Source organism: Erpetoichthys calabaricus, chromosome 1 (assembly GCF_900747795.2).
Source record: "Erpetoichthys calabaricus chromosome 1, fErpCal1.3, whole genome shotgun sequence".
NCBI classification, from domain to species: Eukaryota; Metazoa; Chordata; class Cladistia; order Polypteriformes; family Polypteridae; genus Erpetoichthys; species Erpetoichthys calabaricus.
In genome coordinates, this window is record NC_041394.2 from 157,265,807 (window position 1) to 157,368,400 (window position 102,594).

The 102,594-nt window shown below is 38.3% G+C and overlaps 2 protein-coding genes across 3 annotated transcripts in view; one reads left to right on the plus strand and one right to left on the minus strand.

The window, feature by feature from the left end:
• The window catches only part of tmem121b (transmembrane protein 121B), a 3,052-nt gene extending 1,584 nt beyond the window's left edge, over positions 1 to 1,468 (minus strand). Inside the window, exon 1 of the mRNA XM_028807937.2 lies at positions 1 to 1,468. This exon is cut by the window's left edge and continues 1,584 nt beyond it. Coding sequence (XP_028663770.1) covers positions 132 to 1,313 — 1,182 coding nt within the window. The 5' untranslated portion in view covers positions 1,314 to 1,468 and the 3' untranslated portion in view covers positions 1 to 131.
• Positions 1,469 to 30,922: 29,454 nt separating this feature from the next.
• On the plus strand, positions 30,923 to 79,875 carry c1h6orf136 (chromosome 1 C6orf136 homolog). Of its 2 annotated transcripts, XM_028807949.2 has the most exons (7): positions 30,923 to 31,132; positions 34,808 to 35,117; positions 45,944 to 46,627; positions 63,263 to 63,351; positions 71,236 to 71,436; positions 73,997 to 74,066; positions 79,160 to 79,875. In XM_028807949.2, exons 2-7 carry the CDS (start codon positions 34,971 to 34,973, stop codon positions 79,259 to 79,261), a joined length of 1,293 nt encoding a protein of 430 aa, XP_028663782.1. In that variant the 5' UTR covers positions 30,923 to 31,132; positions 34,808 to 34,970; the 3' UTR covers positions 79,262 to 79,875. The 2 variants fall into 2 exon arrangements, with proteins under 2 accessions (XP_028663782.1, XP_051776476.1); XM_051920516.1 differs by lacking the exon at positions 71,236 to 71,436.
• Positions 79,876 to 102,594: the final 22,719 nt, after the last annotated feature.

The window sequence follows — 102,594 nt, forward strand, 5'->3', positions numbered from 1 at the left end:
ATTGAAGATTGGGTGATATTGGAAAATAGCACCTGTAGAATGATTGAACTGTAGAAAAACTGTTCCGTAACTGCAGGAGGCCATGAGATGGATCCAAGCAAGCACTGCCACCCAAACACCATTCCTTCAACCTAATTCTGAGTGGTCACTGCCAGCGTATTCACATACCCATGAGGACACATATCATTTTCGGAGATGCAATGCGTGAAAGGCACCGGGGTGCTAGAATACCTCCTGGCCCCTTTCAGGGTGAGGCACTGCTCCATCAGCTCCAGGCATTTGCAACCTAAGAAGAACATGTTTTTGAACATAAAGACCGATGCCGGAAGCTGATACACATAAACCAGGAAGCACCTGACAACCAACAGGGGAACGTTAACTAAGACGCCCGAAAGAAACCTTGCCCAGATCCACCTGCACCCCATTTGCGAGGAGTTCAGTTCATACAGCCAAAGAACTGGGAGACTTAGAACCCAGAAATAGACGGCAATGACCGTGTACTTGAGGTAGAGTGTTGGGATCTCACTCATGAGCAGCATCTCGATCAGAGTGAAGCTGTCCAGAAGGTCTAGGCAAGTGCCGATATAATAATATTGTGACTGGAAACGCGTCACCCCAGTCTGATCCTCGGTTATCGAATTAATCAGGCAGTAGAGCAGCGGCACAGAGAGCATCATTATAATCCTGAAGCCAGTGATGCCCAGGGGCACCTTGAGTTCAATGAGATCCAGGATGGACGTTTCTAAAATGAGCACCACCTTGGGAGTACAAGCAATCACATAGATGAGCCAGGCCAGGTATGCAAAGGTGAAGTCGCCGTGATGAAGCGCGCTCTTTGGGGGCTGTAGGTTGCAAGCTCGCTCTCGCTTGCTCCTCGCGTTTTTCAAGAAAAAGATCCCCCAGCCCGTCATGACCACCAGGTCAGTGGCTATCCAGGAGCACCAATACAGATCAGTGAAGACGATCAGGTAAAAATCCAGGACGCCTCCTTGGAAGACGAGAATTGCAAAGCACAGCACCTTGTAGAACAAGTTCCTTTTGGAGCTGCGTAGGTACAGCGGTGAACCTTGCAGGAACTCGCCCGATGTCATGATGTAGGCAGCTGCGGCACAAGCGCCGGGGACTAGAGGTCTGGTGATGCTCTCCTCCGGGTTACCAGTACCACTGGAACTCTGCGACTTTCGTCTGAACGAGGTGTTCCGAATAAAGAGGGGTTCGTTTTCCGGAGGCGAGACGGGTGCCTCAGGACTGATCACCGTTTTCAGCGAGGAGAAGCACGTCTCGGGATTTTCATTTCCGAATGCTGCGATCATGATCCAAATGCTTTCTCCCTGTTACCATCCAGTTCTGCACAGAAGATGCGGTTGTTCAAGGGGGAGGAACATCGGAACTAAACACTGGAGTGGACTTCAACGGGAGCGGACTGCCTGCGTTGTTTTCAGAACAACGATTCTGGGGTGCATTTTACACACTGAACACACAGTATACAGTGGTGTGAAAAACTATTTGCCCCCTTCCTGATTTCTTATTCTTTTGCATGTTTGTCACACAAAATGTTTCTGATCATCAAACACATTTAACCATTAGTCAAATATAACACAAGTAAACACAAAATGCAGTTTGTAAATGGTGGTTTTTATTATTTAGGGAGAAAAAAAAATCCAAACCTACATGGCCCTGTGTGAAAAAGTAATTGCCCCCTGAACCTAATAACTGGTTGGGCCACCCTTAGCAGCAATAACTGCAATCAAGCGTTTGCGATAACTTGCAATGAGTCTTTTACAGCGCTCTGGAGGAATTTTGGCCCACTCATCTTTGCAAAATTGTTGTAATTCAGCTTTATTTGAGGGTTTTCTAGCATGAACCGCCTTTTTAAGGTCATGCCATAGCATCTCAATTGGATTCAGGTCAGGACTTTGACTAGGCCACTCCAAAGTCTTCATTTTGTTTTTCTTCAGCCATTCAGAGGTGGATTTGCTGGTGTGTTTTGGGTCATTGTCCTGTTGCAGCACCCAAGATCGCTTCAGCTTGAGTTGACGAACAGATGGCCGGACATTCTCCTTCAGAATTTTTTGGTAGACAGTAGAATTCATGGTTCCATCTATCACAGCAAGCCTTCCAGGTCCTGAAGCAGCAAAACAACCCCAGACCATCACACTACCACCACCATATTTTACTGTTGGTATGATGTTCTTTTTCTGAAATGCTGTGTTCCTTTTACGCCAGATGTAACGGGACATTTGCCTTCCAAAAAGTTCAACTTTTGTCTCATCAGTCCACAAGGTATTTTCCCAAAAGTCTTGGCAATCATTGATATGTTTCTTAGCAAAATTGAGACGAGCCCTAATGTTCTTTTTGCTTAACAGTGGTTTGCGTCTTGGACATCTGCCATGCAGGCCGTTTTTGCCCAGTCTCTTTCTTATGGTGGAGTCGTGAACACTGACCTTAATTGAGGCAAGTGAGGCCTGCAGTTCTTTAGACGTTGTCCTGGGGTCTTTTGTGACCTCTCGGATGAGTCGTCTCTGCGCTCTTGGGGTAATTTTGGTCGGCCGGCCACTCCTGGGAAGGTTCACCACTGTTCCATGTTTTTGCCATTTGTGGATAATGGCTCTCACTGTGGTTCGCTGGAGTCCCAAAGCTTTAGAAATGGCTTTATAACCTTTACCAGACTGATAGATCTCAATTACTTCTGTTCTCATTTTTTCCTGAATTTCTTTGGATCTTGGCATGATGTCTAGCTTTTGAGGTGCTTTTGGTCTACTTCTCTGTGTCAGGCAGCTCCTATTTAAGTGATTTCTTGATTGAAACAGGTGTGGCAGTAATCAGGCCTGGGGGTGGCTACGGAAATTGAACTCAGGTGTGATACACCACAGTTAGGTTATTTTTTAACAAGGGGGCAATTACTTTTTCACACAGGGCCATGTAGGTTTGGATTTTTTTTCTCCCTAAATAATAAAAACCATCATTTAAAAACTGCATTTTGTGTTTACTTGTGTTATATTTGACTAATGGTTAAATGTGTTTGATGATCAGAAACATTTTGTGTGACAAACATGCAAAAGAATAAGAAATCAGGAAGGGGGCAAATAGTTTTTCACACCACTGTACATACAGACATTAGAACCCTGACAGTTAAAACGAGAAAATACCATTTAACTTAACACAGTTTGTCAATTCATGTTCACTGTACGTATCTAAAATAATATCATAAGTCCATTTACCAAATACTATAGTGCTCAGCATCACGTACATCAATTAAGAATACACGTTGTTAAAGTTATTTGGACATTACGACAAAGATCAATAAAAGATCAAAGTAACAAAAACAACACACGGCTAAGAATGTTTGCATTTGGCGATGTATTTGCATTCGCTTGACATTAAGATGCTTGTCAGATCGTAATTGTTATCTGCTAATAAAACGGCAGCTAATCAAACCATGCGTCGTATTGCAGCCCTTTGAAGTTCACTGCACCACATAACAATCATCAAGGTGCCTCTGTAGCGCTAAAATAAAGCACAGGGTATGCAAAATAAGATAAATTGATTTTCTGTACTTCTGTAAATAACCAACCGTTATTTTAACGTGTTAAGACAACAGTATACATGTCCTTGCGACTGGTCTAAAGCAGGGCTATTCAATTGCAATTTCAGTTGGGCCAGAATTTCAAACCATGAAATTAGCTGGGCAAGACATTTTCAGCAGCAGGTAATGTCAAATTATAAATCAACACGAATGTATTTAAAAACAAGTAATGTTTATCAATTGCGACACATGCACATCAAAATGTATAAAAACAAAAAGTTATAACCGAAACGAGTTGTAGCAATACTTTTTTCCACTTTTGAAATAAAAAATAAATATTTTGATCACATCTGACCCAGGCACATCTCAAAGTGCATACAATCAAAAAAGGGCAAAGTATCAGCAATAACATTTGTTTCCATTTTGAAACATGAGATCCTCCCCCGATTTACAGTGATGGTCATGACAGGTAAGGGATATTTTTCATAGAACTTCAACTATTTCACTCACACGGTTTTAATCACACATTAACAGAGGTTAAACTTGACTTCCACAACAAAGTTTTTCCTGTTGAAATTATTTCCCTGACCCCCAGAAAAAAACTACATGAGTAAATGTATAAGATCAAGGCACCACGTATGGCGTGAAAGTGGATTGGTACATTTATTGTAATGATTTGTCTTTAAAATCCCTTTGTACATAATTCTTGGGTGTCAAGTAATGAATTACTAATTATAATTATCACTATTATTATTTTTCTAAATCTTTTTTCCATGTTTTTTTTGTTGATGATCTCCCGTTGAAGAATTTATTGGAAGCAGAACATATAGTGTTCACAACAAAACGACTTAAGTAACAACTAAGAAAGTGGCATTTTTTATACCATTTTAACAAAGTTTACTGTCTGCTACCAATCACAGAGCAGTCCGTCGAAATGACCGTAATACACCTTACATCTTAAAAAGCAGACTTCATCACATCGTTATGCGTAACGAAAGAGAGGGCAGGCGACTGCTCTTACATGTTTAATGTCGGATAGACCGGTATTTTGCATGGGTTATGCGTTAAATAAAAAGAGAAACGGCATGCAAAGATGCGGGAAAACAATGAGATTGGTGCCAATCACACCTTAGTGTGCCGTGCCAAATCAGAAGGGACAACTGAATTCCACAGGGCACAGATATATTCATAACAGATGACCTATATGATGGGAAGATCAATTTCAAATGTCTTGATGACTGGTTGAGTCATATTCAGCCCTTTGTTCATTATTCCGGCACAAGCGTAACCAGCCTCACGCTGAAATTCACGGCTGTCCCCTCAGCAGCGCCGTGTACTTAAAAATATTTTCCCGCGTACGTCTCCAAGTCTGACGTCATTTTTGCCGTGACTCCCTCGCACCGAGCGCGGGATATAAACAATCCTTTATACGTTTCAGGGTTATGCAAGGGGGAACCCGTACCGAGGCATGTTAACGACACATCCATTTAACAGTAAAAAATGTAATTTTGCACCTGTTACAATACAATTAGTTTAAAGTTTCATTGATTTCATTCGCAACTGGCGAACTAAGTAGAAATGATAATCGCCAAAGCCTATTTTTGGTTGCATTTGAGACCATTTTAGTTGCAGTCTGAAGACCTGGCAGGACCACAGGCTGGGCCACTCGGAGGTTGGTTCTGGGCCTGGTCCAAAGTGTTTTGAGTTGATGCAGTGAGGAAGGTAAATACATTTCTACAGTCTTCCCGAGCCAAGTCGTTATCTTTTAATAAAGGGAATATACAGTTGTTGACGCATTGACTAAATGTCCGTGTAATGGCAAATAAACTATTAACAGTGTACGCTTGGGTAATATACTGACGGAGGAAAAACAACAACACTGAAACTTCTCTACTAAGAAAACCTCCGGTCTTGCAGTCTAGTCTCCTTTCAATAGATTTTTCTTCACATGCACATGTGCACCACCGTGCACCAAAATCACGCGAGCACTTAACAAGGGAACACATCTTGCCATTGAGAGCATTTTACATTTATATGTTAACAACAGTACATACAATATGTGAACGTTGCTTTATCAGTCATAACTTGGCTAAGAGATGAATACTCTGCAGTAAAAACAGCAGTACAGAATGAGACTTGCATGTTTTAATTGGTGACTTTAAATTCTTATTTGGAAGAGTGAGGGTGTCTGCTGTACTGAGGTCCTAGAATGGATGAGTGCTCCATCGAAGAATGGTTCCTGCCTGTGCTCGATACCATTTGCAGTTTTGTGTTGTACAAACTGGAAAAAAGAAAATGGACTGGTAGATAGCTGAATATCTAATTGCCGAAAATACAATAATACATAAATTCATAAATTAATGAGAACAGTGTTTCTTCAAATGCAGGACCCTCTTACCTGTTCTCTAAATATTAGATTGAATAATTACTGTAATATTTTTTTTGAGCTGTGAAAAGGCTTCTTTCTGCCCGTATACAGGAGATTTATGAGAAAATTATAAAACATGACAGTTATTTAATTCGATACAAAAAAGGAAATGAATAGAGTGGTAGTTGGGCCATACTAGCAAAGGAAACACATATGTATATATGTTGTTTGAAAAAGAAAGTTCTAAAAATAGTCGAGTTAATGCATGAATGAAATAGAAAACTGGGAGCTAAAGGTTCATTATAACATTTATTTATGTAGCACAATACAGAGTATAATTCAATGTGCTTTACAAATGATGTAAATGAAATATTACATTTTTATTTTGTGCTCTTAAGAGTTAAATCTGGCATTTTCCTTTAGAGTATGATTACTGTAATTTTAAAACCAATTTGCAATTTTTAAAAATAATTATTGTTATAATACTACTTGTGTATTATTGAAATCACAAGTATGAATGGTCTGTTAAGCCAAACACAAATATATCAGATTTGAAATAGGTTTGAAAAAATCTGACAAATAATGTGCTCTAATTTTTTTCACAATTAATGGCATCTTGTAGCAACCCTGGAGTGTGATTAGGGCCACAGTAAAGAAATACTGTACATCTGATTTCACATATGTACGCTGCTCATACTTCATTCAAGTTGGTCTTGACATCAAGTTGTATCCCTACATATCATCAGATTTTATATTGACATGCTCAATGTTTTAAAAATGAACAGTCACAAAATCTCTAAAGTGAAGGATAATGACATTATAAACCATATAGATATTTAAGAGAACTTATGTCTGTTCATTATCCACTTAACAAGAATCTAAAATTAAGTTATTAAATGTTTAGCTGCTAGAATAATGTTGGTGTCCCTGTGTTACAAAAAGTTATTACAATGACTGCCCTGTATCCTTAAGATTTTCTGATTATTTCTTAAGCACATCACTTTAGTAAAGGGAAGGTCCACATTTGACTAGAAATGCTTGCTGTTCAATTCATTAGCCGAGTGTGGAGGAGTGGTGCAAGATAGCCAGACATTTGAGCAAGAATGTCTCTGTGCTGTACATGCGGTTGTAACTTTGTTCATTCCTGTTGTATTACTTGTTGTATATAGTCCCCTAACGTATGGCCTGATTAAGAGTTTATTGGCTGGGATGCTATACTTTGTATACAGTTCCTTCCATAATGTTTGGGACAAAAACACATTTTTTCATTATTTACCTCTCTGCCAGCGATTAAAGTGCAAATTGCAGACTTTAATGTTAGAGTATTTGCATACTTTTTGGTCACACCATGTAGAAATAACACTTTTTATTTTATGGCACCATAATGTTTGGACAATTGGCATCACAGGTGTTTGTGATTACTCAAGTGTGTTTCATTGCTTCATTAATGCAGGTATAGAACACCTAGGATTGCTTCTAACTACAAACTACGTTAGGTGTCTTTACTTGCAATTGTTCAACATGAGGACAAGAGCAGTGCCAATGGAAGTCAACAAAGCCATTATGATGCTTAAAAATATGAATAAAACCATTACAGAATCCAAAAACCTTAGGATTACCTAAAATCAACTGCATGGAATATCATTAAGAAGAAAAAGCACACTGGTATGCTCAATACTGTAACTGCAAAGGAAGACAGGGTAAAGAAGGCCTCTACTGCTGATATCAGAAGAATCCTCACTATGGTAAAGAAGAAGCCCCAAAAGCCTGTCCCACAGATGTGAAACAGTCTTCAGGAGCCAGATGTATATGTATCAGAGACTGCTATCCACAGACGACTTCATGAACAGAAATGCAAAGACCACTCTGCAAGATTTAAACCACTAGTTAGCCACACAAATAGGGTGGCCAGATTACAGTTTATGAAAAAATACTTAAAAGAGCCTGCAGAGTTCTGGAAAAAGGTCTAGTGGACAAAGATGAACCTATATCATAGTGATAGTAAGAGCAAACAGTGAAGACAAAAACGAACTGCCCAAGATCCAAAGCTTACCACCTTACCACCTCATCTGTTAAACATGGTGGTTTGGGAGAGTTATGGCTTCATCATGTATGGATGCCTCAATTACTGGCACACTTGTCTTCATTGATGATGTAACTATTGACGACAGTTGCACAATAAATTCTTAGGTGTATAGAAATATCTGCTCAAATTCCAGTAAATGCTTCCAAACAGACTGGATGGGATTTCATACTAAAATAAGAATATATACTGCTAAGACAACACAGGAGTTTTTCCAAGGCTAAAAAATGTAAAATTCTTGAATGGCCAAGCCAGTCACCTGATTTAAATCCAATTGAGCATGTCAACATGTTGAAGGGAAACCTTTAGGGGGGAAGCCCCCAAAACAAACAGGAGATGAAGTTGGCTACATTAGAGACTTGGCAGAGCATCACCAATGAAGATACTCATGACATGGGGCCTCATGTATAAACGGTGTGTATGCACAAAAATGATGCGTAAGCCCATTTCCACGTTCACATTGTGATGTGTAAAACCTAAACTTGGCGTAAAGCCATGCACATTTTCTCACAAGCTAAATGCTTGGCGTACTCAAGTTCTCCACTTGGTTTTGCAAACTGGCGGCACCCAACATCAAAGCAGTGCTTTTGTTCCAGTGTGGTTTCCCTTTCTTTTTTAGATCCACATCCCTGACGCAGCTTTATCAAATGCACTGAAATTAACCGCATATTGTTTATTATTTTAAGGTATCGGATTGTAATTAACCTGTAACAATATAATGGTCCACGGAATGACCAAACTATTCCACATACTATAGCTGCTTTAGCGTTGTTACTCTAAAGTATTTATCCCACTGTATCTGAGTGTGGAATCACAGCTCTACAGCAGCTGGTCGGAAAGAGAATTATCGGTATACAGCATCAAGCACATGCTGCCTCAGCCATGCGCACATTCTATTGAACTGCTCTCATACGACAAACGCTTCCGAGCCTTTCCTGTATGGACCTCGCGGTTCAGAAACAGTTTCATCCCAAGAACTATAAACACACTCAATCAGTCCATCAAGTGCTCCTTGTAGAACTGTTTGTACTTATAAGTTCAATTACCTCACTGTAAACTTGTGATATAGTTATAATATTGCACAACCTGAGCCACTTTATAAAGCGCGTATTTACATATGATGATGATATCATTTTTAAGATGAAATGCAGCAAAATACGTTTATTACATTTTACAGATAAAATGTTAACATTTAAATAATCTATACTGTTAATAATTAAATATGTGAGGACACAGTGTCGCAGCGCTAGCTAGTTCAGGGATTGTTCCTGCCTTGCGCTGTATTCTTGCTGGGGATGGCGTGACACTGGAAGGATAGATGGATAGTATAATTAAACATATACTACGAAGATGTTTCAATGTTCCTTAAAAGTTCTGAAGAATTGGTGTTCTCAGCTTACAGATGGCTTTACATCTATTATAGAGCTGACTGTGTGGCGATTTGGTATTTGGAAAAAGAAAAGTAAGGCCAGGAATTGGGGGTTAGTACGTTTGAAAGAGACAGTACTGCTGCAATAAGTTGTTTCATTGAAGTCTTTGCACGGCACAGCATGCATCTTGCGTGAGGCTTGAACAATCTCTGGACGAGGCGCAAGCTCGTCACTATCACTGCGCCACCATGTTCCCATGTTTAATACATGCTTTAATTCCTATCATCATGAAAATGATATCAAGTATACATCTCAGTATTTACATTTTTCAAAGAGCTGTAATATCATGAATGTAATGGATTCTGTGTCCTGTCGGAGGAAGAGAAAGCCCATTTAAGAAGCAAGTAGTGATTCACACACATAGAGCACATAGAAGAACACATACAAAACAAAGCATTTAATGTGCTACTTTAGTTATGATGGGATTTGAGAAACTAGTAAATGAAACAATTTTAAGATGAAGTTTATGATGTTCTACTTAAATGACAAAATAAACTACGTGATTAAAGTGGAAATTTCGAGATTAATGTTGACATTTCAAGCATTTTTCCCACTGTGTCCCTATTTTTTTTCTTTTCTCTGTACCCTAATAAGCTTTCATATGACACAAGCGTTGGGCTACGACTCGCCTTTTCATGGCGACTTTGATATCTGACAACTTCTTTTTTATTTCGGGCACTGTGCGACTTTGTGAACTTGAGCTTTCGAGTTTCTCTGACACTCTATGTCACTTGATCAACTTTTGTTGTTTATACCAACAAATAGTCTGCTTTTCCTTGCCTCCACTTGGTATTCGCTGAAATTCTTCTGTTTCCCCCTGTGCTTTTACCATTGCCTTTTCACAGAACGCTGAGCTTAAGGGCTATTTATATTGATTTGCATATTCAAAGAGGCAAAATTCTGAGAGGAGTTTGGGGAGTGGCAGCAGGCGCATGCACGTGTGTTACTTTTCACGCTGACTGGGATTTATGGAGCGGAAGAACGTGGAAGTTGGCGAATGTACAGATTTATGCATCTGGATTTTTTTGTGAGTACGAACATTTCCCCTTTTGTCCGTACGCCATGTTTTAGTGTGAATTCTATGCACAGCGTTATGCATGAGGCCCTAGTGATGTCCATGAATTACAGACTTCAAGCAGTCATTGGATGCAAGAGATATGCAACAAAGTATTAACTATGACTGCTTTAATATACCTACCATTGCTATGTCCCAAACATTATGGTGCCCTGAAATGGGGGAACCATGTGTAAAAAGTGTTGTAATTTCTACATGGTGTGACCAAAATGCATAGATACCCTTAAATTAAAGTCTGCAATGTGCACATCTGAATTGCCTGATTTGTAGTTTTAAACTGTGGAGCAGAGGGGTAAATCAAGGAAAAATGTGTCTTGTCCCAACCATTATGGAGGGCACTGTACTGTATATAGGCTTATAGAGTCATTGCTGTCACACATATAGAGAACAGTGAAGTTCAACATGCAACACATGATTACTAAGTATAACTATGTTACCTTGAAACTTCTGTCCTCCTTACTTGAAAAAGTCCACATATGTTCAAAAGTCATATCAAATAGATTTTGTTACTTTGACTACACATTAAAAATAACTAGCAACCAACAGGTGTGAGTTTGTCTGGAAAAATATTGCAGAAAATTTGCACTGTATATTTAAATGCTACAGTACACTTCATCTTGACTTGAATAGTATTTTCCACACTATTTATTGCAAGATGTGTCTTCAATAATATGGTTATATTTAGTCCGATTTAATATCACACAGGAGGCTTCTACCTGTCTAAACCCATTACTTATTGCTGTCATGATGAAGATTATGTTTTTAATTCTTTGCCAACTGTAACCTGACATTTAGAAATTATTTAAGTATAACTCCTGGGATTTTGTGTTGTTTTTGGCTTCTTTATTTTTTTTTCAGCTTTCTGCAGTCCTTTCATACACATGCTACTGGGGTTTTTACTTCAAAAATGTAAATGTACTATTAATAACATTTTTTGAATTATTGTTTGAAAGTTTTATATTTTTTCACATTATTATTATCCAGTTTTGCTTTGGTATGATCATCACTTTGTGGTGGAATTTGTGTTCCTGTTACTATGATGCTGCTCCCAGCATCCACTGTGAGTTCATCACTGCTGCCGTCATCAGCATGACAGTATTTAGGTTATAACACGAGATACCTCCTTATCCAAAACCTGTGATTATTTTTGTTTAAAGACTTCCTGGTTACTGAATGAATCCTTGTTTTATACATACTTCATATTTTCTGGTTAGCTATTAGGATTGGTGAAAGATTGGTTAGACCAGTCATTGCCAACACGGGCCATATGAGGTTCTGGCGGGTCAAATATTTCTGGGCACTAGTAAGTGCTCAAAATTAAATTTTGAAACACACACTTACTCGAACACTCATTTGGTGGTGAAAGCCAGTGAGCATCGATCTGGAACCGATATGGACCCCAGCGATGTCATCTTCTTCCATCCCTTCTCTCCTTCAGTTCTTTGTCAGTCAGTTATCTTTTTCCAGTCTCCTTTCAAATGGTTGGTGATTGTAGTGATCAAGAATCAAGAGTCTTTATCAAGAAATTTTGCTGCCTTTGAACTGTAAGCTCTGTCTTTTGATACTTTTGCATTATCTTTACACTGCTGACAACCAAGAAGATGTTGGAAGTCTGCTTATTCTCTTATTTTGCTGAAATTAGTTGCATCATGAGTGTTGTACAAGTATAGTTGAATGTTTTGAGAGGTGTTTGTCTATAACAGAAGTGAGTATATTCTTTATGTGACTTATTTGAAACTCTGTGATGTTGTATTCATAAATCTGTGATGTTGTATTCATGAATTCAGAGTCCCGTCCATTTTAGTTTTTATTTGAATGGTCAACCAATTTAAAAACTGCTCACATATACCTCAGAAAAACCCTGTGATGGGGAAGCATTCTACATGAATTGAGATAAACGTTTGAGTACATTGTGACTTTTTTTTAACGCTTTTTACTCTTGCTTTTACTGCTGCATCGGATTTATTCATTTGTATGAATGAATTTGAATGAGTTCGTATGAATATGAAGTTGTAAGAATTTTAGTATAAGATACAAAGACTGAACAGGACTATGCTGGGAAAGAGTAGTGTACAAATAACTAAAAAGAACAGTCTTTTATGTCTAAAATTTGTTAAAGTTAAGCCACTGGTATTTATTTTTACTAATATTTCAGAGTACCCATGGCTACAGTAAAGAAAAAGTGCCGCAAATACTCCCATGATTATCTATCCTTCTGTTTTATTGAGGCTCCATATTACAAAAAACTGCCAATGTGCTTAATTTGTGAAAAAATTCTTTCCAATGACAGCATGAAGCCAATAAAGCTCAAAAATCACTTTGAAATAAGGCATAAAGATTTCAAGGACAAGCCTTTGGAATATTTTAAAAAACTTCACAAAAAATGTATTAGCAGATCTATTACAAGTGTATTTAACAACATAGCCTCTAAAATAAATAAGTAACTGTATGTGTCTTATGAAATTTCCAGATTAATAGCTAAAAGTGGCAAACCTCACAATAATATTGCATTCTATCTCAGTCGTGTTGTCAACGTTAACAAATTTGAATGCACATGAAATAACAAGAAGCATTCCTTTAAGTGACTCATCAGTTTCCCAAAAGATAGACAAGATGGTGAGCAGTGTCGAGGAGCAATTGGTGGGAAAACTGAAATCAAAGCAGTTCTCCTTGCAGTTAGAAAAGTCGACACTCCCAAATAATGAATCTCTGCTCATGGCCTACGTCAGATTTCCCGATTCAGACCAATTAAAGGAAAAAATGCTATTTGCCTGCCTGCTTAAAACAGACACCAAGGGAAAGTCAATTATTAAGGTGCTTGAAGGGTATCAAAAGCAGAAACATAATCAAATTCTGAATATTATTGTATGCACAACAGACGGTGCTGCTCCAGTGGTCAGAAAATATAATGGGTTTTGTCATACATCAGCAGCACTTAGTAGCCAAGAACCATCTTCATGAGTTCCTATCAGCTGTCATTAAGGCAGTTACCGTCAACAAATCCAATGTATTTCAAGACCGTCTCTTCCAACAGCTGTGTGAAGAAATTGAGGAAAAATTTCAAAGCCTTCTATTCCACACCGAAGTTCACTGGCTGTCAAAAGGGAATTGTCTCTGCAGACTTGTCTCTCTTTGGACAAGTATAGAGTCATTTTTTTTAAGGAAAAATCCTGGGAGAATTAATTACGTCTGCTAAATCAGAAATACATTACTTGTCGGATATTTTTGAAAAACTGAATGTTTTAAACAAGCAACTCCAAAGGAAAAACTTAAATTTAATAAACTGCAAGGATGTTATAAAAGCTTTTATTGGGAATCTTAATATTTTCTGGAAGAATATTGGACATTGGGAGTTTGGTCAGTTCCCTTCACTATCCACGACTGACAGTGATTTATTAAAAGATGAAGATCTTGATAAATACATTAATTACATTAAAAATGTGCATAATGAAATGGAGTAGCATTTCGGTGACTTGTTGACCATGAATGTTAGAGAGTGGATTTTGGATCCTTTTGGCTTCCATGCCCACAATGTAGAAGTTGAGGTGCATGAACAATTAGTAGATCTTCAGAGCAGATCGACAGCCCAAGCAGTATTCAAAAATGATCTGCACAACTTTTGGATACCGGATAAAACAGAGCGTAACTACCCTTTGCTTTGGGAGAAAGCCAAAATTTTTGTTATTGGCTTTCCAACACCATACCTAGTTAAGTGTGGTTTTAGTAGAGTTGTGCAGCATTTGAAAAGAAGAAACAGATTTGATGTGGTGCCGAGGGGAGATCTTCACCTGTCCCTTAACAAATTTTAATCCCTATATTAAAAAAATAATTTCTAATCATCTAGCACACGGCTTACATTAAAAATCTGGTTCAAGTGCCAACCAAAAGTAATATTTAGGTCTGAGATTTATCTAAGACATTGTATGTTGTTCGGGCTTATGATAAGTAAGTCTCTTGGAGTACTATGGAAAGCGGACTGTGTGTGTGTTATTCTTTTCTTTGCCATATATTATACTTTGTATGTGTGTGTGTGTTATTAATCTTAAGGTGCAACAGTAGACCAACCCAGTAACGAACCTGATGAGTACACTTATCCCTGAAGAAAACAGGTAAAGGGTAAGTAGACGGAAATATCACGATAATACGCTATGTACAGTAGTGTGCAAAAGTTTTAGGCAGGTGTGAAAAAATGCAGTAAACAAAGAATGCTTTCAAAAATGAAAGTGTTAATCATTTATTTTCATCAATCAACAAAATGCAGTGAATGAACAAAAGAGAAATCTAAATCAAATCAATATTTTGTGTGACCACCCTTTGCCTTCAAAACAGCATCAGTTCTTCTAGGTACAACTTGCACACAGTTTTTGAAGGAACTCGGCTGGTAGGTTGTTCCAAACATCTTGGAGAACTAACCACAGATCTTAATCCCAGACACACTCAATGATGTTGAGATCAGGGCTCTGTGGGGGCCATACCATCACTTCCAGGACTTCTTGTTCTTTACGCTGAAGATAGTTCTTAATGAATTTGGCTGTATGTTTGGGGTCGTTGTCCTGCTGCAGAATAAATTTGGGGCCAATCATACACCTCCCTGATGGTATTGCATGATGGAGAAGTATCTGCCTGTATTTCTCAGCATTGAGAACACCATTAATCCTGACCAAATCTCCAACTCCATTTGCATAAATGCAGCCCCAAACGGTCATGGAACCTCCACCATGCTTCACTGTTGCCTGCAGACACTCATTATTGTACCGCTCTCCAGCCCTTCGACAAACAAACTTCCTTCTGCTACAGCCAAATATTTCAAATTTTGGCTCATCAGTCCAGAGCACCTGCTGACATTTTTCTGCACCCCAGTTCCTATGTTTTCGTGCATATTTGAGTCGCTTGGCCTTGTTTCCACGTCGGAGGTATGGCTTTTTGGCTGCAACTCTTCCATGAAGACCACTTCTGGCCAGACTTCTCTGGACAGTAGATGGGTGTACCTGGGTCCCACTGGTTTCTGCCAGTTCTGAGCTGATGGCACTGTTGGACATCTTCCGATTTCGAAGGGTAATAAGCTTGATGTGTCTTTCATCTGCTGCACTAAGTTTGCTTGGCCGACCACTGCGTCTACGATCCTCAACATTGCCCGTTTCTTTGTGCTTCTTCAAAAGAGCTTGAACAGCACATCTTGAAACCCCAGTCCGCTTTGAAATCTTTGTCTAGGAGAGACCTTACTGATGCAGTATAACTACCTTGTGTCTTGTTGCTGTGCTCAATCTTGTCATGACATGCAACTGTCTTCCACAACCTCACCTTGGTAGCAGAGTTTGGCTGTTCCTCACCCAGTTGTAAGCCTCCTACACAGCTATTTCTGTTTCAGTTAATGACTGTGTTTCAACCTACGTGTGACATTGATGATCATTAGCACCTGTTTGGTATATTGGTTGATCATACACCTGATTATAATCCTACAAAATCCCTGACTTTGTGCAAGTGTACCTATAAGAATTGATGCTGGTTTGAAGGCAAAAGGTAGTAACACCAAATATTGATTTGATTTAGATTTTTCTTTTGTTCGCTCACTTTGCATTTTGTAAATTGATAACAATAAACAATCATTATTTATACTTCTGAAAGCATTCTTTGTTTACAGCATTTTTTCAAACCTGCCTAAAACTTTTGCACAGTACTGTATATTTCAACTCCCATTAAAAGTGCAACTGAGGATTTTGCCAATTGATGATAGCCTGATTGGAAATGAATTAGTCAGCAATGTTAATTCTCCAATCACAAGGTACAAACTGAGGCTTTGCATGAGGAAATAATTTTATTAACATTTTGTTGCCTTCACACATTTCTTAGTTGTTAGACCATTGGCTTCAAAGTCATAAACCCGCCATTAACGGGACAAAAATTATTCTTGGGAGTCTGCACTCCAAACTTGCACAAAACCCACTCTCACCTCGGAGTACTGCACCCTCCACCCATCCTTCTGTTGATACCAGCATAGGACAGAGTTTCCCCCCACCCACAATTACAGCAGCCCAGGAAAGCAGAGAGATGAGGAGACTTTGGGCCAGCAAAGCAGTTGGTCCAGATGGAGTATCGCCATGACTGCTGAAGGCCTGTGCACTGGAGCTGGGGAGACCTCTACAGCGCATCTTCAACCTGAGCCTGGAACAGGGGAGAGTCCTGAGGCTTTGTAAAACATCTTGCATCACCCTAGTCCCAAAGGTATCACGTCCTAGTGAGATGAACGACTTCTGGCCTGTCGCTCTGACGTCACATGTGATAAAGACCATGGAGCGGCTGCTGCTTCACCACCTGAGGCCACAGGTCTGCCACGCCCTCGACCCTCTGCAGTTCGCATACCAGGAGAAGGTGGGAGCGGAGGATGCCATCATCCTCACAGGTGGCGCAGTGGTAGTGCTGCTGCTTTGCAGTAAGGAGACTGTGGAAGATTGTGGGTTCGCTTCCCGGTTATTCCCTGTGTGGGTAGCGCTTTGAGTACTGAGAAAAGCGCTATATAAATGTAATGAATTATTATTATTATCTATATGTTACACCGATCCCTCTCCCAATTGGACATAGGCAGGGGTGCTGTAAGAATTATGTTTCTGGACTTCTCTAGCGCCTTCAGCACCATCCAACCTCTGCTCCTTAGGTACAAGCTGACAGAGATGGGACCTGGTGGCATGGATCGTGGACTATCTTACAGACAGACCTCAGTATGTGCGTTTTGGGAACTGCAGATCTGACATTGTGGTCAGCAACACAGGAGCGCCGCAGGGGACTGTACTTTCTCCGGTCCTGTTCAGCTTATATACATAGGACTTCCAATACAACTCAGAGTCCTGCCACATGCAAAAGTTCGCTAATGACACTGTTATCATGGGCTGCATCAGGAGTGGGCAGGAGGAGGAGTATAGGAACCTAATCAAGGACTTTGTTAAATGGTGCGACTCAAACCACCTACACCTGAACACCAGCAAAACCAAGGAGCTGGTGGTGGATTTTAGGAGGCCCAGGCCCCTCATGGACCCTGTGATCATCAGAAGTGACCGTGTGCAGAGGGTGCAGACCTATAAATACCTGGGAGTGCAGCTGGATGATAAATTGGACTGGACTGCCAATACTGATGCTCTGTGCAAGAGAGAACAGAGCCAACTATACTTCCTTAGAAGGCTGGCGTCCTTCAACATCTGCAATAAGATGCTGCAGATGTTCTATCAGACGGTTGTGGTGAGTGCCCTCTTCTACGCAGTGGTGTGCTGGAGAGGCAGCATAAAGAAGAAGGCTGCCTCACGCCTGGACAAACTGGTGAGGAAGGCAGGCTCTATTGTAGGAATGGAGCTGGACAGTTTGACATCTGTGGCAGAGCGACGGGCGCTCAGCAGGCTTCTGTCAATCATGGAGAATCCACTGCATCCATTGAACAGTATCATCTCCAGGCAGAGGAGCAGCTTCAGCGACAGACTGCTGTCACTGTCCTGCTGCACTGAGAGACTGAGGAGATCGTTCCTCCCTCACACCATCTATCTATCTATCTATCTATCTATCTATCTATCTATCTATCTATCTATCTATCTATCTATCTATCTATCACAAATAATTCCTACAGTCCTACATCATAATGTAATACTGTTAATACCTCGCCTCTTGAGTACCTACAGCAATGTTTCTTAAACTATGGGATTGTGGACAAGATTGTGATGGGTTGCCACATCATTATGTAGAGAAATTAGTCAACTTCATCCAATAGCAAATTATATGGTGAGTGACATACTGACCTCTGTTTAGTGGAATGTTTATTCCAGTAGTATGAGATCTGAGATGTAGCCTACATGTAAACAATGTCTTAGACTCATTACAGAGCTTTCATTTTTGTGGTATTAAAATATAATTGAAAATTCTCCATGACATCAATCCATGGAACAGTTAAAATGAGATGGCTGAAAAGGAAACGCTTATAAGAATGGGGGAAAAGGGAATGGAATGACACCCACAAACTTGTCAATAGGTTGCAGTGCTATGTCAAAACAAAAAGAACGTGTGAGGCACAAGAATGTGACTATTTTTGGGGTGTAGTGGGATGTGACACAGTATTGTGGGGTATATTTAATACTATGGAAGTGTTTTATGTTAAATGCAGTTTCAATGATCACATATGGGTCAGTACCTCATCGTACCTCACCACCATTACAACATGCATTGAATCTAAATATGTAACAGATATAAAAAGAAAATTTTGTATTAATTTTAATGTTCTTTAGTGAGGACAAATTCCTTCTCTTCATACTATTTTAATGTGGTTTAACCTTCCTCTTGTGTTAGCTTTCTGTTATCATCTCTTATGTTAACGGGTCGGTTTTGACCCATGTATTAAATCAGCTATAAAATACACTAAAAACAATAAGCTATCATCCAATTTGTTTCTCATCTCTTGGTTACCTTGTTAGGCTTCCTTATCCATGAAAATGTTGGTTTTAATACTTTTGGTGTGGGCCTCTGGGCCTTTTTTTGTCAGTATACCCCTTGATTTCAATTTTAAAAAATGGTAAAATGAACCTCAAGAGAATCATATTAATAAATAAAAGGTTCTTGTGTTACCTAATACTGAGGGGTATAGAACACATCTCTTAAATAAATTTGTTTTATTTATTTTTTCATTTTAATATTAATAACTAAAGTGACATCTATGGTGTTATGGGTCAATTTCGACCCATAGATATTTACATCAAGAAAAGGCAAAAAAATATTTTTTTCAGCAATAGAACTTTAATATAAACTGAAAAAAATGAAAAGCAGAACAGGTCATGACACAAAATATATATTTGCATGGTCAAATAAACAAAAACCAATCAAGAAAATCAAACAAATAGAAATCAATTACAAGTTCCAAAACTAATACAAAGCTAAATCAGAGTAAAAACCTCTGTGTGCAAGAACATGCTTGTGTATGTGTGTGTTTAGAGGCATATGTGGCAAAAAGTGACACTTTTTGAGTGTTCTTTGCAGAGATATTTCTTGCAGTTGAAACACAATACATTTGTCTTTCTGTCCTTACTGCTTGGGCAGACCTGACACCTCTTTCTTTTCGAATCAGGCGGCCTGACTGGGGTTGGGGCTGTTTTGGTTGGTGTTGAGGCAGGGCTGGCTGAGAAGGATGCTGATGCAGATTCTCTCTGTGTTGCTGATGGTGAGGATGGAGTGCTGGGTGAGCTCTGCAGCTGTCTGACAAAGGCTGCAGCGTCTGGGTCTCGGGGCACCCGTTCCCTTCGCCTAATGTGTGGCTTGACAAGGGAATTTCCCAACTCCTCAAGAAACAGTCTCCGCTTGTTTTTTTTGGTTGAGTTCCACCCTTGGTGGATGTGGCTCCACAACACAAATGCATTATATGCAGACACATCAAGGATGTTGTAAAACAAGCTGTCAGCTTGTCCAGGTTGTCCACTCCTCCTTTGTTTTTGTTATAGTCGTGGATAATTGTCAGCTTTTTGTCACTTCCTGATGATACAGCTGCGTCTTTGTGAAGAGTAGACATGAGTATCACATTCCGGTTTCTTTTTGGACAATATGAGACAACAGTGGTGGTGTCTGTAAAAGCAAACTTTGAGCAAAGTGGAGCCCTGCCCTTCACCTGCAAGATTTCAGCAGGCAACTCAGGTTTATTTTTCTTCACTGTTCCCACCATGGTAAGTTTCCTCTTGAGAAGTTATTGTCCGAGGTCATAGCTGGTAAAAAAATTGTCACAAGTGATATTGTGACTCTGCAGTCCAGTGGTCATATCGAGGACCACATGTTTTCCTTGGTTTTTCTCAGGGATGCTACTCGCAGCTTTGCCTGTGTAAATCTGTAGATTCCAGGCATAGCTGGTTCTTGCGTCACAGGCTGCCCGGATTTTTATGCCGTATTTCCCTGGTTTACTGGGTATGTATTGCCGGAAGGGGCATTTTCCTTGAAAAGGGACAAGACGTTCATCCACTGTCACCTTTGGCCCTGGGTTGAACATCAGCGGAAGGAGCTGCACCCATCTCTCCCAGACATCCCTGATGGGACCAAGCTTGTCAGATCTCACTCTGGTCTCTCTGTTGTCAAATCTGAGGACTCTTGATATCATTTGAAATGTCTGAAGTGACATTGTTGCCCGGAAAATATTTCTGCCTGTTGATGCGTCCCATAGACTATCAGTGGCCTCATTGCAGGATCTGTACACTCCAGCAAGAAGAAGAACACCAATGAAAGCATCCAGGTATTCCTCATCAATGTCTTTCCACATGTCGCCATGGACTTTTTTTCCTTCAAGGTTCGTCATAGTAATGATGATTCTTTTTAGTGACAATGGCATAAATAGCTCAAAACATGTTTTGATGTCACTGACTCTGGTCAGAGCAAACCTTGTGATTCCAGGGGTCATTTTGATGACATTTGCAGCAGCTGCCCTGCCATGTACATCATGAGGTACTGAGCTCCAAAAGATCTTACCATTTTTGGACTTGAATCTTTCAGCAGGAGCAGCTTCAGCACCAGTGACCTCCTCATCCGACTCATCAGATGTGTCTGTGTTTTCTGGATGATACTCCACATTGTCTTCCTCCTCAGAAACCTGCTCATCTGAATCGCTATGCTGCTCTGTGTCCTCTCCTTCATTTTCACCAAAAATATGATCCAGAACTTGGCTCACTGTAAATCTTCTTCTCATTTTTGCATGCTGCAAATTGTAAATGTGCACTCTGCAAGTCAAATGGCCACTCAAATGAGTGAATTCACTTCACATGTCTGGACATGCCCGTCTTTGTTTGTTTTGTTTTTGTGCAGGTATACTGGAAAGCCACGCAAAATGAGAAAGCTCACATGATTAGAAGAGGAGCTGGTTGTCAGTGTGTCAGCTGACAGTGCACTTAGGATTTCAGTTTTGGCTCTAATTATTGCTTTATCATCGTATTATCATAACTGGGTCGAAACCGACCCTAACAACACAAAGGTCATTATTTCAACCAGAGCATTTTATAATTTAGTAAAAAAAATTTTTTTTGCTTTATTTTGTTGAAATAGAGGTTCCTGACAAAGTCAAAAAGCCTTGATGCAATAAACAAATTTATGTGATTCTTGTATGCATTTAAAATTTAAAACGGGTCGGTGCAGACCCTAACACAAGAGGAAGTTATTAAAGTTCAATTTGCTAATAGTGTGAACAACAAGTTTGTTGGACCATTCAGAACTGTAAGAATAACAGAAAATATCAAATGGGTGAAACAGGCTGTAGAGCGGACTTCAGCACTGAGCATGATGTCAGTCGACAGCATTGACCATTTCAGACTTGACTATTTGCTAAATTCTTCATCAAGATATAAAATGTAAATACTGTGTCATTTTTAGGAATAAATTAGCTACACAACTCAACCTTTTGTTTATTGAATTGTTACATAAAAATAGAATATGCTGAACGATTTACAAAATCATTTAAAATAAAACAATGTTATTTATGACAAGATAAATAAACCAGTATTTCTTAACTACTTTATTCCTTATCCAGCCCAACAAGTCAAGTGACTAAGTTAAGTGACCATTCATACTGTGCTTTCAAAAACCATCTAATTGCTGTGCAGCACCTGAAACATTTATTTCTCTAGACTTTACTACACCTTACACTAAGCAGTTGCACCAGCAGTGATATACTGTGCCTCAGATATCTATTCCATTTTGAATGCTAATTATTGTTTTATAAACAATATATGTTGCTTCCTCTCTACTTTAGAAATATTAAGGTGAGAAATGTACTTGATTGGAAACAAAAACTGTTTTTGCTCTGCGCCCTCCCAAATAACATATTGTTTATGGGGGGTGCAAAAGCTTTAGATTCATCTAAAGTTTTGATCTCTGGATTTCAAAGGATCTCAACGTTTCTGGGTCCACCTGTTGCCGAAAACATAAATATCTTGATGATGGGTGTGTGTGTGTCTGGCTATGTGTCACAGTTTCTTGAGGACAGTCTAGAGCTAAAACCTTTCAGTTTTTGAACCAAATCATGCATGATTAAGGGGCACTCTAGAGAAACCCTCAAATACTGTAATTCAGTAATTAATTATTAATTCTTCTCATCAACTGCTATCATAATGGCCTATTTTATGATCACAAAGATCAGCATCAGAATGGTAAATAATTACTGAAAGGTTATAGAATAGTTTGGGTAACTTCTTTTATTATATGCACATTGTTATATAACTATTTATGGCTCTGCTGTTATTACACCATTAATTTTCTTCCTGGATCCCAGTAAGGTGTCAATTTTCTTATTTGGGTACTGAGATTGAAAAGTTGAAGAACCCCTGACCTACGGTATCAGGACATACAGTGCCCTCCACTATTACTGGCACTCCTTTTAAAAATTAGTAAGAAGGGTTAGAAAAAAGTAACTGTTAGCTGAGGAACCGTCATCGTGCACTGAAAAAATTAGAAACATTTGACTTTTAATTGAAACAAGTTAATTCAAAGAAAAACAAAGCCTTTATCAGGAAATAAATATTTTTAACAAAAACACATGTGCCACAAGCGTTGGCACCCTTGGAAATTAATGTGAAACAATGTAGCTGAAGCATGTTTCCCATTTAAATTGGACAATGTTAAGTTGATTGTAGTGTATAGGAACTTTTCAGCTGAAATCAATGACTTCTTGATTAATTCCTGATTAATGTGAGGAGACACAGAACCAAATTTCCTTAGCCAACCATCATAATGGCAAAGAAAAGAGAACACTCAATCCAAATGAGGCAGAGGTCTGTTGCCCTTCATTACTCAGGGAATGGATATAAAAAATAGTTACTTGCCTGAAAATGCCCATTTCTACAGTTAGGGTAATAATAAAAAAGTGGTCATCAACTGGAACTGTGACAAACTTGCCCGGAAGACGACCCAAGTTTATTTTAATCCCATGTACAGTGAGAAGGATGGTAAGAGAGGCAATAATATCTCCAAGGATCACTGTTGGGGAGTTGCAAGAAAAAGTAAAATCCTGGGGTTATCAAGTCTCCAGAACCACCATCCATGCCAACAGATTATTTGGAAGGTGCACCAGAAAGAAGCCTTTTCTGTCAGTTATCCACAAACAATAGCGCCAGGAGTTTCTAAAACATTACTACAATTTTGACTGGAACCGTGTTCTATGGTCTGATGAAACAAAAATGTAACTTTTTGTCAATAAGCAAAGTGGGTTTGGTGTAAAAAGAAGGACGGCTATAATGAAAAGAACCTTGTCCCAACTGTGTCCCAGTGTTCTTGTTATCTGTTGTGGCGGACGGCCAGGGTCCATGCCCAGCCTGGACACCCCTTCGTTATATGTGCAGTTTTGGGTGCAGCCCTGTTGGGTCCCGCAGGCGTCACTAGGGGGTGCTGCAGCTGGGACTCCTGAGCCAGTATGGGCAGTATATTTGCCACACCTAGAAGTGCAGCTGGAACTCGGCAGTCAACCACCTGGAGCACTTAGAAGGTGGAGTATAAAATGGGCCAGCAGCCACCACTCAATGGCCAGAGTCGGGAGGAGGAGGACGAAGCTTGGAGGAGGAGTGGTGGTGCCGAAGAAGAGTGTTTGTGTGTTTACTTGTGGGACTGTGTTGTGCCAGTGGGGATCACGGGGAAGACATGCCCCACAGGTGAAGAAAATAAAAAGTACTTTGCTTTTACAAGTGCATCCGGTGTGAGTCTGTGTTGGGTTAGCCGCCTATATAGCGCCCTTTTACACTGTACTCAAACTAGCGCTGGCGAGGCAGAGTAGTAAGAAGTAGTAGCCGATGGTGGCATCTCTGTAAGTAAATAACCAGCATTTTACCAATGAATAGTTACAGTATAAGTAACAGAAACAGCGATTCCTTAGTGGGGAAAAAAGGCAGAGACTGTAAAGAGGAAAGCAGTACAGTAATCCCTCCTCCATCGCGGGGGTTGCGTTCCAGAGCCACCCGCGAAATAAGAAAATCCGCGAAGTAGAAACCATATGTTTATATGGTTATTTTTATATTGTCATGCTTGGGTCACAGATTTGCGCAGAAACACAGGAGGTTGTAGAGAGACAGGAACGTTATTCAAACACTGCAAACAAACATTTGTCTCTTTTTCAAAAGTTTAAACTGTGCTCCATGACAAGACAGAGATGACAGTTCTGTCTCACAATTAAAAGAATGCAAACATATCTTCCTCTTCAAAGGAGTGCGCGTCAGGAGCAGAGCATGTCAGAAACAGAGAGGAAAGCAAACAAATCAATAGGGCTGTTTGGCTTTTAAGTATGCGAAGCACCGCCGGTACAAAGCTGTTGAAGGCGGCAGCTCACACCCCCTCCATCAGGAGCAGGGAGAGAGAGAGAGAGAGAGAGAGACAGAGAAAAACAAAGTCAAAAATCAATACGTGCCCTTTGAGCTTTTCAGTATGCGAAGCACAGTGCAGCATGTTGCTTCACGAAGCAGCTGCACACAGAAGGTAGCAACGTGAAGATAATCTTTCAGCATTTTTAGACAAGCGTCCGTATCGTCTAGGTGTGCGAACAGCCCCCCTGCTCACACCCCCTACGTCAGGATCACAGATAGTCAGCGCAAGAGAGAGAAAGAAAAGTAAGTTGGGTAGCTTCTCAGCCATCTGGCAATAGCGTCCCTTGTATGAAATCAACTGGGCAAACCAACTGAGGAAGCATGTACCAGAAATTAAAAGACCCATTGTCCTCAGAAATCCGCGAACCAGAAAAAAATCCGCGATATATATTTAAATATGATTAAATATAAAATCCGCGATAGAGTGAAGCCGCGAAAGGCGAAGCGCGATATAGCGAGGGATCACTGTAAAGAGAAAGGCTCCACTGCATGTAGGCAGGAGGCCAGCGTTAAGATCCCGATCAGGAATAAACGGCTGTAGCAGCAGACAAGACAGTTGAAAATTAACTAGCAGGTGATATTCAGTAAGCAAGTTTTTCTAGATTGAACTGTTCTTAGCAGTCAGGAAAGTACAACATTTAAGAAGATGATAGTGAAAGGTTTCATTATTATGAAGGAACACAAATGGTGCATGTGGAGAGCTTTTAAGTAAAGAATAAGAGGAGCAGAGTTAGGAGAGCAGATAGAGAAAAGTAAAATTAACCTAATAGAAGAATAAACTGGGTGTCATCAGTATAATACTGGAAGCTAATGTTATATTTACGGAAGATTTTACCAAGGGGAAAAGAGGTAAATAATGAAAAGGAGGGGCCCCAGGACAGAGCCCTGGGGCTCACCTGAAGTAACAGAGGTGGATTGGGATATGAAAGTTTTAAGCTGAACAAACTGAGTGTAGCCTGAGAGGTAGGATCTGAACCAATCTAGTGCAGTGTGGGTAATGCCAATCGAAGATAATCTATTGAGAAGAGTAGTGTGACAAACAGTGCCAAAGGCTGCACTCAGATCAAGGTGGATCAGAATAGTAATTAAACCAGAATCAGATGCCATAAGGAGGTCATTAGTAATTTTTATAAGTGCCGTTTCTGTACCGTGGAGGGGACGAAAACCAGACTGGAACTGTTCATACAGATTATTTTGAGATAAATGAGAATGAAGTTGAATAGCCACTATTTTTTTAAGAATTTTGGAAATGAAGGGTAGATTAGAAATAGGACAAACATTACTGAAATTAGTCGGATCGGCACCAGGTTTTTTTCAGTATTGGGGTTATTGCAGCAGTTTTAAAAGATGAAGGAACAGTATCAGTAGTGAGATAAGAGTGGATTATAGCAGAAATAAGAGGGACCAAAGAGGGGAGGCAGGCTTTGACCAGAGGAGGGGGTCCAGTTAACAGGTGGATGGCTTAGACTTACAGACAAGATCTGAGATTTCTGAGAAAGCAGGAAGCTGAAAAGAGGAAAATGACTGAGTTGGTGGGTGAAATTCAAATGAAGTACTGGAGGAAATCCCTACCGAGAGACTGATGAATCTTCTGGATTTTTTCATTAAAAAAAGGACATAAGGGAATTGCAAAAATCAGTTGAGTAAAGGTGAGAAGTAAAGAATCTGGGGGTTGTGTGATATTATTAAGCAGTGAAAACAATGACTTGGTGTTGCCTTCATTGAAAGAAATAATTTGAGTATAACAGATTTAGTTTGGGTAATACAGTCATTGTAATAAAGTATATGGTTTTTGTACATCTCTTTGTGAACAAAGAGTCCAGTTTTTCTATACAAACGTTCAAGTTGCCGGCCTTTGGCTTTCAAAAGCCGAAGTTCAGGCGTGAACCAGGGAGCAGAAAAGGAGAAAGAAACAGATCTAATTTTTAATGGAGCGACAGAGTTAAGAATACCATTAAGTCTAGTGTTACAGTATGAGACCAGTTCTTCAGGAGTGTATAAGTTATGAATGTCCATAAGGGAATCAATACTAGAGGAAAGAGAGTCTAAGTTAATATTCTTAATAGTACGGAAAGACATTAGACAGGAAAGCTTAGTATTGGAAAGTGCAAGTTTAACATTGAATGAAATAAGAAAATGATCAGTTATGGGGAGTTCATCTGCAGTACAATCAAGCGGGGTAACTCCAGAACAGCAAATCAAGTCCAAGATATGTCCTTAGGAATGAGTGGGAACATCAGCATGCTGCTGGAATCCAAAACTGTCAAGGCAGGATGTAAAGTCTCTAGTAATAGGGACATTGATATTATCCATATGTATACTGAAATCCCCCAGAAGTATTATGTTTGATGAAACAGTAGATAGGTGTGTAAGAAAAACAGCAAAGTCGTTCAGAAAAGTCATTATTTGATTTAAGAGGCCGGTAAACAGTTGCAATAATAGTAGGAATAGGTCCAGTTAATTGACACACAAGAGATTCAAAAGAACTGAAGGCAGGAACAGACAATGGCAGGACTTTCCACTTCTCTCGATATTTTAACACCAGACCTCCTCCCTGGCCAGAGCCACGGGGTTGAGAGATGTAAACAAACCCCGGGGGAGTGGATTCATTAAGTTGGGAAAAGTCATGAGGTTGTTACCATGTCTCGGTTAGACAGAAAAAGTCAAACTTACGATCAGTGAAGAGATCGTGGATGAGAGGCCCCTTGCTCGTAAGTAAGCGGATGTTCAGAAGACCGAAGTTGACAACGGCGTTCTCGCATTTAGCCACGGTGTTAGCCGACCGGGCTAGGCTGGCTAACACACTGTGGTCAGCAACTCTGCCTAAATTACATGGAGGACGTCGAGAACTGGACCAGATGGAGTTTATTATTTTCTAACTGTCAGCTTGGATATTCCGGCTGGACCTGCAGTGGATGAATCTCTGATGGGGGAGGAATACGATGTTTAACTTTGGTAGGGCAAATTTTGAGCAAATGCAGCAAAATCTAAGGAGGATAGACAGGTATATGCTTTTAAGTATGGAGACAGTCGAGGAGCAGTGGAACAGGTTTAAAAAACATTTTACATGTAATGCAGGACAGGCACACACCTAAACTTGGAATTAGTAGGAAATTAAAAAAAAGTCACAATGGGTTAGTAACAAGTTAAAAAAGAAGCTGCAATGGAAAAAACAGCTGCATAAGGCATATAAGACTAATAACTGTGAATCATAGGGCATATGAGAACATGAGGGTAACCACTAAGAAAGTTATTAGGGAGACTAAAAGACAGTTACAGAGGAATATACCTTAGCAGATAAGGAAAAAGATGACCCAAAGAGATTCTTTCAGAATTTTAGTAGTAAAAGAACAGTCAAGAAGGAGGTGAAGTGTGTCAGGAATAGTAAAAGGGAATTAAAAAATACATACCATGAAATAGCGAATGCTCTAAACTTGTATTTTTCTGAGGTCTTTACATGTGAAGTAGTAGATAACCTCACGTTGTCATTATGGGGTGTTGTGTGTAGAATTCTGAGGAAAAAAATTAATTTAATCCATTTTGGAATAAGACTAACATAACAAATTGTGGAAAAAGTGATGCGCTGTGAATACTTTCCGGATGCACTGTATATATACATATATATATGTGCAACGGGCGCTCAGCAGGCTCCTATCAATTATGGAAAATCCACTGCATCCACTAAACAGTGTCATCTCTAGAAAGAAGAGCAGCTTCAGCGACAGACTGCTGTCACTGTCCTGCTCCACTGACAGACTGAGAAGATCATTCCTCCCCCAAACTATGCGACTCTTCAATTCCACCCGGGGGGGTAAACGTTAACATTATATAAAGTTATTGTCTGTTTTTACCTGCATTATTATCAATCTTTAATTTAATATCGTTTTTTGTATCAGTAAGGTGCTGCTGGAGTATGTGAATTTCCCCTTGCGATTAAAAAAGTATCTATCTATCTATCTATCTATCTATCTATATATATATATGAGAGAGAGAGAGAGGGAGGGAGAGTATACAGTCCCCTCCACAATTATTGGCAACCCTGGTAAAAATGACTAAAATGGGTTATTAGAAAATTACATTGTGATGAATTGCCTTATTATCACAGTGAAAAAAATGAGAGATTCCAATCTTTAACTGAAGTAAATTTATTCTGAGAAAAAAAACATCCTATCATTATATAATTATTTTCAACATCTCAATATGTGCCACGATTATTGCACACCTGTATTTAATACTTTGTACAACGTCCCTTTGCCAATAAAACAGAAGTGAGTCTTCTCCTATAATATCTAAGGTTGGAGAATATAGAGCAGGGAATCTGTAACCATTCCTCTTTACAAAATTTCTCCAGATCACCCACAGTAGTAGGTCCTCTCTTGTGCACTCATAGGTGTGGAAATTTGGTGATCCCAAGACGCTAACTTTGTCTTTGAATGTTGATCTTTGGGGATTTACCTTTTTACCTCTCTTATCATCCTGCTCACTGTGTATGAAGGAGAAATAAGCAAGTCCTCTTCCAGGCAAGCGGGTAACGGTTTCAGTTAATTTGAACTTTTCATTTATTTCCCTAACTGTATACATATGAAAAAGTTTGGGAACCCCTCTCAGCCTGCATAATTTACTCTACTTTCAACAAAAAAGATAACAGTGGTATGTCTTTCATATCCTAGGAACATCTGAGTACTGGGGTGTTTCCCGAACAAAGATTTTTAGTAAAGCAGTATTTAGTTGTATGAAATTAAATCAAATGTGAAAAACTGGCTGTGCAAAAATTTGGGTACCCTTGTAATTTTGCTGATTTGAATGAATGTAACTGATCAATACTGATAACTGGCAACACCAAATTGGTTGGATTAGCTCGTTTTGCCTTCATAGACAGGTGTGTCCAGTCATGAGAAAAGGCATTTAAGGTGGGCAGTTGCAAGTTGTGCTTCCCTTTGACTCTCCTCTGAAGAGTGACAGCATGGGATCCTCAAAGCAACTCTCAAAAGATCTGAAAACAAAGATTGTTCAGTATCATTGTTTAGGGGAAGGCTACAAAAAGCTATCTCAGAGGTTCAAACTGTCAGTTTCAACTGTAAGGAATGTAATCAGGCAATGGAAGGCCACAGGCACAGTTGTTGTTAAACCCAGGTTTGGCAGGACAAGAAAAATACAGGAGCGGCATATGTGCAGGATTGTGAGAATGGTTACAGACAACCCACAGATCACCTCCAAAGACCTGCAAGAACATCTTGCTGCAGATGGTGTATCTGTATATGGTTCTACAATTCAGCTCAATTTGCATAAAGAACATCTGTATGGCAGGGTGATGAGAAAGAAGCCCTTTCTGCACTCACGCCACAAACAGAGTCTCTTGTTGTATGAAAATGCTAATTTAGACAAGCCAGATTCATTTTGGAACAAAGTGCTTTGGACTGATGAGACAAAAATTGAGTTATTTGGTCAGAACAAAAAGTGCTTTGCACGGTGGAAGAAGTACACCACATTCCATGAAAAACACCTGCTACCTATTGTCAAATTTGGTGGAGGTTCCATCATGCTGTGGGGCTGTGTGGCTAGTTCAGGGACTGGGGCCCTTGTTAAAGTCGAGGGTCAGATGAATTCAACCCAATATCAAAAAAATTCTTCAGGATAATGTTCAAGCATCAGTCACAAAGTTGAAATTTTGAGGAGAGGTTGAATCAAAATTCAGATGAATTTTAACAAATTTTAACCCGCATTTCATGCAAGTGATAAATTATCACAAAGTGAAACGTAAAAAACTTCATTCTACATTTAAATGCTTTTCTAATTTTTGCTTAAAACATAAGGAAAACGCAAAAACGTAATTCTACATTTAAATGCTTTTCTAATTTTTTGCTTAAAACATAAGGAAAACGCCTACCGTCTCAACTTTTTCTGTATCTTTCACTCAACTCTCATTTATTTAACTTCCGTGAACGTCAACGATGCGTGTCGCGTGATACAGACAGGACCTGTCAGGGCCTTTTCCTGTGGGCACGTATACAGACATAAAGTTCAACCAATGGGGACCTCATCTTGTTATATTTAGGGCGGGATTTCAGAGCTGTATCTAAGCGCGTGCGTAGTATGAAAGCGCGACAAGGGCAAAGGGATAGCAGCAAGTGAAATACCGGTTTTCAAGGCATCAGTGTCAGAAGCACGTAAAACTAGCGTTTAACTCACATTTTAATAAAAAACTAGCCTTTTCATTATTTTGCCGTAACCTTCTTCGCACTTCATACAGTTTATGATTCAGAAGAAAACTGAATTAGGTTCCACTGAAGAAACTTTCTTCACATCAGGTAAATGATCGATTCGTGTCATGTAGAGTTTCATTTCATTTATATTCCTCTTGTTGGTCGGATATAGTTAATAGTAATACATTTGTCTATATATATGGCATTTTATAGCCATATTGCCTTTAGACATTTGAATCCAAATTCCTGAACTTATCGAAACAGAATAGTAATCGTCAAGTCTTTTCTACAGTAGGTTTGTGTTCGGCTATATTGCATGGGTTTTAATAGGTTTGACTGATTAGCAACCAACTAGTTGCAATGAAACATTTCCGAGTGGCTTTGGAAAGGTATTGGTGTTGATTAGGTAGTATGTCCTAGGAAAGGATCCTTACTTTTTTTACTGTCCAGATAAGACGTCACAAATATGAATGGCACAGGATGAAGAAGATATTACACACTCAAACCATTTGTGTAATAGAGTTACTTATAACAAGTTTTTAATTTTAAATACGCCACAGAAAAACTAAGAGGTTTATTCAAAATAAAGTTTAATGTTTAGTCCAATGTGACACCGGAGTAATCTCATTACTGGTCCTGTATTTTTATGGAAAACGTCTTTATTGAGATATTTTAAAATGTTGCATTTTTATACTTAACAGTAGTTATTAATATATAATATGTATATAAAAAATTAATCTGAGGTTTACATTAAGAGTGCTTAATATGTACGGATATTCAATCAAATGCAAAACAGTAAAAAATATGAAAACGCTGAGACCCATCCTCCGAAACGTAAGCATTATGCGTTTAATATTTAGGATTATATTTGACAGGTGAATATCTAGCTACCATGCAGTTGCAATGCTGTTGGTTTATTAATAGATACAGCCGTGCAAATGTCACAGTAACCGGCGTGGAGAAGATTCTGTTTTAAAGGCTCTGATAACATTCACTAAATTCTGAGAAGAAAACTGTTAAAGATATAGTCTAACAAATGAGTTTATCTTTAAGATGCAATTTGTAATGGTAGTGTTTAATTCATTTTCCACACACTTTTTGAACAGACAAAGTACTCACTGAAGGTGGAACAATTTTTTTTTTTTTTGTAAATTTTCTTATAGAAAGCCGGTGATAAAATTAGCATTGATGTCTGGTTAATGTCTCAACTGTACTTGATTATTTATTTTAATACAATTTCACGTTGTTTTGCTCAACAAAATTATGGAATACTCAAACAAAGGAGCCATGAATACACAATGATACACTCAGTAAGTAAAATAAATTAAATAAAAAACACCTATGAGCCTCACTGGGCCAACCAAAATACACAGTGAATATACCCTATGTAATAGTAGTGGTGGTTTTCCAGTTTTGTCTACACTAATGCTCCCTCCATCTAACCTTTTTGTTTGATACCTTTCTACTCTCAAGTAAATGTGTGCTTTTGCCTCAAAGATCAAAATGCTTTGGTGTGGAGTGGAATTTTAAACTCCTGATGTACGGAAAGTCACTTTAAAAGACCTAAGGTAACCTAATCAAAATAATATCGCAATACTAAATAGATGTCAGTCTCTATCCTTTTCTGCTTCCACTGCACTGAGTTGGGGGCATTGTCTGGCTTTCTTTGACATGCTAATTGCCTTACCAGCTGCACCATTCATCCTAGCATAAGAAATCCGTGGCATTGATTGCTTTTTTCAGGATGCTTTTTACTGTATTGGTCAAATATGGTCCTGTTATTTCCTTCATGTCTATTTTGCTACTCTGGTGGTCCCTTCACTCCCACAATCTTTAGCTAATCTTGTAACCCTTGTTAAAGTTTTATACTTGCAATGATAAATTTTATTCAGGTGTTTCCACAATATGAAAACTTTTTACCCCTTTTTTGGCCTTTGTTGTGTTGGTGATTCTGTCAGTTGTGTGACAATGCTATTAAAAAGTTTATTTCAATTTATTGGCAGTGTGATGTACTTTGTATAAAACCGTGTAGTTCAATAGCTACTAAGAGTTTTTGTAATATGCATCTATTTTGTCATTAGAAGTTGGTTAAATAAAGGTATTGTCATTTAAAATAACCTTTCTATAATTAGATCAGTAGTGGTGTGTTAGTTCAAATGCAGGAATTCAGAAATCATTAAAATATGCAGGTACTAATGCTGCTGGAAAATTACTCCACCTATAATTATTCATTTCTTTATCACATATCTTTCTGTTCTTTATAGGCAAACTGCAATGTTGTTTCTTCTCCTAGTGACATACTTTAGTTTCAAAAACTAACAACCACTGATAAACAGGCCATACCATAAGTTAGAGATATCAGTCATAGTTTTTTCCATTCAATCTACATTTTCTTTTTTTGCCAGCATATTTATGTGTTTAGGATGTTGATAGTTCTTAGACTGTTCTCTCCATTAAAATTTGTGAAATTGCTGATAATGTTACCAATGAATCCAAAATGTATACTCACTTTTTTGTCAGTCAAATGTACAGATTAGTACAGCGAAAACTTGGAAATGTGCTTTCAGTCATTTATGTCTTCTAAATTAGAACTAAATCTCAAATGATATTCAGGTAACAATCTCTAACACATAATATGATCATGGAGTTGACATAAACTACTGCTTGCTATTTGTTGATTTACTTGGAAATGGGCAATAGTGCTTAAAATGGTACATAAGTAGGCTTGACTTGAGCATAGTGGTTTTCCTGCATATTAAGTCTTAAAAATATTAAGCTATCTTTAATTTTTGATATAGGCAAATCTATCTTTATTTTTATTTATATTAGTGAACAAGACATTCCTCAATTCAAAGTATAAATAACACTTTATATTATTTTAAAACACAATATTTAGTACAGTTTTATAGAGTAATACACAAACTAGAGCAAGGTTTTAATTTCCTTGTAGAAAAACAAAAATGGATGTCTAATAGACTACATGCAGTATATTATTTAAGAGTTTTGAACCCTTACAAGTAAATACTGCAATACAAAAGTTGTTTCTTTTATCTAAATGGCTTGCTGGGGATAGGCCCCAGCTTCCCAGTGACTCTGCTCAGAATAAGCAAGATTTGAAAATGGTTGGAATGGATCATTAAAAACTATCAGGATGTTTCTGGGAAATCCTAGACATGACATATTTAGAAATAAATAATAATTTAGGGTAAATGGTGTTTAAAAAAAATCTGGGACACATTGTGTCAACAGACTAAGCACCAGAAAGTAGTCTGCACTTTTTTTTTTTGTTTTGTTTTTTTTCTTTATTTCACCTTAAACAATTTCTTGTGTTAGGATTTTGTTAATTTTCGCATACCCCTTGGGGTCAGAGCGCAGGGTCAGCCATTGTACAGCGCCCCTGGAGCAATTACAGGTTAAGGGTCTTGCTCAAGGGCCCAGCAGAGTAGGATCTCTTTTGGCAGTGACGGGGATTCGAACCGGCAACCTTCTGGGTACCAGCACAGATCCTTAGCCTCTTTTTGTACAATCAGTTACAGCAACAATACATTCTAAATCTGTTTAAAAGCCTTTCATTTTTAGATTTTTATTACAATAGGTAATTTTTATTTTTAGAAACTGTACACACATGTTGCAGACCTAACAGTGATAGCAGATGTTTTCTACTCTTTATTATAGAGGCTTTTTTTAAAATTTTGAATAAACATTTAGATTATCTTAATAGAAAAATGTAAATAATTGAAACAATTCTAACTAAGTCCTGTTTTATTTTCTTTCTTTTAGGTTTTATTTACCCACAAAAGAACCATTTGTTCTTCACTGGCATTTGAGCTGTGTTAACTCTATACCAGCCCACTGTGCCGGGAAATGACTGAGAAAACATCAGATTTTCTACCTAAGGTTTTATTGTGAATCTGTGTGCCAACGCTGACGGGTTTTCCAGTGAATGGCGCTGCAGGTTGTGACCCTCCGAGGCTGGACAGGAAAGCTTGGTGGTAAAGGGGATACGTTTAACAGAGGTTTTAGTAGGCAACTTCTAAACTACAACAAACGGAAAAGGGGACATTTTAACTATAGTTGGAGACAGAAAAAGGTAGGTATTTAAGAATCCTCTTCACAAAACTTAATCTGTTTTCATACTGTTGCAAAATAGAGATTGGTAATGAAAGTTCTGTTCCTTTTTACTTACTAATGACTGATATGACATGAATACTGGTAATATTAAAGGTCAAGTTTATTATAACGTATCCAGATTACATTGAAATTCTTACTTGCATATCTGACCAAAATGCCACATATCTCTACTTTCTGGTATCATAGTCAGTAAATACAACTAGTCAAACATGAACCTTCCTGTGAAACCTCTGGATTCTTAACTTTTCAAAAGTGATTTTTTTCAGCAATGTTGTTAAGTGTTAAAGATGCTTTAAACTGTCCAATTGCATGTTACATGCTATTAAAAATATCAGTACACAGATATATCCTTCAGGTGTTTCATGTCCAGGGACTTTTTTAAAATTAGGCCTGAACCTGTTCCATTGGCTGTTCACGGCATGATGAATTTTTACATCCCTTATGAATCATTGTGCAAGCTAAATTTCCAGGTCTCCACTTTAAAGAAATAAACAACAGAAACACGTTAACACTTGGTCTTGCAAATACTGAGCTACCTATTTCAAATATTTGAAAAAAACACTAATAGTAACCAGCAGTGAACATCTCTGAACCCAAGTTAGTTGTAGTCCAGCAATTTTAAGGTGAACACCTTACTGTTTAATGTTTTCACAATACATAATTAAAACTTGTTTAGTGATTTAGAATTTCTGGCTTCTACAAACCTCAATTCCAAAAAAGTTGGGACACGGTGTAAAATGTAAATAAAAACGTAGTGCAATGATTTGCAAATCTCATAAGCCAATGTTTTATTCACAATAGAACACAGAAAACATATAAAATGTTTAGACTGAGAAATTGTACCATTTTAAGAAAAGAATAAGGTCATTTTTAATTTGATGGCAGCAACACGAAATGTTGTCCCATTCTTGACTGATATAGGATTCTAGCTGCTCAACAGTCCTGGGTGTTCTTTTGTTGTATTGTTTGGTTCATGTTTTCAATTGGTGGAAGGTCTGGACTGCAGCAAGGCCAGCTTCAGCACCTGGATTCTTGTACTATGAAGCCTTTCTGTTGTAATAGATGCAGTATGCAGATTAGCATTTTCTTGCTGAAATATTCAAGGCCTTCCCTGAAAAATATGATTTGTCTGACCACAGAACATTTTTCCAGTTTGCCTCACTCCATTTTAAATGAGCTTTGGCCCAGAGAAGATGGTGGCATTTCTGGATCATGTTTACATATGACTTGTGTGATAGAGCTTTCACCTGCATTTATGAATGGGATGGCAAATTGTGCTCACAGACAGTGATTTCTGGAAGTGGTCCTAAGCCCATACAGTGATCTCCATGACAGAACCATGCCTGTTTTTAATGTAGTGCAGCCTGAGGGCCTGAAGATCATGGGCATCCAATATTGATGTTTGGTCTTGTTCTGTGTGCACAGAGATTTCTCCAGATTCTTGAATCTTTTGATGATGTTACATACTGTAGATGATGAGATATTCAAAGTCTTTGCAATTTTACATTGAGGAACATTATTCTGAAATTGTTCCACAATTTGTAGATGCAGTTTTTTGCAGATTGGTGAACAGCTTCCTATCTTTACTTCTGAAAGACTCTGCCTCTTTAAGGCACTCTTCTTCTACCCAGTCATGTTACCAATTAACCTAATTAGTTGCAAAATATTCCTCCAGCTGTTTCTTTTTAGTATCACTTACTTTTATAGCCTTCTGTTGCCCCCATCCCAACTTTTTTGAGATGTGTTGCTGCCATTAAATTCAAAATGAAGCAATCTCTCTATTTAAAAAAAAAAATCTTAGAAAGAGAAGAGATGTGATTGTCTCAGAGACACTTTCACGTCCCACAAGATAACAAGAGCTTATGCAAAGAGATTTGGAAAAGTCCTGCGTGGTTATGTCAGGCACATTTCTTGTAGAGAGAAAGAAACGATATTCACTCACGGGCAGTTATACGTTGCATTGTCACAATGTAATTCCAAACACGGAATCAAAATTCAATGTGATAATGATGAAAAGGTAAAAGCAAAAAGAGATCAAATATATAGACATAGGTGATATGACAGAAGTGTGCTGTGCGGAATACAGATCACGTGACACGGCAGCAGCAGCAAACCAGTAGCCCCCTAGTATTTTTTATGAAATAGTAAAATGTCTCACTTTCAACGTGTCATGTATTTTCTATGTTCTGTTGTGAATAAAATCTGAGTTTATGAGATTTGCAAATCATTGCATTCTGTTTTTATTTACATTTTACACAGCCTCCTAACATTTTTTGAATTGGGGTGGTACTTCCTACTGCCTAGAAGTTAACTGACATGTGGAGTGTACTGTTTTCTTATAAACTCATCATAGGCCTGTGGCAATTATTACACAATTACCTGGGGCCTCATGTATAAACTGTGCGTACACACAAAAAAATTGCATAAGAACGTTTCCATGTTCAAATCGTGATGTATAAAACCTATATTTGGCATAAAGCCACACACATTTCCACGGTAGCTCATACCCTGTCGTACGTAAGTTCTGCGCTTGGTTTTGCAGACTGGCAGCACCCAGCGTCAAAGCAGTGCTACTGTTCCTGTGTGGTTACCCTTTCTTTTTTTGATCCACATCCCTGACACGGCTTTATAAATACACTGAAATTAACCGCATATTGTTTATAAGTTTAATGCATCTGATTGTAATTAATCTGTAACAATATAATGGTCCACAGAATGGTCAAACTATTCCAAATACCATAACTGCTTTAGCGTTGTTACTCCTACTGCACCTTCTTCTTTCAGCTGCTCCCGTTAGGTGTTGCCACATCGGATCATCTTTTTCCATATTACTCTCACTGCACCACTCGGAGTATTTATATCACTATATCTGAGTGTGAATCACAGCTGTACAGCAGCTGATTGGAAAGAGAATTATCAGTATACAGCATCAAGCACACGCTGCCTCAGCCGTGCTGTCTATTGAACTGTTCTCATATGACAAACGCTTCAGAGCTTTTCCTGTACTGACCTCGCAGTTCAGAAACAGTTTCATCCCAAGAACTCTAAATGTCTATTGAACTGTTCTCATATAACAAACGCTTCAGAGCTTTTCCTGTACTGACCTCGCAGTTCAGAAACAGTTTCATCCCAAGAACTCTAAATGTCTATTGAACTGTTCTCATATAACAAACGCTTCAGAGCTTTTCCTGTACTGACCTCGCAGTTCAGAAACAGTTTCATCCCAAGAACTCTAAACGCACTCAATCAGTCCATCAAGTGCTCCTTGTAGAACTGTTTGTACTTATAAGTACAATTACCTCACTGTAAACTTGCGATACAATTATAATATTGCACAACCTGAGCCACTTTATAAAGTGTGTATTTACATATGATGATGATATCATTTTTAAGATTAAATGCAGCAAAATATGTTATACAGATAAAACTTTAACTTCATTTAAATAATCTATATTGTTAATAATTAAACATATGATGACACGGTGCCGCTGAGCTAGCAAGCCGCTGGCGCTCCATTCACGGATTGTTCCTGCCTCGCACTGTATTCTTGCTGGTGCTGAATCGACACTGGAAGGATAGATGGATAGAATAATTAAACACGTACTACGAAGATATTTCAATGTTCCTTAAAAATTTTGAAGAATCTGCGTTCTAAGCTTACAGATGGCTTAACGTCTATTACAGAGCTGATTGTGTGGCGATTGGGTATTTGGAGAGAGAAAAGTAAGGACAGGAATTGGAGGTTAGTACGTTAGTACTTTAGTTACGATGGGATTGAGAAACTAGTAAATTAAACGATTTTAAGATGTTCTACTTTAATGACAAAATAAACTACGTGATTAAAGTGGAAATTTAGAAATTAAAGTTGACATTTCGTGCTTTTTTTCCCCACTGTGTGCCTTTTTTTCTCTGTACCCTAATAAGCATTCTTATGACACTCAGACGGTGGACTACGACTCACCTTTTCACAGCGACTTTGATATGTGACAACTTCTTTTTTATTTCGGGCACTGTGCGACTTTGTGAACTTGAGCTTTCGAGTTTCTCCGACATGCTATGTCACTCAATCAACTTCTTTTTGTTGTTTATACCTTCACTTGGTATTCGCTGAAATTCTTCTATTTTCCTCTCTTGCTTTTGCCATTGTCTTTTCACAGAAGGCTGAGCTTAAGGGCTATTTATATTGATTTGCATATTCAAAGAGGCATAATTCTGAGAGGAGTTGGGGTGGGAAAGCAGGCTTGTGCACATGAGTTACTTTTCACGCTGACCAGGATTTATGGAGCAGAAGAACGTGGAAGTTGGCGTTCGCACAGATTTATGCATTTGGATTTTTTTGTGCGTAAGCACATTTCCGCTTTTGCGCTTACGTCATGTTATAGTGCGAATTCTACACACGGCGTTATGCATGAGGCCCCTGATTGTGATTATTTGATCTGACCACTGTTTTTACAATTTTGCATTATCCTTCTTAGCTACAACACTTTTACATGTTTTTTTTGAGAAAAAATTTATTTTTTGGCTTCCAAAATGAAATTTTTATTAAATATTTCTTCTGTAAAATGTGCAAAACACAAAGTACAAAGTCAGAAGTGTAAAAAAAATATAATCTTTCCATTACATAAAAAACTCTTGGGATGAAACTTTTTCCTGCGACAAGATGGGATCTTTAGAAGAGAAACAGATAGACACTTTGGAAGAGAGACACTTTCACATCCCGTGAGACAGGCACGTCACGTCATACTTACAACCTTTGTAAGCAAGTCCCGCGATACACATGCAGAGCAGGTAAGAGATAATGGAATAAGGAAAATTCGAAAGGCTCAAAAAAATGAGTGAAAAGACCACATTAGCACAAACAAAAGGAAAATAATACTCAGAGATAAAACAGAAAAGCGAAACGAGGACAAAAGGACAGGTGCTGTAACGGCTTTTAAACGGTCAAAGCGCAGCCAGAAATGCCGATCACGCAGAACACAAGCAGCAGCAAGCCAGTAACTGATCGAGCAAAGAGGAGGTAAAAAAAAAACAACTGTTATTTGTTTCTCAATGTATCACCGTTTAAGAGGGGTTTCAGAGGAGCAACCTGTCACCTAGATGTGCATTTAGCCACACTCTTCACAACTGCGCCCATGGGGGGTTAGGGAATTGGTATGTGAGTGAAGTGCAGATCACGTGGCAAAACTGCAGCAGCAAGCCAAAAGCTGATCGAGCAAAGGGAAGTTAAAATAATTATTTGTATCCCATTGTATCACCGTTTAAGCGTGGTTTTGGAGGAGCAGACGCGTCTCCTTGGGGGTGCGTCCAGCCCCCCTCTTCACAACGGTTTGAAGCACAGGCAGGAGTTGAAAGGGGTTGGCGAACGAAGCCCCCTAGTGATACAAATAATAATAATGACGAATAATAATTATGATGCTAATAGTATATATAATGTCAAAATACATCTTTTGTGTGGTATATCTGCTTTGCTGTATGGTCATTTACCAGACACTGTTCAGAATAACGGTTCATCTCAACAGCGATTCTTGAGTGAGAGGCTCCTCAACATCACTGCTTCTATCACTGTCAAGAGTGTGCAGCACTTCGGCTCCTGAAAAACGTATCTTATGAGACAACATTATGAGGCTAGGAGAAGATATGTATATACCCAGGTAACGTTCGGACCTGACACTTAAGTAAGACACACCTATACAGTTGCCCACGTAACATTCAGGACTTAACACTGTTGGCACGGCCTGAATGAGGCTTGGGTCTAACACTAAGGAGGTTAAAATGTCACAAGCTGCTTTACATCTCCTCTTTTGCATATGTGGTGATGCTTACTGCTCCTTCCAGTGCCACGACAGAATGTGTGCACACATCCAGTAAAAAAAGGAAGAGAAAGGTGTCCTGCAAATAGGAGAATGCATGCTACACATTTGAAACCACACTCCCAAAAGTTTAATCCTGTATTCAAGCTATGCACCACCCTAGTACCAATGAGCCAAAAAGCTGCTCACCCTACCAGCTATAACGGATGTGGGAAATTTCAGCATGTTGAATTAGTGGCTTGTCCATATTAAACAAATCTTTGACCATGACTAATCCTTCCAATATATTCTGACAAAGTGTTTGTGAATTTTTCAGCACAGTTTGTAGTACGTAATGTTGGTCATTTTCACTAGCCACTTGATGCCTGACTCACAATGACCTGCCACACAGGTGCATGGAGCAGTGCATAATACAAAAGTCTTGGAAAGGCTGCCACATTCTACAAGAACAGGAGGATTCAGGAATTAAGAAGAAAGAATGCACTGGTGATCTCAGTAATTACAAAGGTACTGGTAGGCCAAGGAACACCTCCACTGCTGATGACGGAAGAATCCTCACTATGGTAAAGAAACAGCCCTAAATGCCTGTCCAACAGATCAGAAGCAGTCTTCAGGAGACAGATGTGTATATGTCAGAGACTACAATCAGCAGAAGAATGTAAACAGAAGTAAGAGAGGCTGCACTGCAACATACAAACCACTAGTTAGCCACAAAAACAGGATGGCCAGATTACAGTTTGTAAAATAGTACTTAATAGAGCCTTCAGAATTGTGGAAAAAGGTCTTGTGGACACATGAGGCAAAGATTAACCTTTCTCAGAGTGATTGCAAGAGCAAAGAGTGGCAATGAAAAGAAACTGCCCAAGATCCAAAGCATTCCACCTCCTCTCTTACATATGGTGTTTTGGGGGTGTTATGACTTGGGCATGTATGGCTGTCACAGGTACTGGCACACTTATTTTCATTGATGATGCAACTAGTTGCACAATTGAATTCCTAGGTGTACAGAAACATCTGCTCAAGTTCCAGTAAATGCCTCCCAAATAATTGAACGGCGCTTCATACTACAACGAGATAAGGATCCCAAACGTACAGCTAAGGCAACACAAGGGTTTTTCAAAGGTAAAAATGGAAAATTCTTGATGGTTAAGCCAGTCACCCAATTTCAGTCCAGTTGAGCATGCCTTCAATATCCTCAAGACAAAACTTAAGAGGAGAAGCTCCCAAAACAATCGGGAGTTGAAGATGGCTGCATTAGAGGCTTGGCAGAGAATCACCTGTGAACATAACCAGCACCGGGTGATGTCTGTGAATCACAGACTTCAGTTAGTCAATGCATGCTAGAAATACGCAACAAAATACTTAATATTACTGCTTTAATATACCCACATTTGCTATGTCCTAAACATTGTGGTGCCCTGAAATGTGTGTAGAAAAAGTGGTCATTTTGTTACCAAAATGTATGCAGATATCCTTTAACTACACTCTGCAGTGTGCTATTTAATCATGTCTGAATTGTTTGATTTGTGATTTTAAACTATGGGGCATAAGGGTAAATCAATGAAAAATGTGTCTTTGTCCCAAACATTATGGAGGGCACCGTATATTAAACAAAGAAGATGCAGTATATGCTTGGTATATCATAGTACATATGCTGGAAAATTTCACTGCAATAATAACTAAAATATACTTTAAAAATTGAGGGGTATTTTCAACTGAAGTTTGTTTTTCACAAAGAATGGCACACAGTCATATTCCTTTACAATATAATGTATTTACTTTGTTATAAACAAATTGTTGTTTATAGGCAACATGACATGGCAACAAATATTTACAAACAAAAAAATATCTGCTAAATAAAGGTTCAAAATATATAGTGCATAGGTAATTAATTATACAGGTGTTTAGCTAGAACCACAACTCTATCAATAGCTTACAGATGACAATATATCGGAACTTGCACAAAATACTCTGTCTGTGGAGGAACTGGTTGTGGGTACACATCAGGGGCCTCATGTATAAATGTTGCGTATGCACAAAAATGTTGAGCTCTGCCATTTCCATTCTTACTTCGATATTTATAAAACTAAACTTTGCATAAAGCCATGCACATTTTCACGGCAGCCTCATAGCATGCATACACATGTTTCTGCTCCGTTTTGCAAACAGGCGGTATCCAGTGTCAAAGCAGTGCTACTGTTTCTGTATTGTTTCCCTTTCTTTTTTAGATTCATATCCGTGATTTGGGCTTTATCAAATACACCAAAAATAATTGCATATTGTTTACAAATTTAAGAATAGCCAAACTATTCAAAATACCATAGCTACTTTAGCATTGTTACTCTCAGTCCACCAGATGTACATCTTGCCTGAAGAAGGGGCCTGGGTTGCCTCGAAAGCCTGCATATTGTAATCTTTTTAGTTAGCCAATAAAAGACATCATTTTGCTTGACTTCTTATTACATCCATAATGGCTAATACGGTACAACACCCTAGTACTACAGACAAAAAGTATGTATAATGGTTATTATATTGTTACAAGGACTGTTTAGTATTGTGAGTTTTGAACACTGAAATATATATATATATATATATATTAGTCATTTGAAAAAGTTTGGGAAACCCTCTCAGTCTGCATAATAATTTACTCTACTTTCAACAAAAAAGATAACAGTGGTATGTCTTTCATTTCCTAGGAACATCTGGGTACTGGGGTGTTTTCCGAACAAAGATTTTTAGTGAAGCAGTATTTAGATGTATGAAATTAAATCAAATGTGAAAATCTGGCTGTGCAAAAATTTGGGTACCCTTGTAATTTTGCTGATTTGAATGTATGTAACTGCTCAATACTGATTACTTGCAACACCAAATTGGACAGGTGTGTCCAATCATGAGAAAAGGTATTTAAGGTGGTCAAGTGCAAGTTGTGCTTCCTTTTCACTCTCCTCTGAAGAGTGACAGCATGGGATTCTCAAAGCAACTCTCAAAAGGTCTGAAAACAAAGATTGTTCAGTATCATGGTTTAGGGGAAGGCTACAAAAAGCTATTTCAGAAGTTTAAACTGTCAGTTTCAACTGTAAGGAATGTAATCAGGAAATGGAAGGCCACAGGCACAGTTGCTGTTGAATCCAGGTCTGGCAGGCCAAGAAAAATACAGGAGCGGCATATGCGCAGGATTGTGAGAATGGTTACAGACAACCCACAGATCGCCTCCAAAGACCTGCAAGAGCATCTTGCTGCAGATGGTGTATCTGTACAGTAATCCCTCCTCCATCGCGGGGGTTGCGTTCCAGAGCCACCCGCGAAATAAGAAAATCCGCGAAGTAGAAACCATATGTTTATATGGTTATTTTTATATTGTCATGCTTGGGTCACAGATTTGCGCAGAAACACAGGAGGTTGTAGAGAGACAGGAACGTTATTCAAACACTGCAAACAAACATTTGTCTCTTTTTCAAAAGTTTAAACTGTGCTCCATGACAAGACAGAGATGACAGTTCTGTCTCACAATTAAAAGAATGCAAACATATCTTCCTCTTCAACGGAGTGCGCGTCAGAGAGAGAAAAGCAAACAAATCAATAGGGCTATTTTAAGTATGCGAAGCACCGTCGGTACAAAGCTGTTGAAGGCAGCAGCTCACACCCCCTCCGTCAGGAGCAGGGAGAGAGAGAGAGACAGAGAAAAACAAAGTCAAAAATCAATACGTGCCCTTTGAGCTTTTAAGTATGCGAAGCACAGTGCAGCATGTCGCTTCAGGAAGCAGCTGCACACAGAAGGTAGCAACGTGAAGATAATCTTTAAGCATTTTTAGACGAGCGTCCCTATCATCTAGGTGTGCGAACAGCCCCCCTGCTCACACCCCCCTACGTCAGCGCAAGAGAGAGAGAGAGAGAAAGTAAGTTGGGTAGCTTCTCAGCCATCTGCCAATAGCGTCCCTTGTATGAAATCAACTGGGCAAACCAACTGAGGAAGCATGTACCAGAAATTAAAAGACCCATTGTCCTCAGAAATCCGCGAACCAGCAAAAAATCCGCGATATATATTTAAATATGCTTACATATAAAATCCGCGATAGAGTGAAGCCGCGAAAGGCGAAGCGCGATATAGCGAGGGATCACTGTACATCGTTCTACAATTCAGTGCAATTTGCAGAAAGAACATCTGTATGGTAGGATGATGAGAAAGAAGCCCTTACTGCACTCACGCCACAAACAGAGTCGCTTGTTGTATGCATATGCTCATTTAGACAAGCCAGATTCATTTTGGAACAAAGTGCTTTGGACTGATGAGACAAGAATTGAGTTATTTGGTCAGAACAAAAAGCGCTTTGCATGGCGGAAGAAGAACACCACATTCCAAGAAAAACACCTACTATCCATCCATCCATTTTCCAACCCGCTGAATCCGAACACAGGGTCACGGGGGTCTGCTGGAGCCAATCCCAGCCAACACAGGGCACAAGGCAGGAAACAATCCTGGGCAGGGTGCCAACCCACCGCAGGACACACACAAACACACCAAGCACACACTAGGGCCAATTTAGAATCGCCAATCCACCTAACCTGCATGTCTTTGGAATGTGGGAGGAAACCGGAGCGCCCGGAGGAAACCCACGCAGACACAGGGAGAACATGCAAACTCCACGCAGGGAGGACCCGGGAATCGAACCCAGGTCCCCAGATCTCCCAACTGCGAGGCAGCAGCGCTACCCACTGCGCCACCGCGCCGCCCAAAACACCTACTACCTACTGTCAAATTTGGTGGAGGTTCCATCATGCTTTGTGGCTAGTTCAGAGACTGGGGTCCTAGTTAAAGTCGAGGGTCGGATGAATTCAACCCAGTATCAACAAATTCTTCAGGATAATGTTCAAGCATCAGTCACAAAGTTGAAGTTATGCAGGGGTTGGAAATTCCAAGTATTTTACAATTTTATTAAAAATAATGACACTGATTTTTTAATTTTTTTTATTTTAGGTTTTGGATGACTGCTGTGGATGTATTCCTTTCATTCAAAACTTGAATTGGTTTCTGACTTCTTCAGTTTGCTTGCGATATCAAACCACCAGCCAACTTGGGCGCCAGAACATTTATCAGAAATATAATAATGAAACATTGCAGACATGGATGAATTTGCCACAGGTTCAATATTGTCATCAGAGATTATTAAAGAAGGAAGAATGTATCCATTCTTTGAGTTGCATTCCAGATAAAGCCAAAGGTCGCTTTCATAAAACATTGATGGAAATGCAGTACCCAAGACTTGCCCACAATAGCGAACTTCTGCCCTTGCAGGCTAAGAATAATATAGTGGGAAAGTCCAAGCAGAATGAGTGTTTGATTTCTAAAAATTTGAATTTTACCACAATTGCCATTGACTACAAAATGGATGGTATTAGGATGGATGTAAGACTGTTTAAGAAGATGCCTTCCAAGGACACAAATAAACATTATTTGGACACTTGTACTTTATTTAACAATGAATATTTCTGTGGTCTGTGCCATCCTGGATTTCTATATTCTCACTTACAAGCACATCCCCACTGGGAATCGCTAATATTTGAGAGTACCCAACCCTTAAATTGTGTTGATTCTACTAGCAAAAATGAGAAAAACATGGATGAACAACTAGCTGTCATGTTTGATAAGCTGAGGATAGAGGTAAGAAAAGTAAAAGTCATATTTTTCATATGTAAGTGCTCAATAAAGTAATTCTTTCTATAACATAGTGACATCACCAAACCATTTTTGTCTGCCTAGTTTTGAGAATTTTATTATCAAATAGACATACAGTGGTGTGAAAAACTATTTGCCCCCTTCCTGATTTCTTATTCTTTTGCATGTTTGTCACACAAAATGTTTCTGATCATCAAACACATTTAACCATTAGTCAAATATAACACAAGTAAACACAAAATGCAGTTTGTAAATGGTGGTTTTTATTATTTAGGGAGAAAAAAAAATCCAAACCTACATGGCCCTGTGTGAAAAAGTAATTGCCCCCTGAACCTAATAACTGGTTGGGCCACCCTTAGCAGCAATAACTGCAATCAAGCGTTTGCGATAACTTGCAATGAGTCTTTTACAGCGCTCTGGAGGAATTTTGGCCCACTCATCTTTGCAAAATTGTTGTAATTCAGCTTTATTTGAGGGTTTTCTAGCATGAACCGCCTTTTTAAGGTCATGCCATAGCATCTCAATTGGATTCAGGTCAGGACTTTGACTAGGCCACTCCAAAGTCTTCATTTTGTTTTTCTTCAGCCATTCAGAGGTGGATTTGCTGGTGTGTTTTGGGTCATTGTCCTGTTGCAGCACCCAAGATCGCTTCAGCTTGAGTTGACGAACAGATGGCCGGACATTCTCCTTCAGGATTTTTTGGTAGACAGTAGAATTCATGGTTCCATCTATCACAGCAAGCCTTCCAGGTCCTGAAGCAGCAAAACAACCCCAGACCATCACACTACCACCACCATATTTTACTGTTGGTATGATGTTCTTTTTCTGAAATGCTGTGTTCCTTTTATGCCAGATGTAACGGGACATTGCCTTCCAAAAAGTTCAACTTTTGTCTCATCAGTCCACAAGGTATTTTCCCAAAAGTCTTGGCAATCATTGAGATGTTTCTTAGCAAAATTGAGACGAGCCCTAATGTTCTTTTTGCTTAACAGTGGTTTGCGTCTTGGAAATCTGCCATGCAGGCCGTTTTTGCCCAGTCTCTTTCTTATGGTGGAGTCGTGAACACTGACCTTAATTGAGGCAAGTGAGGCCTGCAGTTCTTTAGACGTTGTCCTGGGGTCTTTTGTGACCTCTCGGATGAGTCGTCTCTGCACTCTTGGGGTAATTTTGGTCGGCCGGCCACTCCTGGGAAGGTTCACCACTGTTCCATGTTTTTGCCATTTGTGGATAATGGCTCTCACTGTGGTTCGCTGGAGTCCCAAAGCTTTAGAAATGGCTTTATAACCTTTACCAGACTGATAGATCTCAATTACTTTTGTTCTCATTTGTTCCTGAATTTCTTTGGATCTTGGCATGATGTCTAGCTTTTAAGGTGCTTTTGGTCTACTTCTCTGTGTCAGGCAGCTCCTATTTAAGTGATTTCTTGATTGAAACAGGTGTGGCAGTAATCAGTCCTGGGGGTGGCTACGGAAATTGAACTCAGGTGTGATACACCACAGTTAGGTTATTTTTTAACAAGGGGGCAATTACTTTTTCACACAGGGCCATGTAGGTTTGGATTTTTTTTCTCCCTAAATAATAAAAACCATCATTTAAAAACTGCATTTTGTGTTTACTTCTGTTATATTTGACTAATGGTTAAATGTGTTTGATGATCAGAAACATTTTGTGTGACAAACATGCAAAAGAATAAGAAATCAGGAAGGGGGCAAATAGTTTTTCACACCACTGTATACGTTTACAGTAGCTGCTTTATATTTAGAATAGTGGGTTACTTACCTGTGCTCACTTACAATATTATCTCTGTCCTTTTACGTGGACAATGTAAAGAAGATTTTACAAGTTATACTGTATGCTCTGTCTTAAGTTTTTTATACTTCCAAAGTGCCAGTGTTAAAGATTGGAAAGGGATTTTGCAAAGACTCCAGAGAAAATGTCATGTAAGTGTTCTTTAAAGTACTGTTTGTATTTAGTCTAAATTTTGCAAGGACTGACAAATTGTTATTTGATTGTTATGATAAATGTAACAGTGTTGTTAGGGCTCTACAATTATTCATATACTTGATACATTATTTTTTTTCCTTAAAAAGGGGCAATTAAAGATTCAAATTATTTCAGTCCCACATTTTATTCCTCAATCACTCATTCCTTCCTTCTGAACTAACATTACGTCCAGTGCTGCAGAGAATTATGTTGGGTTCCACATGAATGCAGGCTTGTACTTCAGTCTATGTGTGTACAGTCAAAACTACCTTACAGAATTTCCAGTCATTTCACACTATGCAAACCTTAGCAAAACCAATTCACAGCCAGACAGGTGAAGATCTAAGATATCGTACATACAGTGCATAGTTTGTTAGTTAACTGGCTAGCAACAGAGCACAAGTGAAGTGAATTTGTTCTTAAAGGATAAGTTTGGTATACAGTGCATCCAGATCACAGCGCATCACTTTTTCCACATTTTGTTATGTTACAGCCTTATTCCAAAATGGATTAAATTCATTTTTTTCCTCAGAATTCTACACACAACACCCCATAATGACAACGTGAAAAAAGTTTACTTGAGGTTTTTGCAAATTTATTAAAAATAAAAAAATTGAGAATGCACATGTACATAAGTATTCACAGCCTTTGCCATGAAGCTCAAAATTGAGCTCAGGTGCATCCTGTTTCCCCTGATCATCCTTGAGATGTTTTTGCAGCTTAATTGGAGTCCACCTGTGGTAAATTCAGTTGATTGGACATGATTTGAAAAGGCACACACCTGTCTATATAAGGTCCCACAGTTGACAGTTTATGTCAGAGCACAAACCAAGCATGAAGTCAAAGGAATTGTCTGTAGACCTCTGAGACAGGATTGTCTCGAGGCACAAATCTGGGGAAGGTTACAGAAAAATTTCTGCTACTTTGAAGATCCCAATGAGCACAGTGGCCTCCATCATCCGTAAGCGGAAGAAGTTCGAAACCACCAGGACTCTTCCTAGAGCTGGCCGGCCATCTAAACTGAGCAGGGGGAGAAGGGCCTTAGTTGGGGAGGTGAGCAAGAACCCAATGGTCACTCTGTCAGAGCTCCAGAGGTCCTCTGTGGAGAGAGGAGAACCTTCCAGAAGGACAACCATCTCTGCAGCAATCCACCAATCAGGCCTGTGTGGTAGAGTGGCCAGATGGAAGCCACTCCTTAGTAAAAGGCACATGGCAGCCCACCTGGAGTTTGCCAAAAGGCACCTGAAGGACTCTCAGACCATGAGAAAGAAAATTCTCTGGTCTGATGAGACAAAGATTGAACTCTTTGGTTTGAATGCCAGGCATCATGTTTGGAGGAAACCAGGCACCGCTCATCACCAGGCCAATACCATCCCTACAGTGAAGCATGGTGGTGGCAGCATCATTCTGTGGGGATGTTTTTCAGCGGCAGGAACTGGGAGACTAGTCAGGATAAAGGGAAAGATGACTGCAGCAATGTACAGAGACATCCTGGATGAAAACCTGCTCCAGAGCGCTCTTGACCTCAGACTGGGGCGACGGTTCATCTTTCAGCAGGACAACGACCCTAAGCACACAGCCAAAATATCAAAGGAGTGGCTTCAAGACAACTCTGTGAATGTCCTTGAGTGGCCCAGCCAGAGCCCAGACTTGAATATGATTGAACATCTCTGGAGAGATCTTAAAATAGCTGTGCACCGAAGCTTCCCATCCAACCTGATGGAGCTTGAGAGGTGCTGCAAAGAGGAATGGGCGAAACTGGCCAAGGATAGGTGTGCCAAGCTTGTGGCATCATATTCAAAAAGACTTGAGGCTGTAATTGCTGCCAAAGGTGCATCAACAAAGTATTGAGCAAAGGCTGTGAATACTTATGTACATGTGATTTCTCAGTTTTTTTATTTTTAATAAATTTGCAAAAACCTCAAGTAAACTTTTTTCACGTTGTCATTATGGGGTGTTGTGTGTAGAATTCTGAGGAAAAAAATGAATTTAATCCATTTTGGAATAAGGCTGTAACATAAAATGTGGAAAAAGTGATGCGCTGGGAATACTTTACAGATGCACTGTACAGTAATCCCTCGCTACTTCGCGGTTCACTTTTCGCGGATTCACGACTTCGCGGGTTTTTAAATACGTGATTGCCCGCCTATCACGGAAGTTATGTTCCAGACCCATCAGCAACAGGAGAAAATCCGTGATATAGAAATATCATATAAATAAACATTTTTATAGTTTAAGCCTTAAAATACCCATCCCACATGCTTTAAACACATGTAAACTTATAAAACACACTTTGTTAACACATATGATATGTGGATGTCGGGCTAAGGATATGAGTAACATCTCACTATTATAAAACATTTTAACTTCACGCAAGACAAGACAGTGAGACAGGAAAATAGGTGCTGTACAGTCTTTTAAATTATTGACACGCAGAGCGACAAGCAGCACAAAGCCAGCACAAAGTCCACTTCTCCTTAGCGTTCATTCAGCTCCCCACCCCCTTGACAATGCGAAGTGGCAGGAGCGTACCGCGCCTCCGGGGAGGGGGGTTTGAGTGAACGTGCGTTCAGCCCTCACACACCCCCACTCCTCCTCCTCCTTCCGAACGCGCAGAGCGACAAGCAGGCATTTTGGCAGAAGCAGCACAAAGTCCATTTCTGCTCAGCGTGAGTTCAGCTGCCCCCCTTCACAAAGCGAGTGCAGACACATCGACGTCTGATAGCTGTGTGCAGTGTGCAGTGTTGGTCTGCGGTGTTTAAGAATGTAGAAAGTGTTTAAGAGCATAGGAAGTGTTTATAAGAGTGTGGGAAAGGTTAACAAGAGAGTGAGAAAGGTTTATAAGAGTGTGGGAAGGGTTTATGAAGCCTTAAAATATGTATAAATAATAAAATAAATATAGGTCGCTACTTCGCGGATTTTCACCTATCGCGGGGGGGCTCTGGAACGTAACCCCCACGATAGGTGAGGGATGACTGCATTTCAAGTCAAAGAGATTTCTTCAGATATATTTGGTACTGTTTTTCTCATGGTAAGGATATTTTTTTATTATTTTACAAATTTTTACTTAAATACAGAAGGAAATCAAAACAAAACCAAACATATGGCACGAATGTTAGGAGAAAACTAAACCGGGGGAGATGAAAGATTTTTGTGGAAGACTGCAAGTTTAGAGCTGTTACACACAGCTGGTCTTCTTTTAAAATGGCTGAATCTCATAATATTGGTGTTTGTTCAAAAATGACATGTATAAACTATTTTACAATGTGTGTATGATATCAACCCATGGATCAATATTTGACAAATGTCTTGGCTTGAAAAATTGACGTTTTTCATAAGCTTTTCCTCTGTGCTCCATAGACCACAATGTAAAGTGCCAGTGCAAGCAAGATATTTTTTAAAATTTCTAGAAAGCGATTATCTTTGGAACACAATTTCACATGGCAAACGCATGTCTGTAACGAAATAAGTTCAACTTGAAAAACACCATACTTATCCTTTAAGTTCAGTCGTTGGGCCCAAGTTCAGTCGTTGGGCCCCCTCTTATTGTTCCAGCCATTTTCCTAATCTATGAGTCATTTTTATCTTTAGTTGATCTCATTGTTTAAATAGCTGTTCTTTTTATTTCTTCTCACATTTTTCAATCAGAAAAGTGCACACATTTACTGTACATTTATAAGGAATTAAGAAATATTTTAATTGTTTTCCCCATAGCTTTAGACGTTTTACTCAGTTGTTGATGAGCATAGCATACACTAGGGCAAGTGGCGATGACTGGGTAAAGGGCAACACATTTAGTATTCCTTACTTTTGCACTTATTAGTAAATAATATTGCATAAACACCCAGAAACCTAAAGAGAGCAAAATACATAAAAAACAAAAAAGAATTGTTACTTCTAAATTCCCGCTTCATGCACTAAAGGTTTAGCCTAACCAGTTTGTAAAGTCTGGATTGATGCAAAAACATCCAAACTGGGAAGCAACATCTCGCTTAATTAACATGGGAATCCACTTAAAAGACGAAATTGGTTAGGATTGAAACCTGGCAGCCAGAGGGGTCCTCCAGGATTGTACTTGAAAGCCACTGCCATAATGTACTAAGGATTTAGCAGACAGGCTTACTCACATTCTGGCACAATGATTAATTTGAAAAATGGGTGCAACCAGATGCAGAAATTACTATATACATTATATATACAGTGGATTCAGAAAGCCTTTCCTATTCTGCACACTATACTGTCTAGATTTAATTTTAAATGGATAAATTTGTCCATCAATCCAAACTCAATAACCTATAATGAAAAAGTGAAAACATGTTTTTAGAAATCAAAAAAAATCTCTCATTCATGTAAATATTAAGAACCTTAATTCAGTACAGAATCCCTTTTGGCAGCAATTACAGCTTGTAGTCTTCTTGGGTATGTCACCACAATTTTTCCACTCCTTTATTTGGAGATTTATCCCATACTTCCTGGCAGACCCTCTCAAACTCTGTTAGATTGGATAGGAAGCATTTGTACACTGTTATGTGCAGGTGTCTCCACCTATGTTCTATGTTTTTTTTTATATATTGATTTTAATTAGAAACAGATAACATTCCATACAGTCAAGACAAATCAAAGCAAAATTTGGCCCCCACCCAAGAGAAAGAGAGAGGAGCCAGCAACCAAAGCTACTCTATAAAAGGAGAAAGATAAGAAAGGTATCCTTTTCCCCGAAATGGAAGCTTATTCTAAAATGTTATTGATTAGATCCTGCCATATTTTTAAAAGGTTTTGAACAGGTCCTCTAAATGAGAATTTGATTTTTTTCCAATTTCAAGTAGTATAAAACATTGGTTACCGATTGACTTAAGAGTGATGGGGTGGGATTCTTCCAGTTGTGCAAGATAAGTCTACGTGGTAGTAGTGTAGTAAAGGAAATTACAGTTTGTTTGTCCTTCTCCACTTTAAGGCCATCTGGGAGTCCACCAAACACAGCTGTTAATGGGTTAGGAGTGATTGTGACGCCAAGGCTGTATGATAGGCATTCAAAGATTTTTGTCCAGAACGATGTTTATTTGGTTCACACCTAGAACATGTGGCCCAGTGAGACTGGAGCTATATTTCAATGTTCACAGGTTGAATCTTGCCCTGGAAAACATTTAGACAATTTTAAATTAGATAAATGTGCATGATGAAAGATTTTAGGTTGAATGATTGAATATTTTGCACATATAGAGCTTGAGTGTATTCTGTGCATGGCTGCCTTCCACACCTTTTCTGAAATATTGAGTGATAGATCCTTTCCCCAGTGCACTTTGGAGTCTTTGAAAGGAAGAGACTTTAAAATATTTTTATACATTGTAGAGATGCTATGTGAGTCTTCAAGACTGATCAGCGATTCTTCTGGAATAGAACAAGGTGGAATGTGAGGAAAATTGGGCAGGTTCTATTTAGCAAAGTTACTAGCTTGTAAGTAGTGAAGGAATTGTGTTGATGAGAAGTTACATTTGAAGTGTAATTTTTCGTAGGATGCAAAGACATTTTCTATGTACAAGTCTCTTTGAGTGTTTTAATCCTGGACATTTTCCAGACATTGAATAGTGTATATGTTTGACAGGGTGGAAAAAGGTGGTTGTTATGTAGAGTTGCAATAGTCAAAAGCTTTTCTGTCCTAAAGTGCTTCTTATGTTGGTTCCATATTCTGAGAGAATGAAGGGTAATTGGATTTTCAGTGTAGTAATGGTAGTTTGTCACTCCTTCTCACTCCTTCCTTATTCAGGAAAAGATCCCAGTTGTCCCACAGGATAAAGACTTTCCGAGACTAAGGACAAAGGCAGAACCATAACAACAGTTGCGTAAAGTGCGACGGGAGCTTCCACCTGCAGCTAAAGTCATTTGCATACTGAAGTATCATTGCACATGTACTTTGTCAGCATGCCTGTGTCGATCAAACATAGGAAGCACTGTAGTCTACTTGTGACTTTATGCTGTAGGAAGATAAGTAAATAAATTAAGGTAAATAAGTAAATAACATTTGATGTGGCTTTTATATAAGTAACATATAAGTGTTTTTTTTATATAAAGACCTTCACAAAACATAATCACAAACAGAACGGTATTCCCTGCTGTTTTGTTGAAGGACATGGTGTGACAAATACATTGGCAGGATGACGCCCAACCTCTTGCTGCATCCAAACAGTGCCATCTTTCGCCTTTGCGTCTGGTGCAGCTGCGTTGTTCTTATATGTGACTGGACGTTTCTTGTGGGGAGGGCTTCTGTTCTCTTTCTCTGATTTAGAACTCTCATCCTCATCTGAGTGTAGAACTCTCATCCTCATCTGAGTTCACCTCTGTTATAGCACATCTTTATTTGAAAACTAGCAGTGTCAGATCCAGGGGAGCGTGAACGTGACTGAGAGAATAATATTGAATAATAATAAAAAAAAGTACCATAAATTTACACCGGCTATTACAGACTCAAATAAATCAAATGTATGTTTTTATTCTATAATAGTAACAATAAGAGCAGCTCACTGCTCAAAATGGTAAATCTAGGAATGGCCTGCAATCTCTTGATTGTGAGTCAGCAGTTCTTACCTCTGTACCACCCACATGGTGGTGTCAGAGTTGTACCCTAACCCAATTTCTTATTCTTTGGTTATATTCTTGAATAAAATCACACTTGTTTTGTTATACAGTACTTGGTACCTTTTGTGAAAGTGTTTATTTGATATTTGGACTTCAGTCTTCACACATTATACACTTCATATCTACATTTTGTCAATTGTTACTAAAACATGAAAAACGTTTCTGTTTTAGTTATGTGTTCAACAATTCCTGCCTCGCATTTCCTGTCATCCTACATTTACATAGATTGTTGTAGACACAGAACACACATCAAATGTATGTATTCCAAATGATTCTATATTACTTACCCTCACAATTCTAGGCACCTCACACCCAGATAAATAGACTTGAGCTCTGAGAATCTTCTGTGCGACTTTAGCTCAGTCGATGGGGTATATGATAGCAGGCTGCTTGCTGCCTGTGCTGCTTGACACATTTGGAAAACAAAGGAGCTTATAACGAGGTGTGAAGGAATTTAAGGTGGCCCAGAATTATGTGTTTTTTGTAGGCTTAAGGGATTTTAGTGTTAACTGAGCCTACCTTTTTAATTAGCTTGGCAGTTTGGTGGACATCTTCTGAAGTGATGTTACCTGCCCAGCACACAACACCATAAAAAATTGCACTGGCCATCAAAGAGTTGTAGAATATGTAAAGAATGTCACTATTGTGACAGATTTATGGTCCTCTCGACCCCTTGAACCCTCTGACCACTCTTCAGACACCAGGTAAAAGTCCAATAATTATTTATTTGGACAATATTAAAGTGCACAAAGCACCTACACTCCACAGTACTCATAAACAATAACTATAATCAATAATCAATCACAATCCTCCAGTCCCAGACGCGTTGCCACCCTTCCACCTAGCTCAGCTCAACGCTCTGGTCTTTCACAGACCCGGAAGTTTTTCACCCTCTCTGTCCACGTGACTAGAAACACTTCCGGGTCAGATAAAAATCCTTTCTTCTTCACCCTGGAAGCACGTCATTCCTCCTGTCCATGTGACTTGAATGTACTTCCGGGGCGTAGGGCAAATAATCCTTGTTCCTCCCTGCAGCGTCCCCTAGCGGCCCCCACGGCATCCAGCAGGGTTGGGGATAAAAACTGCATTGTCCAGAATTCCCTGCTGGCATTCGGGGCACATCCATGCTGCAGGGAGGGCTCCACCTGGCGGTCTGGGGGTATTGGCCGGGATGAACGGCCGGCCACATATCACACTATCCATATTGAAAGAACACAGTCTCTTAAGAAAAAGAGGCTATTCTGCCCTTTCTTATATAGATGCTCTGTGTTATGAGACCAGTCCAGTCTGTCATTGATGTGAACCCCCAAGCACTTGTGCATCACCTCTACACAGCAAAAGTGCATATGGAAGAACTAGACAAAAAACTTTAAATGGGTGTTGTTTGGCTTTTATTCAGCAAAAAATATGCCAATGGGGTAAGCAAAATTTACTTGACAAGATTTCTTAAAGTAAGCTAAATGATCATAAATACACATTTTTTTTATAAGTCAATGATTCTTACAAAAGAAAACAAAATGTAATGTCCTAATATAAATACTTTTCCATTTGCTTAGATTTCATTTTTTGCAATGCACATGCACTCTCTGAATAGTGACCGGACATAGAGGCCTTTTGGTGTGGTAAGAGTCAATAACCAGTTCCTTCATTTTGCTGATGTTAAGTTGAATTCTCTTTGCACCAAGAAACAAAATTCTCCACCTGACTTCTATACTCTGACTCTTTCCCTATATTTGTATACCCCATTAGTGCAAAATCAATGAGATTTTCTCCAAATGACAAGACCTGATGTTATATTTATAGTCTGAGGTGTAAAGGGTGAAGAGAAAAGGAGACAGGGCTGTTCCTTCTGGTGCACCAGTGTTGCTCACATTCACATCAGAGACACAGTCCTTGAGCCTCTGAAACTGCAGTCTGCCCAACATATAGTCTATTATTCAACGGGTTTCACCAGCATATCTCCACGTTTACTCCATAAAAGGCATGGCTGAATAGCATTGAAGAGAGAGGGAAATCAAAAAAACATAATCCTCACAGTGCTGTCAGCTTTGTCCCGTTGGAATAAGCCCTGTGGATCAGATAGATAATTGCATCTTCCACTCCAGTCTTTGTTTAATAGGCAAAATGCAGTGAGTTTACGTAACATTTCACAACAGAACTCATAAACTACACAACCAACCTCACTTCGGCATTTCACAACAGAACTCATAAACTACACAACCAACCTCACTTCGGCCTTCATGGAGTGGGATGTGAGGGCCACAGAACTGAGCTCATTAGGTAAAGAGACGCCTACCTTCTTTAGAACTGGAACTGTACAGGATGTTTTCCACAGCCATGACGCTTTCTGGAGCCCTAGCAACAGACTGAACAAGTCACCGAGGATACCACAAAGTTTGTCAGCACATGCCTTAAGAACTTGAGAACCAACGGCATCTGCTTCTGTGACTTTTCCTATGTGTACCTTCAGTTGTCTACTCACTTGGTCATCAGTTATGGACAGCCCATATTGATGGTTAGAGGTGGACTCAGCACTGACAATACTTGTTGAAGTGGAAGGACTTGTTGATGCAGCAGGGATGGTGTGGAGGGACTGGCCATTAGAAGAAGGTGGTAGTGGAAGAAGCAAAATCTATTAAAAAGTTGGTTCAGGGTGTTATCTTTGTCCACCTCTTCTTCTCTGGATTGCATGAGTCCAATAATTACACCCAGAAAAGTAGAACCCTTGTCCTCATCTGAGTTCACCTCTGTTATAGCACGTCTTTATTTGAAATCAGCAGTGTCAGATTGGGGTGAGCGTGAAAGCGACTGAGAGAATAAAACTGAATAAAAAAAAAAAAACGCTAACCTTTACAAGTACCATACATTTACACCGGCTGTTACAGTATAAAATCAAATGTATGTTTTTATTGTAAAATAGTAGCAATTAAAGCACTACTCAAAATGTTAATTTTGGGATGTGGGAAGGCTCGAACCCACAACCTTTTTGAATAGGAGTCAGCAGTTCTTACTGCTGTACTACCCAAGAAGTCACGACAACAAACCACACTAACCCGATTTCTTTTTCTTTGCTTATAGTCTTGAATAAAAGCACACTTGTTCTATTATATTTGAACCTTTTGTGAAAGTGCTTATTTGATATTTGGACTTGAGTCTTCACACATTATATACTTCATGTCAAAATTTTGTCATTAGTACTAAAACATGAAAAAAGTTTGTCTTTTAGGTATGTGTTCAACATTTCTTGCATTTCCTGTCATCCTACACTTAACATAGATCTTTGTAGACACGGAACACACGTGAAATGCGTGTATTCCAAATAGCAATATATTTTTTAGCCTGTACAGCTCTAGGTACTACCTGACTCCATGATAAACAAGGCTTGAGCTGGGAGAGAGATTTTTGCCATTTCTGTGACGGTGGGAGGATGGGATAGCAGGCTGCTTGATGCTTGGGATTATCGACAGATTTAAAAGACAAAAGACAAAGAGAGAGAGGTGCATGCAGATTTAAGGTGGGCTGGGATTATGAATTTTTTCGTAGGCTTTGGTAATTCTAGTGTTAAAAAACACACTCCACACAATCCTCTGAACATAGACTTTGTGTATTAGACTGACAATACCTTTAGTGTTTGTAGCAGCTTACTTATATACATATTTTTACAGAATGCTCCAATCGTTGATTGAGGTTTATCATCTCAAAACCTCCATTTAAAGCAAGGATGTAGGTTTTCAAACAACTGCATAAACCTTGTACTTGTCAACTCTGTAAAGTAATAGACATTTTACATTCACAGAATAGCATACTGCGTAAATAACTACCATATATACTCACGTATAGGTCGGGTTTTGAAACCCAAAAAATCGATCATAAAATTAGACCCAGACTTAAACACTACGTTACATTTTTTTTTCTTGTTTCCTCCAATCTCGCACCAGTTTCTCAGATGCATCAAATTTTGTTGCAGCAGCGCAGTTACCAATTTCTTTTGCTACTTCAACAACGTTTAATTTAAAACCAGCTTCATATTTTCTTCTGATTGAACACTCCATCGTAGATAAGGGATGCTTTTACGATTAAGGTGTATGAGAGTGTGAGATCCAAAAAACACAAATCATTGCAAACATTGCTTCGGAATAGTTCGAGTATTACCGTGTGGTCACGTAGGCACAATAGAGAGAGAGGGGTTAGGAGCACACACTAATACAGCGCATTGCTGCACCCACATAGGAAAAAAAAAAAACAGTGTGCTCCATGGTTACTCTCTCAGGTGGGTGTTAGCATGTCATAATCTCTTGGACCAATAGCGTGAGTTTTCAGCATTCGACTTATACGACCGACATTATAAAATACCAGAATGGTATATAATCATATACAGTCTACCCTCCACGCATGTTTAACTTTAAAATCATATACAGTTGACCCTCAACGCATGTCTAACTTTCACATCTTCAAGTATTTGCAGTTTTATTTGTAGCCTCTTTTTTTTACTTTGGTGTTGGCAACCTTGCACATTTGTAGGCTTTGCAGGTATGTGCAGTATAGAAAAAAAATGAGAGGTGCAAGTTTGTTTTTTTTTTTTTTAAGAGAATAGAATTTGGACCTTGCATTGATCAGTAGGGGAGAGTGTGCTCTAGTATTTCTGTACAAGCCCTGATCATGAAACATCACATATCCATCCATCCATTATCCAACCCGCTATATCCTAACTACAGGGTCATGGGGGGTCTGCTGGAGCCAATCCCAGCCAACACAAGGCACAAGGCAGGAAACAAACCCCAGGCAGGGTGCCAGCCCACCGCAGAACATCACATATTCTAAGGTTTTATTGACTTTTTTGCTTTGCCCTTCCAGGAAGACGGAGTTGGATACAATACCTGTGTTCTTCACCCTACTGTTGTGTAAAGTGCTCCACATGCATTCGTTGCATATTTTCATTGTTTTGCTTAAAAAAAAAGTCAAGTTTTCTTTTGCAGGTATGTCCCCAAATTCTTTGGGTGCTAAGGCCAACTGTGGTAAGTTAGTGATCCGGCTTAGTGAGAAAATAAAGGTGTAAGATTCATTTCCTGCTGGAATGTTGGTAACCACTGTCTGCCATGACTTTGTGTTAATGAATTGACCAGCTCGCTAGAGACATTGAGGCTGCTAATCCCCTTATCGATCACAGCCTCATAGTTAATCATCAACTCGCCTGTTCTATGCTCCTATACACCTAATGTTAAAGATGGTGAATTTGGAGTTAATAAGGCAGAAGTCCGCCATCTCATATGAACAGATGGAAGCCTGCAATGTAAATGATGATTTTATTCTATTCCGTGTTGACTGGTTGCTGAAAAGGGCCAGTGTAATAGAAATGGCAACAAGAGATGAATTTCTATTTACTTCACAAACAGCCTTAGAAAGTATTCCAGAGCTTATTTTCCAAAGAGCTGCAGCGTATAATTATATACATAATCAACTGGGGTGTCCGTACACCGGTATTCTCCCCAAATATGGTTTGTAAACATCTGTAGATGGGGATAACCATACTGGCTATTGCCCAACCTCTTGATATATCAGGATAATCAGAAGAAGAAGAATGGAACACTATGATATAAGGCGAGCCAATCAGTCATTTTCTAACCCACTAATTCCTGAACAGGTTTGTGCGGGGGGCGGGTGGGTGTGCTGGAGCCTATCCTAGCCAGCAAACTGTGCAAGACAGGAACAACCCCAGGACAAGGGCACCAGTCCATTACAGAATGAACACACACACCAACCACACACTAGGGCCAGTTTAGGATCAGTAATTCACCTAACCTGCATGTCTTTAAACTGTGGGAGGAAACCCACGCAGACACGGGGAGAACATGCATGCGGGAAGGACCTTGGATGTGAACACTGGTCTCCTTACTGCAAGGCAGCTGCGCTGCCACTGCGCCCCTGTGCTGCCCCTATAAGGCAAACATAACACGTTATTTATACAACTTGTAATCTTTTTCAGCAAAACCTAAAAATACCTCTCATCATTTTGGTTAATCACTCCACATTGATGTAACTTATTCTTGCTGCCTGAACATAGGAATGCTTAGAAATGGAACACCTCTTTCCCCAACTGTTGAGTCCCCTTGCCCCACCTTTTGATACTGATCAGTCATTTGATTGCATTTAGTTTTGGCAAGATTAATGTGTGGTTTTCAATCTACATGCAGTACACCCTCAGAGGAGGCTGCTAAGTGAAATACAATACGTTTGCTTTGCTTTTAGTTATGACATGCAAGCAATGGTCTTGAATTAAAACAAACACTTTTGTATTTAAGAGAGAGAGAGAGAGATGTTAGGTGCACGCGCTGATACAGCGCATTGCTGCACCCACCGCACGAAAAACCAACTCAGGTTTGATTTGGACTCGAGTGCAGCCATGCAAGGGGTGACACCTCAGCACCACGCTAGTTCAGATGGAATGGAACCAATGTGAGGTTTTTTATGGCGGCTGGAGTGCCGATCCTGCCACCAACCCCCAAGTTTTTTCCTGCAGGTTGGAGGGCCTACATGCAGGGTTGGCTGGCGTGAAAATTGTGTGCCATAGTAAAAATAATCGATCAATTGGTTGATATGTTTTTAATTATGATACGATAAAACCATGACAAAATTAAATGCACCATGTGCATAGGCATAGCATTACATTGCAATGTAGTTAACACATTGGGTTGCATTTAATTTTGGCACAAATAATATTTCCATAGAAGGTAGACCTCTGCAATTTTAAATTGGATTAAGTGGGTTTGATATTTGATAACTGTATGAATTTATATTAATTTGGATCTGTGCAAACTGTGTGTGTGTGTGTGTGTGTGTGTGTGTGTGTGTGTGTGTGTGTGTGTGAGTGATTTTTCCTCCATAGTCTGGTTTATTTTGATTTGGTCTCTATGTGGTAAATGTGGTAAAAATTAACCCTGGCATGGTTTGCCTGAGATTTGAATGTTATCTGACACGGGACTGATTTAACTACAGGAAATACTGTATATTTTGGAGAAATTTGCATAGAACACTTTGAACCATGAGCATTCTGTTAGATTAATCCTGATTCAGCCTCAGAGCCTCATTATCTGTTCATGGTCAGATAAAAGTTCACCATGCAAAATAAATAACCTTTCTGAACGGGTAGCTCAAACCATATACAGAGTGGGTGAGAAACAAATATTCTGTTAGACCAATGATTAAACCTGAACAAGAGTGATGTACATGGGTGGACGACTTCTTAATGTGATCTCTCTTCTCGCATGAAGTGTGAGCACTGGAGGCATATTAATTTGGATTCTATGTGGTAAATGTTAATTAAACATTCCAAAGTGAACATTAATAATACTATTACACTAACAAAAACATTTTTAACACTGGATACTGGAGAGTAAATACACAATAATCATACAGTGAAATTAAACTTACCTAATAACGTTCATTGTCCAAATTAAATTGAGGGACGTCACTGTGTGCCTTGCCATTTTCTGTGCAATTGCTTAGGTGAAATGTGTCCTTTCTCTTGCATGCAAAGTAGTCCATCACTATCATATACCCTTGTAGTTACCAGATTATTGGTATTCTACTCAAAGAGCTATATATTTGGTAAACAAACCATATATGCAACCAAAATAACTGGAGATTGAAACAAGTAACTAATCATCTCCTGATCTGGCACAAAGGAAATGGACTGTAAGAGTGAAAACACCTTTAAAAGTAACTAGTCTATTTAATTTACTGATTTATCATGCATCATGTAATCAGTGTATATGGGATATCTTTCTTTCCTGCATTTACTTTACTCATTCATCTTTTTAATTCCTGTTGTCCAAAACATTATTAAAGCAAATAGAATCATTAATGTACAACACCTAAAACATCATTTGTAGTTTAGTATATGGTCTGCATTTGTAAGTACTGAGGTAAGTATGTATGTATAAAATAAATAAAACCCCCAGTCTAAAGGTGACCAGTGACCACTATCTTTTTAATTTTGTAAAACAGCTCCCGAATTACTTCTTGAGATCACATGATTACAGCATTTATTCTCAAGATGTAGAATTCATTAATGGATTTCTACACATGAAGACAAGGTAAGATATGATCTATTAAAATTCTTTGAGATTATTTGTAGGGAAAGTAAAGTTTCAACAAATACTTATGACATTTAATTTGAAAATGTTAGTAATGTGGCTAGATTTTAAGTTAGAACTGCAGCTTGCTAATTAAGTTTACATATCTATATTGTGATATCATCAGATATAAGGTTTAAATTTCAGCTTTCTCCATTAACATTTTTTCATTTGGTATGAATAAGTATGTCTCTTTAATAGTATGTGAAACTTTTAATTGAAAATCATATTTTTAGTTTGCATAAACCATTATTTACTGTCATAATTATCATTATCATCCCAAATGTACAAGTTGGTGCATTCATCTAAGTATTTAAAATACTTTTAAACACTTAATCCACAACATTATCTAATTTCTGCAGTTTACTTCTTTACCTCTAATGAAACAAAATCCACTTTTGCCTATATTGATGGGACATGTAAACTGACTTGAATGATGGCAAAATAAGGTGCTCCTGAGTTATTTTTGACCTCTCGCAGTCGTGTTTTTTTACTGCTTTCTACTTCTGTTATATGTGCACAATAACCAGACAGGATGTATCTGTATCTATGGGGTAATCAAGTTCTCAATTACATTTTTTGGACGGGAATGACTTTCTTGCCCTCACCATCATGTAACTTCCATCCATCCATCCATTTTCTAACCCGCTGAATCCGAACACAGGGTCACGGGGGTCCGCTGGAGCCAATCCCAGCCAACACAGGGCACAAGGCAGGAAACAATCCTGGGCAGGGTGCCAACGCACCGCAGATCATGTAACTTCAACTGTAATATTTTTTTTAAACATGGGATTTCAACACAAGTTTCAGAAAGAATAATATGCTCATCTCAGATATCTTAATTTGTCTTAACATGTTTAGATAATAAATAAATGTATTTACATTTTGTTTTAATTAATTGTAAAAGCAATTGTTAATAAATAATTTAATTTACACCACAATATTTGACCCATAGGCCTATTGTTTTTGCTGCAAAATTGAAAAAGAATAAAATTCCAGCAACAACAGTAGCCACAGACTCAAGGCAGACTTCATCAGTCTATCACATATTGCAGTTCCTCACATAACCGCACAAATGCAATTTTCCTAAAGGATATAAGAGTACTTTTTACTGTGAAAGCAAAGTGAAGTTTCAGTAATATACACCATGTGAAAAAGCAATTGAGTAGAATGTTCTTGCATTGACAATAATGCATCTTAAAGATTACTACAAATCACATGCAGAAAAATTGTGTAATTAACACTTCTGAAAATTTCCTGTCTATGCATTTCTTTAATGTAATTATATGACTAACTTAAAACACTAAAAAAAGTTACATAGCACAACTTTTCTTAAATCTTTGATAGACTATTGAAATTCCAAGTACTGTATACTAGATTGGATTGTATTGAAGAGTGAATGATAGCTTTATGACATCTGACAGTAAGACCCCATGGCTATTAGCTTATGCTGCAATTGCCAGCCTGCATCTTTATGCTATTTGTACTGTCTTTCACTTTTATTTGAAAACAGTGTTGCATTTTAAAATCTTAAATTCTTCTATCAAGATTGTGTAACTCTTAGAAATATTTCAAAGTTTTTTCTGAACTTTTAAATAAACCCCCAAGACAATCAAAAGCAATAATGGTATTTTTACATACCAAAGGTTGTCTTCTTCTTAGTAAATCATAAGTTTTCATTTTGTCTGATCTATTTCATTACTTAAATGTGCGTTTTTCACATGGATATACTGAGTAGAGCAGCATGCCATAGTTGAGTGAATCTGCTTTTATCAAAGATCTCACTTCTGTTTAGCCTCATATAGTGAAAGCCTTATGACCGTTAAAGAGCTGAGGTTCCATTTCATTGATGTATAGTTGTCTATGATAGGTCATTCATATTACATGTCATAGCTATGTACAAAGGTATTAAATAAATTTTGTGTACGAGAACGAAGCAATAGTGCACTGTTATGCTCTAAGCTTCTGTGAGAGTGAAGCTTTGAGAACACGAGGATTGTTTGGTTCACACAAAATAAGACTTTAAATCCCTTCAAAAAAGAAAACATATGGTTAAGGAATTCCTAGCAATGTCACAGAATTCTAGTGATATCGAATAAGAAGACCTTTGGTCAGATTCTGATCACAGTTTTGACTCTGTTGATTGCAGCTGTTGCAGGTAAAAGTGGCAATCCCAATACTTAAGGAGTAAGGTGGTGTTGAACATTTTCCTTCAATAAATCAAATAATAATTAAAAAAAAATAGTGTATCGTGTTTACTCATGTTGTCTTTTGTATTATAATAAATTTGTATGGAGATCAAAAGCAATTAAGCGTTATGAATAAGCAAAAACAGGAAGAGGGCAAATACTTTTCACAGTGCTGTGTGTATCAAAAAATAATTAAATTGTGTATATAATTGTGGCTGGGTGCAGGAATGACAGGTTACAAAAGGAAAATTTGTGGTTGTCCTGTTTAATGTCCAGTAATTTAAAACAAAAGAAATGCTCTTTGACTTTTTTGCCTTATGGGATTCTGGCCTGAAAAAAAAACGAGAGGTATTGGTTTGCTTGCCACATATTAGTTTGTTCAGGAGCTCCATCTGGCGGGTAGCTCTTGCCAAAAATGACGCCTCCTTCCGGGAAGCTGTAGTATTTATGGAGGGTAAACTGGAATGGGCAGGGTCAGCTGCCTTCAGTTGGCGGTTCCTTGGCACTGTGAAAAAATGAAGAGAGAATATTAGTGATTATATTGTTGACCACATGGGTACCCTTTTCTATATTAACTGCATTCTGTGATAACATTAAAAAAGGTTTAACACAACAGCTGTCTAATGCAGTCATATCTTCCCAGTGTTTTCTAGAGACTTGCTTGTTTACTATTACAGCAGTTTCTCTAACTCATTCAAGAAATACAGTTTGGCCTTTTTGTAAATACCTTCCACTCATCTAATTTGGATCTATTGTATGCTTAATGCTAATACATCTAGAGTACTTTAATTCCTGCCTGTAACTATGAACTTTGCACACAGTGTTTAACTTAATCTCTAATTTTAATTAGTTTATCTTTTCCTGTAACTGTTTCTTTGACATCTTTTGAAGCACTTTGAGCTGCATCCTGTGTATGAAATTGAGCTATAGAAATAAATGTTGTCATTATTGTTAATAAAATAAAATATTTACCAAGGTCATAAAATCGTGATACTCTTTCAAAATGGCAAGGGAAGTAAAAGCCATTGTTTACTTTTTTTATATAAATTACAGTGCAAATTTAGTCTTAAAATTACTTACACTTAGTTTAAGTAATTTGTTAATAAATACATGTGTTTAAATATATTGTACCTTATTTAAGCATTTTCAAATATTATATAAATCATAGTAATAGTCGATTCTAAATTGGCCCTAGTGTGTGCTTGGTGTATGGGTGTGTTTGTGTGTGTCCTGCGGTGGGTTGGCACCCTGCCCAGGATTGTTTCCTGCCTTGTGCCCTGTGTTGGCTGGGATTGGCTCCAGGAGACCCCCGTGACCCTATATTCGGATTCAGCGGGTTGGAAAATGGATGGATGGATATATATAATATAATATTTCAAAGAGGTCACATAAGAACTGAAATTTTAAGAAGCCAAAATAAATACAATGCATTAAGCCCTGATAACAAAGACTTAATCGCTTTAGTTGCATTAAAGTCACAAAAATACCTACGTAAATGAATATGTTTGTAGACATGCTTTAGTTACAGTCTAAAAAGATTTATGTTTATCTGGAAACGTATTCCAGATATGGTGGTAACTAAAATAAGATGATCATGTTTCAGCCTGATCATCATTATACAGTTTGGAGATGCAGGTAGATGTTACAACTGCATCTGTCCCATTTTGGACAACAAGATGTGAACATCTTGCCAAAAGGCTGCTGTGTGTGGCATGGAGCTATTCTGTCAGAAGCCTCCATTAGCTAAGCTCTCCTTCTCAGGGGTGGGGTTTGATTAGTCTTCAAATTTGTTGGGTTATAAATTGATCTGTTTGTATGGAATGATTACAATGAAAATTAATAAAATAAAAATATAAAAAAAAAAGAAGCCTCCATTATCCTCCTTGTTGGAATAGGAAGTATTTTTTAAAGGTACTGTGTGGTACAAAATCATTTTGTCACAGGAACTCAGGTAGAATTGAATATTTTGGATGTGCATGCTGTTGTTCATCTATATTAAATTGGCTTCTACTGTATCCCAGTAATGCAGTGACTAAAGACTTGAGCAACAAAACACCTGGATTCTTGTACATATCATGCATGCAACATTAGAGTGCTTATCTAAACAACTCATTCAAATTTTATATTTTATTTTGGTTATTCAGACTGAAGTCACATTATTCATTATGCATCTATACTAATAAAAGGCAAAGCACTCACTCACTCACTCACTCACTCACTCACTCACTCATCACTAATTCTCCAACTTCCCGTGTAGGTGTCACTAATTCTCCAACTTCCCGTTTAGGTGGAAGGCTGAAATTTGGCAGGCTCATTCCTTACAGCTTACTTACAAAAGTTAGGCAGGTTTCATTTCAAAATTCAAAGCGTAACGGTCATAACTGGAACCTCTTTTTTGTCCATATACAGTAATGGACGGCAGCTCGCTGGCCGTGGGAGGCGGGGTTGCGTATCGTGTCATCACGCCTCACACGTAATCACGTGAACTGACTGTGAAGGAGAAAGGACGGCCTTATATGGCGTTCGTTTATAAAACAGCGGACAGGCTGTGTAAAGGCAGCTTCACAAAAAAACAGATCCTTAACAAATTGTTATTGGTATATTTTCCCTCAGTTTAAAAAGGTTTTCTTTTCATCTTAATAAAAATTTAAAAGCAGAACTTCGCCACTGCAAAGCGCGCCTGACTTTATTGAAAAGAAACTAAACTTGCAGCGCCGTCGCTATTCAATGACACTTGCCTAACGCCTGACTGTATTGAAAAGAAACTAATCTTGCAGCGCCGCTATTCAATGAGACTTGCCTAACGTCTGACTTTATTGAAAAGAAACTAAACTTGCAGCGCCGCTCTTCAATGACGCGCCGCTATTCAATGACACTTGCCTAACGCCTGACTTTATTGAAAAGAAACTAAACTTGCAGTGCCGCTATTCAATGACACTTGCCTAACACCTGACTTTATTGAAAAGAAACTAAACTTGCAGCACCGCTCTTCAATGACACTTGCCTAACGCCTGACTTTATTGAAAAGAAACTAAACTTGCAGCGCCGCCGCTATTCAATGACACTTGCCTAACGCCTGACTTTATTGAAAAGAAACAAAACTTGTAGTGCTGCTATTCAATGATGCGCCGCTATTCAATTACACTTGCCTTACGCCTGATGAACCAAGAATTAGGGCGAAACACGTGTCGCGTACTCTTTGCATTATTTGACAGTAAACTATTTTCAACCATTCTATAATCTGCTTCTCACAACTGAAGGCACCGTGGCTGATGTTAGCTGACTTGCTGGCCAACCATAAGCGTTACCTGGTAGGTAACCACCCATACAATCAGATTGTGATTCAGACTACGAATGCCGTGAATGTAATTACCCCGATCTACATACTAGAGAAAACCTCAATGAAGAAGAAACAGTGTGTAAGCATACATATTAACACATGTGCAATTAAACGTGTGCATTTACGGGGTGATTTCTCAGGCTTAAAAGCTCGCCTTTTATTAAAAAGGTAAATGCAAACTGTTTTCATTCTGAAGGGCACAAACCACGTTGGATTTCAGCCGTTAAACGCGCAAAAATGTCGGTACACCAGATAAATAAGCGCAACATATTATCAGTTGTATTGTATGCTTACAATACATATAGAAATGTGTTAATCGTTAACTAATAGTATGGGATGGTGTTTTTCGACTCGCGCCTTGATTTAAACGATTCCATGTCTTGGTGGGTTTGCGTAGCTTATTGTCAATATCTTTACACCTGTTTTTAAGACTTATTGACTGAAACGGGCCTTCACGAAAAAAGTTAGGGCTTTGCTACAGGATACACCCTCCACAAGTTAAGGAAGTAAAATAAAGGTATATATTTCTGTTTTATTTAAACCTTTTAAGTTCGTATGCATAGCCCCATTTGGCTGTTTTAGTTTTTTTTTTCTTTCTTCAGTAATATTTAATCTCCTTAAAGAAAAACAACATATGCATTTGACTTTTTTTGTATCTCTTTAGTAATATTTTAGTGTAAAAGGATAACCAGTATTTAAACCTTTTATGTTACTTTATAAAGTTATTTTACACAATGTTGAAAAATTAATAAGAAAGCTACATATTTTGGCAGCTGCTGCTTTAATTTTCAATGAAATGAAAAAAGCTCTCCAAGAGGAAACCTCAATGAAGAAGAAACAGTTTGCACTATCTAAAAAGGAGAAACCCTTATTTATAAAGGTTTGCTGCAGATGACTTAACTGAAAATAAATGAATAGTTCCTATGTGTATAATACATATTTATCTATTTGACTTATGCCTTTATTCCAGCAACTTGCAACGTCTGAGGTACAATTTGTTGCATTACTTTTGTTTTTTGCAGCACAGGCAGGTGAAGTGACTTCCTCAGGGTCACACAGTGGTGTCAGTACCAGGATTTGAACTGACAAGCTCCGGGTTTGCTGAAATATTACTGAAGAAAGAAAAAAAATGAAAACGGGCAAATGAGGCTATGCATACAAATGTCCATCCATCCATTATCCAACCCGCTATATCCTAAATACAGGAGCCAATCCCTGCCAACACAGGGCACAAGGCAGGAAACAAACCCCGGGCAAGGTGCCAGCGCACCGCAAGGCGCACACACCCACACACCAGGGACAATTTAGAATCTCCAATGCACCTAACCTGCATGTCTTTGGACTGTGGGAGGAAACCGGAGTACCCGGAGGAAACCCAGACAGATACGGGGAGAACATTCAAACTCCACGCAGGGAAGCGAACCCAGGTCTCCTAACTGGCACCTTTTCACTGCGCCACCATACCGCCCGCATACAAACTTAAAAGGTTTAAATAAAACAGAAATATATACCTTTATTTTTACTTCCTTAAATTGTGGAGGGTGTATCCTGTAGCAAAGCCCTAACTTTTTTCATGAAAGCCCCTTTCAGTCAATAAGCCTTAAAAACAGGTGTAAAGCTAAACTTGCAGCACCGCTATTCAATTACACTTGCCTAACGCCTCTCCTAAGGGGAGATACTGTGGGATCTGGGCATCAGTCAAAGCACCAATCACAGGCCCGATTAGAAAGCGGGAAGCTGTGATTTGTCGTCTCCCTCCCATGTAACAATCACAGCCCGTGTTACAACGCACTATGTATGTATGTATGTATGTATATATGTATATATGTAGATATGTATATATATGTATATATGTATATGTATATCTATGTTTACATAACCTCTTTAACACACTACTTCTCCGCTGTGAAGCGCGGGTATTTTGCTAGTTAATGAATAAAAAAACAATTTTATCTACATTACTTCAATTATGTTAGTCAGTTTATACTATGTGTCATGTGTCTGAAATTCCATTCAGTTTAATATCCTCCATTATGGTCCCTTGATTTAACTGATCTAAAAACTAAAAAATACATTTTTTACTATAATAAGTCAAAAATGTAATAACCTTATATTACAAAACTAAAATGTGACTAACATTAATGCTGGCACAAAAGCCAATATCTTCTTTTAAGCAAATTTGAAAAAACAAACTGGTCACATGTTTTATGGATGTCTTTTATTTATACGTTAAAAAAAGAAATTCATTGTGTATTCATACAGATAAAATAATATTCAGGTTTTCCTGTCTCATTTTTATGTTTTGTATATTAACAGGGGGCGTGTAACGTATCAGGTGTGCCTCACCCTTTGCCGTTTCTTAGCATGGAATTACTTTGCTGATCTGCATATGGAGGTTTTAAAGCTGACACAGCACCAGGAAAACTGGACTATCCAAGCACGCTGGAGGATCAGAGGATTGCCATTTCATGTTTTTCTTCTGCGCTTCTATAAGAAAGACAAGACCGAGTTGTACAGGTGAGCCAGGACATCTGAAAGAGACAAAGCTGACAGAAGTGTCTCAAGTATGAAGAATGTCAGTTACTTCTGTCACTTTACTTTGCAATCAAACAGCATATCTTCCTGCCATTATTTCACAGTCACTCATGGGAAGCTCAATGCTTTGTCCTTCTGTCTGATGGCTCTCAGAGAATAGGTTCAATTCCAAGCTAGATTACTGTCTCTGTATAGTTTGCCTGTTTTACCTGTGTCTTGAATAGATATTTTTCAAGCCCTCTGTTGTCTCCCTGTATCCCACAAATTAATAAGGGCATTTGATGGCTCTGAGTTGGGAGTGTTTGTAGTTGTGTACGTAAATACATTATGTAATAGGCTGGTGTTTTGTCCAGGGTTAATTCATGCCTTATTAAAACACAAGATATTAATTTCCAGGATTGAAGAATTTAACATATCCCCATAATCCCAGTATAAAAACACTTTTGAGAATTGTAATCGGTATGCAACTAGTAATAAATTCCATTCATTGAACATGTAAGTAATAGAGTTACTTTTTCAGTTGAAACATGTCCTATCTTAGTTTATTCCTAGCTTTACTAATAATAAATGTAATAATTTTTTTTTACAAGAAAATGGTACAATGCAAAGTTAAAACTTAATTTAATGTAGTGTTTCTCCAGTTCAGTGTTGTGATCTTGCTGTGGCTGCAGGTTTTTGTTCTCTCCTGTTTCACAATCAGTAATTCGTTTCACTGTTAATTCGTCTCATTGTTTAATTAGCTGCACTTTTATTACCTACTCTTATTCTGTATTCAAAAAATTGCAGTAGTGTGAGATTTATGTTTATATTAAATTTAGACATTTTTGTATTTTTGCCATATCTTTAAAAGCTTAATTTCCTTATGTCAATTCTCGATTCCTATTTTCATTTACGAATATTTGTCACATTTTTCTGTAGTGTGATAGCTAACAACATGTAAATCAGAACACTCGGGCTAATGACACTGAATGCTGTAAGACAGTAACTACTTTTGCGTCATAGCCTTTTTTGTACTCATCAGAATATAATGCATTTAATAACCAGAACTTCTGAAAGAGGACAAGAGTCTATTAAAAACAACTTTTTTTTGCACAAAATCTGCAGGCTCAGTTGGCCCACAGGCCTGAACTTGAGAGCCACTGGTTAATATATGACCTTAAATTGTATAAAATGTCATTTTTTTCTCTTCAGCCTGTATATATTAGTTTGCTACCTTCTTTTTTTTTGAAATAGTAATTTATTGCTGCAATAGAAACATAACATAATGTCATAATGAACAGGAAAAAACATGGTTCAGATTATTACCAAATGTCATGACCCAGTGCACATTTAATGTACTGTGTGATGCCTCTGAAGAAATACCTTTCTTATTTCACTAGGCCATTTATTTCTTTTTGTCCAAATCTTCTTAAGGCATGTACTTGTGTTAGGTGCATTTTCCTTTGTGTGTGTTTTATTTATTAAATTCTTTAACTGCTTTAACGTGTATTTGGTTTTATTCCCTTGTATTTATAGTTTTGTAGTTTTTATTTACTTTAATATTATTCTAACTAGGGGGCCCCTGCTCCCTTCACTTGCCAACCCCCCGGCCTGCACTATGCGCCAGCCACTTCACATCTCTGCCACTCGCGTATGTGGATGTCACTTTCACCAAACAACAAATCTTTTAATTATTGCGGATACACCTCTTCATTGGGAAAACACTACTTTTCCCTGATGACAACATGAATTAGACGATTAAGACTCCGAACAATATATTCAATCTGTTTTCGCTGTTCCCTTATTTCATCAAGTAATAATTTCTGTTTGTTTGCACTAATTTTAATCTTTGTATCATTTTTTTTTTTTGTGACTTTCGAATTTTAGTTCTTTCATTATCTCTAACCTGCTCTGCATGTGTATTGCGCCAACGTTTTTGAACTTCTGTACGGCGTTCTACTTTGTCATCTACTTTTTGTCTTTTATTTCTGGTCATGGGCGTGGTTAAATCTCTTGGCAAAAAGTCTTGTCTCGCTGGACTTGAAAGTATCTCTCTGAAAAAGTCACTCCTTGTCCCAGGCTAAAAAGTCTTGTCTCGTACCAGGATTTTTTTATATAATAGAGAGATAAATGCCTATGGCAGCCTATGAAACTCACAGATCTTCTAGACAGACTTGAACATCTACCAGAAAAGTTGAATATTTATTGTGTTATTAAATACAATGGAGGCAAGTCTGCATTGAACACATTTTAACTACTTAGCAAGTAATGAAAATGTCTTTGTTTGCTTATACTTTCATGTTTGCTTTTCCTGGATCTTTTGATTGTGAAATTTATTACCAGTGGTAAGAAAATATGTGTACATGTCCTCATTTACAATCATATGCAAAACTGACTTAATATTATTTGCTTTGCTAATTTTATTTTATTTTTTAAAAGTTTTTTTTTTTTTTTTTATAGAATTTTCAGTTTCTACCTTAATAAGAAATAGCCAGATGTTCTCAGATTGCATGCATTTAATCTTAATTTACCTGAGAATTTTTTTTTGTTATTTTGTCTACAGGACATATGATGCTTTTTCTACATTCTTCTTAGATTCTAATGGACAAATCTGTTGTCATAAGTTGGACAAGGTGCGTACAACTTCCAGATTTGGAATGAATAAAAAATTTCACTTATTTCCTTTTTTAAAATGTTCCAGCAAATTTTGAAAGTTGGTGTGTTTTTATTGCTTTTAATATCTTGCCATCCACCAAAAGTGGTTCCATGTTTAATTACTTTATTAATTAATTCAAATGCCTCTATTTAAAATATTTTGAAAAGAGTTTTGCTCAACTTACTTGTAAGATTCTCAACATTTTGCTTTCAAGTACACTGTTGTCAAATTTATTCTCTTTTACTTAGAGTTCTCAGTGTGAAAAAAAAATCTTAATCAGCGTCCGCTTTTATTGTCCAGTTTAAAACATTATCAAGCATTATGTCTACCTACAGAAAGTAAATGGAGAAAATGTCGACCAGTTTCACTAGGCAAATTCAGTAAGTAATAAAGAAATAAAGTGCCTGGGGTCTCATGCATAACGCCGTGCGTAGAATTCGCACTATAACATGACGTAAGCACAAAAGCCAAAATGTGCTTATGCACAGAAAAATCTAGATGTGTACTATTTGTTGGTTTAAACAGTTATATAAGCAACAAAAGGAAGTTGATCGAGTGACATAGCGTGTCGGAGAAACTCGAAAGCTCAAGTTCACAAAGTCGCACAGTACCCGAAATAAAAAAGTTGTCACATATCAAAGTCGGTGTGAAAAGGCGAGTTGTAGCCCACCATCTGAGTGTCATATGAAAGCCTATTAGGGTACAAAAAAAAGGCACACAGTGTGAAAGCACGAAATGTCAACTTTAATCTCAAAATTTCCACTTTAATCACGTAGTTTATTTTGTCATTAAAGTAGAGCATCATAAACTTCATCTTAAAATCGTTTAATTTACTAGTTTCTCAAATCCTATCGTAACTAAAGAAGCACGTTAAATGCTTTGTTTTGTATTTGATCTTATATGTGCTCTATGTGCCTGAATCACTACGTGCTCTTCCTCCGACAGGACACAGAATCCATTATGTTCGTAATATTACAGCTCTCTGAGTAATTAAAATACTGAGAAGCATACGTGATATCATTTTCATGATGATATGAGTTAAAGCATGTTATTAAACATGGGAACACGGTGGCGCAGTGATTGTTCATGTCTTACAGCAAGATGCTTGCTGCGTCATGCGCGACCTTCAATGAAATGCTTTATTACAGAAGTACTGTCTTTTTCAAACGTACTAACCCCCAATTCCTGTCCTTACTTTTCTTTCTCCAAATACCCAATCGCCACACAATCAGCTCTGTAATAGACGTTAAGCCACCTGTAAGCTTAGAACGCCGATTCTTCAAAACGTTTAAGGAACATTGAAATATCTTCGTAATGTTTAATTATTCTATCCATCTATCCTTCCAGTGTCGTGCCAGCCATAGCATGAAAACAGCATGAGGCAGGAACAAACCGTGAACGAAGCTCAAGCTCGATAGCGCTGCAGCGCCGTGTAGTTAAAGATTTATCTGTATAATAAAATCAACATATTTTGCTGCATTTGATATTAAAAATGATATCGTCATCATACATAAATACGTGCTTTATAAAGTGGCTCAGGATGTGCAATATTATAACTATATCATAAGTACAATTACCTCACGGTAACTTGCAATTCTACAAGGAGCACTTGAGCCACCGTCATGGATGTGGATCTAAGAAAGGGTAACCACACAGGAACAGTAGCACTGCTTTGATGCTGGGTGCCGCCAGTCTGCAAAACCTAATGGAGAACTTGCGTACGACAGGGTATAAGGTACCGTGGAAAAGTGCGTGGCTTTACGCCAAGTGTAGGTTTTATACATCGCGATTTGAACGTGGAAACATTCTTACGCAACATTTCTTTGCGTACGCACCGTTTATACATGAGGCCCCTGGTGAGTGGCAATTCAGTAGTGTATGTTTTATTTATAATAATTAATTATTAATATACCATACCACATGCACTTCAGAACAGGCATGTTCAGGCCTTGCCAGTACTTGGATGGGAGACCAACCAGGAAATACCTTGGGTTGTTGCTGGAAGAGGTGCTAGTGAAGCCATCAGGGGGTGCCAACCCTGTGGTCTGAATGTGGACCCCAGTGCCCCTGTGCAGTGATGGGGACACTGTGCTGTAAAAATGGCACTGTCTTTCGGATGAGACATAAAACCAAGGCCCTGACTTCTCTGTGGTCATTAAAGATCCCTGGGCATCCTTCATAAAGAGTAGGGTGTATCCCAATGTCCTAGCTAAATTGTCCACTATGGCCTGGTCATACTGGCCCCCTAACCACCCCTGGTCTCTGATTGGCTAACTATATCTCACCCCTTCACCACCTAACAGCTAATGTGTGCTGAGTGTACTGGTGCAAATTGGTTGCCGTCGCATCATCCAGGTGGATGCTGCACATTACTGGTGGATGAAGTGGCTCCCCACTCATTGTGTGAAGTGCTTAGAGAACCTTGAAAAGATAACTGTAATGAATTATTATTCCATTTTCTTTTTAACTCCTAGTCTAGTGCTACTATTTTGACATGATGTCAGCTTTGTGTTCTTTAGTAAGCCTAGAATCTTGCCTCTTGATATTGTTATATGAAGACCAATATTAGACAGAATATTCAAAATATAACAGTACCACATACATTAAGTGTATAGTTTGATGTATAATTTACAACAAGGTACATAACCCTAATTAATTTTTGTTGTGAAGTATGGCTTTTATGGATAGGGATTAGTCTATTCTGTCTTGCAAGGTATTATATTCACTGCATTTTCTAAGTTCATACTTTCCATTTTTTAAACACTCATTTCCTTAAGTCCATCCATTTCTGACCATGCTTTTCCCTTACAGTGGGGGGGAAGGGCCTATTTTTACCATATCAGGCACACAGGTCATGTAAAGAATTAAGGCAAGGTCCCTGGAGTTGTGAGGAACTGGAACTAAGCACTGTACCTCTGTGCCACACTGTCTTTCCTATCTGTATATTATGCAAAATTTTACATTAACAATACCTTGTGTAAATCATGTGTTCATTTTATTAAGCATGTTAGAATATATCAAGGGTGTCATAGTGCTACAGTGGTTAGCACTACTAATCTGTCATTGAGAGGGGGAATCTTGCTTCTTGACACAGTATTTGAACCTGTGTATGTATTGGTTTTTCTCCAGGTACTCCAGCTTTCTTCCCACAGCCCATGACATGCATGTAAGGTTAATTGGCAATTATAGGGTGACCCTGTTTGGGTGTATGTGAGTAGGTTTTTAAATAGACTATCTCCCAACTTAGTTTCTAATGCAACCAGGATAGCTATCTACATCCCAGAATTTGGGTTAAGTGGTTTAAGAATTTTATATTTTTTTAATTTTACAAATGTAGCCATATTTTTTCAATTTATTCATTTATGTATTTATTTTTGCTTTACGTTAAAGTATAGTGGTCCCATTTTTTTACACTTGTACTTTGGCTTGTTGTTTACCTGATAATTGCTTTATATTTTTTAAAGCAGTGTTGTTTCTAGCTGCTGCAGGTTGGCACTGAGAGGCCTTTGAGTGTTTAAGGCTAACTCCACACTACCATGTTTTCATTTAAAACTGAAGATTTTATTCAATTGAAGACCCTTAAAATGACATATAAAAGACCCCTGATTTCTGCAGCCTAATGGTAGTTGTAAAATGCACATTAGACATTGACCTTCAAGAAAATTAATTTTGGAATGATGTCTGTTTTATGTCTTAAGTTATGTCTTATTTAAAAAAATATTTTAAAATAATCAGTAATGTTCACAAACAATTTAAAGGCTGTCACAAAATTCACAAGTAGTATTCTAAACATTGGTGTGGATTTTATGTGTATTTTTATAACCTGTTTGGGGCCGATTTCAGGCTTGTATCACGTTTTGAGAGCTATTTTTATAAAAATTGTGTCATTTTTGGAAAAAAAGGAACACTTGTAAAGAAATTGTGGTAAAATGTGAATTTTTCCATATTTGGTTTTAATGACATTGCTATTTTCATTTTGGGGATATGAAGCCTTTAAAAAGCGAGTGTCAAGCTAACTTTACCTTAGTTGCAGCATTATGATTTTGTGTCTCTGTTCAGTAATATTGTGAGGACGGCTGCATTCTACCCCCATCCATTTCATTAAGCACTTTCTTAATTTTGCTTTGGAATGCACTCCTCTTTACTGCACAGATTAAGTTTAAATAAAAAAGACTGATAAAAGGCTGTCAACTCAGTTACTTACAATCTGTTTTTTATGTGGCTTTGAATTTTTCATTACAACTATAACACTGCTGGCCACTGTAGCAACTGATAAATTATTTGCCTTTTGCACGTGTAAGCAGCATTCAAACTGTACAAAACACATGCATGTACATATACATGTAAAACATTTATACATACATATATATTTATATAAAACACATAACTTGAGAAGACCACAGTTTATTGTTGCAAATGCCATGTTTGTGAAGAATAAATTTTTAACTTGAAAAATTCCAAACTTATCCTTTAACAATGTATACTATTTAGTAATGGTTATCTTCATTAAGTTCATACTCTTCTTATTATCATGGTAAATGAGTTAAATGTCTAAGGTCATTTAACATCAGGGCTTTTTATTACAATTGTGGTATACAGTTTTTTTTATGAAATTTTCAGAAGCATTGTTATTTCATGATGATTGACTGTTCATCAGTTTTAAGAGGGCATTAGCATTAGCGGGTTGGTATGCAGCGTGTTTCTCCCTGTGCTTAAAAATCATTAAAAAAGCGGCCTGATTATGTGGCGTATGGTACGCCGCGGGTTGGCTAGTTTGATATAAAAGTAAACTGTTTTCATTATGTTTAGAATTGTAGGAAATGCTGCCATGTATGTTTTCTTTAAACCGTGAGTTGTAATAAACATGTTAAAGCTAAGATTTTAAAAGAAATGTCAAGGATTTGAGTTAATGTTTGTTTGTTAAAAAGAACAGTAATACTTTTTTTTTTTTACAGAGTAACATTACTTTCTTAATCTGTATATCATACTCTTGCTTTATGTTCAATTCCATGTCACATTACTCAGATAGGTGGTTTTGTGTAACATTAAAATGTTTTGTTTCCTGCACAGATGATGCCTGTTCCACCCCAGAGTAACAAAGTTAAAGGAATGTTTGCTAGCCTGCTTGTGCTTCTGGGCATACAAGAACATCGACCAGCTCTCAACCACTAATATTCTGACTGGGACCCAAACTGTTCCAAAGGGAGAGAAATGGAAGAAAGCTGTAATGTCACTTTAGTGAATATTCTGTTTATCTTGTACTGCTGAATATTAATTCAAAACAGAAATAACCAGTGTCAAATATACTGTATTTCTAATAAGAAAAAAATAACTAGCCAACCAAAATGAAAACATGACATTCAGTAAAACAAAAATCCCAATATTTGCATAATTATCTAAACAAATAAACTGGTCATGTGCTTTGTCATAGCTATATCAATTCTATGAACAGCACAACATTTTGTTGCAGTTCATGAGTCCTTCCAATGTTAATTAGGTGTTTAATTTTTTTGGTAAGCAAACACATTTTGAATGTAAATTCCAATATCAAAACTATTTCCTGTTGAGCTGTTCATTAAATTGTCATGTTCCATTGTAATCTTTTTTTTTTTTATTTAGTACAGCATGTAAGTGTAGCTATTAAGAATCTAACATTTTCCAGAGTCTGAAGTTACAGATAAGAACATGGGTTTTGCCTTTGTAATTTACATACTCAGTTACCAGTTGTCCGGCTAAATAAACTGAGCAATAAAATAAATGTTTTAAAAGCTAACAGTTATGAAACATTTACCTTTGTTTACAATAATTCTTAAGGTATGCATCTGTGAGAGAGACATATAACACAATATCTTCTGTAAGTAGGACTTCTGTGACTTATCCTTAATACCCATTATGTTCTCTTCTGATAAACCTATATTTTCAATGATTTGCAGTCTCCTTGAATGTTTGCAGTCCCTCCAGAAAGAAATGCAATTGTATCTATGATAAAGAAGACCAGGTAAAAGCCTGAGATAAGGGAGCAGCCTGCAGTTTACAAAGACCTAGCCTTAAAGTTAAATGCTTCTGGATACTTACTCTGCATAGAAATATACTGTATATTAAGTACTGAAAACCCGGCCACTTTATTAGACACTGTTGTTCTCCCAAAGTAATTCGTTATTGAGCCACCAATGACATATGTACAGACAATATTCTTTAAATTTTATACCAGTTGCCCTAATTGGTGTACAGTTCATATGTAAAATGGAGATGTATAAAAGACTAAAAATGTGTGTGACTTTGAATGTGGCAAGTTTCTAGGCAGCAAAGCTGGTGGCACCCAAAATACGTCCAGCCAGTGTCGGTCTCCTGATGGGAAGCAGACACTGATGAATGGCATTGGTATAAGCTGAAGTAGGAGATGGTTCAGCCAAATAATATTTAAGCACAACATTAGTGCAGAAAATGGCATAGCAGAATGTTTAATTCATGCAGTCATACCTACTGGTATGGAGACTGGTCATGGCACCTCATGACCCCACTGTTAGGGAGAATATAAGTGCCATTATAGTGGGCTAAAGAGCACAATTGCTGCATGCTAACTGAATTCCAGTTCCAGCTGATTCTCAGTATCCTTCTAGAATGGAGGTGCAGACATGTACTGGAGGCTCAATGGTGTGGCGTGTGTTTTTTGTGGCATACACAGAGACTTCTAATTTATGTGGGTAAATGATTGAATGACTGTGATGGACTGGTTTCTGCTGTACAAAATATGCTTTCTGAGATAACCGTTGTTTCCTCCATATTTTTTCTTACTGCGCATGCACATTTCATGCCAGAGAAGGCATGTAGCACTCAGTTTTGATTGGTATTGTGAATCTTGTGACCACATGAGTGGGTAATTCCATGAAGTGCTTAGAGAGTAAGCTTCACTTAAATTGTCAAGCTGATTTTGGCTCAACCAGAGAGGATTAGGGCAAGTTGAGTTTGGGAACTGAGGCATCTATACCTCGCCGTACCAGGCTGAAGGAGAAGCTTAGCTTAATGTGGTGGATTGAGACTTCATGAAACTTGAGTGAAACAAAAACATCACAGAAAGGTTCACAGGAATTTTTAATGGTGATGTGTTAGATAGTTTTAGTATTGTTTAAATGAATCTGATATCTACCTTAGTAAAAAATATATGTGTCTGTCGGTGTGTCTATTTAGTTGCTATGTCTCTGGCATTTCAATACATGGCGCAACACAACCATTGTAGTAATGCATTTTATTACTACATGCATTACAAAATACATTCCAATAGATGGTGCAGTGCAAATGTTAATGCTGAGGTCTACGTTTATTACTTAGATTTCAACTTGTCATAGATGGTTCATTCAGCTGGTGTTCCATTATAAGCTAAACAAATGTGAAAGAAAAATGAACTGCTTGCAAGCTACTTAGGGTTAATAGCTGACAAAGCTGTTTTGCTATAGCGGCAGGTTATTCATACAGGCGTCTGTCATAAGACAGGGTGCAGTAAGGTGAGCTAGGAAAATTTCCAGCTTCTTTAGGAACACGTCTATTTAACACAAGAGAGCTGACCTTTCCTTCTTTAGGGTCTACCTGACAAGTGAAAAAATAAGAACAGATCGCCCATTAGCGTAATAAAATAATTTTTTTTTTTTTTGTAAACTAGGGGGCTTTGCCCCCTGCTCGCTTCGCTCGCCAACCCCCGTGTTTGGTTTTCCGGATACACACTTTTAAGATTTTTTTTTTCTTTGAATTGTTGCTATTTCATTAGTTTCAGAACTTCTGTAAAAACAATATTTGTAATCTTTTGAGTCCCAATATGCTGAATCTTTTTAATGAGGTCAGGACAGGCTTCTCTGTTTGGAATTTCAGCACAGACAAAATTATCTACATCATCAGCAGTTAATAATTTTTTTTTACAAAGTAAAAAAGTAAGTAGAGTTCTGCATTGGACTCCTGTCTGTAAAGTCTGTTATTTTCCTCTCACAGTTCCAAAAGTACATGAGGTTACCAAGGTGATACCCCAGCTTTTGTCTAGGTTTTTGTACAAGGCGTAGACAGAACGTTTTTGACTCCTGGGGTAAATTTAGCTTTTTAAATAAGCAGACAGATAAATATACAGTATATACACTAACAAAGTAACCAATAAGTGCATGTGCGGTAAACTCCATTTTTGAAATTCTCAAGATTCTTTATTTGTCACATGCATAGTTATACAGGACAACACGCAGTGAAATGCATCCTGATCCGCTTATCAAAAACTGCAAAGTTAGAAGAATATCAGTTAGATTAACAAAAAGTCATAGATTGAAAGATAACAGTATAATAGAACATAATAAATAAGTAAAATTATGTGAATAAAGTAGAATTAAGTGTTAAGGTGCAATAGTGTAATAATTATTGTGCAAAACCAAAGTTAGACTGGTGCATAGTTAAATGAGGCAGTTTGTTTGTTTGTGCTACTGCGATCTTTACTTTCTTTTTTTATATTTTCGAATTTTTCTACTTTCATATCCTTTAACTTTCTCCATATGTGTATAGCGCCATTCATCAAGCTGCCTCCCCCATTTTGCCATTCCACATCTGAAATAGCGCTAATCCGATGAAAGAACCCCTCATTCCCACATCCCCATTCATCAGGGCTTTACCTTAGGCAGGCAATCTACAATTTAAAGAGATTGTTATTTTCTTGTAAATTGTTACATATGCATTATTTTCACTTTTACTTTAAATACTTTTGTAAAAACAATACTTGTCCTTTATTTTCAGCCACGTGCGTGGTTACATCTCTTTCTTCCCAGACGTATAATACTGCTCGTGTTGTGAAGGGTGTTGCGGCTGAACGTACGCTAAGGATATGCCTTTAGATCATTTGCTGTCTTTTTGCTGCTTGCTAGCTGCCTCTTCTGCCTGTCGCATGTCGTTGTTTTAAGAGCTGGGAACACATGATGCTTGCCTGCCAAAAGCAATCCAACAAATGCTAGCTTAGAGGTCTGTTGACTTGTTTTAAATGATGGCTCACTACCTGGTCTCGCGTGACGTTGTAAAAGCAAAAAGTCTTTTATTACTGGCCCCGGGTGTGGTTTAATTCTTTCTTGCAGGATGTAGAACGCTGCTCGCGTTCAGTTGGGGTAGCTGCTGTCGCGCTGCCCTTCGATCTTTGTAAAGCCTGTGTAGCCGCTGTCCTTTTTGCTATGGCCCTGGGACAATCTCTTGGCACCAAGTCTCATGTTTACGGTCCCCGCGAGATGCACCGTGGCAAGTCTCCTTGGTCTCGCGGGTCTTTAAAATGTCTTTCAAGATTATCACGTATCGTAGCCTTGCATTTGCTTTCCATTCCAGGATTTTCTTTTATATATAGAGAGATAAGGGGAAGGGGGATGAAGAAGAAATTATAAAAAAGCCAATAGATAAAATGTAACTTTTCTGTTCTGCCTTGCAACATAGAATCCAGGTACTCATCTGTGACTGAATAAAAGTCTAATTGATTGAACTATTCCTGTCTTCCTCGGAGGGTTTCTTCCACACTATACAATAAAAACAGCAAGCAGTAATAATATTCAATATTTAAATAAGCATATTTGTGTTTTTTAATGAGAGGATTTTTTAGCACATTTGATTTTGCTGCACTCATAGTTAACACTTTCACTTAAATTAATTTGATTTGTTTGTTACAAAATGGTAAAACTTTAAAAGCTATGGATTTTAGTTTAAAATATCAAGAGTCAATAGTATATCACATTTAATTTATTGCTTTAATTGGTTTACCATTGCTGTTTTTCTCAGTGAGAAGGAAAAGAAAATTGTAATTAAAAACAGGTATGTTTTAACTACAGAAAGTATAAATTCAAAGTCAGTAAACCATTTACGTTAGGTAGCACAGAAATGTTCAAAATTATATGATATACAAGGAAGAATTATACACTTAGAAGACCTTTTATGGTCAACTATGGTGTGCTCCTTATCTTAACCCTTTGCGGTCGTTAGGCCAGAAAACTGGCCTTAGTAAAAAGTGCGCTATAGGTCGTCAGGCCACCGCTGGTGGCCCTGCAAGTTTCTGACCGATTTGCACAGTCGCCTGGTCGAGAAAAGTGGCCTGTGTTATTCCTACGTGCTTGAAAAAAATAACTGCTGTAATTATTGGCGTTTTTTCAATAATTAATTACGACTAATGTAGCGTGACGTTGAAAATTAAATACGACTGCAAAGGGTTAAACTTATTAAGTAGGTCTTTTAAACCACCAACACAAATAATGATTGGGAAGAAAGTCCAATGTCATTTTTAAAATATATATGTCATGGCAATATTTCCTTGTATATTGTGTAATAATAAAGAATAACATTTATTAAGTAGATTAATTTGTTCATCTCAAATGATGAATTCTATTCAACCTCCTTATTAATCTTACTGTAGTCTATATTGTTCTGTTTTCGCTAGTGAGCTATTAAAAGGTCAGAATGTTTTCATAATGGAGGATCTGCCAGTAAAAGGGAAATGCTCATAAATACGGGCATGAATGGTTTGGTATTTATGAGTGTTTGTGGTTACATTCAATGCATAAAGGTTGGTTTGCTCTCCGCAATCTTATAGGATCATCCATAGTCAGTCCATTCCTTCAAAACAAAATGAACAAGGAAACTTGCAGCAATTGTTGGAATTTTACACCAAAAGTAAAACAAAATTTTTTTTTATCTTCCTTGGTGTTAACTGCTAGCGTTCCTCAGGCTCTGAATTCATGTAAAAACAGTTAAGCCCGAGTGTCTCTTGGTTTCACATGTACAGTATTAAGCCAAAAATGGCATTCAGACACTACTGTATTCTGCTGACATGCACAATGGCATGTAAAAAAAAAAATATAAAGCCAGCTATAGAACAAAGTGAAACTGAACCATTAGTTGAGTCAATAGTCATGCAAATGTGAATTGGTCATCAGTTGTTGACTCAAAGTGAAACGGATGAATATTGTACTATACACCCAAACTACTGTGATGCGTTTGGAGAATTCGGTGATGTGAAACTTCAGCATGGTAAAATGATTGCAGTCAAGTGGAAGGACAAGAAAGACATTAACCCACTAAACACCGTTCACAATGCTGCAACTGTCAATGTTTGCATCAGGGGAAATGTGGAAGTCAAAAAAGCCTTGTGCTGTGGTGACCTGCAATAACGTAAGGGGTATGCTGATTGTGCTGATCAGGAACTGACACTCAACCCTGTCATGTACAAGCAACAGAAAAAAATATTGTAATAAAAGTATGCAAAGAAACAAAATTCTACTGTGCCGAGTATGGCAACCGGCTTTTTGTTGGTGACTGTTCCAACCCTATCACACAAAGGCTGTGTGGTAAATCTGCATTAGTACAACAGTGAACACTAGACCTATCCTTCCTACTGTATTTATGTTGACAGTTGGTATTAACAAGCTTTTGTTTCACATATTAACATTTTTTTTTCTTGCTCAAAAAAAAAAAACCTTATTACTGTTTATGATTAGTTTTTCCAGAGGGTTTGGTGGCCAGGGATCATCAGGAAAATAAAAAGATGAAGTGAATCAATGTTCTCCGTGTCAAGCAGAGAGTCCAACTCAATACAAGGAGCCATTGATGATGACTGAATTGCTTTTATGACCTTGGCAATGTACTGGCACAGACTTGTGTGAAGTTAATGGTCAACAGTACCTTGTTGTCATAGAATATTTTTCAATATTTATGAAAAATGTACATTTATCTGACATTTCCAGTAAGAGTCTAATTGGAAAACTGAAAAGCATGTTTTCACGTTTGGTAGTCCAGTATACAGTAGTTATGCTCAGAAAATGCCAAACAGTTTACCTCAACAGAATTTAAAGCATTTGCAAGGTAATATGGTTTTGACTACATAACCTCCAACCCTCAATTCCTCTGAGCTAATGGGAATGCTGAAAAGGGCAGTTCAAACAGCAAAGAAAATTTTGAAACAGGATAATCCATTCCTGGCTTTAGCTGCATACAGTATAGGGCAGCGCCAATTACAGCTACAGACTATTGTCTTTTATTACAGCTGTTTCTGTGATGTCAGATTGGCACCACTGTCTTGACACTTACCTACAATCAAAATGGCATGACTTTAAAAGGACACTACATGTCCTTGGGAAACACTATCACAAGTGTCACATATTCAGACCTCATCAGAAACAATCTTTCATTCTTAATCATATCCAAACAATGGGGACTTCAGAGTAGAGATGTCTTGTTTTTCTTTTTTGCCCAAAGAAGCCTCAGTCAACTCTGAAATATGCTGAAAAAAGAAATACAACTTTTTCTGGAATGAAGAAATTCTAGTTGTACCTAATGTACAGTACTATTTCTTTTGCCCATACCTGTGCAATGATGCACTGCTGCTAGCCAGACACACGAAGGCTCATTAGTTGCTCTTTGATCCAGTGATATTCATGTGAAACAATCCGTGATCATCTCACCTTTGAAAATGCTTTCATTCAAAGCTTTGATCCCAATAAGATAAATCCACAGTCATTCAGTTTTCTGTGCATTCAATAACACATTGAATTTCCCCAGAAATAAGGAAGTGGGCTTTTGCAAGACCATGCAAGTTTTCAGTAGATTAGCAGGTCAGATGTTTGTATAAATTCTTGTTGCCACACTGTACTTGTCCATATGAGAGATTGTTTCAGATCTGTACTGCTGCCAAACCCAATATTCACAAGAGCAAGAAGAGAGAAAGTGACAGGCTTCAGGCTGGTGGACAGAGATAGATGAACTGTGTGATAAGCTGCCTGGACACAGACAGACGGACACCATTGTACAGTCCACCACATGTTTACTAAACAAAATCCAATAAAGTGCACAACCCAGTGCTTCTCACACCAAACTCCCCCAAAGTCCAGGCCTCTTCCAACACAGTGCCTGTTCCTTCAAGCCGCCTCCACTCTCCTGCACTCGACCTTGTCCGCTCCTCACCCGACTCCAGTCCTTCTCTGCAGGGAGGCGGCCCCTTTTATAATTACCCGGATGGGCTCCAGGTGATTCCCGACACTCCTAAGACACTCCCCTGTGTGGCGGAAGTGCCGACTATACTCCCGGAAGCCCTCCGGGTGTTCCCTGTCTTCTTTCCCCCAGCACTTCCTGGTGTGGCAGAAGTGTTGGGGTTCCGGGTCCTTCAGGCATGGGGGCGCCCCCTGGCGGACACCACGGGCCCCTCCAGGGTTGGGCTTCCAAGCCCTGCACCCGTGGCCCTCAAAGGAACCAGGGCAGCCGCCCCCTCGTGGTCCAGAGGGGGCATGAGCCCTCCTCCTGCCCTCCTGGGCGTCCCGGCTGGGCACCACCCCCAGCCGCGTGCCACAACTGTTAGAGGCCCTCTTTCCTAAGGAATGGAATACTGGTGTGGAGCTGGCCTTGGCTTCCTTTTTCTATAAGCCGGGGTTATGGAACATCTTTGGAATGCCCTGGATCTCAAAATTCAGAGATGTGATCCTCAGCAAATTCAGAGGCTCACTGTGCCACTGTTAAGCAGTGGTGGGTGGGAAAGGTGGTCACAAAAATTACTAAAGAACTGCAAGATGACTGCTGCAAATGTTTACAGTTTTACTGTTGATCTTGTTCTTGTTTTCCTTTAGTTATTGTAATTTCAGTAATGAAGGGTGAATGTTAAATCCAAATAGCTTTTTTTTCCATCAACATATATGTAACATACTAAAAATGGAGATAAGTAAGATAAGTAAGAAGTAAGTAGAATTTTATGCAGATCTTATTGTTGAAATTGGATGCTTAACAGAGTTGCCTCACAGATCTGAAGACTGGGATTTCTGCTCAGACTTTGTCACTGTGGAGCTGACATCTTCTCCCAATCTTTGTGTTCTTTTTGTTTTTCATTCCTCAACACATTCCATCACATATCTGAGTGACTGGACTCTGTCCTGCAATTAATACTGCCAGGATGAGAACTGGGCCCCACCAGACCCAAACTCGATAAAGCAGATTTGACAATGTGGCTATAGATCTTATGATTCAAGATTCATGTTGCAGAAAATAACAGAAGGATGAACATGCAAATTGTACTCATAAGAGTAATGAAAAATAAAATGACAGCTAAGATTAAACATACTTATATGCTAAAAAAGGGCTAGGTTAAGTTTAGTTTTGTTCAAGTGACACAATTTTCTTTGAATTCCTGTCACTAGCTGGATTGTGGGAGTAGTCAGCTTTTCAAAAATATGAAAATTAGTTTTCTTATACAGTATAATATACTGTAAACACTCCACATAATAATACTTGAAAGTTTACAAATTGTACCTTATAACTTTTCTGACATACTAATCATCACCTTTTTACATTAACCAATTATTGTCCAGAATGGAGTGTTTGCTCCACAGATTGACCAAGTTCAATGCTGGGAATCACACTGTAGAAAGGTTGTTTTACTTACAGTGCTGCTCTAAAATCAGAGCAGTAAAAAATAGCCACATACAAGAGCGAAGAAAAAAAAAACTATCATGGCATAAATGATAAGTTTATAATTAGCTTGTATTAAAGAATCTTTCAGTTTGCAATGCACAATCAGGCTGCATCAGGAGAAGTTCCCCTGAAAGTCAACACACCAGTTAGCTGAGGTGCTCTTGATGTTCTACCTGTTGTCTTCTCCAGATGCTGTAGGATTGTGCAGAAGTCTGGAGTGTGGATGGTTACTGAGAACAGCTGTTCAAAAGTCACAGGATTCATGAGGTCAGCAATTGTACTCATGGATGTATTTATGTCCTCACAGGTGGCGCGGTGGTAGTGCTGCTGCTTTGCAGTAAGGAGACTGTGGAAGATTGTGGGTTCGCTTCCTGGTTCCTCCCTGTGTGGATAGCGCTTTGAGTACTGAGAAAGCGCTATATAAATGTAATGAATTATTTTTATTATTATTATGTACAGGTTAACCTCTGCTGTATCTAGGCCATCTTTTAAAATACATGAATATATGAATTTATGAATATATATAATACATGAATTGTGGTAAGCAATACTTTGCTTCACCAAGACTTAATGTTCTGAAGCACAGACCAAGTATGTTGTTTTGCTCCTTACTCATTACCATACCCTCTTCCCAGGCCAAGTCCTATCAGCAGCTGAATGATGATAAAGTGTGAGAATTGTGTTAAGTAATAAGATCCCCATAACAGATAAGCATCATATGCTTCACAAATTTGCAATACAGCTACAACAGTGCCTTTCTTTGACAAGGGAAGCCAAAATTAGACTGGCTAATCCTGTGAGCGGATGACAAGATGGATCATATGCTATACTTGGTGAATTGTGGGGGTGTAGGTGTGAATGAAAGTTGGTGATGATGGTGTGCAAGTTATATTCAAAGCAATGTGCAGAGCCCTGCACTCATGCAAATTATGTTTGACTGTCAAAATTGAGCTCTGGAGATTAATCACCCCCTTTTTCAAAAAGCCTGTAATAAACAGATAAAATAAATCAAGGAAATTTACCTGATAAGAAAACACTGCCAAAATATGTAGGTGTGTCTGCATCCAAAATGTCTGCTGGGCACTGTGAGGAGTCTACTCATTCCCTCATGTTGGAATGGGTTTTGAGGTGTATTGTCAATGAAATTCTTACTCATCTGACTAACATGCATTATGTTGCCACTCTTTCGTGACATGATCAGCAAGTATTACTAGTCAAATGTGAACATTAGATAGATAGATAGATAGATAGATAGATAGATAGATAGATAGATAGATAGATAGATAGATAGATAGATAGATACTTTATTAATCCCAAGGGGAAATTCACAGTTATTCTGAAACCTATGGAAACATCACCTCTTAAAAGTGATTTTTTTTCTTAAAGTAACTTAAAAATCTCAAGTGCCTTACTCTATAATGGAAATTGCATGTCTAATTTTAATATCGAACACAGGAAGAAGGGAGAAAAAAATGTGCACTACAAACTCTATGGATCACCTCTGAGAATTTACAGTTCTTACATAAAGTTAACCCTGTTTTTCTTTTTTTTACAAAAGAATATATTTTTTAGGTTAACAGTACACATGGTGGCATTGCAATTAATTTACAGCTTCTGAGTTTAGGTTTCAAATCCTGATCCAAGTACTGCACTCAAGGTGCCAGGGTGGCTCTCAGAGCGATGCCATAAGGGAGCCATTCTTATTCCCTAAAGAACTATTCACATGAAGGCTACAGAAAGATCATTTATTTATTTTGACCATGAATAGATAATAGCATATTCATGAAATACAACTGGGTTTCCGATTTTTAAAAAGATTCTTGCTACATACATTCACATACATTTTCTTGACCTGTTGTATCTGCTAGTTAGCCCACTATGCTTTAAAGATTTTTTATATATTTTTTTCACATATTACAAACTGTTATAAAGCCCAAAGATCCGATTTTATATGTAAAAAGCCCTTCACGGAATGAAAAAGTTCATTATCAAGCAATGGTTCTATGAAGACTCACACAACCCAATAAAGTGCAATAAAAACTGTATTTTTAAGAATATGCTTATTGTGAGTAAAAAGCATGTAATATTATGCTATGTAGTATCATGCAGTATTTTATTAATTCATTACTTGATGCATTATTATTATTATTAGTAGTAGTAGTAGTATGTGTTTGTATAGATAGATAGATAGATAGATAGATAGATAGATAGATAGACAGACCATGGGTCTGTTCCAGAAAGAGCGATTCGAATATCCTTGATCTCATAGAAAGCGTGGTTTAGCGCCATTTCGCATCAGCAGGTTATCTGGTTTCAATCGTATCCCTGATAAATTGATCCGGATTAATGCGCATTCACGGCAAAATTTACAAGCCCCTTTGAGTCGATTACCGAACAGCCTATCAGCCACAGATGACTAATCTGAGAAACAGGGAGAAAATCTTTTTCGCCGGCAGAGCAAGAGGTGCACGTGCAGTGCCATTACATTTTCATCAGCACAGTGGAAGATAACTGACAGAATGAATGCATAAAACAGTATATTATGAGGGGCCAAACAGGCCATAAATCATATATTTCTGTGTGTAATCTATTGGTTTACGTATCAACACTATTGGTTTATGAATATTTACTATCGGTTTGCGTGCATACTTAATTGGTTTGCGTGCGTATAATACTGGTTTCATTCATATGAACTATATTGGTTCGTGTCCGTATATTATCGGTTTGTGCGTGAACTATATCCGTTTGTATATGCATAGCACTGGTTTGCATATGAACTATATTGATTCGCGTGTGTATATCAGTGGTTCCAGTACGTTTGTTATTGGTTTTCGGTTGTATGTTATCGGTTTGCGTATGAACTATATTGGCTTGCGTTCTGTGCGGGTCTAACGATGGATTTGTGTATGCACTATATTGGTTTCATGCACGTCTTATACTGGTTTCATGTGGGTAACATATCGGTTTTGCGCTTGAACTCTATTGGTTGCATGTGTGTGCCATGTCGGCTTCTCGTACGAAACATACTGGTTTGCGAACGAACACTATTGCAACTCTGTGTATGAACTATATCGGTTCTGCGTACGAACTATATTGGTTGTTCACGTGATCTTCAGTGAAAATGGGCGGGGCAAGAAACAGGAACTCAGGGGCCGGTAGTGTCATGGAGCGTGTAGAGAAGCTGACAGGAGACGGATCTGGGCTTACTTTAAACAGTGCAGTATTTTTTTCCACACAATAGGTTTGGGAAAGGACTTGGTGGTAATTATTACTATTTAATAGAATCTGCCATTGAGTGTGTAATGAACACAAAGCTGAAGTTAAGTACGTATTTGGTCGTCTTTTTATTCGCTTCCAGCTACATGCTCGCTTGCAACCCGCGAACTGTACTTTTTCACACAGCTTTTGCAAGCTAGTTACTTATTCTAAAGGCAAAATATTCTACATTTACGACTGACGCCTTTATCCAGTATAACATTTAGTTACTACTGGTTACATTTCTTATGCCCAGCGATCCCGCACCGTGCCGCCTATTCAGGTGAAGTGACATGCTCATGGTCACACAGTGTCACTATCAGGACTTTAACCGAGAAATGTAGGATTTAGAGGGCAAAGCCCTTACCACAATGCCCCAATGCTTGCACATCTGCAATGTGTATATTATTTGACATAATATAATCTTGTCCAGGACAGATTCCTTTGTTAAAGTTGAGTGTAACATTTTCAACCCGTTCAAGAGCTAAATCTGGGATATTTATTCTTTCAAATAATGTATCAGTTTGCAGATTAATGTACACGCTGTATAATATTTTACCATGCACTTAACATTGAAGAAGAAGCTGGTTTGTGAATAAGTAGCTGACTACAAGCATATGTGTAGCTAGGAGTGAATAAAAAGCCACCTGAATGTGTACCTAACTTAAGTCCCGTGATCATTTCAGATGTTAAACGTTAATCATCACCAAGCCCTTTCACAAACATTAAGTGGCATACAAAAGTATTCAATCCCCTTGAAAGTCATAATTTTCTGCAAGACAAAAGATTTATACACATTTATTCATTCAGTATTTTTCTTATGCTGTGACAAAACATTTCCAAAGACAAAATAAACCATTTTCTGTAGACGTTTAACTGAAGAAGAAAAACTCCAAAGTTAATGTTTGCATAGGTATTTAAACCTTTGTGCTTTGGAAGCTCCATCATTACACCAATGACAAATTAATTACAAAGGTGACAGTCGTTTAACAGTCATAATTAAACATGATGAGGTGCTACTTGTGAGTCCTTTCTGTCTCTCTGGATATAAACAGCCCCCTTTGTAAGGGCCGTAATCTTTGGTGGACAGTCACTGCAAAAATGAAAACAAAGGAGCATTCTACTGATGTGAGAAACAAAGTTATTGAAATGCACAAGACTGGGAATGACTATAAAAATATCAAAAGAGTTTGAATGTCCCATTGCGCACTGTTGCATTCATCACCAGAAAGTGGAAGGTTCATCAAAGTACACAGACTGACTAGAACAGGCTGTCCCTCAAAACTCAACATCAGAGTGAGACATCAACTGGTGGGAGAGGCGACTAGAAATCCAACTGTCACTCTCAGATGTCTGTGACGATCTTTAGCTGGAGTAAAGGTGCTGGGGTCCACAATTTCAAGAGTTCTCTATAAAACAGGCTTCTAAGGGGGGGGGGTTTGCATGAAAGAAGCCATTCCTTAAGAAGGTCCACATAAAACAATGTATGGCGTTTGCCACAAAGCATGAGAAAGACCCAGTTAAAATGTGGGAGAAGGTTTTATGGTCATATGAGACCAAAATAGAAGTTTTTGGACAGACGTAAGAGGTATGTGAAGTGTAACACTAACATTGCCCAGGCCTCAAGAAACAACATTCCTACAGTGGAATATGGTGGTGGCAGTCTCATGCTATGGGGATGTTTTTCATGTGCTGGGTCTGACAATCTTGTCAGAGTTGAAGGGACAATGGATGGACACATATACTGCACAATTTTGCAAGAGAACTTGTTCCAGTCTGCTATGAAAGCTCAGGAGAAGATTCATCTTTCAACATGATAATGACCTTAAGCATTAGGACAATGTGACACTGGGATAGCTCAAAAACAGAAAGGTGAATGTTTTGGAGAGGCCAAGTAAAATGCCATCTCACCGACATAGAGGGTCTCTAGAAATCCTGCCAAGAAGAAAGGGGCAGAATCACTCCTGAGCAGTATGCAGAACTGGGGCCTACTTACAAAAGAACGAAGGCTGTTACGGCAGCAAAAGGGTTCTTGACAAAGTATGAATGTGTTGGGCTTGAATACTTAATGCAAACATCAACTTTGGAGTTTTTCTTCTTCAGTTAAATATCTACAGAAAATGGTTTATTTAGAAATGTATTGGTACAGCACAAGAGTTCACATTAAAAAAAATGAATAAATAAACGTGGAAAAATCTTTTGTCATACAGAAAATTAGGATGACTTTTAAAGTGATTGAATACTTTTGCATGTCACTGTTTGTTTCTGAAAGGGCTTGGTGGTTATTATTTTTAACAGTATTTTCCCGTAATTCTGAAATATTCACGGGGCTGACGTGAGGTGCACATTCTGCTGGCTTTTTATTCAATCCTAGCTACATCCAGTATATGCTTGCAGTCAGCTACTTATTCATACAGCTTTTGCACACCAGCTTCTTATTCTAACAGCATGGCAAAATATTCTACAGCATGTACATTAATCAGAATCATTACAAACCGATCAATTATTTGAAAAAATAAATATTCCACATTTTGGTTCTGCACAGGTCAAAAATGTTAAACACAACTTTAATTTAACAAAGGAATCTGTCTTGTCACAAAACTGTGAAAATTAAGGTGGCTGAACGTGATTTAACACTTTACAGTGCCCATGATAGCACAGTAAATCCTATTTATCAGATATTGGAGTGGAAATACGCAGGTACTCGTACCTGGCAGGGCAAAAATCGGCTGCATCTTAAAAAACGCATATGCCTTGTCACAAAACTGTGAAAGGTAAGGTGGCCCAATATGATGTAACTCACATATACTGGTCCTAAATATGGAACATTTATCTTTTCAAAGAATGGACACGATCATATCATGTCAAATAATATGCACGTTGCAGATGTGCAAGCAGTGGGGCATTGTGGTTAGGGCTTTGTCCTCTAAACCCTACATTTGTCGGTTCAAGTCCTGATAGTGTCACTGTGTGACCATGAGCATGTCACTTCACCTGTCTAGGCGGCACGGTGCGGGATGGCTGAGCATCAGAAATGTAACCAGTAGTAACTAAATGTTATACTGGATAAAGGCGTCAGTCGTAAATGTAGAATATTTTGCCTTTAGAATAAGTAACTAGTTTGCAAAAGCTGTGTGAAAAAGTACAGTCGCGGGTTGCAAGCGAGCATGTAGCTGGAAGTGAATAAAAAGACGACCAAATACGTACTTAACTTCAGCTTTGTGTTCATTACACACTTAATGGCTGATTCTATTAAATAGTAATAATTACCACCAAGTCCTTTCCCAAACCTATCGTGTGGAAAAAAATACGGCGCTGTTTAAAGTAAGCCCAGATCTGTCTCCTGTCAGCTTCTCTACACGCTCCATGACACTACCGGCCCCTGAGTTCCTGTTTCTTGCCCCGCCCATTTCCACTGAAGATCACGTGAACAACCAATATAGTTCGCACGCAGAACCGATATAGTTCATACACAACATTCCGATAGTGTGCGTTTGCAAACCAGTATGTTTCATACGCAAAACCGATATAGTGCACACATAAATCCAGCATGTTACTTTCACAAAGCCGGCATAGTACGCACACATAAAACCGGTAGAAGACTGACAAGGACTCAATGTAGTGCATACACAAAACCAAGAGCGTTCATATGCGAAACCGATATATTACCCACGTGAAACCAGTATAGTGCATATGAAAAACCAGTGCTATACGTAAGCAAACCAGTAGTATACGAACACAAACCAATATAGTTGATACGCAAACCGATTGCATACGCACGCAAACCAATGCAATTCCCTCACAAACCGATAGCAAACGCACGTGAACCAGTAATAAAGTTCAATTCAATATAGTTCATATGCAAACCAGTGCTATGCATATACAAACGGATATAGTTCACGCACAAACCGATAATAAACGGACACGAACCAATATGGTTCATATGAAGGAAACCAGTATTGTTTGCACGCAAACCAATTAAGTATGCACGCAAACCGATAGTAATCATCCATAAACCAATAATGCTCATGCGTAAACCAATACTTTACGTACAAAAATATATGATTTTTGGCCTGTTTGGCCCCTCATAGTTAATCACTGAAATCCTAGTAAAGTTTGTATGGTAAATTGTCACATTGTGCAAAACGTACCCCTGACCACATTACTTTAACTGAAACATTTTATGCCCTTAAGAAAGCATCGTATTCCAGTTTTGCGATTTAAAATCATTAACAATGTTGCTCCAGGTTAACTACTATCATGTACAAATCTGCAACAGAAGACTCACACTGCCCACTCTTTGAATGATACATTACCCTGTTTAAACCTGAGACCCCGGATATTTGGCTTCGACATTTGTTCTGTAATTATTTGTATGGCATCTCACAATATTTTAAAATGGAAAAGAGGGCACATTGATATTTGTATCGAGTACTTAATTCGTAAGAAAAAAAGCTAAATAGTTTACAATAAAATTGTATTTGCCATATTGCAATATATGAGCAACATATTGCTCATATTGTTGCCTTATTCCATTACAGAACCCCGAATCGAAACTGCATTCATAAGCCTATTGGGTTTAGGTATTCCGCTGAAGAGCAGAGTCTTCAGAGTTATTTGTTTAAAAGATGAGGGATTTTGCGGAACAGATGATGATGGGCGGCTTATTCCACTAGTAAGTCTATCAGTTATTATTGCTCAGTCATTTAAATTCGATTGCTCTACTTGCTTCTTTGATGGTGTGTGCCTTTGTATGTGTTGTGAGTGGGCAATGCTTCAGAGTTAAGCACGGTTTTGCGATCGCTTTGCCTTCATGTGTAATGCTCTAAAGAAAACTGCACTTTAGGAAAAAAAACTAAGGAATATCCATGATTTCAGCTCAAACGATATATTGACACTGAACATGTCATGTTTTGGATGGTTACTTGGATATATTAAAGCCTCAGATGTAAAACGTTATCTTTGCATGCTAGACTGTCTGATCAAAGTTGATTTTTTTTTTCTTTTTCTGGGCAGAATTTGATGTAGAATTGTGCATCTATATCGATTGTTCATTCACAAAGGGACATGACAGTTTCAACATTTCGTCATTTTTACCTGCTTTCTAAATATTGAACCTGGGATCAGCATTTCTCACAGGTCATTTACAGAGTTTGATGTTATGACTGGTTCTCTGTACCTTAATTATTGAGGCCGGAAAACGTTAATCCTTCGCGTTAAAATTTAACTTTTGCAAGCTAGTTTTCAGAGCATTGGATTCCAAGTAGCTGAGCTGGAGTTATCTGCATCTTTGGCCTTATGAATCACATAATTCTGTTTTAATCAGTTCCAGAAACAGGAGTTTGGCTAACCCCGGTTTTCTGGAATGGGATTAGCCTGAATTCTATGAATCCTAATTTACTTTAACCGGATTTTGCAGTAATCCTTCTGAAACAGACCCCAGCTGTGTTACTTAGCTTTGCTTGGGCAATTTCCTAAGACATTGGGCCTCAGTTATAGTCAAAGTCAAAGTGAACTTTATTGTTATCTCAACCGTATACAAGTATACAGACAGATGAAATTGCGAAGCTCAGGGTCCACAGTGTAACAACATGAAGTGCAAATAATAAGTTAAAAATAGAATTAAAATTAAAATTAAAATTTAAAATTAAAACACAAACAAGACAAGACATTGTGCAAAGACAAGACAAAGAAGTAGTGTGGTAGGTCAGTGTTATTCCCATTAACAAAAACTAAAACGAAAGTTGTAATTAATTAAAAAAAAAATAATTTCTTTAACTAAATATGAATAAAATTGAAAAAATTCTAAAAACTAGAACTAAATGACAACAAGAAAATGAAAACAAAAACGAGACTGGTTTTTGTAATTTGAATTTTGAATTTCACCATTCTAGTCTTAATAATGTACATACCGGAGTACAGTTTTATTTATATTTATTAAGCATCATGTAAGTCACAATATTGGTTTAGAGAAGAGCTTTGATTCGTGTACATTTGCATACCCCTTGCTACTGGCGTTGGAATTTGCAGATTTCACTGGTCAATTCAGCCATCATCAGCTATCTTTTCTACACATGAGAGTGAATACCAAAGCCTCATCACTTGTCAGTGACTTATTCTGTGGATGTCATTGGCCATACAAGACCCTCAGTCACAGATGTCCTGTTGTCAGTGGGTTGATTTTACTAAATTCAAGGAAAAAGGTGCTTAAATCATGCCATACGTTACTTTGGAAGATACAGCTAAAGTTTGAAAATTAGAACCATTGAAAATGTGGCAGGGTTGAATAGCCACCCCCATGCTTTAAAGTCAGTCAGTATTTAGACTGGAAAAAAGGACATTTTCTTTATCTGCCAAAGAAGGAATTTCAGCTTTATTTTGCAGAAGTGCTGGCTGTTTGAGGGCAGTACCTTTGCAGTGACAGATTAAGCAGATGCACATCATTCAATCTATGCTATCAAACGAGCTGACATTGCACATATACGTTTAGTTTTAATGAAGTTATTAGTACTGATGTTTCAATATGGATGTAGTAACGTCACAAAACAAGTTCCAGTCATACTGTTGTGATGGACTTCTCTATGTTAAACACTCCAAAATGGTCGGAATGCAATAATCTTTATTTATTATTTATAATTGAACAGAATTGCAAAGTTTTTAATAGGGTTGTGATGTCAGTAGGCTGTGCTTGGGAGCTAATCTTTCTTTTTCTTTCAACTTCTCCTGTTAGGGGTTGCCACAGCCGATCATCTTTTTCCATATCTTTCTGTCCTCTGCATCTTGCTCTGTCACACCCATCATCTGCATGTCCCCTCTCACCACATCCATAAACCTCCTCTTAGGCCTTCCTCTTTTGTTCTTGCCAGGAAGCTCTATCCCTAGCATCCTTTTCCCAATATACTCAGCATCTCTTCTCTGCACATGTCCAAACCAACACAATCTCGCCTCTCTGACTTTGTCTCCCAACCATCCAACTTGAACTGACCCTCTAATGTCCTCATTTCTAATCCTCTCCATCCTCGTCACACCCAGTGCAAATCTTAACATCTTTAACTCTGCCATCTCCAACTCTGTCTCTTGCCTTTTTGTCAGGCCACTGTCTCCAACCTATATAACATAGCTGGTCTCACTACTGTCTTGTAGACTTTCCCATTCACTTTTGCTGGTACCCGTCTGTCACAAATTACTCCTGACACTCCTTTCCACCCACTCCACCCTCTCGGCACTCTCTTTTTCACCTCTCTTCCACACTTCCCATTACTTTGTACTGTTGATCCCAAGTATTTAAACTCATCCACCATTGCTAGCTCTACTCCTTGCATCCTTATCATTCTTCTGACCTCCCTCTCATTCACACACATGTATTCTGTCTCTGTCCTATTGAACATCATTCCTGTCTTCTCTAGAGCATATCTCCACCTCTCCAGGGTTTCCTCAACCTGCTCACTACTATCGCTACAGATCACAATGTCATCAGCAAACATCATAGTCCTGTCTAATCTCGTCTGTCAACCTGTCCATCACCATTTCAAATAAGAAAGGGCTCAGAGCCGATCCCTGATGTAATCCCACCTCCACCTTAAACGCATCTCTTACTCCTACCGCAGACCTCACCACTGTTACACTTCCCTCATACATATTCTGTACCACTCTTACATACTTTCTGCCACTCCTGACTTCCTCATATAATACCACAACTCCTCTCTAGGCACCCTGTCATATGCTTTCTCTAGGTTCACAAAGGCACAATGCAACTCATTTTGGCCTTCTATATACTTCATGCTATTACAGGTATGTCATCTGGACCAACAACCTTTCATTCTTCATCCTCTTCATAGCTGCTCTTATTTCCCCATTGCTAATCTACTGCACTTCCTGGGAGCTCATCAACTCTCTTAATTGTGACATACAACATTCTGCTCTGGGTTCATTTTGACAAGAGTAATACATCAAATCTGCACTATATTGAAATTAACCTCACTGACTGATCTGTGTGCAACCCTCCCTGAAAAAACATTTACAACAGAACCTCAGTTGAACATTCCTGTATGTATCATTTTCACATGCTTAACATTTTTCAGATGTTGTTGTTAAACAGGGCGGCACGGTGGCGCAGTGGGTAGCGCTGCTGCCTCGCAGTTAGGGGACCCGGGTTTGCTTCCTGGGTCCTCCCTGTGTGGAGTTTGCATGTTCTTCCCATGTCTGTGTGGGTTTACTCCGGTGTCCTCCCACAGTCCAAAGACGTGCAGGTTAGGTGGATTGGCGATTCTAAATTTTCCCTAGTGTGTGCTTGGTGTGTGTGTGTACGCCCTGCGGTGGGCTGGCGCTCTGCCCGGGGTTTGTTTCCTGCCTTGCGCCCTTTGTTGCCTGGGATTGGCTCCAGCAGAACCCCGTGACCCTGTAGATAGAATATAGTGGGTTGGATAATGGATGAATGGATGTAGTTAAACATAAAACAACTATTGCATAAAGAAGCACGAGTATTCTGATTTTTTGAATACTCAAATGAATTTTGCAGCTGATCCAAATCTAATATGAATACACGTGTCTTTCCTGAATGTCCCACATATACACAGAATGAAAATAAACTATTTTGTCAGACTGATACTGGTTGCTGCTCTACTTTACATTGTTTTTGTGGAGAACATCTCCAGATTTGTAAGCTTGTCATAGCAGAGAAGAGAAACAGAAAATAAAATATTAAAGGACTGATGGGACAGGTTTGGAGACAAAACAGTGGAAATCTTTTTTTTTTTTTAATTTTATTGATTTTATTGTAATCATTCCATACAAATAGTTCATTTTTTACAAAAAATAGGATTGAACACAAATGAACCCCCACCGCTGAGAAAGAGAGCATAGCCAACGGACTAAAACTTAAAAATAGTAAAAATAAATAAACTGATGAGTTTAATAGGCAGATAAAGATAAATGGAGAAGAAAAAGAAATGGGGAGAGAATCTACTTCCTCAGTGCTTTAAGAGCTTATTCTAAAATATTATTGATTAGATCCTGCCAGGTTTTGAAGAAGTTCTGCACAAATCCTCTATGTGAGAATTTGATTTTTTCCAATTTCAAATAATATAAAACATCAGTTACCCACTGACTTAAAAGAGGAGAGTTAGGATTCTTCCAGTTTAGCAAAATAAGTCTGCGTGCCAATAGTGTAGTAAAGGAATCACAGTTTGTTTGTCCTTCTCAACTTTAAGCCCATCTGGGAGTACACCAAACACAGCTGTTAATGGGTTAGGAGGGATTGTGACACCAAGGCTGTCTGAAAGGCACTTAAATATTTTTGTCCAGAATGATGTTAATTTGGTGCAGGCCCAAAACATGTAACCCAGTGAGGCTGGAACATGATTACAGCATTCACAGGTTGGATCTTGCCCTGAAAACATTTTGGACAATTTTAAGCGAGACAGATGTGCTCGATATATAATTTTGAGTTGAATAATTGTATGCTTTGCGCATATGACGCTCAAATGAATTCTCTGCATTGCTGCCTTCCACTCCTTTTCTGATATGTTGAATGAGAGATCCTTTTCCCACTGTCCTCTTGGATCTTTGAAAGGGAAGGACTGTAAAATGGTTTTATATATTGCACAAATGCTGTCTGAGTCCTCAAAACTGAGCAATGTTTTTCCAGCATAGAGGAAGGTGGGAGGTGAGGAAAACTGGGCAGGTTCTGTTTAACAAAGTTTCTAATTTAAGATAGTGAAAGAAATGTGTTGCTAAAAAGTTACATTTGGAATGTAATTGTTCATAGGATGCAAAGATGTTGTCTATATAAAGATCTCTAAGCAATTTAATCCCAAATGTTTTCCAGATATTAAAGACTGCATATGTTTGCGAGGGTTGAAATAGGTGGTTCTCATGCAGAGGTGCCACAGATAAAAGATTATCCATCTTAAAATGGTTTCAACATTGGTTCCATATTCTGAGTGAGTGAAACACAATTGGGTTATTAGTATATTGGTGATAAATTTCATTTATTGGGGCACAAAGCAAGGAATATAAAGAAGTACTGCAAGATTTTATTTCCATTGCGGACCAAGCCTGTGTATGTTCATCTATTTGTGTCCAGGTTTTTATAGTTTGTATGTTTGCTGCCCAGTAATAAAACTGAAAGTTAGGTAGAGCCATGCCACCTTCTGTTAGGTCTTTGTAGAGTCGCTCTTTGGATACATGGATGTTTTAAGTTCCAAATAAATGAGGTTATGGTTGAATCTAATTGCTTAAAGAGTGATTTATTGATGTATATTGGAATGTTTTGAAATAAAAAGAGAAACTTAGGAAGGATATTCATCTTAACAATGTTACTTCTTCCAGCTAGAGTGAGATGAAGGGTTGACCATCTATGCAAGTCTTGCTTAATTTTTTCCATACAGATGGCGAAATTTTGTTGATAAAGAGCTTTATGTTTACTTGTGATATTTACCCCTAGGTATTTAAACTGGTCTGCAATAATAAAAGGGAAGGTGACCAATCTAATATTGTATGCTTGAGAATTCACTGGAAAGAGCATACTTTTATTCAAATTAATTCTGAGACCAGAGATCTTTTGAAATTCTGTAAGTGCTGTTAAGACTGCAGGCACAGTATTTTGTGGGTCTGATATATACAAAACCTTATCATCTGCATATAGATAAATTTTCTGCTCCAGTCCTTCTCTCATAATCCCCTTATATGATAAGCATTTCAACAGTGAACTGCCAGTGGTTCAATGGCGATTGCAAATAGCAGTGGTGACAAAGGGCATCCTTGTCTGGTACCACGTTCTAGTTTAAAGTAGTCTGAACAAATGTTGT

Coding starts and splice junctions, on each gene's coding strand:
- c1h6orf136 (XM_028807949.2), top strand. CDS start 34,971: ATGGCGCTGCAGGTTGTGACCCTCCGAGGCTGGACAGGAAAGCTTGGT. Junction 35,118..45,943: donor ATAGTTGGAGACAGAAAAAG/GTAGGTATTTAA, acceptor TTTTTATTTTAG/GTTTTGGATGACTGCTGTGG. Junction 71,437..73,996: donor GACAAGACCGAGTTGTACAG/GTGAGCCAGGAC, acceptor TTTTGTCTACAG/GACATATGATGCTTTTTCTA.